Source organism: Mya arenaria, chromosome 17, assembly GCF_026914265.1.
Source record: "Mya arenaria isolate MELC-2E11 chromosome 17, ASM2691426v1".
Classification (NCBI taxonomy): domain Eukaryota; kingdom Metazoa; phylum Mollusca; class Bivalvia; order Myida; family Myidae; genus Mya; species Mya arenaria.
The window spans coordinates 39,250,043-39,351,075 of NC_069138.1; the positions used below are offsets into that span (position 1 = coordinate 39,250,043).

At 34.3% G+C, this 101,033-nt stretch overlaps 4 protein-coding genes across 6 annotated transcripts; all 4 read left to right on the forward strand.

Moving 5' to 3' along the window:
• Window positions 1-9,281: 9,281 nt before the first annotated feature.
• Window positions 9,282-10,902, forward strand: LOC128223473 (cholecystokinin receptor type A-like). The gene has a single exon (XM_052932752.1). It carries the CDS (start codon window positions 9,282-9,284, stop codon window positions 10,512-10,514), a length of 1,233 nt encoding a protein of 410 aa, XP_052788712.1. The 3' UTR covers window positions 10,515-10,902.
• Window positions 10,903-25,378: 14,476 nt separating this feature from the next.
• On the forward strand, window positions 25,379-36,601 carry LOC128224555 (alpha-2A adrenergic receptor-like). Of its 2 annotated transcripts, none has more exons than XM_052934435.1 (3): window positions 25,379-25,497; window positions 34,185-34,341; window positions 34,655-36,601. In XM_052934435.1, the coding sequence occupies exon 3, from the start codon at window positions 34,823-34,825 to the stop codon at window positions 36,152-36,154; it is 1,332 nt and encodes a 443-aa protein (XP_052790395.1). In that variant the 5' UTR covers window positions 25,379-25,497; window positions 34,185-34,341; window positions 34,655-34,822; the 3' UTR covers window positions 36,155-36,601. The 2 variants fall into 2 exon arrangements, with proteins under 2 accessions (XP_052790395.1, XP_052790396.1); XM_052934436.1 differs by lacking the exon at window positions 25,379-25,497 and adding an exon at window positions 28,170-28,305.
• Window positions 36,602-50,737: 14,136 nt separating this feature from the next.
• On the forward strand, window positions 50,738-62,459 carry LOC128224888 (baculoviral IAP repeat-containing protein 2-like). The gene is made up of 8 exons (XM_052934978.1): window positions 50,738-50,767; window positions 54,335-54,753; window positions 55,116-55,400; window positions 56,346-56,482; window positions 58,070-58,124; window positions 58,410-58,538; window positions 60,777-60,863; window positions 61,797-62,459. Exons 2-8 carry the CDS (start codon window positions 54,393-54,395, stop codon window positions 62,006-62,008), a joined length of 1,266 nt encoding a protein of 421 aa, XP_052790938.1. The 5' UTR covers window positions 50,738-50,767; window positions 54,335-54,392; the 3' UTR covers window positions 62,009-62,459.
• An 822-nt stretch (window positions 62,460-63,281) lies between these two features.
• Window positions 63,282-79,392, forward strand: LOC128223136 (cholecystokinin receptor type A-like). Of its 2 annotated transcripts, none has more exons than XM_052932417.1 (2): window positions 63,282-63,354; window positions 75,771-79,392. In XM_052932417.1, exon 2 carries the CDS (start codon window positions 76,812-76,814, stop codon window positions 78,042-78,044), a length of 1,233 nt encoding a protein of 410 aa, XP_052788377.1. In that variant the 5' UTR covers window positions 63,282-63,354; window positions 75,771-76,811; the 3' UTR covers window positions 78,045-79,392. The 2 variants fall into 2 exon arrangements, with proteins under 2 accessions (XP_052788377.1, XP_052788375.1); XM_052932415.1 differs by lacking the exon at window positions 63,282-63,354 and adding an exon at window positions 70,337-70,453.
• Window positions 79,393-101,033: the final 21,641 nt, after the last annotated feature.

The following is a 101,033-nucleotide window of genomic DNA, read 5'->3' on the forward strand; positions in this document are numbered from 1 at the left end:
GTTAAAACACAAACATCTCATACTCTTCGTCAACCACAGCTTGTTCTTCTTCTTTGGAGTCATGTGCTCTTGAACTAAAAATTATACACTAATTGATGCATGACCTTTTACTTTCAGAGATTCATTTATATGATGTAATGCACTGGTGCCTTTCATATGTTTTGCAATGGTCTAATTGCGAATTTGAATAGATTTCCTTGAATTAGAAATACATTTATTATTTTGATTAGCATATAAAAACCTGTGTGAAACAATAAGTAACAACCTTTTTCAGTGCGGCATGTTGGGTCAGTCTCACTCCTGTGAAAGCTCCAGATATATAATTACGTTAATTACTTTAATTGATTAGAAATTAAGAGATCGAGGCAATGAGTTTTAAAGTCGGTATAAAGAAAAAAGTACATAAACACGTTTTGCACTTCACTCGATTGCCTCAAACAAATCGATAGTATCGTTTAATATTTTAATATGCTTGTTTTGCTAAGATATACAAATACAAAGTGCATATTTTCGATATCATGACAGTGATACGGTAATTATAAGAATACAGTTTTTTCACAAACTTTGCCGAAACAAATAACACAAACAATGCGATTATTTTATTGCAGGTTTGCAGGAAATGAGACAATATTAATCGGTGTGAATAATACTATAATCATGTTTACTGTCTGCAATATTTAATGGGTTTTATCTATTTATATTTTAAGGGGGGGGGGGGGGTGATAAAAAAATCAGTATAATGTAGACGTCGATCCTATAAGCCAAACATCCACTACACCAGCACAAAAATCAAAAGCAACTCACAGGCAAACATAATCCATAGCAATATCAATTCCTATGTTTTATTCAAGTACACTTTGCTTAATCTCAAGTAATCACACTCAACCAGTCAATTTGTATATGGACAGAATGACATATTACACTGTATGTGGACAGTGTGTGTCTGTGTATTTAGCGGTGAATCGATGACATATTTTGTGGCACCAAGCGTACAATATCAGATCTGTACACACACAGGCGCACTAATACTGTCGTTTGTACTTCGAGATCATGCATGCCACCTGAATCAAACGCAGATAGAATGTCACGGCGACGACTGTATTGTATATTACTTCTAACGTGTAGTCGGGAATTATATCAGCAACGGTCGCCCTTCTTAATAAAATCCCAAATTGGCTGTTTTTAAATTCGTTTATGGCATCTTCTTCCATGTCTTAGAAAATGCAACTTCGGTGTTTCCTGATATCAATATCCAAAAGTCAAACGGATAAACAACTATGAAAAATAATGCAATACACCCACAAACACAACTCACATCAATATCAATATCAATGTTGTATAAAAAGAATTTGCAACTCTTCAACTTGGTTTTCTTTCACAAATCCAATAATATCGCATTGAATCGAAAGGTATGTCCATCGATGAACGGTCATATAATACGGGATGTAGAAAGGTTTAATACCTGCAACAGGTATTGTAAATGTTCTATGATTGGGAGACACTGACCACACAGTAAAGCAACAAGTCTACACATTATGTACACATGAGCGACGCTGTCGATTGTCATGCCAGTGTAGACATTAGATCACTGTGGGCAAGTATTTTTTCTTCCTTGTACACTTTGACCAATCCAAATAGCGAGTAGCGTTGTAATGGCCAGATATATTGGTTCAACCACAGAGAAACTCCGATTTCACCCCATATACGTTCACACGACCGGTAGTTTCCATGGTCATCTCATATGAACCATCGAATTTACTGTTTTATCATTCGTCACGACTATCTCTGTGTTGCTATCACTTTGAAATGCTGTATTATGATCGGGTCTAATAGCAACAGCTGTCGACCTTTTATAACTCCAATGATGAGTCTTTCCATAATTAAAAAATGAATTCTACTTACGCGTTTGAAACTTATTGCAACAACAAAATCTGCTGTAAATGATACCCTTGCAGTTTTTACCAACGGAAATTTATGAAATCTGATAAGGTCATCGTTAGAAACGGAGAAAAATTGCGCTGTGCCTATGTTGTGTAGTGACGAAACGATTTCCGTTGGACTCACTGTTGTTATACTATTTATGTTTTGGCCAATCGTTCACTGTGGTGTTGAATTGTTGTCGATAGGCGCAATGACAAACAGATGTTCGGACAATATTGTAATGTCATATACAGTTCCAGGAATGATTAACTGTATTTCTAAGTAAAGTTTTGATAATATATTGGATTCAGCAGTTGGCGTTTGACCAGCTAGAATCCTTTCGGCGACTGTCATTTGTATTTTTCCGCTTTCAATTCAGGGATGGAGGTAAAATCAGAGACATATAATTGTCAAGCAGCGTTAAATTACTTGTCGTTTGGTAAATAAATTAATATCAGCAAATCAAATTTATTATTTAACGTAACACAGTCCTTATATTCATATATCTGGTAAATATAAAACGTAAACTTTCGCTTTAATGAAATCCTGAACAGGAAAATATCTGCAGTAAAATTGTAAGTAGTTCCTACACATGCAACCTGGCAAAACAATATGAAAGGTAATTGCAAAATCTAGCGCAATAGTAAATCATTACTATTGTCTACGTTTTCTGAATGTATTTTGACTAGAACTCTGACCCACCATTTTCAAATTTTGAAAGTTTACTTCTACCAGGGCTCAACTTAAGTTGAGTTTTTGAGAATATGCCATGATCAGAGACGTCTTAAATGCACCGGTCCAATTAGACGGATGTTATTGTAAAATTAGCGGCAGAACTCAAATTAGCGCCAGAAATTTGTAACCCTTCTCACTTTTTAGTTACTTGGGTTATAGGCAAATAAACAGAGCATATTATATACAATGAAAAGAAAATCAATGTCCAACCCCAAATATCGAGTTTTGAGGTCGACATCTGATCAGAGTTATGCGGTTACAAAAGCTGCAATGAGTTACAGAAAAGTTTTTTAAAGGTTTGAAACAGTTTATCCTATCTTAAATATAGGGTTACGCGGTTACATTAGTTAAAACTGCTAACATGTGTTACATCGAACATTTTCATTAAAAAGGGACTTTTCAGGCCGACATCTTATCAGAGTTATGCGGTTACAATAGTAACAATGAATTGCAGTAATTTTTTGGAAAACCTTTAATATCTCAAATATCGGGTTACGCGGTTACATTGGTTGCCATCGTTTACATCGTTTACATCGATGTAGCCGATGTAAACGGCTATAACACAATTTTCAGCATACACGCCTTACAAAAAAACAGTGTAACCACTTTAATTAGGTGTTATACGGGTAACAATATTCAAAGCTTTCATTTAATGCACTACAAGCAAAGAAATACTTTGTAACCCAACGTTAAACAACCTCCATATTTTCAACCACAAGCAAAGAAATACTTTATAACTCAACGTTCAACAACACTTTTCCACAATATAAGAAACTCGCTTTGCTGATAGGATTTTGATATCCTGCCTGTACCAAAGTGTCAGTAACAAAACTCTTGTGTAGTTATTACCACATGAATTCGGCTGTAAAGAATTGCAGCAAAATCTCATTTATACCACATGCGCAGATAATTACCAAGGTTAAGCCTACAATTCGTCATGGTTGAGTAAAAAATCAATTTCCGCTTCATACGACCTGCCTTTTCCCATGCATTTTTAAGACATGTACCCTCTAGCGCTTTCCAATTTCTATATCAAATCGTTTCGTTGATGTTCGCAGCAGTTATTGTGATATGTGTTCTATCTATTTTGAATCTTTCTAATTATGTTTATGTCAGATTGCAAGTGGTTTGTTGATATTGCATACAGGTTAGTGATAATAGATGAAAGTTTAATATATCCCAGTCATTTTTATCAACAGGACTAGCCGTCGCATGTAATGGAATCATCATGTCATATTGAGTTTTCGAAATAATTTTACGCTTTTTCAACAGGTCAAGGTTACTCTGCGTTCAAACTACGTATGCGTGTGCATTTTTGAGGCGATGATTTGATCATTTCTTGATTCTGTAAGAAACAAAGCCGCAAAACTGAATTACAAATGTTAACTAAAAACTTAATAAATCTGTAATACCTGTCGGTGCCTTGCAGTGTTTAACTAGTGCGGAAACCCGGGCGCTCACAATAATAAACTTCTTTTGTTTCCAATAACCCTTATAAATATTTTACTTCGTGAAAAAATAGATGAATTTTGAATGGTAATTTATTATATCGTGGATCCAGTTCAGGAGAGTCGTAATTCCTGCTATTTTTGTTTATAGCTATAACTTTTTTTCGCTTTCAATGTGACCTTTAATATCTGATAGCTTACAAGACATAAGTGCTTTGAAGTATTGTTATCATCTTTTTCAGTATTTGCACTAATTGCTTCTCGACGAAATTGAACTTTACTTTCAAAATTTCTTTCAAATAAGGCTTTCTAAACTACTACCGTATATTTTATGTTTTCATTAATACGATTAAATGGTCGTATGTCTTTTCATTGAAAAGCAGGACTTTGAAAAGATTCCTGTCAGGACATACACGTTCATGAAAATTGCCAATATACTAGAGCGCTATTGCGGAAATTTATAATTTCAATCACGTGGGAATCGGGTGATATAACTGTTTTGAACACCGTTATCAAGGGTAGCGTTCAATAATTATCCTACAATAAATGTGCATTGCGTTGTGATATATGCTCACGGTTGCTTTATAGAACGGTTACGCCCATTCCATTTGCAACCGTCCGATATGGGAAACAAAAAAAGCAGGAAGAAAGTGAACACCGTAGCTATCTAAACCTTCAATCACCGCCTAAGGATATTGCGCAAGAGCTTTCAAAAACTTTGGGTGCAAAAATACATTCCCCGCGTTCATAAAATGCACAGATGTCTATATGATTAACCAATTTTATATCTGAGCGAATGATGTACAATTCGAAAGTTTAAAACTCGTAAATCAAAATTAAGCATTTATTTTAAGGGTTATGTCAAATGATTCTGTACGAGGCCTGATTGCTTAAACTGTGACAGCTCTGCATACCTAAACAAGTACATGTTAGCTTGTTAGGAAATTTTTAACTATGCATGCTTAAACCTGAAAGGGTTATTCGTCGAATAAATAGATGATCGCAATAAAACAACAACATTCTTTAGCTGTGTTCTTCAATCGAATAGTTCGTATTCATACTGAATATAGATATATGTATGCATCGTATTGTACATTATATATCCATGTCAGAGCAAGTGTGAGGTTGGACAACCGAAAACCGGTTTAAACCAGTGAGTTCTGAGTTAATGTTTAAAGACCGTATTAAGGAGTGTATCACAACATTTACCAAAGACGATATTGTGATAGTTATTTCATGTGTGTTGCTTTGTAACATTGCACCTCTGTGTTGGTGTTTGTGGGATTTTGGTTAATCTTTAGGTAACTGTGCATGTCCCGATAGTTTCCATTGCTTTATCTATTATACTTTTAAAGTGCCTTAGCTTACAAATATTCTTTTTGTGAAGCTACAACTATTGTGAAATACAAGTGTTTGGTTGAACACTTATAGTGAGGCTGTCTGTTTTCACTGACAGTTTCTTAGCTGTATAACCACAATTGTTATCATTAAACGATATTCTGACATTGAGGGGGACTGTTGTTGCTGTCTAATGAGTCTCTTCACGATTGCTTGTTCGACTTTCACCTTGGACCTTTCTTAACTTATTCCATTCAACATTATCTCAGTAAGTGTTTGGCCGTTATAGTTTACAATGACATTATTTGTATAAATTGGTTATCTCAAATACATACACTTCTTCATGTCTTGTTTAACAATCATGACATTATTCAGTTGCATACTGTTATTAAACTCAGTATTGGGTTGTCACTGAATAGTTATCGTGATCAAATTTAGTCTTACCTTATAAAAATTATATTGTTTGATACGGTGTTGGTGTCGTATGAAAAGAATAAGTTGTATGCTTCCTTTTTTTCTTTGTATTTGTATTTTATTCAGATGATTTATTGTGAACTCTGCAGAACACCCCCGTTAAGCATCACAGTAAATCAGAGATCTAAAGATCTGAAATCAGTTGCTTTATCTACGAGTTGAAAGTTATGAAGTCGTTTATGATGTTTCGTATTGTTTTGTTTTAATTTACCTCCTGAAATTAAAGAATTGAAGACAGGTAAACGTTCAGAATTGCAAAAAAAAACATTTTATTAGATACAAGCGGAATGTTATTGCCTCAGGTTTGTGCCAGAATATAAAAATGTTCTGCAGAGTTATGTAATCAAGTGAATATTATTCACTTTTATCCAATTGTCTTCGATGAACTTGGTTTCTTAATCAATAAAAATGTCTTCGAATGTTAAATAAAGTATTCTTATCGCTGACGACGAAACGAATGCTAAAGTATTAGTATTCTTACATCGGATGTCCGTATGATTGACAGCATATTCACCAATCTCTTGTGAGCTCTTGTTATTGGTTAGTGTACATTTTGCTTGTAAGCTACCACTCCAGGAGCAATTTCACCCTAACTTAAATCAATTGTTTCAAATTGTGTGTCTCTATGAAATATATTCACTTACTTTTTATTTTTTTGTGGCTTATAAATTGTGCTGATAGTTATCATAATACACTTGGCACTTGGATATCTAATTCAGATGTAAACAAGTATTCAGCGGGTGCTTATCAGTGCTTGATGTATCGTTATTTTGAATCTCAGGTATAAACTTTAAAATCCTGCCAAGATGGTTTTGTCTTAATACTTGGTTTATTTAAAAGAAGATAAACGTACCTGTGGAATGTAGATCGGCTTCGAGTTTTGTCATTTTATAAAGTCTGATATACTGTTCTAAGAGTGTGACATGAGTATGTTGAATTAAGTGTGGGGTTACACTCTCAGTAACAGCATGGTCACACCCTCTTTAATTTTACTAAGCCGTCGAATCTGTAGTTACCACTTTTGATCAATAACAAGGTTGGTACCTCTACATACTTCTTATTCGTATCGCCTTGTATCGGGGTAGATGTCATTTGATTGATTAAATTGGGATTTTCATTTGTTACATAAATATTTGCAGATTCAGAGCGGCACACATCCGGATCTAAAGAACAACTACTAAACGTATTATTTTTACTACACCGTCAGATCAAGTGAAAAAAACAAAAACATTATTTCAGATACATCACAACTGAACAGTTTAGACAAAATTGGAAAAACAAATGTTGGTTACTGTTCACGAATTATCCTTCCATTAACATACAAAATCTGGGAATGGTTATTTGCTTGGAGAAAATGTCAGTGTCTAGGAGTATGTCCAAACTACTAAAAAAATTGGATTTATTCATCATAGGTACGATTTCCTCAAAGCTTCTTATACTTGGTAATTTTCGGCGTAGCTTCGCATCTCAAGAAAGAAACCTTTCGTAACTAAACACAACCGATGATATATCAGCAATCGTGAAGACGACAAAACAAAAATATTTTTACCTTAAACTGTTAAACTGAACGTAATCCATGAAATCATGGTGACAACATTTTTATGCCCATTTACATTGGTCACGCATATGTAAAACAGGAGTTCAAATATATCGATATTTTTCTTTATTAAAACAAGAATATTACAAAAATTCCTTATTACCACCATATTTATTACAGTAGCTACGAAATGATTGAAAAGAATCTTTGATTTGCATTTGCAAAATCGCGGCCGAGCGTTCATACTGCATGAACGCACAAAAAATAAGAATCAATCCTTAATTATCCATAAAACATATGCACTTAGTAACGCTAAGCATTCACTTCGATGCATTCTTTAGAACCAATCAATTTATTTGTATGTGGCGCTGTTCGAAAGAGGATAAGCTTCACCAAAAGTTATTTCAACGCATAGAAAAAGAAGTAGATATGGAACGATATATTTGGGTCGGGCCACACTTTATCACATAACAACATTAGCAAAATGTCCTCTCCTTTACAGTCAAACAAGTAATAAAGCTGAAAAGAAATTGGTTTATACATTCATAATAAATTTTATTAAATGTAAATTTCCAAAGAAAACCTATTGAAAGTAATTTATCAATAAAACGGAACAAATAACGTTGATATCAATGCACATACTTATCCATTCAAATTATTTAAAATTCTACTAGAATTTTAAGCTTGATAGCAATTCAAAAGAAGATTAATTGGATATACAGATAAGAATGGAAAGAGGATAAAAATGCAACGCAATAAAAGAATTGATATGCTAGTCTTCATTCAGTTTGTTATTTTACCGTATCTTATGTTTGGCAAATATTGTGGAAATATTTTATTTACTTGCAGGTGATGAAATTAGTGACGAAAAGGTTTAACGACAATTGGCAGCCTGATGTCAGAGCTTTAACAAATGACGTGAATTGAAATCACGGAGTGCCCCTTTCCATAACCCAGTCGTCCTACATGTCTTCGTCGTTATCAGCCACTCCGCCTTGTGAACGGGGTCAAATACTGACCAGTTTGATAGGAGAGATATACAAGCTGCCGTACTACCACGATTAATTCGGTGGCACGGATTGATTTAAACACGATCCTAATTACATCTTTGGATTTACACAGTGTTCTGTGAAACACAGTTGAAGCAAACGATACAAGTTTCGATATTGTAACATTGAAACTAGTTTTGAAGGAATGTTAATAATTTACAATTAAATTATCATAATACGTAACAACATTGTATTAGTCACAAGTGCATGTAGTATGTGTATAATTTACACGTGTGTGAACAAATCACTGTTTATAAATAAAACTCACAATTAACAATAACTTAAATTGATATATGAACTTAAAATGCTTTGTCGCACCATTTAATATCTTATAGAGTAGTAACATATATAAAGTTTATGTCAAACACAATAAAATCCACTTCCTTTTTTTAGCTCTATGATCATATTGACGTAGATCGGGACGAAAAAGGATGTAAATTTGAATTGAAAGAAACAACCAAATGGAAATGATACTATTAACTATCTAATTTATAACCACTAGGGATTTTCATTTCTGCAGATTGGATAGCGTGCCTGCTAGGTTTTCTCACAGGAGGCGGGACCAGATAATCGGATTTCGCTGTATAAAAGTGTGGCTTGATTAGATAGGCATTGGACTTTACTTCAGTGGGTTCCAGAGATCGGAAATATCAGCTTGATTTCAATTTTGGAATTTAAACAAAAACGTATGTTATCAGAAAATGGTAATGATAGCCATCAGTTATTATCAAATTAACATTAATATTTGATCAACAGTGTGTGAATGGCACTGGTAGCAGAATGAAGAATTCCACGGACGTTTTAGATTATAATCAGACAGAGAGCATAGACGAATTGAACGACCGATATGCGAGAGCATTGCTTCCGCTTACAATAGCGTTTGGCTTCTTTGTCGTTTTTGGATTCTTTGGAAACCTTATAATTTTACTCGTTTTCTCTTTGAGTCGGGATTACAAGCGGAATAACTTCAAAGTGTTCGTCCTGACCCTAGCTGTGATAGACATGGTGATATGTGTAACTTTGATACCGGCTGAGATGGTGAAACAGAGGAAATACTTCGAATTTGGGGATGTGGTCACATGCAAGGTAAAATGCTTTTTCAACGTGTTTGGGGCTACTTCCTCGTGTCTCGCCCTCTTGGTCATCTCAATAGATAGGTTTAGAAAGGTAGTAAAGCCATTCAAGAAACAAATGTCACCAGCGATTGCAGTACGAATTTTGGGAGTGGTTGCTTGTGTATTCCCTATACTTTTAGCTATACCCGGAACTATTATGTGTGGAATAAAAACAACAAACATGACAAATATACATGGAGGAAACACCACCATTCATCTATGTGAAACGGAAGAAAAGTTCAAGAAATCCATATGGAGAACAGTCTACAAATTCATACTCCTTGTTTTACTGATCGGAATTTCTGTAACGTATATAGTATTGTATACATTTGTGATGAAAGAAGCTGCGAAACAAATAAAAGCTATATCCATGCAGCGCAATAATTCATCGTATGAAACTGTGTTAAGTTCCGGGATTTATAATCAAAATACAGTTGTTCACGAAACACCAGAGGCAGGTCATAAATACATGGGGACAAATGAACACGGAGGAAGTAACGTCTCAATACCCAATCAAATTAAAAACGGATCACTCTCAAATGGATCACTTCAGAATTGGGTTTCAAACCACAGAAAGAGCATTAAACAGAGTATCAGAATAAGTGGTCGAGCACAGAGAACCAAACAATTTCCCACAAAGACCTTTATTTGGTTTATATTGACTATTGTGTTTATTGTTACGTATGTTACGCATAATTTAATGACTTTGAAAGTTGAAAAGATTGTCAGTATGTCACCAAGTGAATTCACGCTGTTTTCGTTTTTCTTTCGTATATATTTCTTAAATCATGCTATTAATCCAGTTGTGTATGCTATATTTGTCAAAAGGTTTAGGACCTCTTGCAGAAATATGCTTCCTATTTTGTTATCAAAACTGAGACAATGTTGTATAAGATAGCATGTTTTTATTATAATTGTGTGTTTTTTTTATTCTGTGATTTAAAACCTGTCAAACAACATTATGGTCGGAGCCATTTCCCTACCTGATTTGACTGTCGAGTCGCTGCGATAAATTAGGTTTTGACGATATAAAGTATTAAATACTTTTCTTGCATTCTTTGATAGAAGCCAAAATACAAGAATTGCGAGAAATGCATGAAATTAATCGCTCTGAAACGTCAACATATAATAGTTGCCGTTCTGTTTTGGTGGAACAATTATATTTTAACTGGATTATGAAATAAAATAGCGCTTTTTGAACTGACTATAATTTTAGCACAATAAGTCTTTTCTATATTTTGTAGTATCAACGTGTAACAGTATTATTGCAAATAAAATGAAAATCAAACTATATTATTCGATGAGTATAATCGCACATTTACAAAGGATATCTGCCGTGTACTTTTACCGATATCAATCGAGTGTGACTGGAGGAAAACCAAATCATTTCCCTTGGTCATTTCGTTTCTTTTTCCGCTAATGTTACACTATTAGAGCTTCAATAAACACGATACAAATGCAACATATTCAGATATTTTTTTTTCCTTTTTTTAAACTTGTTTTGAAAGTATGTTTTGGATATTTTGACATATCGTTTACAGCTTTAAATACGCATTCACACAATCGCAAGAAGAAGAACAATACACTGATAAATATATTGTTATCTTTCATGAGACGTAAGTTTGCTTACGCTTTATATTAACACCCCGAACTATGTATCAATGCTGAAAACAGTTTAATTCAAAGTTATTTTATTTTACATGTTCTTTTATTGAAAGCCTTGAGGACACTGTTATGAACCTCATTTGCATAGACGGGTTTAGAGTACTGAACATCAACTGATAGGTAGGACAAGCTGGCGATACTCGATGGTTTTAATTTACGAAACTTGAAGCTATTAATATTGTACGAGTCATTAATTTACATGTGTTTAGAGCAGCTTTTATTGTTGTTAAAATTGTGTATGATTACTTAAAATTTTAACTAAGTTGCAGTAATTAAAAAAATCCATCTTAATGCTGTATGCAGGACTTTTATTCTAAAAACGTCGTGTCACAAAATCTATGAATCTCTCAAACCTTTCAAGAATACGATTTGGCGCTCAAAGTGTGAAACGAGATACTGAGGCATTTGAAGATAAACATCTGGGGTAAATGAATTAGACCCTCATTTTTGTATCTGGCGATAAAGAAATCCAATTCATGTGAAAGATAAATCAGTCATCATGTTACTGCCGCCATAGTTCGTCTGAGTTAAATTGGTGCTTATATCTGCCTACGTTTGTTTAGTTTGAAAATGAATATCGATGACTTGTGGGCCTATCAATGAGACTAAACAAAATCAAAGGTTATTTATATCTGGATAAAGAAAAAATGTCTCATTAATATGTCGTATTTTTACCAAGTACATAAATTAATTTATATTTTCGTGCTCGTGGATTGAAATATCTGAGAAAACTTAATCCTTTGACATATTTTCGGATGTTTCAAATTGATAATTGATCTTAAAAAACAACTTTTGTAAAGGCACATTCAATCGAAATACGTATTGCAGTATATCTTAACGTAGTAACATGAACAATCACTGCACACTCAAAAGATATTTTTTCACAACATTGCACGTTTACAGAAAATCCAGGTGCGAATATTTTTTACAGATTGAATAATGAAACACATGGCGTCAACACATACCATCATGTACATAAGTGACCATTTTGAGTGAGTTTACATGTATTGCGATTTACCTTTAAGTAATAGATATATGGATTACATTCTTTTGGAAGTGATTTCTAGTCGTCCAAACAATCGACAAATCGTTTTTATCGTGCTTGGCTTATCAGTACTGGCAATGAAACTGAGACTGGTATTTTCATACTTTTGATGTTTTTCTTTCGTCGTCTATATAAAACACCATAAACTAATTGATAGAAGTATCGAGTGAATGCAATGACAACTATAGAGACAAGTCGAGTAGTCAATCATTTGAGTTGAAGAATATGTTTGGTTTTCTCACCTAATTCTTCTAATTATATTAACACGACACATCGTGTGTTTCAATTTTAAACATTCCGTCAGTAAGAAACCTCGGGAAAAGTCAATTAAATCAGTTGCAGGGAGGTGGATGGACCGCAATTCATAACGTTCAAAATGATAGTTACTAAAGAGTTTGGTTAATCTTTGGCTTCTGCAATTTCCTTTTTTATGCAATTAGGGTATTGAAAGTTTTATCGATAATGATAAGTATTGTAAAAAATCATATATTTGATTATAGTGTAGTTTCACTCTTTTCCAACATCATTTATTATCCTTGCTTTTACAACTATTGTATTAAAACAGTCAATTCCATACTTCTTGTTCGAATCCGTCTAAATATATCTAATATCTAAAATTCTATGATATCGGATCAATCCCAAAATAATAATTCCAAAGCGGAATATGGCCGGAAATAAATATTACATTAGCTCATATATTGCTTTGATTTATAATGCAAATAGCAATAAAATGATGTCTTATAAGTGTTAATCATCGTCTATCATGATATTACATCAATCTCTTACACATAATAATGCGAAATACAGCTGCTGGGTGTAAGACTTTTATACGCAATGTGCTCCCCTATAGCCACACTCATTGAGTATGGCTTCAAACAAAAGAAAAAGTGACAAGATCGTTAAAGGCATCAAATGTGTTTTATATTAAGGAACAAATACAGATTTAAAGAAGTCAAACTGTCAGATAGCAAAATTATTTACTGGTTATGAATATTTATTATAATAATGTTAGTTTATCTTATTTTTGGTCAACTCAATTTCACTTGAATTACAATTATTCATCAAATGCAATTTAACTTATTAAATATTTAATTGTCCTTTTCGATTCGTTTTACCTGTCTAAGTGTTGCTGTTTTGTAACTTTGAGGAGTCGGCTCTGTTGCTCTGGCCGGAATCATTCGTCGACAGGTAATCTCTGTATTCGGACGTTGAGTAACTTTATTTTTTCATAATATTCCTTTACTTATTCTGCATTTGTCTACAAGTTAAAGTTTTCCCTAGTTGATAAATGTTGGGACAATGTAAAGTTGAGTTTTCAGGCACAAGTTTAATCCCTCGGTGAACTCATGTTCATGACTGTTCGAAGGCCGCATAAGCCCTGAATATACGGATAATTATATGTAGGATGTAGGTCAGTCTGTGTAAAAGATAAAACGCATTATTGATGAATTGGTTATTTACAATGCCACTTACAGACGGGCAGGTCACATAATAATTATCATCCGATAGCAATATATGAATATGTACATATCATCTTTGTGCGTTTGTTAACATACTACATTTTGTTTGTGTGCTAGGTTCGACGTATTTTTTTTCCATTAAAGTAATAGTCGTAGATATGTAATATAAAAATAGGTTTGCATCTAATACAAACTTGTGATAACAGACCCACTGTTTAAATTACAGCAAGAACAACTAGTATTTTCCTGCCTTTGTTATAGTGATGAATAAATGCAAGGTTGATTTCATTTAAAGTGATTAAGTACTCGTCACAATGAAGAGTTGGACCTGACTCGTAAATTATTATTGCAGTGAACTCGAGTTCCACTGATGGCGTTCATCCCCATCATTTATCGGAAAAATAATTGTGATGTGTGTGTGGTCTGTTTGGTATTGTTTGTGTCACTCGTTCAATATCGTTAGTGCTTTTATCTGATGTCTTCTAAACGTCATTTGTATTTGTTTTTATTTCTGATGATATTGTCCATGTAGTTACATTGTACTGTTGGAGGACTGAAAATGAGAACTTTTAAAGTCCAATTAGGTTCCGTCCTCGGCAAACCCGAAACGTGTATCATGTTCGAATATGTTGAGGTATGTTTATTGCAGAACAATTTTTAGAAACAAATTAGTTTAAAAGCATTTGCATTGAAATGCAGAAGTGAAACAATAATAGTATGGAATCAAAATGCTTGACGTTTTTCGAAAACAACGTGTTTGTGGCTTTGAGATAATTGCTATTTTTTCTTCAAAAATACTTTGTTTGGATTGTCTGCTGTTATTTGGCATACATAAACACGCATATTCGTTCGTACCAGCTTTGTAATACTTGTACATTTTTTGTCGTATTAAAATCAAAAACTAAATTTTGGAAGTGCTCTGCCTTTTATGCTTTGATTTGTTTGTCACGTACGTGGTTTATATATACCAGTACCATTTATATGTGCGTTTACCTTGTGGGCGCTTGGATATTGATATGTATCCATAATTCTATCGTATACTCGACATTATTTTAGCAATAATTCATTATGATTTTCTGCTCAAGTTCACTTCGACGGAAATATCATATAAACTGCTAGAGAATGATTCTAGTTATTAAGCAATCAATCAACATAAATGTGCGTGATGCAATATGAGCAAACAAGCTTTGCAGACAAATAGCTATTATCTGCCAATATCCAATTATCCATTACATTCATTATTAAAATATATGGGTTAAAATGAGAAACTTTAACTATCGTGCAACCTTTGGAACTACCATATTACGTAATGTCGAAGATCAATACCAATTCATTTGCATCTGTCACTTTCCAAATGAGAAATAAATGTATTTATTTTGGAATCGTATCAGTATTGTGACTGAGCAAAATGATCGAATTCTCTGTGAAATAGATATTTTTCAATATGTACGGTTACTCCACAGAGTAGCCGACGTCATAGGTAGATTGAATTTAAGTTGGATCTAACCCAGGTCAAGTTAAGGTCACAAGTTGTTTATCGCTCTTCTGTATTTCTATTGGCTTTTGAGTATTTGCTATACAATCAAGACTCTATTGCGAATAGGTGTGTTTAAGATTTACAAGGTTGTTTTAACTGATTTTTTAAAAGAAAAAAAAATGATACATATACATTTTTAGCTCTATTTATATTGTAAAAATTAACTTTAATTGCTCAAAATTCAATAGCTGTTTGTAACGTTTGATACTACCCATACTCTGTATTCGTTCAGTGGTTATTCTGCAGATTGCACGTGGTCACCGGTATATAATTAATGTAATTTATTGGTTATACATTGTATTTGGTATAAGAAAACCATGTCTTAAACCGAGTGACAACGTAAACAGATACAAACTAGTCGCGGTTATGCTAGTGCCGTGATAGTTTGATCTGAGTCAAAAAGATGCGTTTTGTAATTCGGGTACTTTAATACTTTAGGTGCCGCAGCATTATTTGACACCTTTGAACACATAGTCTCGGCTTCTGTAAGAAAAATGTCATATATGTTAGTTAGATTGATTTTGCCCAATTGTTAGTTAAAATAGTTACACATTACTAGTTATTTTTCAATGCCTTAACGGTGAACTTCAATTAAACGGCATAACAATAGCATGAATGATTTCAATGAATCGAGTAATGGACTCATGCATTTTTCTTGTCCTGCTCAGTATTCGTCGCAAAAGAACTCGAGATGTGTTAAATTATAGGCGAGAAATGGAGTAAAAATCATTATTATTATTATTTCTATTATTATTAAATTATTAATTATTATTATTATTATTATTATTATTATTATTATTATTATTATTATAATCATTGTTGTTTAAACAAATAAAATGAAAATATATATTTAGCCGAACTTAGCGGGCGCCACTTTGGCACCAAATCCAGAATTCGCTCCGAAATAGACCCGTCGGGCCTATCCTCGGCCCAAATCATTTCCGCTCCCCCAAACAGGCAGACCAAGTTACAAAATAATTAAAGTTTAACAATCCTATCCAAGATATTCACCTTTCAATGTTGAAAAAAAACTTTTGTTAACCATTTGATCATAAACAGAACTCAAGATTATTATTAGTAAATGGTTTCAAATATGGTGTCCAGTTTATACTTGAGAGCGAAAATATTTGACGCAGAAAATCTAAGATCTGTCAATGCAAACCCATTAACCGTTTTAGACTTAATACTAAAAAAAAGGAATTCAAGCAGGCAGAATGGCAGGGCTCTTTCTTTATTGAACATTCGTTTTAAGGGGTTAAGACACCAGATGAAACATTTAAAATAAAAAATGAAATTGTCGAACATTTACATGAAAAACGTCGGCATATTTATCTGTACTCTACTCATAAACAGATATTTTTTTTAATCTGGGAAACCATTGTGTGCTATTTTTAAAAGGGGAAACACAGATGAGACAGCAACATGATGTATTCGTTTAATACTCTAATCATGTAAAATGATGTATTATCAGCCTTTTTCTAGCTCACATTGAGAATTCAAATTTTGTTTTGTGAAAATGATGTATTTGACGAATTTGTGACCATCTGGTGTCTAGCCCCTTTATGACCTTCAAATATCGCCTTAAGGTATGGTCCCTAAAGCAAATGGTATCTCGTTGTTGTTTTTTTCTGTCTCTTCTGTCTCGGAATATGTGTTTACGTTAAGGTATTATATATAAGCATTTTATCAATTACACATCATGTATGGTCGTTTTCATGACATTGATTATGTTTCCTCTTTCTAAACTACACATGTACTGTATATTTCCAGTGCAAACTCCAGCTAAAGCGTCTGCTTGTATAATTCTCATAACTCACATAAAACAATGAGATCAACTTTAAAATTATACCTTCAATATGAGCGATCTTTATGTTGGCGATTCAACATATGAGTACGGCAAACAAAACGTTGATAAATATGAAAATTAAACGTCAAAAAACAAACACAAACATATTGTCATCGCATTGGTAAAAAATAGATTCTATCATTGTATCTTGAAAAGTTTAATCGTGATGAATATTACTATTAATATATTACTACTATAACTATTTACCTTGTCTACTTATTTGATTGATTACCCTTCACCGTATCGTTAATAGTACTCGAGAACGTATTTATAAGGTGAAAAAATCGATCACATATCCCAATGACGCAATAATAACAAAGTATCAATTTTAACAACAATAAACATTTTAAAACATTTTATTCACAACAAGCACGTTTTGATACATTGAGTTTCAATAATACATGAACAGCATCCATATTTGACGAGGCGAAACACACTTGAGAACACGGAAAGCCATTAAGCAATATTAGTTAGAGAGATCAATATGCTTGATATGAAAAGAAATGTGGATGATTGTTCACAAAGCATCTATGGAAAAGTGCTTTCAGAGCGCAGTCGTGTGATTAAAATGTAATGTTGTAGTTTAAAATGACGACTGAAACATATCCGCTTTGGAATCAAGGTATTTTAAATTGCTGTACAATAGCTTATTGCTTTAATCAATAAGTGTTTCTCAACCATTAAGGCTTATATGTTTCACCTTTTGCTCTAAGAAAAGAGTGAGGTTGAAATCTCGTGAATATATGTCACTTTGTCAGTGACAGTTGCAAGATTGAAGCCCCAATGTTCGTTTACTATGGTAGCTCCATATTTCTGTAATCGGTGTTCTCTGTCATGTGACTTTGTATGTATTTGATTGTACGTTTCCTGGGAGTTCATCAGTGTGCCTTTAAATGTTCGAGATGTATTACAACGCTCAGGTTTTAATGATGTTTGGTTATTCCCCGAATCAGTGAATATGTCTGCATTTGTACCTCTGCTTAGAAATAGATTACGAGATATTTATATCTCAGAATGGAGAGTGGGTATGGATAGTTGTAGTTCATTAGATATATATATATATAAAGAATTTAAATGTAATTACCAAGTTTCTAATTATATTTCTTTATTAGACAATATCAAATACAGACAAGTGCTTGCACAATTACGGCTATCTTCCCGTAGGTTAAATATTGAAGTTGGCCGACATAACGGTATTGCAAGACATGATAGAAAATGTACCTATTGCAACTTAAACGATATAGAAGACGAGTACTTTCGTTTTAAGATGTCCACTATATGCTGATATTCGTAAAAGGTATTTGCCAAATTACTATTCAAGATATCCTAGTATGGGATTTATTACTTTACTGCAAACAGATGATAAACCTCTTCTGGTTAAACTAGCTATTTATTGTTTAAAAGCTTTCAAAGAAAGAAATGATTATGTTTGAATACATATATGTTTTTTCTAGAAATATTCATATCCTTGTACTGGATGTTATTCCATGTGTTTTGTATATGTCTTAAGATTAGTTGTATTTGTACTGTTATCTTTGCGCTTATAACTATTTAACACAGTGATCAAACCACTGTATTCTTTTAAAGTACCATTGCCTAACATTTGCCTAAACGTTCCTCTATGGAGAGTAGGGAGTGAACACTCTCAGAGGTATCTATAGGCGCGATGAAAGCTGTTGTTGTTTTTTTGTTGTTGTTTTTTTTCTCTATCACTATATATAGAGAAATTGAATAATGATTCATGCATTTATTCATCTATTTATTATTTATTTGTATGCGTATTGTGTGTGTTGTGTAATGTGACGATGAGCTGTTTATATGCTTAAGTCAAAATAAATTTTCTGTTCTGTATAAACAAGGGCATTGATAAATATTAGGTGAAAGTAAGACAATGTAACCTATGGGAAAAGACAAATCGCCAACATTTAACCAGAATCCTGTTTAAATGCACAAGGATCAAACAATTATTTTTACAAGAGACATACAACGTAAAAACACAACAAACGCATTGAATAAACGTCAAAATATGTTTATTAGGTAATGTTTGGTTGACTTGACATGGTTAGTTTACTGGGTTTCCGTACTATTCTTTTGTTTAAACGAATTCACACAAATAAGCATATAATACATCGAACTAATTGCGCAATTTTACTTGAATTGTGAATTCTCATAACGGTAGAGATTAAGATCATCCTTTTTTAAATTTTTAAAATGTGATCCGTAAAAGTAACGAAACAGGGGGTTGGCATCGTGTGTCGGGAAATAGTTATCATGGATCGAGCCACTTGCGTTACTCTATTGTTTTAAAACTATATTTATGATAAAATGAAAAACAAGAACTAAATATAATTGTAAAACTTCATCGAACAAAGAAAGCAAGTTTTTTTCTTCATTATATTTACAATGTCATTTTTTCGCTTTCCCAAATCGGCGTGTGTAGCTAGGTAACTACATAGATCATAGGAAATTTACAAAAGGAAATAAAAACACTTTTTGCTGAATGATTTAGCTGTCGTACCGGATACAGCAACAATTATAATAAACAACGAGATAAACCGTTTATAACAAGATAAATGAGTAGTGGTGAAATGTTACCTTCATTTTTAATATTTCACCAGGTTTATCCAGTCATATGTGCTTCTAATCTAAGGCTTGGATACTGCTGCAGATATGGAGATTCTGTGATGATTTACTTTGATATGATAGTTGATAGAAGCAGCAGTCGGTGGCAGATTGTTCAAATAACCAAATTATCTAACAAATATCATATCATTAGTAATAAATGAGGTCCAGTTTACGGCACCAAGCCATATTCGCATAGACAAGGAAACATAACGCAGGTTCGACACAAAATGCAATATTTCGAAGTTGTTTTCCAACATAATAATTCATTACCTTAGTTCAATTTGAATAATTTAAATATATTTTAAAGGGACTCTAACATGGTTTCAACACTTTGATATCAAAGATTCGTGCCGTTTGTGTTTATCAAAGCAAAAAATTATTTTCACAATGAGAAGGCATCATTTTAAACTTAGCAAAATGAAAACCTTTTCTTTCAATAAAAATAACAAACGGTCCACCGTTTTACCATAACGCGTTACTAACGCAATTTAAAAGAAATTTATTCACACTTTATCTCATAAACATATATTGAAATATTAAGTATATGTTTGTTCCTGTTAAATATTTAAAAAAAATGCAAGTTGGTTTTAATCTCCTATTTCCTACACAATACATAATTGGTCCACAACTTATTTCAACCATTCGTATTCAATACATCTTCGGCACCCAAACGTATATAGGTAAATAATACGATGGGGTGCCGAGGATGGTTCAATACAATTATCAATCAAATGAATAGTTAATTTAGTAAGGCATATAGTCGACACGTTAAATAAACTGCACAGTAGGCTAAAGACAATGATTGCTGACACAACAGGTGCTTGGACAATCAATATTAGCTACGACATAAAACATTTATAACTAATAAGATGATAATAGCGTATCAATAAAATGTTACAGATATCCGCGATTGTTCACCACGTCAATCAATTAAACTATAAAACATTAATAACATTTTTTTGCAAGACTGAGACTTATAAAGCTCAAGATATGTGTGGGGGGGGGGAGAATAGGGGCGGGGGGTCTATGATAATAATCTAAGATGTGAAAGATTGTATGCAGACGTTGGCTGCAGATTGAATTAAAATATGAATAAATTTCAGATAACGTATCAGGCAAAACTAAATCATAACCGGGTCTAGTTTATGTCACCACGTTATATTCGCGCAGAAAATGTAATTACTTCAACCCAATAGCGCATATAGATCTTAACATTAAAATATAACTTATACATGCTTATCCAATAATGTCCAAACATTGTAAATGTGAAAAATGATTCATTTTTCTTAGATTAGCTAAATTACAATAGCAAATACAAGGTCACGCACAGAAGTCAAAATTGCAAATATAAACCCTGTTTACAAGGACATGACAAGGACCTAAACGACAATGAACTAAAGACACAAAGGTATATACACCACATACATAAAAACAAACACCAAAAACAGACGATAGACTCATCAACACCTATTAGCATGAATGTGTACATACTTTCAGATTGTCAATTTGATACAATACGAGTCGTTCAAGTTATCCTGTTATAGCAAAGATACTAAGTATACAGTGGGGCAAAATGCGAGTAGTCCCTTCATAATTTAGTATAAGGAGAATGTGACAAACTATTACAATGGGCACAGACATACTTAGTTCAAGCTTCGCACTTAAAGATTGCCTTTCAGCCCCATTAATTAACACAAAAACAACAACAATTAATTGCAAGGAATAGCAGTCGCTGCATAAATTATTAGTAAGTCAAAACATACCGCCATAATGACTTCGTAAATAATAGATATGTATAACACTTAATGAAATAAACGTTTTATTGACAAGCCTTGCATTTATCATTTAACAATTACTGGAATGGAACACTCAACGCTTCACGTTCCTTTTTCTGTTGTAGGTATATATGGATTACACAAAAAGACCAAGTAACCTAAAATATTAAATGATTACAAAGCATCTTGATAATTGGCTGGTATGACATTTTCATTTATTTATAAAAGTCTTATTCATTTACTTTATACGTGTAAATCAAAACCGGCATAGCACATAGCTTAGGCCAGATCAGGAATGGTGAAATTATTTGTTTTGATATATTATATACCTTTTTGATGTCTGATCATCTAAAGAGAAAACCGGATGAAACTGTGGTAAAACAAAACCTCATAGTTAAAAAATCAATTAAACAGCAGGAACCTAGGCTGTTCGGTAAAGTAAATGTTCCATGTCGATCTATTAAATACGCAGAATGTATCCGTTGTTTTTCTTTACATTTTTCTAATTCGGAATCGATTCAAAGAAAACAGTTCAGTCCTGAAAATTCTGAATACGTTACATTGGTCATGTTGTCATTCTTCACACTTGCGCCACATTTGGTTCGATTAAATATATAATAAAATACAGATAACAAATTAAATGTGGCACTTTGATTTACCAAATCAAAACGTTGGATCATTTCGGGTTCTTGGTGGATATGACAGGCAGAATAGCCATTGATAAACAAACAGAACTTAATACCTCCGTCGAAAAAATATTGTCGTTGAGGTATGATCTCTATCATATCCAGAGGCATTTAACAATTTGGAACTGACATTTCCTACAAGAATTGATATAATGTTTTCTGCGTTTATTTCATCGAACCTTAATTAGTGAAGAGGGTTAAAGTCTTCGAAGAAGCAGGTGTATTTCACATCAATAATATCTGAGATGTAAGCTTGTTTATGACGAAATGGATTTATTTTCATTTATTTATTCAAGATGATACCTTAAAAAAAATAATCATGAGCTCATCATACGTTTATTTTGCTGCATTAATGAGAGGATAAATAGGTATAATTTCTTAATGAATCCAGCAAAAAAACGTTTCAGGTATTTGCAAGTACAGCTTAGACCTTATTTTATGAACGGTAGGTCTATGAATTCTTGTTTTTAAACAGCACTTAATTAGTATAGGTAGTGATAACATGCATTCAATGTTAAGCAGCACTGAATAACGATGTTAAAGATTATTAATTTGGATCCTCCAAAATGGCTTTAACTTTTTTCCCGGAAAATTGACGGACTGTTAATAATTAATATCCACCAGGCGGTATGTTGAGATAAAAAGCATGTTTCAAATAAAGGTATAGAGGATATTTGTTTATTTCAGTGTAAGATCGTATTATATTTCACGAGTGTCATAGAAAAACATATGATCACGAGTGAAAATAAATACGATCTTAAACTGAAAAAAAAAAAAAAATTGTTTCGTTTATGCTTATTTTCGGAGTATTATTATTATTATTATTTTTATTTATTACCCCCTTTTTGAAAAGGGTGTTATTTAGGCCGCTTCCCGTGGGGCGCCCCTCATGCAAAATTATAGCTGTCAACTTTTCTATTTTCGGTTTTTTGAGAAAAAGTTATCTGCTATTTATTCTTATAGTTTATTGTTCGCTCGTTTTTTAGTGCAAAGCTTTTATGAACAGTAATCAAATATGTCCCAACAAATAACGAAATCACTTTGATTTTAAGCGGGGCATGAATACATAACCAAATTACTACGCCGTCATTTTATGGATGACAATTTGGAAGGTCAAATGTTTTAGCAAAACAAATGCGGATATTCATTGGATTTTAAACACTTTTTTAATTTAGACTGTTTTTCATGAAACATGGACAGTCAGTCATCTTACTGTCATAGACCAGTCTGTTTCGCTTGAAAATTTTCGAACATTCGATCAGCTTTAAGATGCAGAAAACGTTTGAAGAACGGGATAACTGGTAATAAACGTTAAGATGTTAATTTCCAAATATTTATTAATTTAAATTTATTAAACATTTCTTTAACTTGTAAACGATTTTTTGCAAACATTTTCTAGTTCAAAGTGAAATGTTCTGTTTTGAGAAAGGATTTTAAGAGTAGTTCTTAAAGTTGATATTTTCACTCCTTATTTTGCAGTGAAAATATCAAGATGATATCAAATTGATATTTTCAAAGTTGTTATTTCACTGATAAAACCCCATATTTCATCGAAAAGCATGAAAGAAAAACGTATTCTGTTGTGTGTTTTGCTTTAGTAGGTTTTCCACGTTCTACCTATACGAGGAAATTAGAGGCGTTTTATTTCTATATACGACTACATTCAGATGTATGTTTAAACTTTTGGCTGCTGAGCTTGTTTCTGTAGTTTTTCACATTAAAATGGAAATTAATTGCAAAGTGTTTTTATTTCTTATTGAGCACCCAATGATCCATTTTTGCCTTTAAATATATAGAATACAAAGTGCATACTCAATGTCTTTCGCGATTTGTAGTTTAACACCACAAAATAATAAAAGAAAAAAGCAACATTGTTAATGTTAATTTTGTCACCTTTTTAATCGGCGTTTTGAACGGGCTGTCATGATATAAATGTGGAATGTTATATAAAAAACAACAACCTCACACTAAATTCTGATTGCCGTCGTCCTGACACATTTACCATACTAATGTTGGATGACGAAAACCCTCTCATCAATGCTCCGAACATTCATAAACCAACGATCTAGCATTTTTATCGACTTGCAGACTGCAGCAACAAATGCGCAGCTGTATAATGAATTATGTTCTTTGATAACAAAATATCCACCAGAAAAAGTTCATAAAGGTCTTATTAAACTCACAATAATGAGCTTATGAAAGTACCTCGTTACTCTTTTTCACGTGCGTTAATGTTTCCTCTCAGTAGAGTGATGTTGTGTGAATCTACTGACGGATTTATTAGAAACAAGGAGGTGAGATGTAATCCATTTGCTTATACTAACTGACTAGTGTTAATAATTATGATACTTTTGTGTCATATTACAGATATGCAATGCAAAGTATGTCTTTTATAGATCTAGGTTATATTTTGTTTTGTTTTACTTTCGCTACCATTGTTGTCATGTTTTATTTTAACTCCAATGTTATTCTCTTTGTTATCGTTTTAGAGCGAAAATGATATAACTATGCATGTGTTTGTTATTAACTTATATTGATCTAAATGTTACTTTTATATTGGTCTGATTTAAAATTGTTAGATATAGTTACTGCACCCAAAACCCGAGTTCTCTCTTATCAATGAGCTCTTCAGTTTGAGTGTAATATTTCAATGATGTTTATGTTGGTGAAGTAAGTATTTTGTACCGTGTCGTCAAAGACAACGTTCAATAATTAAAATAAGTCTGCGTTGTAATTTAATAGCACAATAGATGCAGCACTGTTAAACACCACCTTATTGCTTAAGTTACGATATGGGAATTTATATCCCAAAAAAGGCAAAGAAAACGCGTGGTTTTTTTTTCGTTGTACAAAGGTATCGTACTGGACATTTCTGTATACTACAAGAAGTAGTGTAAATGTATTTTACACTTGTACCAGTCCGAAAGTTTTAGAGGAAATGTTTGCATAAGGTACACATGTAACCTAAAGAAATACTTAATGATTTAATTTCGTAAGCCTCAACCTTATCTACTTGTGAATTACCCTTGAGTTTAAAACATTGGAGAGAAGAGAACCACTTTCACCGTTTAAGTGGTTTTCTTCTGATACATGGTACACAATGTCACAGTGAAGTTGAGAGAGTTTGTGTCTGATGTGGGGAATGGCAAAACACAAAGAGTTAAATGAACATGGCTTTAAATTTTACGTTTATGAGTAGGAGTTTTACTTAGGAGTTTTGGGTTTGCAAACTACTTCTACAGGTTAGTGTGTGTTTCGTTCATAACAATTATAAACATAACGACAATTATGAGTCATACTCATAGTCAGCCAGCGTTTGTTCTTCTTTGGAGTTACGTCTCCTGGAAAGTATACACTAATTGCTGTAAAACAGTTTAATTTCAGAGGTACAGTGTCAACATTTTCATGATATAATGCACTAGTGCCTATCATATGTTTTGCAATGGTCTGGTTGCAAATTGGAGTAAGTTGGAATAAGTTTCTTTGAAATAATTATACATAATTTATTTAGATGATTATCTAAAAACCTGTCTGATATGTAACATCCTTTGTCAGTGCGGCAAGCGGGGTCATCGATCCTGTGAAAGCTGTATGTATATAAAAAGTTATAGTACATTTTTATTTCAATATAACGTTAAAACAAGCATAAACACATTTGCACTCCATTCTATTGCTTCAAACACATTGATAGCATCGTTTTACATTTAAATATGTTTGTTCAGCAATAAAGATGCACATATACAAACTGCAAATTTGCGATATCATGATAGTGTTACGGTTATCAAAAGAATACCATTTCTTTCAGAAACATTGCCTAAACTTTTTTCAAGATCAATAACCAGGCAAAACAAACAATGAGATTATTTAATTGCGGATTAGTAGGAAATGAAACTATATACTCGGTGTGAATAATAACATTATGTTTTACACTATTAAGTGTGTGTTTTTTTGTGTTTTTTTTGGCGGGGGCACTAGTATAATGTATACGTCGATCCTATTAGTCAAAAATCCACTACACTAGTACAAAAATCAAAGGCAACTCACAGGCACACACAATCCATAGAAATATTAATAACGTTGTTTCATTTAAGTCTGTACACTTTGTCTCATCTCAAGTAATCACACTAAATTAGACAATTTCTATATGGACAGAATGCTTTATTACACTGTGGACATTGTGTGTCTGTGAAAGAAGCGATCCATCGATGACATGATACTTGGTGGCACTAAGCGGACACTGTCAGATCTGTACCCACACAGGCACACGAACAAGGTCGTTTGTCCTTCGAGATCTTTCCTATCACTATGGCCTGAATCAAATGACGATCGAATGTCACGACGACTACTGTATTGTATAATTATTTTTACTTGTAGCCGGGAATTATATCAGCAACGGTCGCGCTTTTTATTAAAATCCCGCATTGGCAGTTTTTGGTCTCGTTTATGACGTCTTCTTATATGTCTAAGAAAAATTAAACTTTAGTGTTTCCTAACAACAATATCCAAACGTCAAACGAATGAACAATTAAGGCAAATAATGCAATACACACACACACATACGCAACCCACATCAGTATTGATATCAATGCTGTATCAAAAGAATTTGCAACTTTTCAACTTGGTTTACCTTCACAAATCAAAAACTATCGCATACAAACGAAAAATATGTCCATCGACGAACGGTCATATAATACGGCAAACAAATAAAAAGTTAATTCCTGTAAGAGGTATTGTAATCGTTCTATACTTGGGAGACACTGACTACCAACCAAGAAACATTTTTACACATTCCGTGCACATGCCAGTGTAGACATTAGATCATTGTGGGCAAGTCTGTTTCTACCTTGTTCACTTTGACTAATCCAAAAGTATTTGCAAACAAACATGCAATTGGTAAATAAGCAAAAGGCCATACAACACGGACTCTAGACAGTATGGGTGCATTGCACCCCCAGAATGATAAAAAAATGCATTTATCGCAATTACATAATGAAACAAAACCGAAAGAATATAATTGAAATTTAGTGCGCTTTTATATTTTGTTTTTTTATTAACTAGCTGTGTAATTAACCTTACTCACAGTTTGTGTGTTATATCATATTTCTTTTTATTTCTACCAAGACATAGACTTTCATTGAATCAAAACGTCCATGAACTGTGTGTAAATATATATACACATATATATACACCAGAAAACCATTGATGCAAAGCAGCACAAGGCGCCTTGTAGTCCCTGCATGATAAAATATATTATAATAGAAACAATCATATTTTTTTTTCAACAAAATAGAGCTCATTTACCCAAATATCCTATTTTTGCGTTCCTGCTGACTTTCTTACCTTATTTTAAACTTAAATAGGAAAAATTGGAAAACGTGTTTAAAAGTGGTACTGATAACATTGTAGTAAGCTCAGTGATCTTTTTTAAAAGATTTTAAAATCAATTTGAAGAATATAATTAAAACATTGCATATTCTAGACTTGCAATAAATAGTTGACTTTTTATTGACCTTGAATTGGCATTGTTACGTTTCCATTTTGTTATCAAAGCAAAGAAAGAAAGCATATCATACAGAAATACTTTGATACACAGTTGGCATAAGTATATAAAAAATATACGGTATTGTTGATTAATACATTATATTAAAATGCTTTCACTGTAGCATGCTTGTTATGCTGGTTTAAACATAATATAGTCGACATTCTCGCGAACTTGTCTAAACCTTACTTTTAAACCGTCAATACATAGTTTTACGGAAGAAATGGCATTTTGTCGGATTCTGATGAACCAAGGCTGAATGACTTTTCTTGGCCTAATCATTTAACGTATTTATTTAAGGCAAGGGAGGTAAATGTAGTATGCAAGTATGTACAGCTATAGCTTAACTGCTGAGACACTTTCATAGACGTAATTGTGTACTTCTCGAACGGATGTGTATGAAACAATGAATGTTACATGTTTAAAGAATAATTTATATATCGTGTACTTCCGGATTATTGACACGCGAATGTAAGGTGGGATTGAATAGAACAAAAGATAGGAAAAATGGGTAAGTAAAATAACAATGATCCGCTAAAATTGATAGGTGCATGCATGCTATGTCGTAATATCAATAATGTTTTGTAATGTCTTAATAATGACACAAGTGCTTTGAAGTATTGTTATTATCTTTTCAATATTTGCGGTAAGTGCTCACCGACGAAAGTAAACTTGACTTTCATCATTCATTTCAAATAAGGCTAACAAAAGTACTACCGTATGTTTTATGTTTCCATTGACACGATTAAATTGCCGTATTTTTTGGCGTTGAAAAGCAGGACTTTAAAATGATTCTTGTTAGGGCATTCATGAACGAGAGAACATTGAATATACTAGAGCGCTATTGCGGAAATTTAATTTCTGTCTCAGGATTTGCGGGTGATATTACTGCGTTGAAGACCGTTGTCACGAACAACGTTCAATAATTATCCTGCGAAATAGGTGAACTGCGTTGTAATTTATGCGCACGGTAGTTTTATAGAACGGTTACGCCCATTTTACTTACAACCGTTCAGAGATGGGAAGCCAAAAAGCAAAAGGAAAGAGAACACTCTAAAAGGCAAATTAAGTATGTTAACCATCGTAGCTGCCTTAACCTTTAATCAACGCCCATCGCCAACCGATATTACTAGAGTTTTGCATGTTTTAAAAAACGCTTCGTGCAAAAAACATTCCCCCAGTTCGTGAAATAAACATATGTCTTTATGATTCATCAATTTATGTCTGAGCGGGTGAGATACAAGTTGAAATATTAAAACTCGTAAATCAAAATTTAGCATTTATTTTAAGGGTCATGCCAAATGCGTATACACGAGGCCTGTTTGGTTAAACTGTAACAGCTGTGCATGCTTAAACTAGTACATGTTAGCTTGTTAGAAATTTTACTAACTATGCATGTTTAAACATGAAAGTGCCATTCGTGAAAGACATAGTTGATCACATTAAAACAACACATTCTTTAGCTGTGTTCTTCGGTCGAATAGTGCATGGTAAAAATGACTTAGTATGTACGTTTCAGTTACCAAAGACGATATTGTGATAGTTATTTCATGTGTGTTGTTTTGTAGCATTACGCCTCTGTTTTGGAGTTCATTGCAATTGGGTTAATGTTTGGGTAACTGTACAGGCCCTGGTTGTGTCCATTGTTTTATCTACTATATTGTGCCCTAGCTTGAAATGGCTCTTTTTGTGAAGCCGTATCTATTGTTAAACACAAGTGTTGGGTTGAACACTTACAGTAATGCTGTCTGTTTTCCTTGACAGTTCCTTAGCGGTATAACCACAATTGTTATCATAAAACTATATTTAAACATTGATTGGGACTGTCATTGCTGTCTTATGAGTCTCTTGACGATTACTTGTTCGGCTTTCACCTTTTCTTATCTTATTCCATTTAACATTATCTCAGTAACTATTTGGCTGTTGTGGTTTACAATTGCCTTATTTGTATATTTTTTTTTATCTTGAATACATACACTTCTTCATGGCTTGTTTAACAATCATGGCATTATTCATATCGCTTACTGGTAGTATACTTAGTATGCGTTGTCCCTGAATAGCTATCTGTCATGTTTGGTTATTTGATCTTACCTAATAAAACATATACTGCTTTATACGGTATTTTGGTCGTTAGATTATAATTAAATGTATGCTTCTTTGTTTTCTTTGTATTTGTATTTTATTAAGATGATTGATTGTGAAGTCTGCTGAAAACTCCCTAACATCATAGTAAATCTGAAGTCTAAAGATCCAATATCAGTAGCTTTATCTACGCCTTGAAAATAATGAAGTTATTTATTTTATTTTTCTCATATTGTTTTGTTTTAATTTACCTTGTGAAAATGAAGAATTGAAGACAGGTAAACGTCCGTTACTTCAAAATCTTACTATCATCTTATTAAATACAAGCGAAATGTCATTGCCCCAGGTTTGTGCAGGAATATTGAAACGTTCTGCAGAGTTTTGTTGTCTCGTGAATATCACTTTAAGCCAATTGTTTTCGATGGTTTTGGTTTCTCAATCAATCTAAATGTGTTTAATTCAAGTGTTGAATAAAGTGTTCCTATCGTTGACGGCGAAACGAATGCTAAAGTATTAGTATTCTTGCATCGGATGTCCGCATGATTAACAGCATATTCACCTAATTCTTTTAAATGCTCATAGTAAGCTATTGTTATTGGTAAGTGTCCGTCGTCAACTTTTTGCATGTGAATAACCACTCTAGCAATTTTGCCCTGAATGCTTTCAATATCTTCAAATTGTGTGTCTCTATGATATATGTTCACTAACTTTCTATTTGTTTGTGTCTTATAAATAGGTATCATAAAACAATATAGAAATTGGCACTTGAATATGTTATTCGGATGTAAAAAAAAGTATTCAGCGCATGTTTATTAGTGCTGCTGTATCGTTATTTTGAATCTCAGGTATAAAATTTAAAATCCTGCCAAGATCGTTTTGTCTTCATACTTTGTTTATTTAAAAGAAGATAAAAGTACCTGTTGAATATAGTTTCCAGTTGTGTCATTTTATATAGCCTGAAATACTGTTGTCAGAGTGTGACATGAATATGTTTAATTAAATGTGGGGTTTTACTTACGATAACAGCATGGTCACAGCCTTTTGTGATTTTACTGAGCTGTCGAATCGGTACTTACCCACTTTTGATCAATAACAAGGTTTGTGAGAGTGAGGTTGTGCACGCAAACTGGTTTAAACCCCTAGTAAATTGACATTTTACTGACCGTTCCAAGGTGGTACCTAACAATCCTTGATAAACATACCTAGTTTTGTATATATAGTATGTATGCACTGTAGTGTTTGTGAAGTTTTGTGCTGTTCTTCCATGTTGCTTGTTTGTGATTTTTTGTTCTTATGTTCTATGTCTTTGGCGTTTACCCAGTGCCATTTAACTGGGTTTATGTTTAAACTTTTTGCTACTGAGCTTGTTTCTGTAGGTTTTAGCATAAATATAGTGCCTCTGTATACTTCATATTTGTATCGCCTTGTATCGGGGTAGATGTCATTTACTTGATTAAATGGGGATTTTTTGTTTGTAACATAAATACAAGAGACGCACATCCGGATCTAAAGAACACGTATTATTTTTACTACACCGTCGGATTAAGTGAAAATACAGAAACAGTATTTCAAATACATCACAATTGAACAATTTAGACAAAATTGAAAAAGAAAATGTTGGTAACTGTTCACGAATTATTTCCATTAACACACACAATCTGGGAATGGTCATTTGCTTGCAGAAAATGTCAGTGTCTCTGAGTATATCCAAACTACTAAAAGATGGATTGGATTATCATAGGTACGTTTTCCACAAACTAAGCTTCTCCAGCCATTTGTCGTGTCCATGTTATATACTATACTTGGTAATTTTCGGCGTAGCTTCGTGTCTTAAGGAAAAAAACCTTTCGTAACTAAACACAACCGATGATATATCATCAATAGTGAAAAAGAAATGTTGTCGTTTTTTAAATTAAACATCTATAGCTCTTCGATTTAAACACAATATTGCATGCATAAACGAAAACAATGAATAGTTTTGCAATATATTATTTACAAACAACATCCAGAAAGCGAAAGGACTAATATTAACGGTTATATATGTGAGCATGTCGTGGCTGTGTTACAAAAATAACTAGTTTTATTAAACAGGTTTTTATTGTCAGATTTAATTGAATGATATTATATATTTTAGACAAAATATCTAAGAATATAAGTTTTTCGTTTATCTTTGAACATTGAACAAACTCAAACAAAATGAATTTAATATTGTTTGAATAACAAAATTTACCTGTTACGACACAGTTGTTTTAAAGGGTATGTGTGCGATGATTGAATAACATTAACAATACTAACATAAATAGTTTGATTCATTTGGTCTTAAGAACGACTCAGCACGCAACATATGCTTTATAGTCAGTGTCGTCTGTGTTTTTAACACAGTTCAAACTAGATTTAGAACGCTTTGAAAATTTTAACCCCCATTAATGTTCACTGACCAATGGAAGGGGGTAACCCATTTCAATTGAATAGTACGGATATATATATTGTTATATTCTACAGGGTAAGATTATGTTGTTGGTATGTAATCTCATATTTTTTCCCTTTTAACGGTGAAACTGATGCCTGATGGATATATCAGTATAATGATCGTGTATGTAAATATGTCCTGTTTATGACTCGTTTTGATTGAATCACTACAATGGCTAGATGATAGGAACTTCCCTCGTAATATGAACGAGTCCATCCAGCCAAAATAAAGTGTCATTCAACACAATGGATTATGATGCATCGGGGGAAATGATCCCCACAGACCTGTCACAAATAACTACTCGTGTCTAAATATTTATAATTCGTACTTGATTTTCTGAACGATAAAATTTGTGTTCATTTTGCATGAACCTGTCGACCCTTCGTGACCTTTGTAGGCGGAGTTTTGCAAGAAAGCAACGCTCTGATTGGGCGATGGTGAATCACCGTGCGTAGAGATCTTACTACAATTTTTTAATCATAAGAATGATACGATGGTATCTGTCAATCTATCATATTAAAGAAGAACATTTTAAAATTGCATAACTTATGATAAAACAACATTAAAATACATGAAATGATCGAAGACTGTCAAAGCGACATGTATTTTTCGAGTAAGAACTATCGTCTAAAAATGTCAATTCGAGAAGACTTGCACATCATTAAATTACAATTTAATGGAAAGCTTTAAAAGGCGACACAACAAAAATAAAATTATGACACATTTTTTACCTTAAGCTGTTAAACTGAACGTAATCCATAAACTCATCGTGACAACATTATTATGCCCACTCACATTGGTCATGCATATGTAATACAGGAGTTAAAACATATCAATGTTTTGTATATATTAAAAGAAGAACTTTACAAACAAAATCATTATTACTACCATATATAGTACAGTAGCTACGAAATGATTGAAAAGATTTTTTTTTTTTTTTTCTACTGCAAATTATTATTTTCATAATGCGGATGATAAAAAGAACGCCTAGCTTAAAGACCAAGGGCGATAAGCGCTCTTACCATTGACATTTTTTTGCGCGTTTTGTTCCTTTTATTTCCTTCTTCTCGAACTCTTTTAGGTCAAAACAATTAAAAAAAGAGTAAACATAAAAAACACACATGTGCTTTCATGCAATATAAACGCTCGGCCGCGATTTTGCAAATTGTCCAAGAATCGCTAGCGCGGTTCATGCATTTGCAAAATTTGCATTTGCGGCCGAGCGTTCATACTGCATGAGCGCACAAGAAATAAGAATTAATCCTTAATTATCCATAAAACATATGCACTTAGTAACGCTAAGCATTCACTGCCATGTATTCCTTAAAACCAATCAATTCATTTGTATGTGGCACTCTTCGAAAGAGGATAGGCTTAACCATAGGTTATTTCAACGCATAGAAATAGAAGTGGATATGGAACATTCCATGAGATATAATGGGGTCGGGCCAAACTTTATTACAACATTAGCAAAAGGTCTCTCCTTTTCAGTCAAACAAGTAATAAAGCTGAAAAGAATTTGGTTTATACGTTCATAATAAATGTTATTGACGCAAATTTGCAAAGAAAACCTATTAAAAGTAATTTATCAATAAAAAGGAACAAAGAACGTTGATAGCAATGCACATATTTACCCATTCAAATTATTTTAAATTCTACTAGAAGTTTAAGCTTGATAGAAATTCAAAAGAAGATGAATTGGAAATACAGATAAGAAAGGAAAGGGGATAAAATTGCATCGCAATAAAAGAATTGATATGCTAGTCTAAATTCAGTTCATTTTTACCCTATCTTATTATGTTTTGCAAATATTGTTGAAATATTTCATTTACTTGCAGGTGATGAAATTAGTGACGAAAAGGTTTTACAACAATTGGCAGCCTGATGTCAGAGCTTTAACAAATGAGGTCAACTGAAATCACGTAGTGCCCCTTACCATAACCCAGTCGTCTTACATGTCTTCGTCGTTATCAGCATCACCGCCTTGTGAACGGGGTAAAAGCATTGTAATTTTTTGTATTAGTAACAAGTGCATGTAGTATGTTTATACTTAACACGTGTGTGAACAAATCAGTGTTTATAAATGAAACTCTCAATAAGCAATAACTTAAAATTGATAAACGAGTAATAACATATATAAAGTTTGTGTCAAACACAATAAAATTCACTTCCTTATTTTAGCTCTATGATCATATTGACGTAGATCGGGACGATAAAGATGTAAATTCGAATTGAGAGAAACAACTCAATGGAAATGATACTATTATCTGTCTATTTTTTTAACCACTCGGAATTTTCATTTCTGCAGTTTGGATAGCGTGTCTGCTAGGTTTTCTCAGAGGAGGCGGGACCAGATAATCGGATTTCGCTGTATAAAAGTGTGGCTTGATTAGATAGGCATTGGACTTTACTTCAGTGGGTTCCAGAGATCGGAAATATCAGCTTGTTTTCAATTGTGGAATTTAAACAAAAACGTATGTTATCAGAAAATGGTTATGGAAGTCATCAGTTATTTTCAAATCAACATTTAGAAAAAGTGTTTGATAAACAGTGTGTGAATAGCATTGGTAGCAAAATGGATAATTCCACGGACGTTTTAGATTATAATCAGACAGAGAGCTTAGACGAATTGAACGACCGTTATGCGAGAGCATTGCTTCCGCTTACAATAACGTTTGGCTTCTTTGCCGTTTTCGGATTCTTTGGAAATCTTTTAATTTTACTCGTTTTCTCTTTGAGTCGGGATTACAAGCGGAATAATTTCAAAGTGTTCGTCCTGACTCTTGCAGTGATAGACATGGTGATATGTATAACTTTGATACCGGCTGAGATGGTAAAACAGAGGAAATACTTCGAGTTTGGGGATGTGGTCACGTGCAAGGTAAAGTGTTTTTTCAACGTGTTTGGGGCAACTTCTTCATGTCTCGCCCTCTTGGTCATCTCAATAGATAGGTTTAGAAAGGTGGTGCAGCCATTCAAGAAACAAATGTCACCAGCGATTGCAGTACGAATTTTGATGGTTGTTGCTTGTGTATTCCCTATACTTTTAGCTATACCCGGAACTATTATGTGTGGTATAAAAACAACAAATATGACGAATATACATGGAGGAAACACCACTATACATCTATGTGAAACGGAGGAAAAGTACGGGAAATCCATATGGAGAACAGTCTACAAATTCTTACTCCTTGTTTTGCTGGTCGGAATTTCTGTAACGTATATAGTATTGTACACATTTGTGATGAAAGAAGCTGCGAAACAATTAAAAGCTATATCCATGCAGCGCAATAATTCATCGTATGAAACGGTGTTAAGTTCCGGGATTTATAATCAAAATACAGTTGTTCACGAAACACCAGAGGCTGGTCGTAAATACATGGGGACAAATGAACACGGAGGAAGTAACGTCTCAATACCCAATCAAATTAAAAACGGATCACTCTCGAATGGATCACTTAAGAATTGGGTTTCAAACCACAGAAAGAGCATTAAACAGAGTATTAGAATAAGTGGTCGATCACAGAGAACCAAACAATTTCCCACAAAGACTTTTATTTGGTTTATATTGACTATTGTGTTTATTGTTACGTATGTTACGCATAATTTAATGACTTTGAAAGTTGAAAAGATTGTCAATATGTCATCAAGTGAATTCACGCTGTTTTCATTTTTCTTTCGTATATACTTCTTAAACCATGTTATTAATCCAGTTGTGTATGCTATATTTGTCAAAAGGTTTAGGAGCTCTTGCAGAAATCTGCTTCCGATTTTGTTTTCAAAACTAAGACAATGTTGTATAAGATAGCATGTTTTTATTATAATTGTGTATTTTTTATTCTGTGATATAAAAGCCTGTCAAACAACATAATGATTATGGTCGGAGCCATTTCCTTAACTGATTCGACTGTCGAGTCGCTGCGATAAATGAGGTTTTGACGATATAAAGTATTAAATATTTTTCTGGCATTTTTTGATAGAAGCCAAAATACAAGAATTGCGAGAAATGCATGAAATTAATCGCTCTGAAACGTCAACATGTAATAGTTGCCGTTCTGTTTTTGAAATAAAATTGCCTTTTTGAACTGACTATAATTTTAGAATAATAAGTCTTTTCTATATTTTGTAGTATCAGAGTGGAACGGTATTATTGCAAATAAAATGAAAACCAAACTATATTATTCGATGAGTATAATCGCAAATGTACAAAGGATATCTGGTGTGTACTTTTACCGGTTTTATCGAGTGTGACTGGAAGAAAACCAAATAACAAGGGGAGTTTCAATATATTCCTTTCAAAAGTTATTTATATCTGGATAAAGAAGTATGTTAAACATATGTTGGACAGTAGTAATAACAATCAAATCTGTAGCCGAAAAGTCCTTGCTTAGTTTGTTATGCGACGTATTTTCATGGCCGAAACCAGGCACATGTGTCTATTGTTTTTACTTTGTTTGCTTTGTCTTCACATCGTTCTCTCAAACCAAATACATATACTGGTAGGCATTGCTTCCGGGATTATTTTCGACTTCGCTAATTATATTAAGAATAAGGAATGTTCAAAAACACAAACATCAGTTAGTCACAACGGAACGCTGTTGGAATAATTATATTGCACTTCGACATATTATAAACCGATCAATTGTTTCACAAAGCTGATAAGGAGCTAATATGCCAGAAATTCTAATACTTGGAATATATCTGAATGCAAAAGATTTTTGAATAACGAGATTTAAATACACATTTAACGACGTTGTTTATCTGTTTAAACAACGCAGGTGAAACCGGTATAGCCTCACAGTATTTATGTGACATAACATTAAATTATATTCTGCAATTAAGCGTACATCCATAACGCTGTCTGAGAGATGCAAACAATAAAATCTAGATTGGAGCATCGTATATTTTAGGCAAGCTAAAGCCATTAAAATTATTTTTGAGACTATTAGTCATGCATTATGTAAAATAATTGAGAGAGCAGTACCATTACTGTACACTCCTTGGTCCTTTTGTTTCCGTTATAATGTTAAATCATTAGAGCTTCAACAAACACGACACCAATGCAGCATATTCAATTATTGTTTCTTTTATTTTTAAGATTCGTTATCGTTAAATTAAAGCTGTTAATTAACATTCACACAAAGAACAATAAAGAGAAGAAGAAGAAGAAATTTCTCAAATAAGATTTTTATTTAAATATAACGTTTGTTTGTCTATGCTTTGCATCAACACACACTCCGAACAATATATCAATGCTGAAAACAATGCAATTCAAAGATTATTTATTTTAAATTTTCTTGTATTTTAAACATTTGAGGACACTGTTATGAATCTCAATTATAAAAGCAGGTCTAGAATACTTAACACTTTATACTGATATGTAGGACAGGCTGGTATTACTTGATTGTTTTAATTTACAACACTGGAACCTATTAATAGTGTACAAAACACTTGTTTGCACGTGTTTAGAGCAGCTTTCATTGTTGTTGAAATATGCGTATGACTACTTATAATTCTAACTCACCGGCAGTAATAAAAAAAAACAACCGTAGTACTGCATGCAGGTCTGTTATTTAAGAAGTTTATCGTTTCAAAATCTATGAATACCTCAAACCTTTCTTCTAAGAATAAGATTAGGCGCTCAAAATGTGAAATGTGATACTGTGGCAACTGAATAAAAACATCTGGAGTAAATATCTATAATCTAGACCCTCATTTTTGTATCTGACGAGAAAGAAATGAATGTGTGAACTTCATCATGTTATTGCCTCTAAGGAACATTAAACTTTAGTTCGTCTGAGTTTTGATTGGTGCTTATATCTGCCTACATTTGTTTCGTTTGAAAATGAATATAGATGACTTGTGTGCCAAGCAATGGGATCAAACACAATCAAAAGTTATTTATATCTGGATTAAGAAGAAATGTCGCATTAATATGTCGTATCTTTACCAAGTAATTTGTATTTTCGTTCTCGTGGATTGAAATATCTGAAAAAAACTTAGCCCTTTCGGCTGACTTGACATCTTTGCTGATGTTTCCAATTGATATATGATTTTGAAAAAAGGGCAACTTTTGTAAAGGTACATTCAAACGAAATATGTATTGCAGTATATTTTAACGTAGTTACATTAACAATCACTGCACACTCAAAATATTTTTTTCACAAAATTGCACGTGTACAGAAATCCAGGTGCGAACTTTTTTTTACAGATTGAACAATGAAAAACATGGCGTCAACACATACCTTCATGTACATTAGTGGCCAGTTGGAGTGAGTTTACATGTATTGCGATTTATCTCTAAGTAATCGATATCTGGATAAGTTTCTCTTGGAAGTGCTTTCTAGTCGTCCAAACAATCGATATATCATTTTATATCGTATTTGGCTTGTCGGTATTGTCAATAAAACCGAGACTGATATTTTCATAATTTTCATGTTTTCTTTCGTCCAGAGTTTGTTACGAGGCCCGCATAAATTAGCCGCCTCAGTAGAGCTAAGTATAGCTGTTCCTTAATACCCTACGGTCTTATTTTTCTATATTAAACATCATAATCTTAATTGATAGAAGTATCGAGTTAATGCAGTAACAACTATATAGACAAATCCAGTAGTCAATCATGTGCGCTGAAAAATATAATTGGTTTGCTCACCTAATGCTTCTAATTTTCTTAAAACAACACATGGTGTGTATCAATTATAAACGTTCTGTCAGTCAAGAATCTCGGGAAAAAGTCAATAAAATCAAATGCATGGAGGTGACTGCACCACAGTTTATAACGTTCAACATGTATGTAACTAAGAATTGTGGTTAATTTTTGACTGCAGTAGTTTCCACTGTTATCTATGGAACTAAGGTATTGAAAGTTTCATCGATTATAACTATTGTATTAAAACAGACTATTTCATATTACTTGTTAGAAGTCGTATAAATATATCTAATATCTAAACCTCTATATCGGATCAATCCCAAAATAGTAATTCCAAAGCAGAATAGGCCCGGAAATAAATATTAAATTAGCACATGTATTGCTTTGATTCATAATGCAAATAGCAATGAAATGATGTCTTATAAATGTTAATCATCGTCAATAATGATGTTTCATCAATTTCTTACATAATAATGCGAAATACAGCTGCTCGGTTTAAGACTTTATGCGCAATGTGTTCCCCAATAACCATGCTCATTGATGATTGTCTTGAAAATATCCCTCCGCGTCCAAAGAAAACAAAATAGTGACAAGATCGTTAAAGGCATCAAATGTGTTCACACTCAAGAAACAGATACAGGCTGAGGTAAGTCAAACTGTCAGACAGCGAAATGATTTAGGGCTGATAAAATTATAATTGTTTTATTTCATCTTATTTTTTGTCAACTAAGTTCCATTTGCTTAACGATCATTCATCAAGGACATTTATCTAATTTGGTATTTAATTGTCCTTTTCCATTCTTTTTACCTGTTTAAGTGTGGCTGTTTTGTAACATTGAACAGTTGGCACTGTTGCTCCAGCCGGACCCATTCGTCGACATGTTGTGTCTATATTCGGACGTTGAACTTCGTTATGTGTCAATGCGTATTCTGCATTTGTCTTCAAGTTGATTCGGCTCCCTTAATAAGACAATGTGAAGTTGAGTTCTCATGAACTAGTTTAATTCCCTTGTAAACTCCCATTCAGCTGACTGTTCAAAGGCGGTAAATCCTACATATACGAACAAATATATGTAAGGTGTGGTCAGTCTGTGCTTTATGCTTCCTAGGTTTCTCTCAATTGTATATGTTAGCCTTTTAATAGGGTCTTCGTTAGGAATGTGACCTCTTGATTTGTCTACGTGGCTTTCATTGCATTTTTTATCTGATGGCGTTTGGTGTGTCTTAAAAACAGTCTAAATGATTCTGAAAAATAGAAAAGGTCTTCACAGGGATTATTTTTGAGTGTGTCCCTTTAATTTTCATTGTAGTATTAAGCCTTGGCTAATTTGAAGCATTTACAGTCGTTTAAATTCACAAAAAAAGAGTGTAAGAGTTGTGCCATATTTTTGATATATGTTGAGCTTGGTCCGAAATGCAAGAATGGATGATTTATGTACGTGTTCCAGTTGTTTATAGCTCTTTCGTAACATCTAATGAGCATGTTAAGCACCACAACTTAAATTGATAAAAATGATAACGTGTAAAAACAAACATCCTTTTCAACTCAACATAACGCCTTATGTAAATCAATTATAAAGTAATCTGTCAATCATGAATCTCAGGGTAAAAGTTGGTTAAAACAAATGCAGGACGGGGGATAGGGCACAATCCATAACTCTGAACAACTTTCCATTACATGTCTAAGTATCAAAGTGGGAGGTATAGAACTTCTGAAAAAAAGGTTTCATGAGTTGTGAATACATCGTTGAACATTGTGTACACCTCACAAATGAATCAGTGTATGATATAAAACTCTTTTTCATAATCAACATGCATTCATGTCGGGTATATAACAAAACAGCAATAAACATCATAATGCATGTTGTTGTTTTTTTACATTTTTGTTCATATCTTTGCTAAAATATACAATACAGTTTTATTGAATGTAATTAATTCATTGCTATCGCAGTTTTATATCCCAGACAATCTCTTTTTATGCAACGCTCGAATTCATTTATGAAACATTTTAACAGATGGGAATTATTTATAAGTGAAATTTTCGTCTGTAATTTCCAACTACATTAAACCACACTCGCAAACAATATATTGGGTAGTAAAAAGTGTCTTTACTGTAATTCCTTTCAACATGAGAATGTACTGCAAACCGAAATTTTGGTAGTAATAAATTTAATTTGTCTACAATAATAAACAAGTAATAAACGTTGTTTGACTACAATGCTCAACACAGCATGTATTAGAATTGTAAAACAAATATTTAAAAGAGCTGTATGATTGCTTTTACTTTTTTAGCGCAAATTCAATATACCGCATGTTATATATCTTTGATAACTCTTCGAAACTTTGACAACTCATTTTGTATATCCCCAGGTCTTTGTGTTTTATCACTGCTTGATGTCTCCATAACAGTGGTTAACATTTAAATCCTACTGCAGACTACTAACTTAATAATACTCTTCATCATTCTCGTTTCATTTTAAAATCTATGTATTTGAATGCAAATAATAACACTGCTAAAACATAGATGTTTTGTTTATATAACTAATATAACAGTGTAAAATAAACTTACTTTTTGCATAATTGTTCGAAACTTTGACAGGAAGAAGATGAAATAGATCATTGATCAATTGGGTATTAACAATGACATTCAAACGTTTACGAACGAATATGTCACATAATAATAATCATCCGAAAGCTATATTTAAATCACACATGTCCCATTGTTAACATACAAGCTATTTGTATGAGTCATAGATAATCGTAGATATGCAATATGAAATAAGGTTTGCATTTAATATTAAAATAGTGATAACATACCCTCTGTTTAAAATACAACAGCAACAACAACAACCATAATTTTCCTGCCTTTGTCAGAGTGAGTGATAAATAAATGCAAGGTTGATTTTAATTAAAGTGATCGAGTACTCGTCACAATCCAGAGATGGACTTGACTTGTTGACTCGTGTTCCAGTGAACTCGAGTTTCACTAAACGCTCAAAGGCGGTATTCCCAATTATTTATCGGTAAAGCACTTGTGATGTGTATGTGGTCTGTGCGGTGGTGTTTGTATGTGGTATGTGCGGTGGTGTTTGTATGTGGTCTGTGTGGTGGTGTTTGTATGTGGTCTGTGCGGTGGTGTTTGTATGTGGTCTGTGCGGTGGTATTTGTATGTGGTCTGTGCGGTGGTGTTTGTATGTGGTCTGTGCGGTGGTGTTTGTATGTGGTGTGTGCGGTAGTGTTTGTATGTGGTCTGTGCGGTGGTGTTTGTATGTGGTCTGTGCGGTGGTGTTTGTATGTGGTCTGTGCGGTGGTGTTTGTATGTGGTCTGTGCGGTGGTGTTTGTATGTGGTCTGTGCGGTGGTGTTTGTATGTGGTCTGTGCGGTGGTGTTTGTATGTGGTCTGTGCGGTGGTGTTTGTATGTGATCTGTGCGGTGGTGTTTGTATGTGATCTGTGCGGTGGTGTTTGTATGTGTGCGCCTCCCGTTCAATGCCGTTAGTGTTCTTATCATATGTATCTAATCGTATTTTTTTTCATTTGAGTTTTTTCTACTGATCGTGTTCCTGTAGTACACAACTGAAGTATTATTGGAGGACTAAAAAGCTCCATTTTTATGTTCATTTAGGTTCCGTGCTCAGCAAACCTGAAACGTTGTATCATGATAGAAAATTTGAGGTATGTTTAAGTGCAGAAAAAAACATATATTTTAAACAAAATTAATTTAAAAGCATATGCATTTAAATGCAGAAGTGTAACAAGACCTTGATGAAGTTGCTTATTTTTTTATGTTTATCAAAAGTTTTGGCCGCAAATTTAACATTTTTGTTTGGATGGTCTGTTGTATTTGGGCACAAACATGTAACAGATCCTTTCGTTTAGGTTCGTCACGGGGTTGGCAATATTTGTATATATTTGTGCTTTATTAAATGCAAAAGCTTTGTCTTGGAAGTGTTTGCCCTTTTGTGTTTTGATTTGTCTTTTACGTAAATGATTTCATATGTACCAGTGTTATTCATAAGTACGTTTACCTATTCAGCTCATAACTTTGGTATGCATTCAAAATATAACGAAATGCATTCTCAACTTCATTTAAGTAATAATCAATATGATTTTCTGCTAAAGTTCAGGTCGACGGCAATAACTGATATTAATGTCATGTAAAATGTTTGAGAGTGATTTTAGTGATAAAATATCAATCGACACATACGTGCGTGATGCAATATGGGCAAATGAGCTTCGCAGACAAATAGCAAATATCTGCCATTAATCATCCATAACATATATGGTTTGGGAATGACAAACATCAACTGTCACGCACCCCTAGGAACAATCATATTACGTAATGTCGATGATCAATATCAATTAATTTGCATCTGTCACTTTCCAAGTGAGAAAAAAATGTATTCATATTTGAAGCGTTTCATTATTGTGTCGGAGCAAACACGATTGAAAGTTTTTGGTTGAACGCTTATATAATCACAATTTTTATGATACAATTATATTTTAACATTGATTGGGACCGTCATTGCTGTCTTGAGAAGTCTCTTGACGATTGCTTGTTCGACTTTCACCTTGGACCTTTACTTATAAGTTATTTTATTCCATTCAACATTATCTCAGTAGGTTTATTGCCGCTGTGCATGCCGTAGTAGTTTACAAGTGCCTTATTTGTATGAATGGTTTTATTTCCAATACATACGTAACTACTTGATGTCCTGTTCAACAATCATGGCATTATTCAGTTCCTTTCTTGAAATAAACTTAGTTTGCGTTGTCCTTGAATAGTTCTCTGAATCTTTGACGTTTGCACATTATTATATGCCATTATGAACAAGTATTATTTTTTGTATATATTGTCAAGAATTCAGTTTTATGTTACTTTGTAAAAAATCTGTACCGAACTAATAAAGTGTTTCTATTCAACAAACATGTCAACGCCGCAATGCTAAACAATAAAAATTTGTTTTATGTTTTACAGTATTGTTTTTCGTTTATTATTTACAACCGGAATTGCGAAGTAGGACCGTCAAGAATATGTCAATATTTATGTACTTTATACATTTGACATGCGGTAAATGAATATGGTATTCCGTAAATGAGTGACCATGACTTGTGGTAAAACAGTGATCATGGCATGAGGTATATTAATGACAATGACCTGCGGTAAATGAGTGACAATGGCTTGCGGTAAGTGAGTGACCATGGCCTACGGTAAATGAGTGACCATGACGTGTGGTAAATGAGTTACCAGAGCACGCGGTAAAAGAGTGACCAGCGCACGCGGTAAATGAGTGACAATGACACACGGTAAATTAGTGACCAGGGTACGCCGTAAATTAGTAACAAGGATCTTCAGTAAATGAGTGACCACGGCACGTGGTAAATGAAAGAAAAGGGCACGCGGTAATTTAGTGACCAGGACACGATGTAAATGAGTGACAAGGGCATGCGGTAAATGAGTGACCAGGGACGGCGATAAATGAGTGACCAAGTCACGCGGTAAATGAGTGACCATGACACGCGGTAAATGAGTGACCAGGGAATGCGGTAAATGAATGACCATGACGTATGGTCAATGATTGACCAGGTGTGGTCAATGATTGACCAGGGCCTGCGGTAAATGAGTGACCAGGGTACGCGGTAAATGTTTGACCATGACGTGTGGTCATAATTGACCAGGGCCTGCGGTAAATGAGTGACCAGGGTAAGCGTTAAATGTGTGACCAGGGCATGCGGTAAATGTGTTACCAGAGCACGCTGTAAATAAGTGACCATGACATGTGTTATTGAGTGACCAGGCACGCGGTAAATGAGTGACCAGAGCATGCGGTAAATGAGTGACCAGGGTACGCGGTAAATGTGTGACCAGGGTATGCGGTAAATGAGCGACCATGGACTGCTGAATATAATGACGATGACGTGTGGGAAATGAGTGACCAGGGCAGGCAATAAATCAGCCACCATGGCCTACTGTATAGAAATGACCATGACGGGTGGGAAATGAGTGATCAGGGGACGCGGTAAATAAGCGACCATGGCGTGCTGTATATAAGTGACCATGGCGTGTGGGAAATGAGTGACCAGGGCACGCGGTAATTACCATGACGGGTGGTAAATAAGTGATCATGACGTGTGGTAAATGAGTGACCAGGGCACGCGGTAAATGAGTGACCGTCAATGCGTCATGGTTTACACATTAATTTCGACGTGGTTCATGTCTTCAGTAAGCGTCCTATCATAAAATCCCATTTTAACTCATTTTTGGAATTTGGGTTCTGCACCTTGTCTCACTGTGATGAACATTTGAACCGAGGTTGATGAAAATCGTCCAAGGGGTTTAGACGGTGCGGAGCGAACACTTAATATATGGCACGAATATTTTCCCTGAACTCTGACCTTGACATTGAGCTTGTGCGCTTGGAATGAGGGTGTTCTGTACGTTCTATAATAAACTAAATGATATTATCAAACATAGTTGTAAATGTTCAAAACCCATAAGAAACATTTAATGAATATGTTATATGGTTTATGCAGGTATTTTAAGCTAATATTTATGAAAGGGCTTCTGGCTGATATCGCGCTTGCGTTAAACAAATGTCTTAAGTCTAACGGGGCATATTTATGTATATTCAATAATATGCAGATAATGAGGCTGTTCAAATATGAATAAAATAAGGAAAACAGTTCCATCAAAGCAATGCATAAAACAAGATTTAATTATTACACAATCCGTTGAATATAGAAGTTTTTTATCAAATAATACGTTTATTTGATAACATTGTAGAAAGGCATTCGTGCTTAAAACTACCATGTTCATAATTTTGCTCGTGTTAATGTTATTATTAGTTACTTGCGGCAATTTTCTTCGTCTTCTACCCCGGGACAGTCACTACAAAGAAATTCATCCGGTTCACAGCGACGGGGCATTCAGGTTGTTCCTCGCACATGGCCTCATCCTCACCTTCAGGGCAATCATAAATGTCTCCACCACACTGAGTTGCCATCTGATCCCATCAGCACAAGTGTATTGACCAGACTCACAGCGAACGGGGCAGTTCATTGGTTCCGGGCACATGGCCACACCCTCATATACATAACAACCATCAATGCCTCCATCACACTGAGTTGCACATCCGACCCCATTAGCACAAGTGTATATACCAGGCTCACAGCGAACGGGGCATTCGCGTTGAACGGGCCATGAACGTTCGTCTTCCGCATCAGGGCATTCTCGCATTTCGTCGCAGTAATTAGCGCAAGACCCATCTGCACAGACAACCTTGCCTTGTTCGAAGCGCGATGAAAAGTTATTTTCATCCTCCCCGAGTGGACACTGTATCCGCCCATCACAAATTTCATTTCGCTCAATGCAAAGCACTTCTCTCCCCTCATTGGCAAACATTGGTTCTTCCCCTTCACCACTGCCTTTAAAGATGCATTCTTACTCCCCAAAAAAGATGTACCACAATGAATACAATTGTTTTGATTTACAGAAACGGTGAAATGTATATTAAATTTGAAAGAAAGGGTGCAAAAATACAACACAGCATTTCTATCTTATGAAACGATAATTGATCACTGTAAATATTTTAGAATCCAATAGTCATTTAATATTTGTAGGTTTCAAAAAAGTAGTATTTAAATGTGTATCCTTTACTACTGAGTTTTAATTGATTTTCATTGAGGTGTGTAATTGCATAAATAATTAAGATTACCAAGAGTTAAGCCATAAAATTTAACTGCTAAATAGAAATTACTACGCGATCTACTTGCAGTGTAGTTAAATAGTTTATATTTCTGACATTGTCAACCGTCAATGTACAGCCGAGGTTGTTTTCGAAGGAAAATGGCCGAGGAGTTCTGAATGCAGGTTCACGGGGAAGTGTAGCAAGGATGCAAAATTAAGCAATACTTCTCTCAAAAGATAAGGACATGTTTTAAATACACACTGATATATGTAATGGTTAGATGACATTAATTATAATCTTAATGAATAAGAATGGTGCACCTGTCAATATTTTGCCCACCTAGGGGGGGGGGGGGGGGGGGGGGGGGGCGGCGGGCATACACGGGGCTTTAGACAGAACACCATTCCTGAAAGGCGGGAATTTGACAAACTTATTGAATCCGGGTCCCGGGAAATAGACTTAAGCCGGTTATTACATCCCGGGAATCGGGAATTTCGACGCCACAAAATAAAAAAGTCAAAAGACGACGGCGATATTTTTATTTTTGTTTTTCTAGTAGCAGACAGCGCATGCATGATGGATGACCTATCGAATTTTTTTGTCGAGAAAATTGTGGGATGGGGCGAGAAGATTACCCCAGAAATAGGAACAATATTCAAAGGTATACAGGGATTGTATTCTCCATTTATTTTCACCTATACCCAGACATAGTATGCATGGGGCCGAGCGGTTTTCATGTTTGTCATCTGTTTTCGCGAATTAAACCCATTTATTTTGCGAGTCTGAGACTCTCAGTGAGAGGCGTCACATGAAACTCACGATATGTCGTATAAATAATACTAAATCCACAAAAGAACGTTCACTATACCTGTAGAATATAAACGATTACAGCAGAAAACTTCTAAAAATAAGCATTCATCAAAAAATGAAAGTAGAATTGGTAATCCTATTTCATTGATTCCCGCTTTGTTAAAACGTAAATCAAATATTTCGCAAACACATAGGAGAACCAATCCAACATGTATGATAAATTCTTAGCGATTACATGGTTTACTGACATTGTCGGAATGACCTCGATATTAAAGGTACTGTTTCACCTAATTTAAATTTTAAACGCGTACAGAACTGATTCATAGATTTCTGACACTGTCAAAACAGGTAGATTTCACTCTTATCTTTAAGATCAATCTTAGATGTTTATTGAATATGGCACATTATGAGTGGAATTTCGTAAATGATTGCCTCAACATTAAATGAGTCTGAGGCCAAAAAATCTCTCTTTTTTCTGAAAGCCATACAAAACATAAGGGGTATTGCACTTCTGTGGTCTAAATGTGTGTATTTTATCATTGACATGGTGGGGAATCATTGACATGGTGACCACGTAACATGGTATCTTAAAGTCCCATTATGCATTTGTAAACTTTATTTGAAATAAAAGAGTATTCACTCCAATGACATCCAGTAAAATTCTGATGTAAAAATTTGCATTGGATTTCTTGAAGACATGAAAGAAAATCTTCGAAATACACTATAAATATATTGCGCTAATGTAAGCGCAAGTGTAATAATTGGAGGTATGTTTGGATGAAAAAATAATTTCTGAAGGAAAGTGATGCGAAAATGAGCCATTTTCTTCCATAAGAGGATGAGTATGATCTGTTTATTCAGTAATTGAAATTTTACTCACAAACGCATTATGTTCCTTTAAACTTAAAATTGGTGGATTCTCCTGAAAAAGTAGAATGCTGTTTATAATGTCACTGGTGGCTACTGAGAGTCCTGTCAGTTACGCATACTCTGCATACTCTCAACAAAATACTTTCTGTTAAACAAAAGATATTGACAAAAATTCTCACGTGGACACCTGAATCTGACAGATTTTCAATTGCTGCGATACCATGTCATGTGGTCTCCATATCATGTGATTCCCCACCATGATTGCAAGATTAGTTTGATAGACTACTAGCAGATTTTTAAGAAAATAATGTGTTTTCAACAAAAACAAAAAACAAAATTCAGTACCATTTTTGTTTCAATAGAATTAAAAACAACCTATTGTTTTATCTATCAAAATATATGTTGGAAATCTTTGTTAAGTTGTGCTACCAAATTATTAATTATTAAACAATCCAGGCTCAAGCTCCTATCCAGGCTCAAGCTCCTATCAAGGCTCAAGCTCCTATCCAGGCTCAAGCTCCTATCCAGGCTCTTGAGGAGAGTGCACCAGATTGTGATTTTTTTTTTGTAGCTTTGTGTTCATGGTGAGCTATGATTGTCCAATCTTCATGTAACTTGGTCAGAATGTATGGCTGAAATCTCGGCCAAGTTCAAAGCTGGGCCATGCGGGGTCAAAAACTATGTCACAAGGTCAAATGTTTGAAAAATAATGTGAACACATTAGAGGCCACATTTTTTGGCCCATTCTTCATGAAACTTAGTGTGAATGTTCATCTCTATGAAATCTAGATCATGTGCGAAATTGGGTCATGACGGGTCAAAAATTAAGTCTCTAGGTCAAATCTAAGAACATTTTTGGCCCAATTTAAATGAAACTTAATCAAGTTTGAAACCTTAAAGATTATAAAATTCCCTCTACTTCAGGTATAAATGTGGAAGTGTCCAGGTTTGGCCGCAGGAGGAGGAAGAATGTCCTTTTTAGTGACTTTTTGTGTTAAATTTATTGTTAAAATAAAATAAGAAGTTTAAGTGTTGTAACTTTTTAGCTCACCTGAGCACGAAGCAATTGTGATCGGTCAATGTCTGTCTTCGCATGTCTGGTGTCCTCAACTTTTAGTGTTAGCACTCTAAGAGGCCACATTTATGGTTCAATTGTGATTAAACTTGGTCAGCATGCTTACCATCCCTATAGAAACTGGGTCATGTGGAGTCAGAAACTAGGTTACTGGGTTTATTTTGTAGCTAAACTATTCTAGGAAAATAAGAGCTTATACGATCAATTGTGCATCCGTGTCCGCATTGGTTAAAGTTTTTTAAAAGTCTTATACATTCTATACTATCAAAGAAATTTAACTGAAACTAGGTACGGGTATTAAGTGGGACTACCACTACCATACTAAGAAGGCCCATAACCCTGAATGCATTTTTTCAGAATTATGCCCCTTATTTACTTGAAAATACACATTTTATAAGTTTCTTCCAAGTCTAATCATTTGAATACTATCAAAGTTATTAAACTGAAATTGATACATATATATATATTCATTGGGACTATACCTACCATCCTTCAAAGGCCCATTACTCTGGATTCATTATTTTCCTAATGATGTGCCTTTGTACTTATATTTTTTTCATTGTTTTTATGATAGCAGCTTTATTTATTGATTGATCTTTTAGATATTTACCCTCTCCCCTACCCCCGGGGCATTTGATGCACCAAGCAGGCTCAAGGGTGGGGATTTAGACAAAAATGGTTGTCTCTAGGGTGGGGATTTAGACTTCAAACATTTCAAGATGTCAAATTCCACTGGGTCAGCCCGCCGCCCCCCGGGCGGCCAAAATAATGACAGGTGCATGGGTGAAGAGAGCGAAATGGAATGGATGGAACAATACTCAAAAATACTTATTTTGACGAGAATTCCTTGCATATTAAAAAAAAAATTTTTTTTATTGTACATCAATATATCTTTCCTCTATGGTTGGCAATTATTTTCGAAAAATGATCCCAAACAGTATTATGATATTTATGGTATCAGAATATCGTTAAGAGCTTGATGGACAATTTTATTAACACCAATAATAACATGTCAATATTATTATATTATAACCATTGTTTTCGACAAAATATGCATAATTTATAGCCCGAATGCATCTTTAAATCAAGTTTTATCACGTTGAAACCATTGTTTTGCGCTTCGTGTTGGAATGTGCGTACGACCTTTATTGCGCGGCCCCAAGTTCGCCCCTCCTATATACACGACCGCTTATCTTACTCATGGTTTACCTATACGTGAAGTCTATTTTTAAACATAGGAATCCCAACTAAAAGTATATGGAAAAACCACAAATGATGTCATGAGTGTGTTCTGTAATATGATATCTGGATAGCCATTTGCTTCGACAAGGTAAGAATTCTTTGATATTTCCTTCTCCTTTTCCGTTCCCTGCGAGAAAAGTTCAAGATCTAACATTCAATTTTAGAAGAATTTTAAGGGCCTTCTACTGTTCAAATGTCCTTTGAACGACCTAAATAAATGTTATTTATATAACTTTATCAGATTTCCATTCAAAAAGCATTTACATTCTTTTCCGAAAATGTCTTATTACAGACTGAATATTATAATTATGTTTTTGTGTCAAAATAGTCAGTACTACATGGTCAAGGCTTAAGGCTCTGTGGTGATTGCAGCAATTTTAAGAAAATTATTTGCACTTTTTAACCAGGAAATTGATTAAATCCACTGTTATTCATTCAGTTATTGTATATCTTTCTTTTTTGAAAATAATGTCATCGAAAACCCAAACCATTGTTGATTTGGTAGTCTGTGGTATTTTGACTCAAATAACTTTGACAAAAGACTTTTCTGCAAATTCTTTTAAATCCAAAACATAAGTTAATCTCTGTTCGTAAAATTTTGTTAACTCCTTACTACCCCAAAACATGTCATAACGGAAGTATGAGTTACTCCTGAAAAGGAACTTTCCTCATAACTAAATAAAATATGAACTTTTAAAACGTTTCAACGTTTGGCCATCCTCACCCACTTTTGTACTGTTAAGGGCCTTTAAGACTTATGAACATTCATGTTCCGGAATCTGGATTCAAGCACTTAGATTTTTCCTGAATCTAGATTTAAGATTTTAATTTGTTAACGAACAATCGTTCAAGAACAATATTCTTGAACATGGATTTAAAATCTTTATTTGTGTTTGCAATCATGTAAATAACTGGTTTATTTCAAGAACTTTTGTTTAAGAACTTCCATGAAAACAATGTTTAAGAGATAGTCTGCGAATTGAAGAACCGAGATAAATGGTTGTGCTATTTGCTAGGAACTAATTTTTTATTCATACCATTTACCATTTATTTATTTTTATTATTATTCATTTGATCAATGCGCTCTGTTTTAACGTACATCAAGCATAATATAAATGTATTATACCTTACTTGACCTGCCCATGTTAATTTCTCATATACCCATCATAGGCAGTTTCGTACTGTCACACTGACAGTACTGTTTTGACCGGTTGACATGATACTGTCACATAGCACGTGCGTCTAAAAATAGGCATTTGTTTGGTTTCCCAAGTCTGAGGTGGTAAGCGCTTATTAAAATGTGTTGTAAATCTGGTTACAACTGGTGTTTGCATTTTTACTAAACGACATTTGCAACAAAATGACAGCTTATGTAAACAAACAATAATTGCAGAATAAATTTATTAAACTTGAAGTTGTGTAATGGTAAAAATCTTATATATGTATATAAATGTAACTGTTCGGTATAATAAAATAAATATTGCATGGCTTCAAGTATGAAAGTACATAATTATTGTCAACATTCGGGTAAATACTGTTACCATCGGCTTCGCCTCGGGTAACAGTATTTCCCTCATGTTGACAATATGTACTGTCACACTGATAGCCATGCAATATTTATATAATACAATAGACATGATTTTTCTATAGAAGCAGGTTTGTAGAATGCGAACATTTAAATCAAACAGACAAGCAAAAAAATCATATCTCTAACAATCATTTTAGGATAAACAAAATTCACAAATGTTTTCCATAAAGAATATCTATTAAACCTTTGAATTTTGGCCTATACTTATAAATTCAATACCAAGAAAACAAAGTATAGGAAGTTAACAAAAAAATCTATAAATTAAAATCCATGCAATCTTGTCCATCCACTAATTCTTATTAATTCAATACCAAGAACATACAAGGTCAGATCTCAAATGTTTGGTATACCGCCGAAAATTCCATTTTTCTTAAAGCGTTAGTAACGCCTTTAGCCATAAAACATCTATTTTCGAGCGTACATATGATAAACTGCGATCTGATATTTTGTAAGAAGTCATATATAACTGACTTCCAGACATTAACGCAAAAAATGGCTCATGAAAAGACAAAAAATAAATAAATAGAAGTTGTCAATACGATCAATCTGTGAGGCTGCAGCTTTAAATATTATAGATTTGTTTGATTTATTATTTATTGTTAGTTTGCTTAGTGTCCAGGCTCAGGCCTCAGCCAATGTGGTCGCCGGACATATTCAGATTGAATCATCTAAAAGAGCTCTATAAACCAAAAGTCCAATAAGAAGACTATGACCGCCAACTATCCATTTATTATTGAAAACAACTGCGCAAATCCCATTTAGTCATTCATTGGTATTATTAATAGATTGAGTCATTAACTCGCGCATGCGCCCGGGCTAGAGTAAGGTAACACCAAGGAATTAATTTTCTTCTAAACGATACATTGGCGTCCGGATATGAAAAATAAACGCTTTCTTTTTCTTATTTTCTAGCTATTTCATTTAAATGAGAATCATTATTTATTTAGGAAAGAGCAGTAATTTAACGCTTTAAATAGTACTTATAAAAATAACATTAAGTTTGAAGATAAATTGTTTTACGATATCTTTGAGCACCTTGGGCCGATATATTTTGCAATGTTGTCAGCAGTGGTAATGTCGGTCAGTGGTAATGTTTAAATGTTTAAATGTTTTAATATCCAGACTATTATTTTTAACTCGTTTGACTTCAGTTATTTAAAAACAATCGTGGCCACGTAGCTATAAATTTAACCCCCATTTTTAATGGCTAATATGATTTTTACTGTACATAATTCATATTCTTATATATTTTTTGTTCTGATCATTAAAGTCAAATGAGCTAAAGATATGAATGCATTAGAATTAACAAAAGCATCTACTAAGTGTAACCTTTATTCTGCCCCTTTAAATGTCAAAAGCACATTTTTTACGCCCTTATGGTCATCTCCTACGCGTTGGTCAGGCATGAAGAGCAGTGAAGGTTTCTGGTACCTCGTACGGAAATAGCTGGATTTCATGTGTGTACACGCTTACAATATATATTATATGTCGTAATAATTAAATACCGTTGTTTTCAAAGTTAAATAAAATAGATATTTTTTTAAAGATTTTTTCCAAAATAAAAGAAAAAAAATGTGCAATGACGTCACAATAATTTCATCGTCATAACGTGATTTGTGTGACGGCCGTGAATATTGTACGGCAAAGGGAAGTAACCGCTGTGTGGAGTTTGAACATAGGAGTCATAAGCGTTACTTTGATATTGCTTAAAGACAAATGACGCAACAAGGCTTATTTAAATATGTTTATCAGATAATCCACCCTTTTTTATAAGACAGAATTCACTAAATATAGACCTTTGGGGCAAAGCAAATATGGTTCATTTGTTGATGTGTTTCCTTTTCACATTATATGAAACGCGTAATTAATAAAGTCTTACACGTACTGTAAGAACGTCAATATTCCTACACTAGGCATTGTTCATACTGTTTGGATATCATCGTTCGTAGCTTCTTATTGAAAATAGCTATTGGTTTGTAAGATTCGAATATTCTGTAATAACAAATAAAGTTACTTAAAATATACAAATGTGCAAATAATTTAAGGAATATATTTTAAATTTTGCAGATCAAGCCAAACGCGGTTCAACGTTATACATTTGATTCAGAAAAAAGTTTAATGGATAATGTTTTCTGGAAAAACACATACGCCAGAGCATTTGAGAGCAGCATCGTCGGCCTATTCAAGCAGCGGTAGATCTACGTCGCCAAATGGTAGATTTGATCAAACAGCACAACCAACCAGTCTCGTGCCACAAGGAGGATTCGCATACCAGGCCCATGAGAATAGTCAGTACCAATTATTGCCCGTAACCTCAACACAGATCAAAAACACTCGATATACAACATTGTCTGCACCTCTGTCGGGGCCTCAGCAAACAGGCTTATCTGTTCAACTTAAACATGTCAGAAGTATTGTGACAAGTATCAACACACCAGCGGTGCAGCCTACGGAAGATCCTCAGAATCAGTCTTGGGAACAGCCAGGTACGTTATAAAATGGGGTTGGTATTCAATATGCAACTTAAGTCAATCCCATGGTCATACATCATTGACTTCATTCACTATATTGTTCAGTTATAAATTACAAGTAATCCGATTAGCTACACCGTTCATAGAACCAAATCAGACAAATATTGATTACCAGCCCAGGCCGGAATTCGAGACTAAACTTAAGAGGCACTGGTGTTTATACTATTTCTAGATATAAGTTGATAACAAAATGTTATACTCGTACAACAAAAAATGCTTCAAATGTAAACTCAGTTGTTGGTTTTTACATGGCAATTAATAACATGGATTCAATTTATTCGTTAACTAAAGTTTACTTAACATTATTATTATTTTAGCACCTGAAGTAGCAAACGGCAGGCGGACAAGTCCAAAACCACACAGGCGAATTCATCAACCTTCATCGACTGCAACAAACAGTGCTACAGCAGGAAGCTCTTCCTCGAACTCCCCCGTGAACTCAAAAAATGGTCCAAAATATCCAAAGTACAAGACAAAATCTTCTCGCCTCGACAGTTTTAAGGAATGTCAACGCATCGCTGCTTCAACAAACGTCTTATCGGAAGCAGGATTCTTTTACGCGGGGGCAGAGGACTGTACGCGCTGTTTTCAATGTGGAATAGGTGAGTAGATAGTCTGGGTAAAAAGGCTGAAAATGTGAAAAATTTGGAAATTTCCTGCACCCCTCTGCTATACGAAATATTTTATATCATATTGTAGGTTAGAGTTTGTAGATTAGGAAAAGTTAGTTTGGCCTCTTGACAGATCTTGCGAAAAGGAGATATCTAAGATGGCGCCCAAGATGGCCGCCATAAATTGCCATTTCAGTAAAAATACTACGTTTGAATATGGTTATTTTTATTAAATAACTAAGAGTGAGTATTCAAGAGAGCTTTCAAAAAGGATTTTTGAGGTATAAATACGTTATATTATATACTAGGAGTGATCGCGAAGTTCGTGTAAATGTACTGTAAGTTGTGTTATATTGCTAATAATTAAATGAAAATATATCACAATAATAAATTACAATACTCCATGATAGATAGTTTTAGAAGTTTGATAGTTACATCAATTCCAAATCAGTCACTATGCGTCAATTAGCGTCTCTCGTCATCCAATGTTTAATGAACGGCGCACTTTTTCTACGTAGTCACAACGCAAGGCTACACATTTCTGATGTCTCGCAATCCACTTGGTAAATTTCTCCCGGTAACAGTCTGTTTCGAGCTGTGAAACTTTTCGACGGGTTGCCAATGTCAAATCAGCAACGTCCTGGAAACGTTGTCCATGGTGGAAAGTCTTTACCATTTTCAAACCGGATGTAGTAAACAACGTTTACATAATGGTTAACATTCGCCTCAACGATGCTATCTCGTATGGCCTTATTCTTAATGGCACTTAATCAATATCAAAATCGAAAAACCATAAGGACATATAAAACACTTTTTTTGGTCTGATATCATTGAAGGTTTTGCTCCATTCATCTCGAAACTTTTCATTGGTAGATTATATTATAAATATTTGCATTTTAAATGTATCAGTATAATTATGTTTTGTTTTATTTACAGGATTACGAAATTGGTCAAAGAACGACGATCCTTGGACCGAGCATGCGCGGTTTTCGCTTGATTGTGATCACGTGGTGTCAGTTAAAGGGAGGGAATTCGTGAATCTGGTCAAACTTGCCCTTGAACTGACTACAGAGGTAACTATAGGTTAAAGATCGCTAAATGAATAACATTTTTACTCTGTGGCCAATCGACCAACGTGCACGAGAAATAACACTGATCTCTAGGTTTTTACTAGAACTGTATATTGTAAGAAGGCTCCACATGTGTACTAAATGTTAAACATGACAGAAAATGTTACGCTTTTTATAAGACAATTAAAATGGTTGAGCGTAACCAATATATATTTGATAAAGTGCTGCAGATCTTAGAGTGATGGTTTTCCAAATTCGAGAAAAATGTTTGGAAACAAAAGTATACGATATTACCCTGCTTTGATGTACATACTGAATTGATGTCATAGAAGAAAATAGAACATACATACAGTCAAAACTCGCTTTGATGATTTTTTTCTCGATGATCCGGTTATGTCGAACTTCTTTCAGATAGTTTGGGTTAAGTTAGGCTTAGAGATGTTTTATATTTTGGTTATATCGACTTTTCGTTATCTCCATGTTTTCCCGAGGTCCCAAAGTCTTCGACATAGCGAGTATTGACTTTTTACGCATGAGTATTTACTTCTGTACGGAGAAATAAGATTGAAGTTTCTTTTTTCGTGATTGTTTCTGATTGAAGACACTAAAGTATGTATTCAATGTTGATCAATCTTGACTCACTTAAGTTATCAATTAGAAATTAATCATCAACTTTGCCATGATACCTTTTCGAACCTAATATAACTGGAGCTGTTATATAATAGAACACCATTATGCCTTCCTATCATTTTAGACATATGTGTGTCTATTCATATTATCTTTATTTACTGTTGTTTAATAAGCTGTGTATCGTTACATTTTTTCCTAATACACCTCAACATGATGAAATCGTATAACAGAAATATTATAGCGCAACAGCCACATAACCCTCAAAGGGTCCTACTCAACTCAACTCAAGTCCATTGTTTTATTAATGTTTACAATTTCAACATATTTATTTACATAAAGTGAGATACGAAAAAGCAGACATACTTCGTCTGTTCCCCAGAAACAATCTGAAGCTACATTGGAATTATGCTGTTAAAATACAAGAATATGCCCTAAATTTTGGCCACGCCTTATAGTTTTGATGTCGCATTTTGTACATCTTTATGACAGGTAGCTTACTAAGCTAAGTTTAAGAAGTATTTTACAACTAATTAATAGTACAATCCGTATCTAAACAGCAATAAACCATACATATATTTACAAAGAGCTTCAGCAATTGTATCGTTGTGTGTCCTAATTATAATTTTAAAGATGATTTGACCTCATTGAGCGGTATATTTACTTTAATCATATTTGTTATTTGAACAATCTTTGCACTCCGGCAAATCATGCTTCAGTTGTCTTTACAATTAGTGTTTAGTATCAAAACATGTATGACAAATTTACATTCAATTTAAAGCTAATTATTTCACAAAAGTAACATTAATGTTCTCATAACATTACACTATTTAAAGAAGCATATATTTATAATTGAGTCAGATATACGTAACCATATATATAGACAATGACATATGTTAGATAACGTATTTTCATAGTTGATTTCCTAGTTATAATTTGTTCTCAATGCTGTATTACTTTCAGAAAACAACAGGGGCAAGAAAAGGGTCCGACACATTGGCATCACCCACCAGTAACGGTAAGAAAATTACATGGCTATATTAAGCATTTGTTTATAATAAAGTTTAAAAAAAATACGTACGTAGATTGTGCCATTTATTATCATTACCGTCAAAACCCGTTGGCCCGATATCCCAGGAACCGACCAAATACTTCGAGCCTCGAGTATATCGAGCCAAACGGATATCCTTACAATTATTAGAACAAAATCGGTCCGTTACACCCATGTCGAGCCAAAGAGAAAATCGAACCAAGCGATATCGAGTCAAGGGGTTTCGACTGTATATCCTCTTTTTTTATCTAGCTAGCCAAGAAGATTCAACAAACGAAATTGACAAACTGATGAAAACGGAAGCAGCTCAAAGTGTGTTGGAAAATGATTATAGTGAAGATTTGGTTAAAAAGGCGATTATAAATGTCCTGAGATCGAAAGGTATTCACTTTGATTATTATTTCGTTTGTGCATGCATTACTTACACATGCGATCAACGTGCTTTGTTTTAAGGTCACTTTATTAACTATTAATAAAAGATACTTTGCAAAACTCAACAAGTGTACAATGAAACAATTGTTGCATCGCAACCGTGTGTGATTTGTCGAAGGCGTAGTTTTGTAGCACTGTGTGATTCATTGTAAACGTGGTCTTGCAACAGTGTGTGTTTCAAAGAGGGTTATGTCTTACAACAGTGGCTAAATCTTGCAACAGTAGCGTGGTGATTCATTGAAATCGCTGTCTTGCAACATTGTGTAATCCATTGAAAGCGTTGTCTAGCAAAAGTGTGTAATCCATTGAAAGCGTTGTCTATGAACACTGTGTGATTCATTTAAAGCGTTGTCTAGCAACATTGTGTGTTCCATAATTTATTGAAAGCGTTGTTTAGCAACATTGTGTGATTCATTTAAAGCGTTGTCTAGCAACACTGTGTGTTCCATAATTTATCGAAAGCGTTGTCTAGCAACACTGTGTGATTCATTTAAAGCGTTGTCTAGCAACACTGTGTGATTCATTTAAAGCGTTGTCTAGCAACATTGTGTGTTCCATAATGTATTGAAAGCGTTGTTTAGCAACATTGTGTGATTCATTTGAAGTGTTGTCTAGCAACATTGGGTGTTCCATAATTTATTGAAAGCGTTGTCTAGCAACACTGTGTGATTCATGTAAAGCGTTGTTTAGCAACACTGTGTGATTCATTTAAAGCGTTGTTTAGCAACACTGTGTGATTCATTTAAAGCGTTGTTTAGCAACACTGTGTGATTCATTTAAAGCGTTGTTTAGCAACACTGTGTGATTCATTTAAAGTGTTGTCTAGCAACATTGTGTGATTCATTTAAAGCGTTGTCTAGCAACACTGTGTGATTCATTTAAAGCGTTGTTTAGCAACACTGTGTGATTCATTTAAAGCGTTGTTTAGCAACACTGTGTGATTCATTTAAAGCGTTGTCTAGCAACACTGTGTGATTCATTTAAAGCGTTGTCTAGCAACATTGTGTGTTCCATAATTTATTGAAGGCGTTGTTTAGCAACATTGTGTGGTCCATTGAAATCGCTGTCTTGCAACATTAACGTATTCAGTGATGGTTTAACTTTGGAATATTTTGTGATTCGTTGAAGGCGTAGTTTTGCAACATTTTGTGATTCATTGACGGCTTAGTCTTAAATTGAGTCGATACAGATGGGATGTTTCAAGTTGATTTTTGCTCGATCGTGACGAAAGCTGGAAGGTTGTAAAATCATGTCCGTTTTCTGGGTACAAATAAGTACTACTGTCCATATTGAGAGGCTCCCATCCTGGTGGTGATGGAACCGGCAATTTCTTGGGTGAGAGGAGAACTCTTTTACCATTAAACCATTCCTACCCTGGTGGAAATCGAACCGTCAATCTCTTGGGTGAGAGGAGAACACTTATACCACTAAACCACTCTCACCCTGGTGGAGATCGAACCTGCAACCTCTTGGGTGAGAGGAGAACACTTATACCACTCAACCACTCCCCCCCCCCCCCCTGGTGGTGATGGAACCATCAACCTCTTGGGTGAGAGGAGAAGACTTATACCACTAAACCACTCCCACCTGGTGGGTATCGAACCTACAACCTCTTGGGTGAGAGGAGAACACTTATACCACTTAACCACCCCCACCCTGGGGATTGAACCGGCAATCTCTAGGGTGATAGGAAACCGCTTGTACCACTAAACCAATCCCTGACTCTGGTGGGGATCGAATCTCTCACCTCTTGGGTGAGAGGCGAAAATTTATACCACTAAAACACTTCCACCCTGGTGGTGATCGAAAAGGCAAACTCTTTGGTGAGAGGCGAACACTTATACCATTAAACCACCTTGGTGGGGATCGAAGTGACAACCTCTTGGGTGAGAGGCTCACTCTCAACCTCTATGAATAAGTTATTGCGACCGGCTGTATTAATTTCTGTCATCAAAACTAACTTTGCAAACATGTTAGCTTTGCCTCTTTAGTAATGCTGAGGTACATTCCAAAGAGTTTGCAAGTCAGTCAATTTGACATTTTTATTTGAGTTACATTTAACGCGTTAGGACGGGCATTACACTTGAACTTTACTAGTGCTATTTATTAATGGTACGCACATTAGAAGCGTAATTGTTGTGTACAGAGTTGGACATGAATTTCAACCCATTTATTGCTTATTTTCAGGAGCAAACGCCATAACGGGGGTTGATCTGATGCAGGAAATATTGGCAATTGAAGAAGAGAGCGGCTGTCTTGACGAAAAACCCGTGGGTAAGTTCGTTGGTTTAAAATACGTATTAGTTCGAAACATATTTGACGTCACTATTTGTAAGATATATAGTCATTATACGTATTGGTATGATAAAGATTGTTTTCTCTCGGCATTGGTTTTTCATACTTTTAATAATATTGGTCCTAATTTTAGAACTGATTCTGTTCGTCCGTCTGTCTGTCCGTCCATTTTTATATATTTTCAGTTAATAACTTATCAGCAGTTCAAGATATCATATTAATACTCTCTTAACTTCCTGAAATTAACAAAATGCACTTTTGTGACAAGTAATGTCACTAATGCTCAAATATTGTCAGATTGACGGCCCTTTGTATGCTTAGAAATTATGATATTTTTGTATGGTTTGGTTAATACCTTTAAACATGTTCATGATATTAGGTTCAAACCTTCTTAACTCTTGCACGGTAAACATAAGTTCTTTCATGACAAATTTTGTAACTTATGCTTAAATATTATCAGAGTTATGGCCCTTTGTATGTTTAAAAATAATGACAAACTTTATTGTTTTGTTAATTACTTATAACCCGTCCATGATATAGGGTTCAAACCTTCTTCATTTGCGCACAGTAAAAATACGTTCTTTTATGACAAGTTATGTAACTTATGCTTAAATGTTGTCAGAGTTATGGCTCTTTGCAGGCTTAGAAATCATTTTCATGGTTTTGTTGTTTACTTAAACCCGTTCAGGATATTAGGTTCAAACCCTCTTTAATTCCCAGCAGTTATAGTACGTTCTTTTATGACAAATTATGCAACTTATGCTTAAATATTGCCACATAATATTAATTTATGGCCTTTTGTATTCTTAGAAATTATTTTTATAATAGGCATGAAGAGTTGTCAATTGCTGCATATGCAATTAAGTGAGCGGATGTTCGTATCAGCGTTTACTCATATGTATTCTTCTTCAGTGGATGGACAAAATATGGCGGCAGTACTTTCCCGCGAAAACCAACACCTGCGGGACAAGGCACTGTGTTCGTATTGTAAGCGGCTTGAAGTTTCCCTCGTGTTTCTGCCATGTGGTCACCTCGTGTCCTGTAACACATGTGGGAACAGGCAGAGGTCATGTGTCACGTGTGGTTCAACTGTTAAGGGGACAGTTAGGACGTACAATGCTTGAACTTTTTAGCATTTACATTTCACTGCATTGTGTGTGCTATGGAAAAGGGACGAGTAAAGCTTTAATGTGTTCATGTGGTCAGATGACGTCCGTATTGTTGTCGTCCAGAGCTTATATAGAGTTTTAGATTTTATTGTCATTATTACAAGATTAAAAGAAAAGGATTTATTTATCTTGCTCCATATGTCAACCATCTAAGTAGAGGTTCTATTGTGTTTTAATTATAGACATACTTTAGTATTCGTGTTGATTTTTGTGTCACCAATATGACTTTTTGTGTTGATCATCATCATTTTAGCCTTACGCTATAAAACATATATGTTTGGAACGGTTTTGGTGTCGAATAATTAGAATTAGATGTATGCTTCTTTGTATTATTTTTGTATTTGTATTTCATTCAGATGATCTATTGTGAATCGCAGATCTTAAGATCTCATATCAGTAGCTTTATCTTCGCCCTGCAAATAAAGATGTCGTTTGTTATTTTTTATATTGTTCGGTTTTTAATTTTCCTTCTGAAAATGATGAAATGAAGACAGGTAAACGTTCATTAATTCAAAATAAAATATTATTTGATGAAAACGAAATGTTTCTACCTCAGGCTTATGTCAGAATATAAAGGTGTTCTACAGAGGTATGTTATTCAGTGAATATCATTCACTTTTAATCAACTGTCTTTGATGATCACGATTTCTCAATCCATAAAAATGTATTCCAATGTATTTAATTTTAGTGTCGAAAAAAGTAGTTTTACTGGTGACGACGAAATAAATGCAAAAGTATAGGAAAATTTTCCAATATCTTTTAAGAACACAGAATTCTCACAATGAATCATTGAGATCGGTTTGTGTCCGACGTCAACAGTTTGTTAGCCACCGCTCTCGAGCAATTTTACCGTAGCTTCTTTCAATGTCTTAAAATTGTGTGTCTGTATAAACTTTGTTCAGTAACTTCTTCTTTTTGTGCCTTTTAAATATTCTCATAGTTATCATAATACACTACAAATTGGCACTTGAATATGTAATTCGGATGTAAACAAGTATTCAGCGCGTGTTTATCAGTGCTGATGTATCGTCATTTAGAGTCTCAGGTATAATCTTTAAAATCCTGCCAAGATCGTTTTCTCTTAATACTTTGTTTATTTAAAATATGATTAAAGTACCTGTGGAATACAGAGGAGTTTCGAGTTTTGTCATTTTACAAAGCTTGACATACTGTTGTCAGAGTGTGACATTAGTATGTTGGATTTAGTGTGTGGTTAAACAACCGGTAACCGCATGGTTACATCCTCCGTGATGTTGCTTACCAGACGAGTCTGTAGCTCAACACTTTTGATCATTAACAAGGTTTGTGGTTTGTACCTCTGTATAATTCTTATTCGTAGATGTCATTTAATTGATTAAATTGGGACTTTTGTTTGTTACATAAATACTTGCAGATTCCAGGGGGTGCACATCCGGATCTAACGAATAACTGAACGTATTTTTTTACTAAACCGTCAGATCAAGGGAATAAAAAAACACTAATTTAAATACATCACAATTGATATTTTGAAGATGCGTAGCTAACTGTTCACGAATTATCCTTCCATTAGTATACAGTCCACAGAAATATCAATAACGTTATTTCATTCAAGTCTGTACACTTTGCCTAACTTCAAGTAATCACGCTCCTGAGATGAAGGCAATTAGTATATGGACAGAATGCCATATAACACTGTCTGTGGCCAGTGTGTGTCTGTGAAGGAAGTGGTGCATCGATGTCATACTTGGTGACACAAAGCATTCACTGTCAAATCTGTACCCACACAGGCGCACGAACACGGTCGTTAGTCTTTCGAGATCCTTCCTATCACTATGGCCCGAATCAAATATCGATCTAATGTCACGCGACTACTGTATTGTATCTTATTGCGTTTCTTGATAAAACCCAAATTGTCTTTTTTAATCACGTTGTTGATGTCTTCTTTGACATCTGACATCATATACTTTTCCAGGAATGATATTTTGAAGTAAAGTTTTGGTAGTTTCTTGGATTCATCAGTTGGCGTTTGACCAGCTCTAATCCTGTCGGCCACAGACATTTGTATATATTCGCTTTCCATTCATTGTAGTTCAGTATATCAGTATTTTCTAAATGTATTTTTTTAATATAAAATGATTATAAGACCTCATTATCTTAATACTTCGTTCACTTTCACTGTGATGATAATTATCATGAGCAGAAAAAACGCTAAGAATATAAAGTTAAATAGTAGTTCCCAAACATGCAACCAGTTACAAACATATCAAAGGTAATAACATGGAACCTGTTACAAACATATTAAAGGTAATAACATAGAACCTGTAACAAACATATCAAAGGTAATAACATGCAATCAGTTACAAACATATCAAAGGTAATAACATGCACCCAGTTACAAACATATCAAAGGTAATAACATGCACCCAGTTACAAACATATCAAAGGTAATAACATGCAACCAGTTACAAACATATCAAAGGTAATAACATGCAACCAGTTACAAACATATCAAATGTAATAACATGCAACCAGTTACAAACATATCAAAGGTAATAAAATGCAACCAGTTACAAACATATCAAATGTAATAACATGCAACCAGTTACAAACATATCAAAGGTAATAACATGCAATCAGTTACAAACATATCAAAGGTAATAACATGCAGCCAGTTACAAACATATCAAAGGTAATAACATGCACCCAGTTACAAACATATCAAAGGTAATAACATGCAACCAGTTACAAACATATCAAAGGTAATAACATGGACCCAGTAACAAACATATCAAATGTAATAACATGCAACCAGTTACAAACATATCAAAGGTAATAACATGCAACCAGTTACAAACATATCAAAGGTAATAACATGCAACCAGTTACAAACATATCAAAGGTAATAACATGCAACCAGTTACAAACATATCGAAGGTAATAGTAATAACATGAAACCTGTTACAAACATATCAAAGGTAATAACATGCACCCTGTTCCAAACATATCAAAGGTAATAACATGCAACCAGTTACAAACATATCAAAGGTAATAACATGCAACCAGTTACAAACATATCAAAGGTAATAACATGCAACCAGTTACAAACATATCAAAGGTAATAACATGCAACCAGTTACAAACATATCAAAGGTAATAACATGCAACCAGTTACAAACATATCAAAGGTAATAACATGCAACCTGTTGCAAACATATCAAAGGTATTAACATGCAGCCAGTTACAAACATATCAAAGGTAATAATATGCACCCTGTTCCAAACATATCAAAGGTAATAACATGCAACCTGTTACAAACATATCAAAGGTAATAACATGCAACCAGTTACAAACATATCAAAGGTAATAACATGCAACCAGTTACAAACATATCAAAGGTAATAACATGCAACCAGTTACAAACATATCGTAATAGCAAGCAACCAGTTACAAACATATCGAAGGTAATAGCAAGCAACCAGTTACAAACATATCGAAGGTAATAGCATGCAACCAGTTACAAACATATCAAAGGTAATAGCATGCAACCAGTTACAAACATATCAGAGGTAATAACATGCAACCAGTTACAAATATATCAAAGGTAATAACATGCAACCTGTTACAAATATATCAAAGGTAATAGCATGCAACCTGTTACAAATATATCAAAGGTAATAACATGCAACCTGTTACAAACATATCAAAGGTAATAACATGCAACCTGTTACAAACATATCAAAGGTAATACCATGCAACCAGTTACAAACATATCAAAGGTAATAGCATGCAACCTGTTACAAACATATCAAAGGTAATAACATGCAACCTGTTACAAACATATCAAAGGTAATAACATGCAACCTGTTACAAACATATCAAAGGTAATACCATGCAACCAGTTACAAACATATCAAAGGTAATAACATGTTACAAACATATCAAAGGTAATAGCATGCAACCTGTTACAAACATATCAAAGGTAATAACATGCAACCTGTTACAAACATATCAAAGGTAATAACATGCAACCAGTTACAAACATATCAAAGGTAATAACATGCAACCAGTTACAAACATATCAAAGGTAATAACATGCAACCTGTTACAAACATATCAAAGGTAATAACATGCAACCAGTTACAAACATATCAAAGGTAATAACATGCAACCAGTTACAAACATATCGAAGGTAATAGTAATAACATGCAACCTGTTACAAACATATCAAATGTAATAACATGCACCCTGTTCCAAACATATCAAAGGTAATAACATGCAACCAGTTACAAACATATCAAAGGTAATAACATGCAACCAGTTACAAACATATCAAAGGTAATAACATGCAACCAGTTACAAACATATCAAAGGTAATAACATGCAACCAGTTACAAACATATCAAAGGTAATAACATGCAACCAGTTACAAACATATCAAAGGTAATAACATGCACCCTGTTACAAACATATCAAAGGTAATAACATGCAACCAGTTACAAACATATCAAAGGTAATAACATGCAACCAGTTAAAAACATATCAAATGTAATAACATGCAACCAGTTACAAACATATCAAATGTAATAACATGCAACCAGTTACAAACATATCGTAATAGCAAGCAACCAGTTACAAACATATCGAAGGTAATAGCAAGCAACCAGTTACAAACATATCGAAGGTAATAGCATGCAACCAGTTACAAACATATCAAAGGTAATAGCATGTAACCAGTTACAAACATATCAAAGGTAATAACATGCAACCTGTTACAAACATATCAAAGGTAATAACATGCAACCTGTTACAAACATATCAAAGGTAATAACATGCAACCAGTTACAAACATATCAAAGGTAATAGCATGCAACCTGTTACAAACATATCAAAGGTAATAACATGCAACCTGTTACAAACATATCAAAGGTAATAACATGCAACCTGTTACAAACATATCAAAGGTAATACCATGCAACCAGTTACAAACATATCAAAGGTAATAACATGTTACAAACATATCAAAGGTAATAGCATGCAACCTGTTACAAACATATCAAAGGTAATATCATGCAACCTGTTACAAACATATCAAAGGTAATAACATGCAACCAGTTACAAACATATCAAAGGTAATAACATGCAACCAGTTACAAACATATCAAAGGTAATAACATGCAACCTGTTACAAACATATCAAAGGTAATAACATGCAACCAGTTACAAACATATCAAAGGTAATAACATGCAACCTGTTACAAACATATCAAAGGTAATAACATGCAACCAGTTCAAAACATATCAAAGGTAATAACATGCAACCAGTTACAAACATATCAAAGGTAATAACCTGCAACCAGTTACAAACATATCAAAGGTAATAACCTGCAACCAGTTACAAACATATCAAAGGTAATAACCTGCAACCTGTTACAAACATATCAAAGGTAATAACATGCAACCTGTTACAAACATATCAAAGGTAATAACATGCAACCTGTTACTTACAAACATATCAAAGGTAATAACATTCAACCTGTTACAAACATATCAAAGGTAATAACATGCAACCTGTTACAAACATATCAAAGGTAATAACATGCAACCTGTAACAAACATATCAAAGGTAATAACATGCAACCAGTTACAAACATATCAAAGGTAATAACATGCAACCTGTTACAAACATATCAAAGGTAATAACATGCAACCTGTTACAAACATATCAAAGGTAATAACATAGAACCTGTTACAAACATATCAAAGGTAATAACATGCAACCAGTTACAAACATATCAAAGGTAATAACATGCAACCAGTTACAAACATATCAAAGGTAATAACATGCAACCAGTTACAAACATATCAAAGGTAATAACATGCAACCAGTTACATACATATCAAAGGTAATAACATGCACCCAGTTACAAACATATCAAAGGTAATAACATGCACCCAGTTACAAACATATCAAAGGTAATAACATGCAACCAGTTACAAACATATCAAAGGTAATAACATGCACCCAGTTACAAACATATCAAAGGTAATAACATGCACCCAGTTACAAACATATCAAAGGTAATAACATGCACCCAGTTACAAACATATCAAAGGTAATAACATGCACCCAGTTACAAACATATCAAAGGTAATAACATGCACCCAGTTACAAACATATCAAAGGTAATAACATGCACCCAGTTACAAACATATCAAAGGTAATAACATGCAACCAGTTACAAACATATCAAAGGTAATAACATGCAACCAGTTACAAACATATCAAAGGTAATAACATGCAACCAGTTACAAACATATCAAAGGTAATAACATGCAACCAGTTACAAACATATCAAAGGTAATAACATGCAACCAGTTACAAACATATCAAAGGTAATAACATGCAACCAGTTACAAACAAATCAAAGGTAATAACATGCAACCTGTTACAAACATATCAAAGGTAATAACATGCAACCTGTTACAAACATATCAAAGGTAATAACATGCAACCTGTTACAAACATATCAAAGGTAATAACATGCAACCTGTTACTTACAAACATATCAAGGGTAATAACATGCAACCTGTTACAAACATATCAAAGGTAATAACATGCAACCAGTTACAATCATATCAAAGGTAATAACATGCACCCAGTTACAAACATATCAAAGGTAATAACATGCAACCTGTTACAAATATATATATAGCAAAATCTAGCGTATAATATTGTCTACTTTCTCTGATTATATTTTAACTGTGACCTTTACTCACCATCTTCTAGAATTTGAAATTTTACTTCCATCAGGTCTAAACTTCAATTATATATGCGAACATGCGATGGCCAGAGTAGTCTTAAATGCACCGGTACAACTAGACGGATTTGATTTTTACAACGATGTTGAGGCTTCCATTTTTTTCAATACCCAAACAGTTTATCCAAAGCTTCAAGCCAAACGCTCACTCTTTGAGTGGCATATACATACCCCGCCATTCTATCAAACACAAGCAAGAAAATACTTTGTAACTCAACGTTCTTGACCCACAATTTGTCGTGGTTGAGTTATCATTTTTTCAATCTCCGCTTCATACAACCTTCTTTTTAAATTCCGTGCAATTTTAAGACACGTACCCTTTAGCGCCTTACAATTTTTATAAAAAAACCGTTCCGTTTACGTTCACAAATATGTTACATTTTATTTCAAATCTCTTTGATTATTTTGATGTCAGATTTTAAGTGGTTTGTTGATGTTGCATACAGGTTAGTGATGAGAGCTAAAGGCTTGATATATCCCTGTCTTTTCTATCAACAGGACTTGCCGTGATGGAATCATCATGTCATATTGAGATTTCGAGATAATTTTACGCTTTCTCAATAGGTCGGGGTTACTCTGCTTATTTTGTTTCAAATAACGCCTCTTCTGTTTTAAAAACATACCTCGTGAATAGATAGTAAACCATTGTATCGAGGATCCGGCGCAAAACAGTCGTAATTCCTTCTATTTTCATTTTTAGCTAAAACCCTTTAATATCAAATAACTTACGTGACCATTGTCTCTTAGTGGTTTTAATACTGATGAGACATGTTTACATGTAAAGGCATTGGTTCAAACGTGAAGAGACGCATTTTGCAAAGACAGACACATTTACGCAAAATGTACCGGCTATAGTTTTTTTTTGCGATGGCAATGTAAAGATCATGATATGTATATGAAGATATGGATTGTACGGATAAAACTCCAATAAATGCCAATTATATTGCAAATGTCCTTAAATGCTGAAGTCTCATATGTTTTAGTAATGTTAAATTATATTTTGTATGTAAATCCGAATGATTACTCTTTTTTGACATTTTTAACCCCCAGAATGATACAAATGCATTTATCGCAATGACAAAACTTAACAAAACCAAAAATATATAATCTATTTAAATTTAGCGCTCACAACGGCATTACGAAATTTGCATATCACTTGACTTTCTGACAGCCTAAAATTATGTCGCTTTAAACAGTCATGTATAAAAAATCTTTATTTCATTCACAATATATGCAGTTGATCGTTACTTTTCGCGATATGAAAATGGCATAAGTGTCGGATTCTGAAGAACAAAGGTAGCACAGAACCAAAGTTGTTTCTTCTTTACCTCTACGTTATAATGTTATGTTTTAAACAGCCTCTGTTTTGTCCTGATCGTTTAACGTATTAATTTAACACAATGGAGGTAAATTTACTATACAAGTATGTACAGCTGTAGCTTAACTGCTGAGACACTTTCATAGACGTAATTGTGTACTTACCGAACGGATGTGTATATATAGCATCAACAAGTGAAATAATTAAATAATATATTTTGTTCTTCCGGATTATTGGCACGTTGATGTAAGGTGGGACTGAATGGATTAAAAGATAGGAAAATGGGTAGGTTAAATAACATTCTTCCGCTAAAATTGATAGGTGCATGCATGCTATGTCGTAATATCAATAATGTTGTGCAATGTTTAAATCAAGACATAAGTGCTTTAAAGTATTGTTATCATCTTTTTCAGTAGTTGCGCTAAGTGCTTCTCGACAAAAGTGATCTTCACTTCCATTATTCATTTCAAATAAGGCTCATCACACAACCATCGTATATTTTATGTTTTCATAAACACCATTACATTGCCGTATGCCTTTGCGTAGAAAAGCAGGACTTTAGATGATTCATGAAAGGGCATACATATACGAGAGAATTGCGAATATACTAGGGCGCTATTGTGAAAATGTATACAATGAAGTTACAATATCGAGGGTTGCGGGTGACAAAACTGTTTTGAAGACCGTTGTCAATGACAACGTTCAATAATTATCCTGCAATATATTTTACTTGCGTTGTGATTTATGCGCCCGATAGTTTAATAGAACGGTTACGCTTATTCTACTTGCAAGTGTTCCGATATTTGAAATCAAAAAAGCAAGAAGAAAGAGAACTCTCAAAAAAGGCTAAATCAATTGCCTATCGTAGCTAACCTAACATTCAATTACCGCCCGTCGTCCAAGGATATTTCATATGAGTTTAACATATTTTCATAGACGCTCCGTGCAAAAAACATTCCCCAGTTCGTAAAATACATAGATGTCTTTATGATTTCTCAATTTATATCTGCGCGGGTGAGATACAACTTAAAAGTTTAAAACTCGTTAATCAAAATTTAGCATGTATTTTAAGGTCCATGTCAAATGATTATACACGAGGCCTATTTGGTTTAAAATATCAAATCCTGTAAAAATAATTTTGGCATTAGAATATCATAATGTGTAATGTGTATGCAACGTACAGTTGTCTTTATATATATATACTAATGCATGCTAGTGAATTAGAAATTTTTCCAGCTGTTAATGCTTAAACATGACTGGGCCAGAGGTCTTCTATCGAATAGTTCGTGGTATAAATCTCGTAGTAAATACGTTTCAGCCAATAAATTGAATATTAAGATATGTATGCATCGCATTGTACATTGTTTATCCATGTCAGAGCAAGTGTGAGGCTTGGCGCCCCAAATCAGGTTTAAACCAGAGAGTTCGGAGCAAGTGTGAGGCTTGGCGCCCCAAATCAGGTTTAAACCAGAGAGTTCGGAGCAAGTGTGAGGCTTGGCGCCCCAAATCGGGTTTAAACCAGAGAGTTCGGAGTAAGTGTGAGGCTTGGCGCCCCAAATCGGGTTTAAACCAGAGAGTTCGGAGCAAGTGTGAGGCTTGGCGCCCCAAATCGGGTTTAAACCAGAGAGTTCGGAGTAAGTGTGAGGCTTGGCGCCCCAAATCGGGTTTAAACCAGAGAGTTCGGACCAAGTGTGAGGCTTGGCGCCCCAAATCGGGTTTAAACCAGAGAGTTCAGAGCAAGTGTGAGGCTTGGCGCCCCAAATCAGGTTTAAACCAGAGAGTTCAGAGCAAGTGTGAGGCTTGGCGCCCCAAATCAGGTTTAAACCAGAGGGTTCAGAGTAAGTTTGAGGCTTGGCGCCCCAAATCAGGTTTAAACCAGAGAGTTCGGAGCAAGTGTGAGGCTTGGCGCCCCAAATCAGGTTTAAACCAGAGAGTTCAGAGCAAGTGTGAGGATTGGCGCCCCAAATCAGGTTTAAACCAGAAAGTTCATAGTAAGTGTGGGGCTTGGCGCCCCAAATCAGGTTTAAACCAGAGAGTTCAGAGTAAGTGTTCACTGACCGTACCAAGGCGGTTACCCCGACATTTATCATTGACGATATTGTGATAGCTACGTCATGTGTGCTGTCATGTAGCGTTGTGCCTCTCTTTTTGGTGTTCCTAGGTCCCGGTATCGTCTATTATTGTTTTATCCAGTATATTTTTAAGTGCATTAGCTTGCAAAGGCTCTTTTTGTTAAATACCAGTATTAGGTTGAACACTTACAGTGAAGCCGTCTGTTTTTGTAGAAGGTTTCTTTATGGTATAACCAAGACTTTTATTAAACGATGTTTAAACATCCCATTGGACTATCCTTGATGTCTTAGGAGTCCCTTTTCGATGATTGCCTGCTCGGTTTTACCTTGGACCTTTTCTTATTGTTTTCCATTCAACATTATTTCTGTTTGTATTTTGGCCGCTGTGCATGCCGTTGTAGTTTATAATTGCTTTGTTTGTATCAATACTTTATCTTAAATACATACAAATCTTCTTCATGTCTTGTTTAACAATCACGGCATTATTCAGTTCCTTACTGGTATTAAATTTAATTTGCATTGTCAATGAACATTTAGTCATTCGGTCTTACTTATAAAATATATGTTTTTGATACGGTTTTGGTGTCGTATGATTAGAATTAGATGTATTCCTCCCTTTCTTTGTATTTGTCATTTAGATTATTTATTGTGAAGTCAGCGGAAGACCCCACGCCTAACATCACAGTAAATCATAGATCTTAAGATCTCAAATCGGTTGTTTTATCTACGCCTTGCAAATAATAAAGTCGTTTATTAAGTTGCATATTGTTTGGTTTAATCTCCCTTGTGAAAATAAAGAATTGAAGACAGGTAAACGTTCATTACTTCAAAATAGCATCTTATTAAATAGATGCGGAATGTCATTGCCTTAGGCTTGTGCCCACATATTAAAACGTACGGCAGAGTTATGTTATCCAACGAATATCATTCACTTTTGGCATACTGTCTCCGATAAACTCGGTTTTTCAATCGATAAAACATATATTTCAATGTGTCTAATTTTAGTGTTGAATAAAATATTCTTATCTTTGTCAACGAAACGAATGTTTAAGTATTAGTATTATTACATCGTATGCCCGATTGATAGGCTTAGCATATTCACCGTCTCTTTTAAGAACACATAGTTTTCATAGTGAGTTACTGTGATTTGTTGTGATTGGTTGGTGTCTGTCGTTAACATTTCGCTCGTTAGCTAACACTCCAGAAGCAATTATACTATAACATATTTAAATTTCTTTAATTTGTGCGTCTCTATGTAATATGTTTCTCTAACTTTCTAATTGATTGTGCCTTATAAATTGTGTTCATAGTTATCATAATACACTATAGAAATTGGCACAAGATATGTAATTCATATATAAACAAGTATTCAGCGCGTGTCAGTGCATGATGTATCGTTATTTTGAATCTCAGGTATAGCCATTCTGCCAAGATCGTTTTCACTTAATACATTGTTTATTTGAAAGAAGACCAAAATGCCTATGGAATAAAGAAGGTTTTCGACTGTTTTGTCATCATTTTACATACATACCCCGGTAAACTGTTGTAAGAGTGTGACATGAGTATGTTTGATTAAGTGTGGGGTTAAACTCTCGGTAACAGCATTGTTACACCCTCCGTGATGTTACTGAGCTGTCGAATCTGTAGCTTCCAAATATTGATCAATAACAAGGTTTGTACCTGTGCATCCTTCTTATTCGTATCGCCTTGTATCGGGGTGGATGTCGTTTAATTCATTTAATTGGGATCTTTGTTTGATACATAAATACTTGCAGATTCAGGTTATAATAGGTATGTGTTCCTCATAGTCTTTTGTTGTGTCAATGTGTATACCATACTTCCTGATTTTCGGCGGCGCTTTGAGTTTCAAGAATAAAACGTTCGTTACTAAAAGCAACCGATGCTTTATCATCATGAAAAATATGTATTTAAAGTAAACATATATCGCTTATCGTTTTAAACACAAAACAAAAACAAATATTGCCTGCATAAACGGAACAATTGTTTTTTTTTGCAAAATATTATTCACAAACATATCAAACAACATCGAGCAAACCGAAGGCAATGTTAACGGTAATTAATGTGAGGATGAGTTGGCCTTGATAAATATAACAGCAATTCTTATTAAAAAGGTTTATTATCAGAATTTATTTCTGTACATTGTATATACTTTAATTTGTGAGATCATATCTTAGAACAAGTCTTTCCTTTATCATTGAACATTGAACAAACTAAAACAAAATAAAAAAACAGGTTGTTTTTAATGGGTATTTGTGCGATGATGAAATAATATTATTAATACTAACATATGTAGTTTGATTTACTCTTTGCACGCAAACAATGTTTTCTAGTCAGTGTCGTCTGTGCATTTAACAAAGTTCAAAATAGGTGGAAGGTTTAATACGCTTTAACAATTTTAACCACCAATGATTTTCACTTACCAATGAAAGGAGGTAACCCATTTCGTGTGAATGATACGGAGACGTTTATTTCTTTATTTTACTGACTCATATATTTTTGGTATGTTATCTTATATTGTTTCCCTTGTAAGGTTATGTTTGGTGTCTGATGGAAATATCATAATAATGATTATTGTTGTACATATGTCCTGTTTAGACTCGTTTTGGTCAGATTTTCACAGCGGCTAGATGGAAGGACTTAAATTCGTAAAACGGGTTCATCCAGCTTAATTCTATTCTATTTCTATACTGCATTCTGATAAATATGCAATAAAATAATAAAAACAATCCCAATCAATAGCATTTATAAATATGAATGGCATGTGAGGTTAGCGGATGTTTATCATTGTAACATATTATTCAACACAATGTAGTGTGGTGCATCGGGGGAAATGATCCCAACCGACATCTCACAAATGGCTACTCATATTTGATTATCCATATAACAAATGCACTAAGTAACGTAAAGCGTAGTCACCACCATGCATTCTTTAGAACCAATCAATTCATGTTAATGTGTCACTGTCTAAATCAATAAAAATGTGTCTTTTGCTTGTTTCAGAACAAAATGATAAGAGATTTTGGTAAATTGATTTTATACCCTTGGTGGCTGTCGGTTTGCTGGAGAATAGAAATGGAAGTAGATATAGAATGTGATATCCATGTGATATGGGCACGGGCCACAAGTTATTGCAAGATTAGCAAGAGTCCATCCCATTTTAAATTAAACAAGTAAACATGTTGAAAAGAAATTGGTTTATACATCCATAATAAATGTTAATAATGTAAATTTGTAACGAAAACCAATTTTGGTAATTTATCTAGGAAAGTGAACAAAGAACGTTGCAAGCAATGCATATATTTATCCATTCAAATAATTTCAAATTCTACAAGAATTTTAGGTTGATAGAAATTCAAAAGAAGATGAATTGGAAAAACAGATAAGAAAGGAAAGAAAGGAGGATAAAAATGCAACGCAATTAATATTCTAGTGTACATTTAGTTTGTTTTTGTTATAATAACGTATCTTATATTTGGCAAATATTGTTGAAGTATTTTATTTACTTGCAGGTGATAAAATAAGTGACGAAAATGATTGACGACAATTGGCAGCCTGATGTCAGAGCTTCAACAAATGACGTGAATTGAAATCACGGAGTGCCCCTTACCATAACCCAGTCGTCCTACATGTCTTCGTCGTTATCAGCCCCTCCGCCTTGTGAACGGGGTCAAATACTGACCAATCTGATAGGAGAGATATACAAGCTGCCGTGCTGCTACGATTAATGAGGCGACATGGATTGATTGAAACAAGAACTGTATTACACTCAGTCTTTGGATTTACCAAGTGTGCTGTGAAAAAGAGTTAACGGAAACGATATATGTTTCGAAAATGTAACTTATAAACATGTTTTGAAGGAACCTGTGAATATTTTGCTTTTAATTTAAAAGTTAAAAAGTATATTTTTCAACTTCCGAATGTGCCATTCATATCTACATGGAACAGTAGCTACTCTATAATATGTAAGAGCATAGTATTAGTAACAAGTACAAGTGGTATGTGTATGACTCATGTGTGAACAAAAACAGTCTTTAATGTACAATACCTTAAATTTATATACGAACTTAAAATGCTGCCTCGCATAAATAAAAGTTATGGAGAAATAATATACATAAACTTTGCGTCAAACACAATAAAATCCACCTCCTTATTTAAGCTCTTTGATCTTATTGACGTTGATCGGGACAAACAGGATGTTAATTTGAATTGAGAGAAACAAACCCAATTAAAATGATGCTATTACCTATCTAATTTATAACCGTTAGGGCTTTTCATTTCTGCAGTTTGGATAGCGTGCCTGCTTGGCTTTCTCACAGGAGGCGGGACCAGATGATCGGAAATCGCTGTATCAAAGAGTGGCTGGATTAGACAGGCATTGGACTTTACCTCAGTTGATTTCAAAGACCGGCAATATCAGCTTGAATTCAATTTTGGAATTTTAACAAAGAAGTATGTTATCAGAAAATGGTAATGGTAGCCATCACTTATATAAAATCAACATTTAGAACCAGTGTTTGATTAAACAGTGTGTGAAAAAGATAGGTAGCAAAATGAATAATTCCACGGACGTATTAGATATTAATCAGACAGAGAGCTTAGACGAATTGAATGACCGTTATGCGAGAGCATTGCTTCCGCTTACAATAACGTTCGGCTTCTTTGCCGTTTTCGGATTCCTGGGAAACCTTATAATTTTACTCGTTTTCTCTTTGAGTCGGGATTACAAGCGGAATAACTTCAAAGTGTTCGTCCTGACTCTTGCAGTGATAGACATGGTGATATGTATAACTTTAATACCGGCTGAGATGGTGAAACAGAGGAAATACTTCGAGTTTGGGGACGTTGTCACATGCAAGATTAAGTGCTTTTTCAACGTCTTTGGGGCGACTTCCTCGTGTCTCGCCCTCTTGGTAATCTCAATAGATAGATTTAGAAAGGTGGTGCAGCCATTCAAGAGTCAAATGTCACCAGCCATTGCAGTACGAATTTTGATAGCGGTTGCTTGTGTATTCCCTATACTTTTAGCTATACCCGGAACTATTATGTGTGGAATAAAAACAACAAATATGACAAATATACATGGAGGAAACACGTCTATACATCTATGTGAAACTGAAGAAAAGTACGAGAAATCCATATGGAGAGCAGTCTACAAATTCATACTCCTTGTTTTACTGATTGGAATTTCTGTAACTTATATAGTCTTGTATACATTTGTGATAAAAGAAGCTGCGAAACAAATAAAAGCTATATCCATGCAGCGCAATAATTCATCGTATGAAACAGTGTTAAGTTCTGGGATATATAATCAAAATACAGTTGTTCACGAAACACCAGACGCCGGTCGTAAATACATGGGGACAAATAAACTTGGAGGAAGTAGCGGCTCAATACCCAACCAAATTAAAAACGGTTCACCGTCCAATGGATCACTTAATAATTGGGTTTCAAACCACAGAAAAAGCATTAAACAGAGTATCAGAATCAGTGGTCGATCACAGAGAACCAAACAATTTCCAACAAAGACCTTTATTTGGTTTATATTGACTATTGTGTTTATTGTTACGTATGTTACGCATAATTTACTGACTTTGAAAGTTGAAAAGATTGTCAATATGTCACCAAGTGAATTCACTTTGTTTTCGTTTTTCTTTCGTATATATTTCTTAAATCATGTTATTAATCCAGTTGTGTATGCTATATTTGTTAAAAGCTTTAGGAGCTCTTGCAGAAATGTGCTTCCTATTTTCTTATCAAAACTGAGACAATGTTGTGTAAGATAGCTTGTTTTTATTATAATTGTGTATTTATTTGTTTTGCTATTTAATAGACTGTCAAACAACATAATGGTTATGTATAAGCTACTACCTTACCTGGTTCATCTGTTTAAATAAATACGACAAATGAGGTTTTGATGATATAAAGTACTACACTTTTTTTTCTTGCATTTTTGATATAACAAAAAACAGAACGACATTTTTATATGATGACGTTTTATAGCGATAAATTTTATACATTTATACTAAAACGCTATTCTTTTATTTTGTTTCTATCATTTGTTGATTAAACGAATGATTTTAACTGAGTTATGAAATAAAATAGTGCTTTTTAATCTGAATATAATATTGATCACAATCAGGGTTTTCAATATTTTGTAGTCTCAAATTGGAACGGTATGAATGCCAATAAATATTTCAATTTCCTGAAACCAAGAGCATGTGTCTTTAATCTGAGTTTGTTTGCTTTATCTTCACAGTGTACTTTTAAACTAAACACAACCATTGGTAGGAATTGCTACTGGGCTTGTTCTTGACTTGACGAAATATATTAGCGAGATTTAAATATTCTTTTGAATACATTCTTAAAGAATTGCACGTTGTAACCGATATAAGTCCCATGCTATTTTCTTTATATAACTTTGTACTATTTTTGGCAATTAGAGCGTACACCCATAGTCTCATCATAGAGATGCAAACAATATTTTCTAGATTAGATAAGTGCATCGTTTATTTCAGGCAAGCTAGAGCGATAAAAACTTGTTGTAGACACTATTAGTCATTTATCATGTAAAATGATTGAGAGGGCTGTTACATTTCCGTACATTCCCTTGGTCCTTTCGTTTCCGTAATATAATGACACAATCTGATACCAATCTTTTTTTTAATCCGATAATGTAACACCATCAGAGCTTCCATATATACGAAATGTCACATATTCAACTAATGTTTCCTTTTGTTTTAAAACTTGTTTTGAAAGTATGTCTTGGAAATTAGGGTTAACAGCTTTAAATACGCGTTTACACAATCGCAAGAAGAAGAACAATACATTTCTCAAAAAGATATTGTTATCTTACAAAAAAGGTTATTTTGTTTATTCTTTATATCAACACCCCAAACTATGTTTCAATACTGAAAAACAATGTAATTCAAAGTTATTTTATTTTACATTTCCTTGTATTTAAAGCCTTGAGGACACTGTTATAAAACGCATTTGCATAGGTCTTAAGTACTGAACATCAACTGATAGGTAGGACAGGCTGGCGATACTCGATGGTTTTAATTTACAAAACTGGAAGCTGTTTAATATTGTACAAATCACCAATTTGCATGTGTTTAGAGCAGCTTTTATTGTAGTTGAGATATGCGTTTGACTACTTAAAATTTTAACTCAATTGCGGCAATTAAAAAATCCCATTAAAATGATGTATGCAGGATTATTATTTAAATAAAATCTCGTTACAAAATCTATGAATTCCTCAAACATTTTATCTAAGAATAAGATTTTGCGCTCCAAATGTAAAACGTGATACTAAGGCAATTGAAGATGAACATCTGGGGTATATATCTATAAATTCCACCCTTTGTTTGTATCTGGCGAGAAAGAAAAATCAGTCATCATGTAAATGCCTCCATGGAACATCAAACTTTAGTTCGTCTGAGTTTTGATTAGTGCTTATATCTGCCTACGTTTGTTTCATTTGGAAATGAATATCGATGACTTGTGTGCCAATCATTGGGATCAAACACAATACAAAGTTATTTATATCTGGATAAAGAAGAAATGTTACATTTATGTGTCGTGTTTTACCAAGTACATTTAATATATAATTTATATTTCGTTCTCGTGGATTGAAATATCTGAAAAGACTTGACCCTTTCGGCTGACTTGACGTCTTTTCCGGTGTTTCCGATTGAAAAATTATCTTGAAAAAGCAACTTTTGTAAGGCACATTCAAATAAAATGTGTATTGCAGTATTCTTTAATGTAGTAACATTAACATTCACTGCACACCCCAAAGAATGTTTTTCACAAAAATGCACGTGTACAGAAAATCAACATACGAATATTTTTTTACATATTGAAAAATGAAAAACATGGCGTCGACATACACACCTTCATGTTCATCAGTGGCCATTTTAAGTTAGTGTACATGTATTGCGATTTATCTTTACGTAATCGACATCTAAATAACATGTTTTTGGAGGTGCTTTCTAGTCGTCGTAACAATCGAAAAATACGAGTTCTATGTCGTGTTTGGCTTATTAGTACTGTCCATGAAACCGAGACTGACGTTTTCATATTTTTCATGTTCTTCTTTAGCCCAGAGTCTGTTACTAGGCCCGCAAAAAAAAGCTCATACCGTCCAAAGATAGCTCAGTTTAGCTGTTCCTTTATACCCTATGGTCTTTTTTCTATATAAAACACCATAAACTTAATTGATAGAAGTATCAAGTTAATGCAATGACAACTGTAGAGACAAGTCCATCATTTACGCTGAAAAATGTGTTTGGTAAGCTCACCTAATTATTCTAATTATCTTAACACAACGCATGGTGTGTTTCAATTATAAACAGTCTGCTTGTCAGGAACCTCGGAAAAGGCTATAAGATCAGTTGCAGGAGGGTGAATGGACTGCGAGTCATAACGTTCAAAATGAAAGTAACTAAGGAGTTTGGTTAATTTGAGGCTGTTGTAGTTTCCATTGTTTCTTTTATGAAATTAGGGTTTTAAATGTTTTATTGTCGACGATAAGTATTGTATGAAATAACATTGTTCATTTTAGTGCAATGCCACTCTTTCCACCATCATTTATCATGTTTGTATCAATTTCATATTACTTGTAAGAAGTAGTTGAAATATAACTAATATCTAAACCTCTAGGATATCATTTCAATCCCAAAGAAGTAATTCCAAAGCAGAATATGGCGAGATAAATATTACATTAGCTCATATATTGCTTTGATTCATAATGCAATGAAATGATGTTGGATAAATGTTAATGTGCTCCCCTATAACTACGCTGATAAATTATTGTATTAAAACTATCCCTTCGCGATCAAAGAAAAAAATAGTGACAAGATCGTTTAAGGCAGCATCAAATGTGTTTTCATTCAAGGAACAGATTCAGATTTAAATAAGTCAAACTGTCAGACAGCGAAATGATTTACTATTTATGTATTTTATTATATGCAAGAATGCATTATTTATTGTACGTATCTCAATTGTTTGTTTAGCTCTTCTAAAACATCTTACGATCAATGTTTAACACCATAACTTAAATTGATAAAAAAATAATTACGTGAAAAAAACAACATCCCTTTTAACTCAACATACCACTTGGTGTGAAACAATTAAAAAGAACTCTATCATTCCGGAATCTCAGGGTATAAGTCGGTTAAAACAAATTCAGAACGGGAGATAGGGCTCAATCCATTACTCTGAACAAGTTTCCATTACATGTCAAATTATTATTCATACTGCAAATAGCAATGAAATAATGTTGGATAAATGTTAATCATCGTCTATCATGATGTTACATAAAAATCTTACATAATTATGCTGCTCGGTTTAAGACTTTAATACGCAATGTGCTCCCCTATAACCACGCTGATAAATTATTGTATTAAAATATCCCTCCGCGACCAAAGAAAAAAATAGTGACAATATTGTTAAAGGCATCAAATGTGTTTACATTCAAGGAACAGATTCAGATTTAAATAAGTCAAACTGTCAGACTGTGAAATGATTTACTATTCATGTATTTTATTAAATGCAAGAATGAATTATTTATGTACGTATCTCAATTATTTTTTTAGCTCTTCTAAAACATCTTACGATCGATGTTAAAGACCACAACTTAAATTGATAAAACATTTATTACGAGAAAAACAACAACATACTTTTTAACTCAACATATCACTTGGTGTGAAACAATTAAAAATAATTCCGGAATTTCAGGGTATAAGTCGGTTAAAACAAATGCAGAACGGGAGATAGAGCTCAATCCATTACTCTAAACAATTTTCCATTACCTGTCAATGTATCAAAGTAAGAGGTATTGAGATTCTGAAAACAAAGTTCCATGAGTTGTGAATGCATGGGTGCAACTCACAAATGCATCGATGGTGTATGAAATCAAACTCACTTTCATATTCAACTAGCATGTATGCCGGGTTTATTACAAAACAGTAATTGCCAAACATCAAAATGCAGGATGTTATTTCAACATTCAGATCATATCTTTGCTTATATTTACAATAAAGTTGTATTGTATATAATTCATCGCTTTCGCAATTTAAAATCCTAGACAATCTTTTTTATTGCAACGCTCGATTTCATGTATTTTTATGATATATTTTAGCAGAAGGGAAATATTTATTTATCGTTTTTAATTTTCAGCTACATTACACCACACTCGTATATATCTCGCAAACAATATATTGACTGCCATGATAATAATAAGTGTCTTTAATGAACTACCATTCTTTCAGCATGAGCACGTGTATATTCTGTAAACCAACATTTCGCTGGTATTAAACTAAGTTTGAATATAGAAATAAACACTAAAAATGCATGTATTACAAGTGTTTTACAAAGATTTAAAATAGTCATACAATTGCTTCTTAATAATTGAGTTTACATGACAGTAATGGCCCATGTAGATGGACGTGGTCAATTGTGCGTGTTAGAACTATATATTCTAGTCAATTTAATAGCCAGTTGTTTTTATTGGAATCAGTACATTACTTTCTCATTACAACACATTATTTATTGATGTCCTGTCCATAGGTATGACCTTTTTAGATTTATCAAACGATTAATCTCATTAGCTCAAGAATTTGATGCAATGATAACTCGATATCCGGATAAATATTACGTCAACCTGCCACAAGAATTACTACGCTGTCTGATTTTTTTCGGAACTTTTCAAGAGCGGCAAACACTTGATTTTTAATTTATTATGTTTTCTCTCATAGTTTACTTGACGTAAATACATAAATAAAAGCGCAAGAATCAGGTAGAGGACTCGAAGAATAGTTCAACCTTCAGCGAGTTATAATTTTGTTTTCACTGATCATGCTTGTCAAATAACCATACCATTTTTAGTTACGGTCTGGCCGAGTACTTTGTGTTGTCTGACATAAGGTACAAAAAATGTATCTGTAACTTTTTTCCTGTTTGGTCCTACGTCCAGAGTTATATCAATTAATAAAATATAAAGTGGTTTCCTTCCTTCCGGTCACGGTACCATAATATTAGAATTAGGTAAGATTTATTGTCTCCATTTTTATCTTTGTTATTGTCGTTGATGTTAATAATAAATATGTAATCTGCAGAAGAATTCCGCCTATTATCGCCTTAATCAAATATCTAAAGATCGTACCTCATCCTTACAAATCATAATCAAGGCGTTATTGATATGTTTATATTGTTCCGGATTTACCTGGTAATACATTAACTATGTATTTTCAACTAAAAATTAAATCGACTGATGTTTGTTTTTATTCCTTCAGACTTGTGCACGAGAATTTCTAAAGCATTAAGGCTATTGATGCTAAGCGGTAGACTTCAGAATTCCGTGTCCCAAGTTATTCAATGAATTGCTTAGCAACGTGTTTACTTTTTAGCGCATATTCAACAGTCTGCATGTTATCTATCTTTGATAACTCTTCGAATCTTTGACAACTCATTTCGCATATCCTTTTCAGCTCACTCACGGTGAGCTGTTATGATCAATTACTGACCGACGTCCTTCGTGTGTAGTCAATCCTCTCTAGTACCAAACGTCTCTAAACATGCACTAGATATGTGTCTCTATTTGCTTTTCAATCAGTTGAACCGTGTATAACGCTCATGTTAATCATCCTACACTTCAGTCAATTATGATTGGCACTTAAATAATTTATTCAGATGTAGAAAAATATTTAAGCATTTGTTTAATCACTGCTTGCTGTCTCGTTAATTTCAGAAACTGGGGGTAACATTTATATCCTGCCCAAATCAGTTTTGTTTCATTTTAAAATTCATGTTTGAATGCAGATAATAACATTGTTGAAAAATGGATGTTTTGTTTATATAACTGACTCGACAGTGTGATAGAAAATTAGATTTTGCATAAGCTCTCGAAAACTTTGACCGGTTGAAGATGAAACGAATTATTGATCAATTGGTTATTGTTATTAACAATGACATTCAAACATTTACGGACGGAATGTCACATTAAAAGTATCATCCGAAAGCAATATTTGAAGATGTACACATATCCCTGTTCGCTTTTGTTTACATGCAAGCTATTTGTTTGTGTGCTAGGTTCGACGTCATCTTTCAATTGAAGTAGTAATCATAGATATATGCAATATGAAATCATGTTTGAATTTAATACAAATTTGTGATAACAGATCCAACTGTTTAAAATAGAACAACAACAGCCCTTGTCAGGGTGATAAATAAATAAATGCAAGGTTGGTTTTTATAAAAGTGATAGAGTACTCGTCACAATCCAGAGATGGACTTGACTTGTTGACTCGTGTTCCAATAAACTCGAGTTCCACTGACTTCTCCAAGGAGGTAATCCCCATCATTCATCAGTAAAGCAATTGGAATGTGTATGTGGTCTCAGTGTGTGTATACCACGTGATTTATTACGTCATACATGCTACGTCGAAATGCAGCATTTTGCTTAAAATGAAGACTTATATCAAAGATACCTTTTCTTTTCCTACACCATTTTTAATAAAACAAAGGGCAGTCTATGCCGCTTAAAGAGCCCCGCCTTCGTTTTATTACCTGAGTTTGATAAGGTGATTAGTTTTATCAAACACTTCGACAAACCTGTTTCTAAAATAATGTTTTGACAGTGCTCTGTCAGACAGCCTTATTGTATAAAGTGTTTTAAGAATTTAAACTCTCAATCAGACTCTGGTAAAAGACAGAAGGTGGAGATCTGTAAGCGGCGTAGACTGTGCTATGTTTCATTTAAAATGGTGAAGAAATACTAAAGTTACCTTTGTTTAAAGTCTTCATTCAAAGCAAAATGTTGCCTTCCGACGTAGCATCTCTGGCGCAATTTATCACGTGGAACACACACACTGGGTCTGTTTGGTGGTGTTTGTACATTTGAGTCACTCGTTAAATATCATAAGTGTTCTTATCTTATGTATTCTAAACGTATGCTATAATTTGTTTTGTTTTTCTTCTAAAATTGTCCTTGTAGATTTCATTGTACTTTTGGTAGTCATATTGGTCTACTTTTATATCCATTTAGGTTCCGTCCTCAGCAAACCGGAAACGTGTATCATGTTCGAATATTTAAGGAATGTTAAAATACAAACAAACTTTGCGATTTTTTTAAACAAACTTAGTTTAAGAAGCATATGCATTCAAATGTAACAAGAACTGTAGTTGTATAAAGCTTCCAAATGTTTGACATTTTTCCCAACAACGCCTTTGTGGCTTTGAGATAATTGCTTATGCTTTATATATTTTGGCTGTTAGTTTAACCATTGTGTTTGAATAATCTGCTGTTTGGGGCACAAACACGTATTAGACATTTCCGTTTGGGTTCGGTTCGGCTTTGAAAATATTTGCAAATAGTTGTGAGACAAAGGCTAAATCTTGGAAGTGTTTTGCCTTTTTTGTTTTGATTTGTTTTTCCACGTACGTGGTTTTATATGTACCAGTGTCATTCATAATAGCTTACCTAGTAGGCTCTTGATATTGATATGCATTCAAAATATAACCAAATGCATTCTCGACATTGTGTTTGCAATATTTCAATATGATGGTCTGCTCAAGTTTACGCCGTCGGAAAAATCATGTGAATTGTTAGAGAGTGGTTATAGTAATTAAGCAATCGATCAACATAAACGTGCGTGATGCAATATGGGCAAACAAGCTTCGCAGACAAATAGCTATTATCTGTCAATATCTAATCATCCATAACATATATGGGTTGGAACAGAATAACATCAACTGTCACGCACCCTTTGGAACAACATATTACGTAATGTCGAAGATCAATATCAATTCATTTGCATCTGTCACTTTCCAAGTGAGAACAAATGTATTCAGATAAGAAGAGTTACCTTATTGTGTCGGAGAAAAATGATTGAAAGTTCTGTGGAATATATTTTTTTTATATTTCCGATTACTCCACAGAGTAACCGACGTTGAAGGCAGATTGGATTTTAATTGGATCTTACCCAGGTCAAGTTAAGGTCACAAGTTTTGTATCGCTCTACTTTATTTATATTGGCTTATAACCATTTGCAATTTGCAATACAGTCAAGACGCTGTCCAGTCCAGACTGTTTGCCCTCCAAACCAATCGTTTTTATACAGGCTACCCTGGGCCAGTGTTTATTTACATCTATGTGATAATGATCTAAAGCAAGCCACAGAGTTATAAATACTCACTGCCCAGCTGGTTTTAAATTCCTAACACATGTTTATGAGATCCGAGCTGTACATCGTATTTTCTCTTGTTCGTTTCATTTGATTGTTAAGCATACTTGAACTTGCTTTTTTGGAGGAAACAATTCACCCATGGTCACTGTGATGAAGATTTAGGACGTTTCAGCCAGCTATATATACTTCACATCAGTGTTGTAAAATAATACAAACCGCAGATTCCATAATACATAAATCATTATACAACAAAATCATTTTACTGTGACCTCATTGATCTTTTGAGTTGTTTTTCTAAGCAAATGTTGTATGATTAATACAATGAACAGAAAACAAATATATCGTTATTCAGCATTTAACGGCATTAAACGTCATATGCACATTTATAGCCATATAATAAAGAACAAAATGCAAAATTATATAGAGAACTTTCACACTAGCAAATATTTAGATTTATTGCTTCAAGTTTGTTTCACGTGTTATATAATTGCAAAATGCCGACAACCAAAGGGCCCACAACACAATAATGCTCATTAGATTGTTTGACTGATGATTTTATGATGGCAACTACTACTACTACAAGTATGAAAAAACGTTTAGGCAAACTAACGCAGACAAAAATGAAGCTGCTACATGGTGACATTGTTATTCACTCATAGGACACTGACAAGAACTACACTTTACCTCACCATTGTCTCCTGACTCAATAAATATCTGCAGAAATAAGCATCAATCAATTAAAATATTTCAATCAAAATAAGTTCCATCGGTCATATGTTTTAATTAATTTATAAAGAGTTTATAAACACAAAATAATATAAATTACCTATATTAATAAATAAATACTTCAGATAAAAAACATGTGTTGTCTGAAATGAATAATATCCGAAAATAAAGTTATGCACACACACACACACACGCGCACGCACGCACGCATGGACGCACACACACACACACACACACACACACACACACACTTAAAATTAACAACAGTGACACTTTACGAAGTAACATGTCTAGATAGAAATGATACGGCAACTTCAAGTAACGGGGATTATCAAATAGAATATTCGATGATTTAACCACGTTCTTTTCAAGACAATTTTCAATGAGAAACAACTTCACATGAACATGGACTGGTATAAGGTGTCTTTAAAGTTGAATTGATGCCTGTACACAGTCAGTGATCACCCGCTTTTCGTCCACCACAAAACATAGCATCCTACCACTCCCCACTGAAGCTTCGTTAAAATGACATTACATATTGCTTTTGCGAGTAAGTTGTGTGTGTCCATCGACATATTTGGCCCAGTTTAGAACAACAACTTCTCGCATTATTGAATCGGCCATTCGAAAGTTGTTACACGCTCTACGATTGGTCCGCTTCACTTTCGCGCGTTATAGTGGGGGAAATCATTATATCAAACAAAAAACCACGTGTAACTTTCATGCCATAATACCACGTCACTACATAAAGTGCGGAACTAGTAGGTCAAATAAGTGCAAACACCAAATAAGTAAGAGTTCATTTGGTTATAAATTACAGATAATGGTGCGTCCTATTTTCTCGGACTGTGACCTTGCTGTACTCACTTCATTTTCTGTAGGTCTCCAAAATGAACTCTTACATATATTCGCCATCATCTTAACTCATGCTGTTTAAACTGCGGCTTTAATAAACTCGCGGCAGCATGTATATCTGTACCATCAGACTGGTCAACTAGTCTGGAGTTCCTTCCCCTAACACTATCGTACTGTATGAAATATCAGTAAGCAGGGAACCAGACAAACTGGTCAACATGCTATCCCGTTCTCAATGCGGTGGTGCTGATAACGACGATGGCGTGTAAAAAGACTGGGTTAGGGTAAGGAACACTCAATGATTTCATTTGACGTCATTTTCAAAGCTCATTCATCACGTTGCCAATTTTCGTCAAACATTTTCGTCATTGATTTTTCAAGTAAATGAAATATTTCAATACTATTTGCCGCACAGATGAAACGTTATGATAATATCGTTCTTAAAGCAAAGAATTACCCTACCGAACTGAAGCTAAAAGAGCATATTACTAGTAATACTTTTAGTACGTTTCATATTTATCATTTTCCATTTTATCCGCATTTCCCATGCATCTTCTTTTGCATTTCTATCGAGCTTAAACAATTGTTGAATTTAAAATGACTTGAATGGCAATATATATTCATTGCACTGAAAACTTATTGTATAACCCATTAGAACAAAGAGCAAGAGTATTTATCGGCAGATTTTCTTGCCTCGATTGACTCGTACTTATTTGATCGCTGGTTGCTAATCTCGTAACTCTTTCGTTCACCCTTATCCCATTACTAATAAGTTGTTCTTAAACTGTAATACCATACAGTTTTCATAAACCAATAACCGACTTCATATTTTATTTACACGTTTTAATTTTGGCATATACCATTTAAATGGTTTGGATTTTTGGCGAGTTTCCATTCCAAGTTCAAGTCCATTCATTTGGACACGGTAATCAATATGTATATTATATACAACTTATTACAAAGAGTGAGAAAAATGATGGCACAAAAGACCACATCACAAAGTGGTATAAAACTGTATTGGCCCAAAGGCGTGCATAATGTTTTTTGGAAAAAAAATGTTCCGCAAATACAGACCCGATTAAAGGCCAATTGGTCACCTGCCATAATTATGCGACTGCCGTGGCGACCTACCCCAAAGGGGTGAGCAATTTGCAGTATCAATCATTGCAACGATAAAGCAATACAATTTCGTTCAGCTAAAAAAATATGAAAGTTAGTATCGAATTATGTAATGTATCAATTTTCGTGAAATATGGTGTGAATTCTGTCACGGTAAATTAATGCTAGGAAAGCGCATGCAATTAGACTACGACACATAAATGATGGTTTGGCGATAGGGACGCGACAGACAAAATAATAATATTATGTCGTGGTTATGTCATGGGTGTGTCGCAGGTCAGTCATTCGACACTCATGGGACCATCGTGAGTTGACGGGCATCGTCGGGGGAGGTCTGTTTTACACGTGGTATGGCCGTGGTTAACTCGTGGAATGCGCGTGCGACAGTGGCGTGACTGTCGCAAGACAGATGCTCAACAGCGTGGGACGCTCGGGCGACTAGACTAGAAAGCGTGGATGTTTATGTTGCCGTCCATTTCCTCTCGAGAAACATCAAAGTTTTGCCCGACCGTTTGACATTAGTTTTTGTCAAATTCAACCTACTTTTTATAAATGATGTCTCAAAAGAAGAAAACCAAAAATAGAAAGATGGTAACAGTGGCTTATGAACCCCGATGTGATGTCACGGAGGGCGTTTGCCAGGATGTGTTAACTGTTCCCTGTGGCCATATAGCTGATGGCCTCGCAGTCGGCCTTTGGTGATACGAGGTGTGACCCTCAGCAACAGCTCCTGAAACATGCCAGGCTCAATCCGCATGAATAATACAACGTTAGATTATCCTGCTCCAATTATACTGCCCGAACATGTAAATCTGTAATAAATTATAAAATACCACCCATATTATTTACACTATATAGATTGCGCTACGCACCGTACGTATACTGTACACAAGGAAAAGTAAAGCATCTTTTCAATCATTATTTGCATGAACTTTGTTTAATAAATCTATCGTTTAAAATAAACCACCAGTTTAAACCAATTACTTATTGATGCAAGTTTATGGTTACTCTACTAGACTAGTACCCACGCTACTATTTGTACAAATGAGAATGAGGGTACCATTCTATAATCGGCAAAGTATAAAATCCGGCCCTATAAGGTCTCTAAAGCAAAGTAGACTCTAATTAATTGGTCATATTATCTAAGCGATGCTGATAAGTTTCGTTGAGTTCCACGGACTTTTGGCTGGATCCAAATGAGGTATGAGGGTGAACCATGGCGCAATTTAATTGGCCATAAGCGATAAGGCCAAATAAAAAATAGGTGCGTTTCAGGTAACGCTGCCAAAAAAAATAGGGTAGGCAGGTCGGAATATTTTTTTATTATTTTTTTTTGATATATTGATTTCAGTAACTGTTGACTCACACTGTAACAAAAATAAAAGTAATCAATTTTCAGGTTTATCAGCAGTTTTAAAACATGTTCCATGCTTAAAAGGAAACATGCTTTATTTGTCTGGTTAAATACTTTGACAATGATGGTTGGATTTCAACTATGTTATGGTACACTACTGCTATTATTAGAGACTTTCCAGGAATGGTTTTACTTTTCTTTATGCACCCTTTTGCTTTCAATCACCCTCTGTAGTATGCTAACCTTCCTGTAACATAATTACATGGAGAGTGGGGCAGCAAATTTACCATATAAGCCATCAGCCAAGGAAACCTCATTGCTGTCAAGAGGACCTGGGGGTTCAGGTTTGAAGAATTTATTGTCAAAATTGCACACTTAAGTCTGACATATCAATCCGAAAGTCAGTATCTGACAAATTTGTATCTGACATGAAAATATAGTTCAAGAATTGAAATATACCTGCCACACAAGCACAAACTACCCGTAATTCACCTTAGAGTTCGGACACTCTAAAAATTCGGACACCCATTATTATTTTCAAAAATAATTTATTTAGCGTACCTAATTTTCAGACACCCAAAGGACATCGATTATAACTTTTACAGTTAATAAGTCTCACAGACAAAGGTTATAGATATTTATCCCTACAATGTAATTGCCTTGCTTGAATACCTTACCGTTTAATGCACCAGTCAATTGTAACCACGCCCCCCCCCAGGTCCGGGGAATAGCCGGGATTTTGACTTTCGGTCCAGCCAACCCCGGGTAAAATCCCGGCCTGCGGGGATGAACTGATGGTTAAACCCCGGCAAAATGCCCCCGCAGCCCAGAGACTCTATATAAGGCCCAATCACCGCTAAATTTGGTGCTATGACAAAACCACCGCAGTCACCCGGCCCTGCGGGGCCACATGGAAAGTAAAAACACGGCCATTTTCCCCGGTATACCCCCGGACCTGGGGGGGGGGGGGCGTGATTACAATTAACTGGTGCATAACATCACTGTGGCAAGTTAATTAGTTACTACCCATCCTAAACGATTTATTGCCTGTTGAAAAGGAGTTGTGATATATGTAATGGAGGATTAAAGAAACAACAAGGGCAATCAAGGGATTAAGAAAACACAGACATGACATGTTTGTAAAACGATCCGCCAATAAACTTTGAAACTTGCACAGTGATTTGGTCACTCCTACCAACTATCTAGCATAAACTATGAATTACTGCACTTTTATAAAGTCAGAAAATCTCGAATTGTCTTAATAGAGTACCCCTTTGATGAATCTGAGAAAAAAAATATATATATATTTAGGTTATTTTAGGTTAAATGTCACTAAATTTTTTGAGATCAAATTTCAGCTCATTCCCACCAAATCACTGTGGAAACTTGTACCACACTTTTAATATAGACTTTATGAAGCAATAATCGTACAGTAATACTCATTGAAACATCAATAGAACAATAAATGTCAACACATTCAATGAAACAGGTAACTATATCGCAAACATTTTAAATCGGCCCGATGTCGGGCCGATATGGAACACTTCATCGGCCCGACATCGGCATTTACATCGGGCCGTTGTCGGATGTGCAACACCGCTCGACATCGGGCCGATGTTGGCATATTGTAAATAGCCGACATTTAGCCGGCATGATGCCGAGATCCTATTTCGTCCCTATTCTCATATAGCTGGATTGCCATGCTCAATGACAATAGAACATGATAGTTAAACACAAGATTTTCTCTTGGTTTGTCTTCAGAGAGAAACATATTAATGCGATGAAAACCAACCATAAACCTACAGGCATATTATATACTCATAAATTCCTACATGAGAAAATAAACTATTTGGTCTTACAATTTTTTATTATCATTGCTTTAAATATTCAAACAACAGGGTTACTAGTATCACAGAATGTGAATAAAACCCCTGAACAGTTTTATCAAAATGTACAAGACATGCCATAATACACATAGACTGTCACTGTATTAATAAACAAAAAATAAGACTTGAAATAAGAGTTATTCCATTGAACAATACTTAAGGTAAAGCTCCTGCATTAAACATTAAAGGTTTTTAACATGAGATTGTTTTTTTTTTTTCATCCTGGTGTTCCAAGGATGCACTCAGACATCTGCGCCTGCCTCATTTCCCTCTTTATTTCCCTTCCACCATCTCTGTCCGAAGCTGTCGTCATTCAGGCGGCACATGTCTCTCGTACCTCTCCCGTGAGAAACGACGTAATTTCACGACAGCCTCTGGAATAAGTGCTTGTACTATTAATACAGAGGTAGAGATAAGTTCAGGATATGGGTATTTACAAAATGCATTTACAAAGAATTGGGTATTCTTCATTTTTAATTGCTTTTTTTTGTGAATTATTTTTTTCTGTTGTTTGTATAAAATTTGCCTTCATCCCTTCGTATATTTCTGGGCGATCATATACTTGACTATGCTTGAACAAAGGTTAAGAACGGTATATACCTGTAGATATGGTGCAACTGTTGGGGGATCTTGTAGTTACTGTTGTGATGCTTGCAGAACAATCCTGCCATTGTCACTGTCACATTTAAAGGCCTTGGTGGTGTTGTCACTGACATTTATTCATCCTCATCTGATTAAAACACTCTTCCTCTGAAAATGCATCACATTTTGTAATAGTAACAAATGCATTAATCAGTTATCCTGATCATTTCTCCCCTTTAGGTAAATTTAAAGGTTGGCATAGTCAACTTGCTTTTTCTTAAGTGTTAAATAGCATAAATCACCTACTTTTTTCAATACCTTCCATCTTAATTCATGAACAGAGTGATGTATCATAAATTAATTTGCTTCACAAAAATACATAAATGCAGACACACCATCCTGACAGACTGAAGGTTACTAACATAGTATGAACAAGTTCAATGTAAATGGTTACATTGCGACATACTTCCCCTATGATTGCCTTTATTCCTCATTTTCAATTTGCAGTAGTGCGCTCTCTGCAACTTCGATCTTTCCACATTAGACGATACTGTAAAATAAAATGTGTGTCACTTATGATTCATAATTGAAAACAAAATGTTCTTTTTAAATTTGTCTACAATGGAAGCAGATAAATTTATCGTTCAAACCCAACCCAATCATAAATGTAATACTTTGATTTTGTGTGCACATGATTTAGCAGCTACCTTAATGTTGATTTTAGTTAAACTGATAAAACAACAAAGAGAACTAGTCACGAAAATATATTACATTAATTTCTTTTCAACATATTTACTCAAAATAAAAGTATTTATAACTTTCGAGAATAAAACTAAATATAAAAAGATAAGTACTATAATAATGCCTTATATTCACGCGCTCAACAACGATTCAAACAGTACTTACCATTGATAAAAACCAAAATTATGATTTGTCTTTCAACTTCTCTTTGAAATGGCACAAATACCGCAGTGAATATTAACTAATTAATTTCGTAGATAATAATCAAATAAACATGAACTGAATCTTTTAATTACAGAATTAATTAAAAAATAACCATGTAAACATAAATTGGTTTTATTATTTTATGATAATGAATTTAAATATTTATTAATCGCAAGGGGAATGAACTGCTAGTGAAAGTTGTAACAAATGCATTGCTCTCCCTTAAAGCAATACTACGTATACATCGGGCCAATATCGGCCCGATATTGGCATATTTATAAAACGTTGTTTTGTCCATAATAAATAAAAACTATTGTTTATTTTATTATTTTTAAACATTCAAATCTTAACCGTATATTATTATTACGCATACAATGTTCCAGACAATATGCCGATATCGGCAAACACTGGCCGATATGCCGATATTCAGCCGACATCGGCCCGATATGGTCATGTTTGCTGAGTATTTAATGTGATGAATTAAAGTTAGATAAATGCATACTTAAGTTACAATCGAAAACACCACCCAGACACATTAATCCTGCATAACAATATCCATGCTCTCCATGAGATCCTCGTGGGTATAACTGTGAGTAATGTGACGTCACACAATGTGACTGTTTGATCTGAAGCCGATAGAAGGTGTTTATTCATTTCAATGCATGTATAAAATGGTGATGAATGGGATTTTAATTAACTTGATGAAGGAGTAACACTTATAGGCGTTATAACTATTGATAACTACGGATAAATTAATAATTGGTAAAATGCAGTAATGAAAAAAGGCAGGTTTATCATACTTGTAGATAAAATGTAAAAATGGTGTTTTGCTATGAATTCGGACAGCGAAAAAAGTAATTATTTTTTGGTGTCCTAACTCTAAGGTGAATTACGGGGTAAATACAATCAGAAATCCAACTCTAATATTATCAACTTTTCGTATTCATTTCGTAACAAATGCTTTTCGTACCCAAATCACATTTTTTTCAGGGAAAAATAGGTTAGGGTCGGCGGGAAAATATAGGGTCGGTCGGGTAACCTGAAACGGACCTATTTTTTTATTTGGCCTAAGCGATGCTGAGGAGTTTAGTTGAGTTCCACGGACTTTTGGCTGGATCCAGATGAGGTATGGGGGGTGAACTCATGGCTCAAATTAATTGGTCATATTATCTAAGCGATGCTGAGGAGTTTCGTTGAGTTCCAAGGACTTTTGGCTGGATCCAGATGAGGTATGAGGGTAAACCATGGCGCAAATTAATTGAAATTTTTATCTGAGCCATGCTGAGGAGTTTTGTTTAGTCCACGGACTTTTGGCTGGATCCAGACGAGGTATGAGGGTGAACCCATGACTCAAATTACCCTAGCGATGCTGAGGAGTTTCGTTGAGTTCTGCGAACTTTTGGCCGGATCCAGATGAGGTATGAGGGTGAATCCATGGCTCAAATTAATTGGTCATATTATCTAAGCGATGCTAATGAGTTTCGTTGAGTTCCACAGACTTTTGGCTGGATCCAGGTGAGGTATGAGGGTGAACCCATGGCGCAAATTAATTGGCCATACGCGATAAGCGATACTGAGGAGTTTAGTTGAGTTCCACGGACTTTTGGCTGGATCCAGATGAGGTATGAGGGTGAACCCATGGCTCAAATTTATTGGTCATATTATCTAAGCGATGCTGAGGAGTTTCGTTGAGTTCCACGGACTTTTGGCTGGATCCAGATGAGGTATGAGGGTGAACCCATGGCGCAAATTAATTGGCCATATTATCTAAGTGATCCTGAGGAGTTTCGTTGAGTTCCCTCATACCTCATCTGGATCCAGTCAAAAATCCGTAGAACTCAACGAAACTCCTCAGCATCACTTAGATAATATGACCAATTAATATGAGAATGCTGAGGAGTTTCGTTGAGTTCCACAAACTTTTGGCTGGATCCAGATGAGGTATGAGGGTGAACCCATGGCTCAAATTAATTGAAAATATTCAAACACAGAGTTATTCCGTTACTTATCACGGTCAGCATGAAGTTTTATTCACATAGACCCAAAAATGGGTAATGCATATACATAGGAAATACATTTATGTCTGGAGTGTAGCAATTTCGTCTGACATAAGACATGTGTAATAAGTGCATAGTTAAGTCATTCATTATAATGCAATTAACTGAATTAAGGAATTGTGTTTTGATTATGGTTTATGGTGACATGAACCTAATACTAGAGGCTCCCAGGAGCCTGAATCGCTCACCTGGTACACCCCTATGTTCATTTTCAGTAACTGTGGCCATGTCTTTTAACAGATTACAGTAAAGCATCAGTTTTGTGTAGGACACCCTAAGAAACAATCCTGCTCATCATTTTTTTTTAAAAATCAGATGAGCTAAAAACTGTATCTTTAGCAATTAATACCATGTCAAGTCTGACAGTTTAAATATCAAGTGAAACTAAACCAACAATTTAATTAATTTAAAAAGATGTCAGGAAAACCAATCAAAGTCCATATTCCTGCAAAAAAATCTAGGTATTTGACTTACGAGTTGTGCACATTGTTTTCCTTTGATGTAGATGTAGATGATAAACAGATGTTTTTAGTTTCAAGCGAATACCTTTGATAGTAAGTTCAGAAGGGATGATAAATAAGTGTTTAAAGTTTCAAGTGAATAACTTTGATAGTTTTCAAAATATTTGATTTTATAAAATTTCCAACCCAAAAATCTAAGTTTAAAAAGACAGAGTTATGGGAACTGTTTCCTCTGATGAAGATGTTGATAAGTCAGTGTTTTAAGTTTCAAGTAAAAAATTAATATGTTATATATTAAGATTTTACCTTTATTTGACTTTTTAAAACACAAAACTCAAAGTTAAAAAGAGACATAAATGAGTCAAAAATAAAAACAGAGTTATGGGGTCTGTTTCCTCTGATGGAGATATTGAAGATTAATAAGTGTTTAAATTTTCAAGTGAATCTCTTTGATAGTTTTCAAAGTATTTAACATCCAAAACTTAAACCGAAAAATCTAATTTAAAAAGGGTTATAAATATGTGCTCAGCTCCAAGTAAATACCTTTAACAGTTTTCAAGGTATTTGAATTTTAAAGAACTTCTACCAACCCTGACGCCAACCAGAGTACAAAAGCTCTCAATATTTTTCAATTAGTCAAGCTAATTATAGTAATAGTTTGTCAAGCAATTCTACACTTCATGGTGATGACACATTCCAAGTTTCATCCTAAAAGTTTTAAAAAGCTGAAGTATTTTGGGTTTGCACTTCATGATGATTACATATTCAAAGCTTATCTCAATAACTTGAGAATTGCCAATGTTCACTACACAAATTCTCTAATGAACAAAGACTAGTCTAGCCAACTATTCGGTACCTTTATATCTGTTGATCATTTCATGAGTTAATATATGGGAATCTTTTTTCTGGGGAATTTTAAGCCAAACAGGTACATAACTATGCCAGAACTATAGCTCAAACAATTTCTTATGATGTAACACTTGCGTACATTAACAGGAAGTGAATTGTTACACATCAATCAGAATATGTGTAATAAACATTCATTGTACTGATAACTAGTAAAACTATCTTATAGTGTTATAACTTTTTGGCACATCCGATCATGTGTGATCTGATCAAGAAAACCCTATAGGGTTACCGGTAAACATGGGGAAATTCAGACATCGGGGGAAAATCGGCCTAACTTCACTCTGGTTGAGTATAGTCCCAATGTCCAATATCATATCCCAGAAGGATTCCACACTGAAAGGTTGTTGAAGTTTTTTGAAGGTGTAAGGTTTGTAAACACAAAGATTCAGTGTGTCCGATGGATCTTCACCCTTGAGTACATGATGAACTGAACATATAGTTGCTTCAAACGCATTTATATGCAGTCTGAAGATGCAACCTGATTGGTAAGGCAATCTGGATAATAGTTCTCTGACAAGATCTGGCATACCATCCTTCCAACCTTTTTTCACACAAATAACCAGCTTTGTTTGTATTGGTGTGTCCATTAGTGGAGGCTGGTAAAAAACGATAACGTGTTTGTCTCTCCTAGCATGGTGAGATTCTGGGGTTATTGGGGTAACCAACGTAGCTTTTTGTTTGTCGTCTGGTGAAGATTGTGAGTCTTCTGTAGTAAATACATCAGAGGATGATGAATCTGCCTTGAGCAGGTTTTAAAGTTTTGTTGAGGTTGCAAAGCAAGTCACGTGGGATGTGGACCCTGTTTGAATGACCTCCAATGTTTTGAGTTTAAGCATGGTGAGAATTTCTGTGACTAGCGATTCCATAGCTCTTTTTCCATTCGAATCATCCATGCCGAATAGAAAGGCCCTCAAAATTCTTCGGGATAATCCAACAGCCGTCATTTCTGGAACTAAAATGAGAAAATGTATAAAACTTATGATATTTACATTTCATACATGTAACTTAATATTTATAAAAGTTAAATGTGGATCTGAGAGAATATGCATGTTTGATAATCGATTAATCCATGTATGCCTATGTGCTTAGTTTACCAATACAAATCATGTCTCAAAGCAAAATGGATAATGTATAAGTGGTCATCTCAAAATCACTAATTTGGCTGGAGTTGCTTCAGTGAAACTTTTAGTATACTTACTATTATTATTGCTATAGATATCCCAGGAGTGATTATCTCCTTCAGTGGCTGAATTTGTTCTCTCAATGGTTTTAATGCGGTGTGGGACTCCATCCGATCCTTGTTTAAAATTCCAATCTCACTCAGGCTACAGTTGTTATATGATTTAATGGCAGCTCTACATTCTTTCTCAGTTCCCACCGGTTTGTACTTCACTTCAGAAAAATCAAATGTAGATGGCTTTTGCTTGTTGCTTCCAATGCAAGTAATCGTGACAGTATGTAGATCACTCTTGCAGGCTCCCCATTTCTGAAATTAAATGATCAAAAGTATAAATGGGCAAATCCCTGCAAAATAAGACACTGTTGAACAAGAGGTCCACAGCTACATGATGGACTGAGTGATCATTAGGTATTTGCATAAAATTTGAAGTAGAATTATCGCGTTTACGAGGCAAATGTTGACGGACGGACAGACAGACTATGACGGTCCTACTATTTACCGAGAACTACCGAGATACACCAAGATCAACCGAGAACTTATCGAGAACAACCTAAATACCGAGAACAAATACCGAGATCTTACTGAGAACAACCTAATTACCGAGAACAAGCTTGACCTAATTTGTCTTTAATAAATTCTTGGTCGCTGATTATAGAGGTGGGGAAAAGCAGAATTTCATACAACTGTATTTCCTCTTATGATTTTATAGCATTTCCTAGTTTGGACGGTCACTTTTCAATCTGGATCGCGCAGATCTCGGGCCATAGAAATAAAAATAAAATACCCCCGATTCGATGCTCCTGCAGGGCAGCTCCTGCAATGTGATTTTTAAACCACAGAACCACATCCACAGGCAGATCAAGGCTTCGGGGTCAACTGAATCGGCCCCAACCAATAATGCCACTGCTCCGCGCCGATGTTCTCGGTAATTAGGGTGTTCTCGGTAAGATCTTGGTATTTGTTCTCGGTAATTGTTCTCGGTATTTGTTCTCGGTAATTAGGTTGTTCTCGGTAAATTCTCAGTTGGTCTTGGTATATCTCTGTTGTTCTCTGCAAGATTGAAATTCATTTTCCAAGAGATGTTTGATCAGTTGATGAACACAGACAAGTCTTCCGAGTAGGACCTATATAGTCCCAGCCTACAGAGTGGTACAGTGTCTGGCAACCTCGGAATGGGCCCATACAGGAAGAGATTTGCTAATATATTCGCAAAGGATGTTATACAGAAGTTTGGTAAAGATGGCAGTGAAATGTTGAACATTTCTTGCACGCAATTCATGAAAGAAGCCAAGGGCATATTTGATCATATGGAGAGCATGACCTACCCTAACCGGGCATTGCGACCACCAGAGACACTGAAAGACTACTGCGAGTGGCTGGCAGAGTTCCAAGGATGTGCCCAGGACTACGATATAGAAATACCAGGTCAGTACACAGTACAATCATTCATCTTTGAAAAAAAAAAAAAAAAATCTGTTTCAATCGTCTGTTGTTTACATTTTGCATCCAAAATGGCGGCTGTTACATGTTGTAGTTGACCGAAATACAACCTATTTTCGACCATGACCTTTAACTATACTTCACAACAAAAATATGTCCACAGCCATTTTCATAATAATTTGTATAACTTGTTTTAACTGTGTAAAGTATTTTTTTTTAAAGTAATAAAATTATTACATATTTGTCATACAGTCACTTTATAGCTACTTATCACCACAAGAGGGGCAAGGGAATGCATCATCCCTTCTAATGGCTTTCATATGGGTACAAAATGATAATTTCACCCATCATGAACATGGTATCACTAGACCAACTCTGAATGAGCCTCATTCAATATAGTTACTTGTAGATAAATTTCATTAATTTTAGAATAAGCAATATACCGGTTAGCGACCCCTTTTCGGCCAGAAATGGAGATTTTTCCTCCGTTACTTTTGACACAAGATAGATATCATGACAAAACTTTACACTCAGACAGGTTGGCTCTTCAGACAAAAACTGTGTATTTTAAAAATAAAAAAGCAAGGGATTCCAAATATTCCCACGTGCAAAGTACCCCTATAATTTCGTAAAAATAAGCACCCTACTGTACCAATTATTCGCCCACCCCATAAATTTGCTGTTCTTACGATGTTTATCGTATATTTCTCTCTAAAATATATCTTCAAACATTTTTTTCATTTTACCAGTCTAGCGACCGTTTAAAACGACAATTGATCAATAAAATATAATATGTTAACTATTACATACTGTTTATGTATGTTTAAAATGATAAACACCTACTCGGTAAGCCACCTCTGCAGAAAATTTGAAAAGCTACCGGGATTCCTTCTTAAAACATGAGCTACATTATGTATGCTTATTTATAGACTTCCGAAGAGGGACAAAGCATGTCCGTACAAGAATGTAATGATTAATTCAAATTTGAGTTGCTTCCCTTAGACGATAAATTTGGCGATTACTTAACCGTTTTCAGGTTTTAAAATACAGCAATTTATGGTATTAGTATTAT

Coding starts and splice junctions, on each gene's coding strand:
- LOC128224888 (XM_052934978.1), top strand. CDS start 54,393: ATGTTTTCTGGAAAAACACATACGCCAGAGCATTTGAGAGCAGCATCG. Junction 55,401..56,345: donor CTGTTTTCAATGTGGAATAG/GTGAGTAGATAG, acceptor TTTTATTTACAG/GATTACGAAATTGGTCAAAG. Junction 60,864..61,796: donor TCTTGACGAAAAACCCGTGG/GTAAGTTCGTTG, acceptor ATTCTTCTTCAG/TGGATGGACAAAATATGGCG.
- LOC128224555 (XM_052934435.1), top strand. CDS start 34,823: ATGTTATCAGAAAATGGTTATGGAAGTCATCAGTTATTTTCAAATCAA.
- LOC128223473 (XM_052932752.1), top strand. CDS start 9,282: ATGAAGAATTCCACGGACGTTTTAGATTATAATCAGACAGAGAGCATA.
- LOC128223136 (XM_052932417.1), top strand. CDS start 76,812: ATGAATAATTCCACGGACGTATTAGATATTAATCAGACAGAGAGCTTA.